Source organism: Falco peregrinus, chromosome 7 (genome assembly GCF_023634155.1).
Source record: "Falco peregrinus isolate bFalPer1 chromosome 7, bFalPer1.pri, whole genome shotgun sequence".
NCBI lineage: Eukaryota > Metazoa > Chordata > Aves > Falconiformes > Falconidae > Falco > Falco peregrinus.
The window spans coordinates 2,886,311-3,028,170 of NC_073727.1; the positions used below are offsets into that span (position 1 = coordinate 2,886,311).

General features: G+C 45.6%; 4 protein-coding genes across 16 annotated transcripts; 3 read left to right on the forward strand and 1 right to left on the reverse strand.

The window, feature by feature from the left end:
- The first annotated feature begins 1,832 nt into the window (after nt 1-1,832).
- SLC1A4 (solute carrier family 1 member 4) lies at nt 1,833-39,041 on the forward strand. Of its 6 annotated transcripts, none has more exons than XM_055810862.1 (9): nt 1,833-2,434; nt 12,115-12,157; nt 13,607-13,669; nt 20,025-20,191; nt 23,635-23,868; nt 24,978-25,172; nt 26,616-26,750; nt 29,154-29,421; nt 31,028-39,041. In XM_055810862.1, exons 1-8 carry the CDS (start codon nt 1,920-1,922, stop codon nt 29,386-29,388), a joined length of 1,587 nt encoding a protein of 528 aa, XP_055666837.1. In that variant the 5' UTR covers nt 1,833-1,919; the 3' UTR covers nt 29,389-29,421; nt 31,028-39,041. The 6 variants fall into 6 exon arrangements, 3 of the variants coding, with proteins under 3 accessions (XP_055666837.1, XP_055666838.1, XP_013150731.2); XM_055810863.1 differs by having other exon boundaries at nt 38,128-39,041; XR_008748152.1 differs by having other exon boundaries at nt 1,834-2,434; nt 29,154-32,823; nt 38,128-39,041.
- An 8,216-nt stretch (nt 39,042-47,257) lies between these two features.
- On the forward strand, nt 47,258-58,144 carry CEP68 (centrosomal protein 68). Of its 7 annotated transcripts, none has more exons than XM_055810865.1 (7): nt 47,258-47,286; nt 51,578-51,988; nt 52,423-53,847; nt 55,159-55,281; nt 55,499-55,595; nt 56,442-56,596; nt 57,672-58,144. In XM_055810865.1, exons 2-7 carry the CDS (start codon nt 51,623-51,625, stop codon nt 57,720-57,722), a joined length of 2,217 nt encoding a protein of 738 aa, XP_055666840.1. In that variant the 5' UTR covers nt 47,258-47,286; nt 51,578-51,622; the 3' UTR covers nt 57,723-58,144. The 7 variants fall into 7 exon arrangements, with proteins under 7 accessions (XP_055666840.1, XP_055666841.1, XP_027635626.2 ...); XM_055810866.1 differs by having other exon boundaries at nt 47,259-47,290; XM_055810867.1 differs by lacking the exon at nt 47,258-47,286 and having other exon boundaries at nt 47,460-51,988; nt 52,423-52,958; nt 53,247-53,847.
- Nucleotides 58,145-59,288: 1,144 nt separating this feature from the next.
- RAB1A (RAB1A, member RAS oncogene family) lies at nt 59,289-73,896 on the reverse strand. The gene is made up of 6 exons (XM_055810868.1): nt 73,642-73,896; nt 66,595-66,667; nt 64,295-64,390; nt 62,745-62,840; nt 61,618-61,749; nt 59,289-61,346 (listed from the first exon to the last, which is right to left on the reverse strand). The coding sequence occupies exons 1-6, from the start codon at nt 73,662-73,664 to the stop codon at nt 61,149-61,151; spliced, it is 618 nt and encodes a 205-aa protein (XP_055666843.1). The 5' UTR covers nt 73,665-73,896; the 3' UTR covers nt 59,289-61,148.
- Nucleotides 73,897-103,039: 29,143 nt separating this feature from the next.
- On the forward strand, nt 103,040-128,804 carry ACTR2 (actin related protein 2). Of its 2 annotated transcripts, none has more exons than XM_055810441.1 (9): nt 103,040-103,197; nt 109,517-109,627; nt 115,177-115,392; nt 119,479-119,551; nt 121,996-122,132; nt 122,908-123,057; nt 123,761-123,906; nt 124,353-124,485; nt 125,701-128,804. In XM_055810441.1, the coding sequence occupies exons 1-9, from the start codon at nt 103,150-103,152 to the stop codon at nt 125,869-125,871; spliced, it is 1,185 nt and encodes a 394-aa protein (XP_055666416.1). In that variant the 5' UTR covers nt 103,040-103,149; the 3' UTR covers nt 125,872-128,804. The 2 variants fall into 2 exon arrangements, with proteins under 2 accessions (XP_055666416.1, XP_055666417.1); XM_055810442.1 differs by having other exon boundaries at nt 103,117-103,235.
- Nucleotides 128,805-141,860: the final 13,056 nt, after the last annotated feature.

The window sequence follows — 141,860 nt, forward strand, 5'->3', positions numbered from 1 at the left end:
TGCTTTTCTGTTTAGTTTAGTCTCTGTTTCCTCTCCCTACTTACCTTAACATGGTGGAACGTTCATTCCCAGACTTCCACAAACCAAGCGTTCCTCAGTGGGAATGTTACCAGGAAAAGAAAATATAAAATTAGTAAGAATATGCGAGTCAAATGTTGGTGCAAGAGCAAGCTGTGAGTCAAGCCTCTGCATGGAGCTCTGAGGTGGGTGGCGGTGGATGCAGCTGCTTGTCCGTGGTGGTGTGACCCGTTTAGATGGAGACAACACCCAGGAGCTCCAGCCATGGTGTAGGGATCCTCAGGTCTACCCACGAGGCCGGAGAGCAGAAAAGACCCTTATCGAACAGGATTATTGCCCCATCATGCCCTATCAGTCTCTTTAATTAGCCTGGTCTACTCGAAAAGCAGATGCCGGCTGGTTGTTGTCAGAGCACGGTTTCTGCCGGGCTGCGCGTTGCTGACATCAAGGGAACGGATGGGGATGAAGCCCCTTCCAAAGCCGCAGCGCCGGCTGGAGCTTGTGCGAGCAGCTCCGGGAGCAGGCACAGCAGCACCGCACGCCCCGGCCCCCGCGGAGCTGGGAGCACCAGGGGTCCTTTGCCAGCCCCTCGCGCCATCAGGGCATGGCCTGCTCCTCGGACACGCTGCTTGTGTGACCAGGCACGGGGTTCAGCCCGTTCCTCAAGGAAGCATGCTCGGAGCCCGCGGGCTCGTGCCACCCTGCCACCGATGAGCCCGTGGGCACGCTGGGTGGCTTTGGCCGGGGGGATGGGGGGATGGCCGCAAGCTGTCCCGGTGCAGAGGATGGCTGCTGCCTCTCTGAGGGGTTCCTGGAGGGAGGGAGGGGACACTGAGGGGGTGTGCGTGAAGGGTGGGACCATGAGGACGTGTATGAACCATAGGAACACTGAGGGGGTCATGTGTGAGCCACAAGGATGCTGAGTGGGACGCTGTGGGGACACGTATGAACCATGAGGAGACCGAGGGGACGTGTGATCTGTGGGGAAACCGAGGGGGACATCGAGGGACACACATGAGCCACGGAGACACTGAGGGGACACTGAGAAGGCTACTTAGGGGACTTGTGTGAGCCACAGGGACACCAAGGGGGACAGTGAGGGGACATGTGTGAGCCACGGGGACGCTGAGGAGGACAGTGGGGGGACATGTGTGAGCTCTAGGACACCGAGGGGGACAGTGGGGGGACATGTGTGAGCCACGGGGACGCCGAGGGGGACAGTGGGGGGACATGTGTGAGCTCTAGGACACCGAGGGGGACAGTGGGGGGACATGTGTGAGCCACAGGGACACCGAGGGGGACAGTGGGGGGGACATGTGTGAGCCACGGGGACGCTGAGGAGGACAGTGGGGGGACATGTGTGAGCTCTAGGACACCAAGGGGGACAGTGGGGGGACATGTGTGAGCCACAGGGACACCGAGGGGGACAGTGGGGGGACATGTGTGAGCTCTAGGACACCGAGGGGGACAGTGGGGGGACATGTGTGAGCCACAGGGACACCGAGGGGGACAGTGGGGGGACATGTGTGAGCTCTAGGACACCGAGGGGGACAGTGGGGGGACACACAGGGGACGCTGGGGGGCCGTGTGTGAGCCCTAGGGCACGGAGGAGACACCGAGGGGGACACAGAGGGGCGGCGCGCGCCCACCGGCGGGCACACCGAGGCCCGCGGCTGGGGCGGGGAGGGCACGTGCGGACCCCCGGGGCCCCCATGGCGCCAGCTGCTCGCGGGGCCGGCGGCGGGCGGTGGGGCGGGGCGGGGCGGCCCCCCGGCGGGCGGGGCGGGGCCGGCCCGGCGCGGCGCGGCGCGTCAGTCGCGCGGCGGGCGGCAGCGCGAGGCTGAGGCGCGGCGCGGGCAGCGGGAGCGGGGAGGGCGCCGCCGGCTGCCGCGGCCGGCAGCATGGAGGAGGCGGCTGAGGGGAAGGCGGGAAACGGCCCCAACGGCTACGCGGAGGGGCCGGCGGCGGCGGAGCGCGGCGGCGGCCGGCTGGGGGGCTGCCGGGCTTTCCTGCGGCGCAACGCGCTGGTGGTGCTCACGGTGTCGGGGGTGGTGGCCGGCGTGGCGCTGGGCGCCGCCGTGCGCGGCGCGGCGCTGGGCCCGGCGCAGGTGGCCTATCTGGCCTTCCCCGGCGAGCTGCTGCTGCGGATGCTGCGCATGGTGATCCTGCCGCTGGTGGTGTGCAGCCTGGTGTCGGGGGCCGCCAGCCTGGACACCCGCTCGCTGGGCCGCCTGGGCGGCATCGCGCTCGCCTATTTCCTGGGCACCACGCTGCTGGCCTCCGGCCTCGCCGTCGCCCTCGGCTTCATCGTCCGCCCCGGCGCCGGCGCCTCTGCCCTCAACGCCCCCGAGCTGGGGCTGCCGGGCGCCGTGCCCACCACCAAGGAGACGGTGGACTCCTTCCTGGACCTCGTCAGGTGAGGCCGCCACCCGCCACGCGCCACCCCCACCCCTCGCCGGAGGATGATGACAGACCCGGCGGTGTTGCACGCTGCAGCGGCAGCCGGGGAACCCCCACCCCCTCCTCGTCCCTTTCCTCCTTCTTCTTACCCAGCTCCTTCTCATTCTCCTCTCCTGCTCCCTCTCGTCCCCCTCTCTTGCTCCTTTTTATCCAGCTCCCTCTTCCTCCTCTCCCCCAGCTCCCTCTCATGCTGGCTTCTCCAGAGCCACCACTTGCTGCCCAGGTAGTTGCAACCCAGTGGGGTGTAGGGCTGCATGATGCTCTACTTCTCCCCCCCTTTATTTTTAATTTTGGCTGGGTGGCTGTGAGGATGAGGCGAGGCTGGCTGGGATCTCTCGGTGCCTGGGCCCGTTTTTGGTCCCGTCTGAAGGAGAGTGGCCCCTGGGTGCTCGCTGCAGGGCAGCCATGGCCCTGCCGGGCACCTTCCCCTGCCCCGCTGCCTGTTGGTGCCCATCTCCCACAGGCATGGCAGGGCAGCTCTACCCATCACTCACACGTACCTTTTTCTTTTGTTCCCCCCACGCTTTACTCAGTCTCCTGGTACAGATGCCAACCTGCCTCATGCAGTGCCCTTGCGTAGGTATGGATATGGAAATGCAACCCTGTATTTCCATCGGGGACATACCCTAAACAGCCTGGTGTCAGGACACCCTGCATGTTCGTGAGTTTCCCATCTCTGCACCTTGCAAAGACAAGACATGTTACTCAAAACCTCCTGGAAGCAAGGCTTCTGCTTCTAACCAGACCATAGTCTTTTTGTTTTATTCCTCCTTGCAAAGTTGCAGACTTTACCTTTTTTTTTTTCCCTTCAAACGTCATGTCTTGTTGAGATCTGTCCAGCTCTTTAAATAAGAGAGGAACACTTACACAAATGAGGCAGACATACAGCTAGCTTTTTGAGTATTGGACTTGCAATCTCTCGTGCTTTGATGAGTCTTGGTGCAGAACCCCAGATGTGAACAGCTGATCTGTTTTGTTACCCCAGGTCTGGCTCTGCCAGTTTTTTCGCACCTGAGTAATGTTGGGCAGATGTGGAAAAGTGTATTGTAGGTACCTGAGAAAAGTGGTGGAATAAAGGAAAACTGAGCAGTGGCAGCTGGGTCTTTCCTGGCAAGTGTAGCTGAGGGAGTGATGGGAAGTGATAGCACATCAATAGGGAGCGTGGAGGTTTGCTGAGACGTTGGAAGATGAACAGCTTTGGAGGTGGTAGGTGTTGTTATCAAGGTGCAAACAGAAGAGTAAGGGAGGTGACCTGTGTACCATCAAAGTGTCGGGAGAGTTGTACTTAGTTGATACCTTGGTAATTGCAAAGCTGAGTGTGGGATTTTTATTTAGATTGTTTGCTTTGCACTTGTGAGTTCAATTTTTCAGCTGAGAGACTTTTTCACTGTCTGGGTAAACAGATATGGCAACAATGATAAAAAGTTTCTAAAGTAAACCCAAACAACCAATTCCCCCCCAGCTGTATTTGCAAATCCATGTTAATATCCTTTTCTTCCCCAGAGAGAAGTATGTTCCTTTTTGGACAGAAAGTAAGTTCTGGTTTGTCCCATTGGCAGCTACACACTGTGTGTTCTCAGCCTCACCTCTCTTAACTGCTGACGATTAAGGACCTCTCTTAAGGACTGGCAATTCCTAACAGAACACATTAAAAAGTAATAACAGGACAGTGGGAGTAGTTGGCTGGCTGTGCAGGTTGGAGTTGAATGGAAGTGTAGGCAAGTGAAGGAAAATTACCAAAAAGAAAAAAAAAAAAAGGAATCAGCACAACTGGGAGAGCTGGGAAGATGCCTGTAGCGTGGCTGCCCTGGCTGCATCCTGGTGTGGCTGCTGTAGCCGGTGTTTCATTCCTGTGCTGCCACGCAGCGTGGAGTAGGATGTAGCTGAGAAACAGCTTGAGCTTCAGGCTGTGGACAGCGTCTGTGAAGCTGGGAGCAGAAAAACGCTTCTTGCTCTGGTCTGTAAATGCAGTTGGAGGGTTTATCTTCAAAGGGGTTGTAACTGGTGGAATCGAGTCCTTAACTCTAAAGTAACACTCGTAATGATGAGACTTGGGTAAAGCATACAGGTTGCAGAGAGGTTTCCTTCTGGGAAATGAGGAGCCAGGGGCTTTCCCACAGTGCATGTACAGTGGGCTCTGAATTCAGCTTTTTCTTGGAGCCCCAGGGAAGGGCTCTTGCAGCCACATTGTTGGGCAGTCCAGTTGTTACAGCAGTGACAGTGAAATCCAGTCCAGAAAGGATGCGTTTGGACATGGCTGTTACTAAAAATTCATAGCACAAATCCCTGACAGTGGTATGGAGTGGGTTATGTGATTTTTCTGGAAATATCATCTCTCTCCCTCTGCCTTTTAATTTTTGATACTCTTTTTTTTTTTTTTTTTTAACCCATTCTTGAAAATGTGGGTGTTCTGGTCTGAGCATTGATCGTGGTCACTGTTGTGGTGGAAGGTACCAGAGTAACCCCACCTTCAGTTAACAAGGTCTTGAGTCTGTAGAGCCTGGAGGCTCTGTTGCCTTTGGCGTGGGTGGGTCCCACGGCATCCTCCTCTTCGCTTTTCCTTTTCTCACTTTAGGTCATGAAACTGTGCCACAAGACTGGCTGTTTCCTTCAAGGCTTCACTACTCTGTTTCAGATAAAAGGTGAAAATGAGGTGCAAATGGGCAAGCTGAGTCCCCCTACAGAAATGACAGCAGATGTGAAATGGCCCAAGGAAGAAACAGGCAAAAAGGAAATCACAGCTGCGAGTCGGTATATGTCCCGGCTTCTGCAGGGATGACACAGGGTGCCTTTCCTGGGATGCAGATCCCTTCTGCTTTTGGGAAGTGTGTTAGTTAATGACCAGAGATGTTGTTTTCCATTGTCTCAGCAATGTCTGCAGGCCAACTTAATTTCTTGGTCATGCTTTTATGCTTCCAAGTCTAAAGCTTGTACCTATGCATGCAGACACAACCTCTAGAAAAGAGATTTGTCTTGGACCTTAGTACCAAATGAATGATGACTCACCGGTGAACCGTAAGGCTGTCTCTGTTTTGTTTTGTCCATTGACCGTAACCTCCTGGGTCTAATCTGTCTGCCTGGAGGTGCCAGAGCACCCTCCTGGTTTCCTTTCTGGCAAGTGCAGGAGGCAAGCCTGGAGCTGCCTGGCCAGGGCTTAGGCAGCCATCCTCTGCCCCAGGATGTGGGGTGGGGACAGCAGAGCTGTCCTGGAGGTGCCTTTGTGCCCCACAGCAGCGGTACTGATGGCTCATCTCATCTCAGGTCTGTCATGTGGGCAGCTCTTTGGAGCTCCCTAAAAGAGGAGCATGGCCAAAGGTAGGAAGAGGCTGCAGCTCAGCGATCATGGGAGGGATCCAGCAAGAGTTCGGAGGTTCTTCCACAAGGCTGATGGCTTAAAAAAAAAAAAAAAAAGAAGTGGGATGTGCTCTGAAGCCAAGTGGGGGACCTTGGCTTTCCTTAACTCTGTCCTGTGTCAAGGAAGAAAGACAGGCTTCTCCACAGCAGCCAGTTCAGGCTCTTTATGTTAAGCCAGGCTCTGGTTCACTCTTACTCCACACAGCCTTAGCTGAAGGTGGACCTTGTGAACATCTCCAGAGCATCTGGCATGGACAGCAGCTCTGTTGTACCAAGCAGGTAAGCTCTGAGTGCCAGCAGAAGATGAGGAGGGTGAAGGGAAATTTTAGAGTTTCTGGTTTCATCCCTTACTCATTTGTTTGGTGGAGAAGGCAGAGCAACAGGGAATAAAAAACACTTGTCAGCTTGGCTGTGAAGTGGGTAGGAGGTGGAGAAGGAGGCCAGCTGTGATATGGTGGGCTCTGGGGCTCAGAACCCACCTGAGTGAGTGATATTGCAGAGAGCCAGCATGGCTCTGATTGTGCTGGGCATCTAACCAGGGAGAAACGGGTGAGGAGAGAGGTGGTGACTCCAGCCACCAGCTACCAGCCCACCTGTGGCTTGTTGGAAAGTGGCTGAAATGGCAGGATCAAGTGTTTTGCAAGAATCTATTGATTTGTTAACACTTTTGATGGGCAGTTGACAAGCCTGCATGTTTTGATAAGGTCAGAGTTTTGTTTTAGCTCTGATTTGTATTTGCCAATTCAACAAAATAAACAGTTTCACAGGAACCTATTGATCCTGTCAAAATTTCCAACAGTGGGTGATCCTGGCATTTCATTTCAGTGAGGTCAATGTTTTGCCATAGTTTTATACAAAAGACTTAAGTAGAAAATCTCACTCATCAAAAAGGAACATTTCAACAAAGTATTTTATATTATTATTTTTAGTGGAAAAAAGGTCTAGAACAGGCTTTCTTTGCCCAATTTTGGGATGAGAACATGTTTTGAAACTGTGGAATTGGCTTTGGGAAGGGGATTCTGGTTTATATCCAGCCCTAACAGTCCGGGGAGGGAAGAAGACAGTAGCATCAACTGCTTTTTGTAGGAAGGGTACACAGAGGTCCAGGTGTCTGCCCCGAGCAGTAATGTCAGGGTTTCTCGGGCTGCCAGGCAAGTCTGCAAAAGCAATTTAAATTTAATTGCTCCTCAGTGTCCTTTCTGTCCCACTGCCAAAGGGAGTACCTGCGGCGCCCTCAGCCAGCCCTTGCGCTGGCTCCGAGCGCCTCTGGAGCTGGAGGGAAGGCAGGCACGAGCCTGAGCGCAGGGAGAAACTCTCAAATCCCAATGTGGAAAGAGAGCAAAACTTGACTGTTAGGAGAGGAGGAGGAGGTGCCACCTTTGTAGTGATAAATAGAATAAGAAGTGGCTGGAGAGCCGCTGCAGTACACCAACAGTGGGTCCCGGAGGTAGGCTAACCACTGGCTAGCTGGGTAGCTAGGATGGCTAGCTCTTAATTCTGGGGTGCCATCAGGATAAGGGAAGTAGTCAATGTTCACCTTCGCTTGTGTCATTTTTTTGATCCTGGATCCTCTCTGGAAGTATAGGGATTGCTGACTGATTTTTGTAGGAAGAACTCAATGTTTTCACTGATGTGCCTGCACTATCTGGTGGGGTCTTTTTAGAAAGCCTCGGAACATTTCTGCTCCTTTCTTTTATTCTTTATATTCATTGCCTTTTACTATTGACTCCCCCCAGTTATGTTTTATTTTCTGAGCAACAAAGATGCAGACTGGACCATTAAGGCAAAAAAAGTATCAAATGTCTGATCTAAGTGAACACACTTTCAAATTTCTCTGTTAAAGCGAATGCAGTACTCGGCAATACGTGTATGTCCAGGGCATGTATTGTGCATCCGCATACATATCAAAAAGCAGATGAGAAAATTTGTGTGATATTGAATGAAAATCTTGGGACAGAAAGAAAAGTAAAGGCATGGGAGCAATCCAAACCGGGCTCTTGCAGGTTGCCACAGATGGCAATTTGCTGTCAGTGGACTCCTACCAGTGAAAACACTTCACTGAAAAAAAGCCAGGAGATAACGCAACACAGTGGGTTGATTTTTTTTTTTTTTCCCCTAGGCTTCCTCAGAAAAATATGTTTTCCAACAGCAAGGTTTTTGGCCTTAGAAGTGGAACCTTTTTGTAAGAAGCAAGGAAAGAGGAATGCGTAGTATTTTAGGGTTTCATTTTGCTGCACTTTTGCTGCCAGAGCAGTTGTTTGCAGAGCTCTAGCAAAAGAATCATTTAGAAACAGTTATTAATAATAATCCCTTACACATGCAATGAAGGATTTCCTGTCCCATCCTTACCCTGCTGGTGGAAAGATACAGGGTAAAGGAGAGGAATTTGACTGTAATATCAAAATTGAGAAGGGTGGGAGCTACAGCCCCTTTTTCCTACCTTTACAGCTCCAGGTTTCCTTAGTCATCTGGGATTCCCAGCAGTGGATGCTGCAGCTAAACTAAGATTTCTTAGTTTAAGAAAGGCAAAAATACAGTGAGACCTTCCTGTTGCATTTGGTTAGGCAAGTAATAGTCCCTTTTTGACTGGTAGGAGCAGCTTTTCACTGGAGAAAAGGAAAAAGCTGGGTTTATCCAGCTGTGCATGGGGAGATGGTTTGATGAGCACAGTATTCGAGCAGAAGGCATTCAGACCCTGAAACTCCCGCCCCTGGTGCTGCTGCTTTCTGGTTCCTATTTTAAGAGGGTCTGAGACGGGTGCTTTCTCACACTGTGTGTTGCGCAGGTACACAGGGGTTTTGTGGTTCAGCCCAGCTGCCACTTCAGCCCCAGGACACACGTCTGATGGATTTCTGATTTTATTTTCTTTGTTGAGGGGGAGCAGGGGACAGCTGTCTGCACAGCTTGCAACAGGCAGAGAGAGACTTTCCTGCCTGGTGCTTGGCGAGGGGTGTAAAGGCTCTCTGTGCCACCTGCTTTGCCTTTATGCCGCAAAGGTGGTTGGGTCTGTGCGTGGGAAATCCATCCTGCTCTGTGGAGCAAGGGCCCAGCAGCTGTGGAGCACCTGGGGCACATGCAGCATGTCTGTCCCCCTGCCAGAATGTCACGCATCGCTGGTTCGTCTCATTCTTGCCACATATAGCAAGTTTTGTCTTTCTGTGTCATAGGACCAAGGCTGCCTGATCCCAGACAGCTGTGCGGGGCTCCTTATTGCACAGTCACAGGGTTTTCTCAGCAGTGTGTTCTTGCAGTAGCCCGCATCTTCAAAAAGGCAGCGGTGTTCTCTGGCGCAGGGCATGGCAGCAGCAGGGACGGGGCCATTAGAAACAGCAGCAACAGTCCACAATCCAGTGATACAACCATGTTGATTTCCTTAAATTCCACATTCACATCTGGTACAGGCTTTTAAAGCAAAAAAACCCTTCTCAACATTTGGTCTGCATGGAAAAACCAGCTGGCAGACACCCATGTTTAATTTGCATGCCCAATTACCCAGCTCATCAGCTTTCCTGTTTGCCGGTTCACTCGGACCGGAGGGATGTTTGCACTTCCCCGTGCGACTCCTCTGCTTGGGCTTGGGGACACGGTGAATACCAGCTCCAGGGACAGAGCTGGATTTGGGTTTCTGTGGTGGGTGAACTTTGCCGCGCCGCGCGGTGAGCAGAGCCTACAGGCACGAGCACATGATGAGCCCAGGCACATCACCAGCCAGCTTTTGGCTCTCCCTGGAGCATGCAGCATCCTGACCAGTTGTTTTTTTTCAGTTGCTGCTGTGGTGTTCTTGCACAAATCCATCTTAAGGTAAAAACCTGCGGTCTGGCCCGCCCATAATTGAAGTTTAATTTAATTCATATGCTGACTGATCTTAGGTGAGAAAGCAGTGTAGTATGTGCAGAACTCATGCCTTCAAGAGAAGCCGTTTATTTGTTGATTGCTTTTTATGACCCAACACGTTTTCAACTTCAGGATTTGAAACAGAGGAACAAAACATTATTTTACGTGTTGCTGGGACTTTGCAGCCAGGTGTACTTGGTTGGACTGAACAAAACGCACAGCTCCTTCTAAGCTGCTGAATTAAGGTCCAAATTTTTTTACTTGGTGGATTGTCAAAAATGCTCTTCCCTGTCCTTCGCAAGTCCTGTGACTGGTGCTCCAGGGAGAAAGAAGAGTGCCCGCTATATGCTTGTATTTGAATAGCTTTAGTGCTGTTCACACTCGAAGCAAGAACCTGCCCCTTGCCTTGCTGTAGTGGGGCTGCTGGGGTCACTCAAGTATGTGCTTTAAGTATATGCTTTGCGTTAAGTTAGTGTTTAATTACTGAGGCCCGTGGCTGACATACTGTGTAAATTATGGAGGTTTGGTTTCTCAGCCACATTTAAACATGGGAGAACCATAATGTTTAGGCTTTAGAATTACTTCCTTTGGCTTTGTTTTGTCAGGATGGAAAAGCTGATTATAACCAAAAAAAAAGTTACTTGGTTTCTGCTTGGTTTTCAGTCTTTTTTCATCTCTTTGCTTCTTCAAAATTCAGCCAATTTTTTTTTTTTGAAAATGTAATCATCCTGCTATGAAAAGTTGAAAAGAAATACCCTTATTTTCCCAACAGCATGTTTTCTTTTTTTTTTTTTTTTTTTTTTTTTGTTAAAGCTGTGCCCTGAGCTGGCCCATTTGTATGTGTGATGTTTTACTCCTGATAAAAGCAAGATAGCTTTTACTTTTACGTGAGGCTTTTATCCACCACTGTTCCAGCTATGCGAGAATTGATTCATGTTTGCTGTTCCATTGATCTTATTTGACCAATTCTTAAGCATCTTTGCAGAGTTAGAGCTTGCCCTCCTACATTCAAGCAGACAGCTGTATTGACTAATTTTAAGGAGAAAAAGTAGCTGTTTCTTTTGTGGTCAGTGGACCATAGCCTCCAGAAGCCAAATTATTCTTAGAGCAATTTGGCACTTGCAGCTGCCTCCTAGTACACTTGTAACGCATCAGAGAGGCTGCAGTAGTTCACAGCAGCCACTTGCTTGATGAAGGTCCGTCTACTTTATGTTGCTATCAAGGCTGTGGGAGAGCCGTCACCGCCTGGCAGAGTAGCAGAGCTTTGCAATGGAAAAAAACCAGTCGTGTTTGCTGGTTGTAACTATGGCAAAAGCTGCGGGGAGGTTAGCAGGGCACAGCCTGGAGGTAGCTGCAGCCCCCTCAGATCAGTGCGAAGAGCAAAGGACGAGAGCAGCTACTAAATGCTTTTTGCCACAGTTAACTGGCTCTGGGTAAGGTCTTCTGTTTCCTTACCGTAAGAGTTCTCGTGCCTCCTTGATGCATTGGCTGGTGGTATTTTTTTGTTCATAACCCTGACCTTCGTGCTGTTGCTAGCTAGGCTCCTGCCGTGGCCCCAGAGGTCAGCTATTATTCCTATTTTGCTTTCTGACACAGCAAAAAAAGCTGCCATTTGGCTAGGGGGACACGTGCTCTTTGCCCACTGTAAGGGAGAAAGGAAGTGTAGCATTAATCAACTATAAAATGCAACAAGGAGCAGCTTCTTCTCCCATGGGCCAGTTAATGGTTCTTCCTGTCCATGTCGCTTTGTAGGTGCACATATACACTGGATGTGCAGTAGAAGTGTACATCGCTGTGCATGCTATCCTCTGTACAAACCCTTTGTGTTTGCCAAATTCAGATGTTGCCACTTTCTGTATGAGTTGCCCCTACTTTCATCTGTGCTGTTTAAGCACCTAAGCCCTTGCATCTGGCCTGTGACATTGTTCTGCTTTACCTCAGTGTTCACGGAGCTGCCCTTGTTGTGTTGAAGGGTTAAGCCATTCTCTTAAGTGGATTTTGCTGATTGGATTGTCCTTCATGTTGATGCAGCGAGCAAAGTGTAATCACATGAGTAATGTTAAAAATCTGCCTGACCCTGGAGACCATAAGCTGTTGCTGCAGCTGGTGTGGCTAAGCCAGTTTCTGTAGCCACTGCCTGATGGGTGTGTGTAACTGGCATCATGTCTGGTTGCCTCTGGTGTCCCTGTCCCTACCCAACTGGTTTGGTGTGGCAGACAAGCAGGGACCTTTTTTTATGTGAGCAAAAGAAGGTGGCATTCATGCCTCTGGAGGGATAGCAAGACATCTGCTCCGTGCTGCCAGAGTATCTTCTGTAGTGTGTACCTCACTGATGCCAATGTCCTTGCCTTTGCAAATAGAATTCTGTTTCTGAGAGTAAAACACCTTGGTGTGTTTGTTTCAGAAGATCTACAAGAAATACTTCATTTTCTTCTTTGTATTTTACAGAAACCTGTTTCCTTCAAATCTTGTTGCTGCAGCTTTCCGAACGGTAAGATATGTGTGCACTTTGGACATGAGCTGACAGCACACCAAGTGACTGCTTTCTTTTTTTGAGAAAAGGACTAGAAAGATGATGTAGAAAATACCAGAAGTTAATTTATTTACAGTAAGTAGGAGTTTTAAAAGCACTCTGGTGTAATCAGACATACAACTTCCATGGCAAATGGTTTGATTTTGAAAAATACTCCTCAAACAAAAGCATAGTTGTAGCCTATGTTTTGTGCCTTCACCAAAAACGTTCCTTGAACTTTTATACTTTGGGTGCCGTGTTGGACAGCAGTGGCAGCTCTGCTTTGTGCCAGGCTGCTTGTCACGTTGTGGGAGCTAGCTGGGAAACCTTAGGGTACATAATTTGGAGCTTGGCTTAGAACAGACAAGGCTAAAGATTTTCAGGCTCCCATGTGTGTAAGCATTACCTGATGCTTTCATTATCTTCTATGGTATCCCTCACTGGATTAAGTGCTCTGCTTGGCTTCTCTTCCAACAGAGGACTGAGTGTGGTGGGATGAAAACTGGCACCAGAATATAGTGTGGCTTAAACTGATGGACAGGAACTGTGGGGCACCAAGAAGATTTTGATTTAGTTCTTATTGCTAATTTTAGGTGCTGGGATAAACGCTGTTGAGAATATTGCTGTGGGGCAGAGTCATTCTTTATGATACAGGAGCAGAATAATAGTTTTTGCCTTCATGCTATTCTGTGGGTTTGCTTTTGTATCAAAACCAAGGTCAAACTCTTAAATTAAGTTCCATTTTGAATGTATATATGATACAGTACAAGTCGATGTACCATAAATAAAAATAAGAGCAGTACAAGAATACCATTAAGAAAAAGATACTCTGTGATACCTCAGGTGTCAGGGTTCTGTGTGTTCAAGGATGAGATAAAGAAGACATCCTTTCCTCTGTGCTGCTGTTATCACGGGTAATTGGCAAGTACATAAGCTTTTCTTTCCCTTATTTTATACCTGAAGAAAACAAGCCGAAAGAGGTGCCTTGCTTTTGCAAGGTGTCTAGCTCATTCAGCAAAGTAAATTGTTGCCCTAGATTTTTGGTATTTTACTGACAATTTAAATGCCTGCCTCGCCATTTCTAACAGTGAAATAGCACAAGTGCCACTTGCCTTTTGCAGGAGCCAGTGTGACAGCATGGTGTGTGAGGAACAGCAGGGTGCAGGAAAGGGGAATTCCTTGGCTGCTTCCCAAACCTGGGAACTCGGGGGGGACACAGCAGTTCTCCATTGCCACATGGGGAAGGGGCTGCATATGCTGTCACTCCCTTTTCTTGCACAGGACAGGCTAGTTGGCCTCCAGAAAAGATCTTCCTACCCGTAATCTCCTCCTTGTGAAATGCTAGATGGTACAGTCATATTGATGATCTGATCAGCAAACATTGTGGGGTTTTGTTGTGTGTTTGTTTTTTTTTTTTCTTACCTGCAGTATGCGACAGAATATAAGATGCTGCTCAGAAATACTACCTCTGGAAATGTCACAGAGGAAAAGGTAAGGTTACTTCTTATATTTTTATGCAAACCCTTGTCAACTGTAGTATTTGACTACACAGTCTTTAATCCTTTCCAGCAGTCATTAGAAAGAAAAAAGTACTGTACTTTGCCTGGGACTGAGGCATACATGAGCCAGATGAGTTAATCACAGCCACACAAGAATGCTGTGATGGATAAGAGAGTTGAATTCAACTGATCTGAGCCTTGAGATCTTATTTTTAGGCTATGCTTTCTTAGACCTGGTCTCGCCTGATCTAAATTTTCATTAGTTGCTCTGCCTAATGTTTCCAGATAGCTTTCTGTAGACTTGGAATTAATTAGCAATCAGACTGGCTGAAAGCAGTCCCTTAAACCTTACTCTTCATTAACAGTTTGGAGAGAATGAGCCTTTTTCCACTACCCAAGGCTCTTTCTAAAAAAAACAAACAAAAAAACCCGGTTAGTTGAGAATTTTTTCTTGTTGCCATGCTGTTGAAATTTTGCTTGAAGCAGGAACAAGTGGTCTGAAGGAGTGAAAATTAGAGACGGTGTATTACAAATAGGCTGCTGTTGCAGTGGTGTCAAAAAGGAAACTTGCAGGGGTTGCTAAGATAGAATGTTATCTTCCATATGTAGCTCATAGGACTTTCAGAGAAGCTCTATATCCCATTGAGTGGCATCTCTCCAGCAGCACAGGGCTATCAAACATCTTTATTATTGGCCAGGGCCAACGTTTTGCAGGTCCAGCAATAATTACTGTGGCCTTACAGGCAGCATGCTATGAAACAATCTGGTGTCCCAGCCTGCAGCATGTCACCTTACTCCAAATGAAGTATCCCGTGCTTTCATGGCATTTTGGGGAGAGGGGTCTGAGACTGGAAATGACTTTTGGGGTTATTTTCTGTTTCTCAGGCTCATTCTGACTATCTGAGAGTAGTATCAGGTGGTGTGTTACTGTATTTTTTAATATGATTTGCATGCCCCTGGGGCAAGATTTGTAATGTTTGTACTTGTCGTAGAAGGGCTCAGCCAGGGCTTGCCCAGCAGTCTAAAACCATCGAGGAAAAAATAGCTTATGCTCATCCAGAGGGGCTCTGAAGCATATCCCTGGGTGCAGGAAGCACTGGCCCCATTAACTTCTCGTCGTGTATGGTGCGTGAGCAGGTGGTGCAGAACAGTGTGTCTCCAAACCCTGCGTTCGGTTGACAGGCAGAGCTTTCCCCAGCCCTGGAGGCAGGGTGGCAGGTGACTTGGATGGCACGAGAACTGAGCAGGGGAAAAAGCCCTTGCCTAGAAGCCTGCTATGACACTGGGGGCAGTTTCGCTGGGGAAGAAGGCAGCTCCGTCTGCGCAGGCTCTGCCAGTGCCTGTAAGATTGCATTGCCCAGATCTGCACTCACGCTGTCTGACACGGATGCACAGCAATGACAGCAGAAGGGCCATGTCACCCCAAAAGAGCACTTTCTCTTCTCATGCCATTGTATCCTTAGGCAATACGTGCCAGCGCAGCCTCGTGCTGCTAAAACCCAGGTACAATATGAAAAGCTGTGCATTCAGACATGTGTGTTTGCTTACAGGGTGTAGAGTTACTCTTCATTTAAGCAGGGGTATTTAAGCAAAAGTTGAGTAAAACTCTCATTATTCATCTTCAGTGTCAAGTTTGATAGGGGCTTCTTGGCAGGCCAGCACGGACTAGGGCCAACCATATCCATTGGACATAGGCCTGGCTGTCAAGTATTTTTTTTTTTTTTTTTTTTTTCTTAATGCTTGTTCAAAACCACCACTCTTCCTCAAGAGGTAAGAATGCATCTTTTGGCAATTTAAAATGTGGGATTCTTTTTTAGTTTTCTTCTTTCCTTTTCCCACTTATCAGGCTCCTATTTGATGCAATATCAGAAAAAATATTCTAAATTTGTCACTGGTGCCTGTTTTTGCCAGCAGTTATGATGTAAAAGTTATTTCCGCTATTACTTTTCCAAAACTTTTCTTCAGTTGTTGGAGCAAAACCAGAGCTGAGCTTCTTTAATTCCAGAAGACGCCCTACTGTGTCTAGGGAAGAGTGGACTGAAGAGAAAGAAAACGTCATCTCAGTTTTGTTAACTTGGTTTCGGTACTGGTCTGACCACAGTATTTATGGACAGATGAGGGTTAAGTTTGGAAAGGAGGAGTATGATTTTTGGATAACACATAGCATAAATATCATAGCAATAGGTTTGGGTTCCAGGGAAACGAGATGATATTCCTATCTAAAGTTTTCTTTCATCAGCAGAATATTTGATTGAAGAGGAGAAATGTTTTCCTTCTTTCCATATGAACAGTGTAGAGCAAAATTTTCCATTGATTATATTTCCCCCCCGCCCCCCGCTGGTTAATAGGCCCTGTCATCTCTCGCTGATGATACGAATAGTGGAGCACGTAGATGTCTGCGTAGCCATGTCGGTTTTGTTGTTTCACGTGCTCCCCTTGTGTTTACCTAGCTTTTATGCTGCATCCTCTCTCCCCCTTTGGCAGCAAGGCTTCCTGGGGCATGGTGTATCTCAGTTCCCCATCTGTAGCACAGGGGGACTCTGTTCCTCTTGTGACAGCAGTAAAAATACACAAACTGGTGATTGCTCTTCTTCCTCACATCACACGGCTGCATTTTTTCAGCCACCTACTACTGGCACAGCTCAACATCAGCAGTTGTTTCCTTTATAAGCATTTTGTTTCAAGAGCAAAAAACAATAGGATCTTCAGAGAGATTCAAGGCCCAGAAAAGCTCCATGAATCTTCCTACCAGAACACATAATTTCCAGCAAACAATAACGTGGCCCATAGTTTATCCAGGAACAAAGCTCTCATTAAAGCTGTTTTTGTTTGGTGTCTACAATGCTGCTTGGTTTGGCAGCTCCTTTGGGGTGATGCACTCTTCTGTTAAGAGTACAAAAAGGCTGTTCAGCATCTGCCAGTTTTAGAGGCTGGGATTGAGAGGATCTTTTGCTGAGGATTTACTGCTGGACTCTTTCCATTTTGTGCTGCAAGGAGGTGAAGTTCCCTGAACGCTGCAGATTGTCCTCCTTGATTTGCAGGGAGCAACTTCCTGCAGTAAGTTACTACTCTGTGCAAATGATGCACCTTCTGCCTGCATCTGAGGTGATGGGAGACAACGGTAAATGTTGTGTTGTAAAGAAATTGGCTGAAGAGGGAGAAAGAGGGGAGAGCAAGACCTGAAAGAGGGGAACAGGATGACAGTGAATAGAGGGAAACAGCTAAGAAGTTTTTGGTGGCTGTGCACAGAGTCCTCCCTCCGGTCACCAAGAATTTAGGGGTGCCCAGATCACAAGACCTAGGCTTGAAGGGCTAGTAAGTGTGAGCACCTGGAGAACAGCAGCGGCAGTGATCACAATGCCAGGAGCAAGAGAAGGCTAAACTCCATGTGTGGTCATTCTGGAGAGGTACAGGGTAGTTGGAGGAGAATTGGCCAGTTTATGTTATGTGAAGGTTAAGATAAAAGGTGAGAAGCCACCTGGGTCCTGGCTGTAGTTAACTGGAGACACTACTCTCTCCTGCTCTCTTCTAGCTTCCCAAGAAGAAAATTTGGCAAGCCTTTGGCACCCATGGCTCTGAAGAAGGTAGAGCTGATGCTTGTGGGGTTTGAATGACCTAGAAGAGCCCTGGGCTTCTCTAGTCAGGGAAGTGACCTTCCAAATTAAGCACCAGGAGTTCTGGCCCTGGTTGTCCTGCATGCCTCTCAAGCTCTGTCCTGCTCTGTGACCCACCACCTGCACGGCTGGTGGGAAGCTGAGCAATCCTCTTGCAGATTCAGTACGTTTCTGTCTCATTCCTGAGCCTAGATCTCTGAGAAGCCCAGACGGTAGCAGGTTTCTGGGCTTCAGGCTCACAGCGCTGCATTTAATGAGTTGAGAAGCAAATTTCTGGAAGAGGGAGTTTAAAGGGTGGAGATGTTTTGCAAAACATCGGTATTAAGTAGTATAATGAGATTCTGTCCCAGTAACATCCAGGTCAGGATGCTGGGTACTTTTCAGCAGCTTGAAACACTGAATTCCTGTTTCATAGCAAAGTTTCATAATAATTTTTTCTGAATGAGAACCAGAACAAAAGAGCATTCAATGTTTTCAAGATATTTTTTATGGAAAAATTTTTAGCCCATTACGGTAAAATTCTGTTCCAAGCTGAACTTTTCATATTAGCCTTGTATCAAAAATGAACCCAATAGAAGATGTTATATTATAAAACTACGACTTGGAAAAAAACCAACAAAAAACAACAAGGTGAAAAGTTGTGTCAAACTGAAAAAGTGTTGCATTCACTCCATGTGAATGAAACAAGTGTTTCTTTTCTGTTCTAAAAACGTTCACATTTTGCCTAAATTGATATTTCCCAGAGAAAGCTTTGGTTTTGATGAAATGACATGCAGCATTATTTTACTTCGCATTGACTCTGTTCCTGCTATAATAAAATCATTTTAAAAGTCATAAAATTTGAGACTTATACATCAGTTTGTACACTGTTACTGGTAAATTGTCACTGAAATAAAATTCCAGTAAACAAGTTGCTGAAATTCAGCAAATTGTCACTGAAATTTGAAGATTCTTTTCAGCCTTATGGTAAATTTTATCTCCTACCCTAGAGCTATGTTTTGCCAACAGAAGTGAAAACTGGAAAAATGTGTGCATGCCATGTGCACAGTTTATGCAGTTAATGGGAGGGTGTCATTTTTTTGTCTTTTCTAACCACAGAAGAGTTTAGGGCTTTCAGGCACACAAAACAGAGTATGGACAAAACTGTCCAGACAGAAAAGTGTTACTGTGTGTGGAGAAAACAGCACATTTCTTCAGGCGTCTCTGGAGATACGCTGTGCCCCATTCTTAATATCCTGTCCGTGTTTTCAGCTCTTTCAATTGGAAATCAAATAAATACTGATAACTTAGCCCTGAACAAGTAACCACCCTAAAAAATTGAAGGTCCCACATCTAATTACTTTGTAGCTAACAAATGAAAAAACACAGAACCTTCATTGCTTGTAAATGCTTTTGTTAACAGCAGTTTAGCCTTCATGCTTTTGCGTGTAATTTGTTTTATCCCCTTCCCTGCAGTACTTTGTTTCCACCTGCCATTAAGAGACAGTCCAGTTCAATAGTATACTTCCAGCAAAAATATCCTCTCAAGCAGGCTGGTTTTCTCAGGTTTAGCAGATCCAGCATCCCAAGTTCTTCAGTCAATGTTCATTTCAAGCTTTGAGTTCAGAATATATTTTTCTTTCCTAGTATTGAGCTAGTGTCTACTTAAACTAGCCAGAAGGCCAAAACTTGTACACAAACCTAATCTGTTTTAGAAGTTCTTCCAAATAAAACAACAATTTGACATGTTGAGCTTGTACTGCCAAGTTGGGAGGAAAAAGAACCAGTTTGTCAAAACAATTATATTTTTTACATAGCCACAAGAACGTTCATTCAGTTCGTATGATACCACCTTGCCAAACAAGCTCCAGCTCTCTTTGAGAAACAGACTGAAGGACCAGCAGAGCAGACTAGTTTTTGTCAATAGGTGGGTCCTGGGTTTATCCTTTTACCATGCAGCCACATGATTTCTGACAAGCAGAACAGGTATTTCTTCTGTTCTCTCTGTATCTCCCATGGCTGATGTGGACAGATGAACGAGTATATTTCCACAGTTTGCTACCTTGTTCTGTCCCTCTCCCCCCTTTCTGCTTCATAACATTGATTGTTTTCTTGTGGTTTTCACCTTGGTATCAATATTGTGCTAAGGTGATGGAGCTGGCATTTTGGAAGAGCAGATTCCCATCAGAGGTGTCAGGAAATAAGAGCATGTTTGGGGCCAGACGGCCGCCAGCCTCTTGCAAGTATAATTTGTTTAGGCAGTAGAATATCATAGCGGCAACAGTGGATGATGCTCGGTGGAATAAGCAGAGCTACCAAGTCAGTATCATCAGTATCTGCCATTCATACCTGCGCTCTCTCCCACACCCATCTTCCCTCTTGGGAAAACAGGGAGGAAAGTTTGTCTTTTAACTGCAGACATGTGGTTGGTGCCCATGTTGTTTCACTTCTGCAGTGGTGCTTGTCCTGAGTAAACTGGGGAGGTGTCCTGCTCAGGTCACTGAGGGCACCTGTATCGTATTGAAGGGCACGAAGGGAGGTAGTGGGAGGCCCGTTCCTTCCCCAGTGGATCCCCGCCAGCTCATCACTAGGGAGGTGTCCAAGTTCCCTTGGACAAAATAGGTTCTTCCTTCCCAAAACAAGTTCTGCTTGTTGATTTCAGATCAGTCATGCAGCCAACAAAATGAGGTGACCCTGTTGTTGGGTTTTGTGTGGGTCTTGCATCTAACAAGCTGCCTTTTTTTGCCTCTGCAGGTCCCTGTGGGTACTGAAATTGAAGGGATGAATATCCTGGGACTGGTGCTGTTTGCTCTGGTTTTAGGAGTGGCTCTGAAGAAGCTTGGCCAGGAAGGGGAAGATTTGATTCGCTTCTTTAATTCATTCAATGAGGCAACTATGGTCTTGGTTTCCTGGATTATGTGGTAAGTGTGTGGCTGCAGATACGTCTGTAGTACAATATTATGCTTAGTTCAGGAATCTCACCATTTATCCGCCTCTCCAGCTTTTTCCTGTCAGATCCCTCATCGCAGCAAAAGTGAATGTCATGGCGTCACATGATGGGGTCTTTTCTTCTTCCTTGTGCCCTGTAATTAGACAGTCATGCATAGCTTAAGGTATCAGTCTGGAACACTTCAGAGGGCTGCTTAAAAAATCCTCTCCGGGACTTCTTTTTGATGAATTAGGGGAAAGAAGACTTTTCATTTCAAAGCAGCATAAGGCTGTGTCTAGCTGCCATCCTGTGCCTAAAGGCACTGGCCTTGACTGAATAAAGGAGATGTGAGCAAGTGAGGAGTACTCCGTGTGAAGGCCGGGGATGTTTGTGCTTGGGGAGTGCTTGCAAATGCGGTGTGTAACTAAAATCAGACTCGCAGCTTCATGCCTTCATTTTTCTGTTGGTCAAAAGGTTTCCTGTACTGACCTGGAAAATACCTGAGAAGATCAGAAGACAGCCCACTCACTGGTGTTGGTTTGAGAGAAACCCTGTTGAGTGCATGAACGCAGAGCCCCACCTGTCCACGTGTACCAAAGGGCGATGGAGAACCTGCATCCCTTTGTGTAAGAGGGAGGAGCAGTCTCCAGGGCTATGCTCTCCATCCTACAGAAACAGTAGTGCTGCCTGTTGAGTGTTTTGTCATTATTACCGTTGTCAGAGCCTGAGTTATACAGTGGATCTTTAAATCTTTGTTCCTCTTCTGAGAACTCTTTCATTTTCTAGGGTGAAGCAAGAACTAATGTTACTAGCAGAGTCATCAGTCAGCTGCTTGCTTCTTGTTCATGTTTGCTTCTCTAGAGATTCTTTTCTTTTTCATTTCACATCCCTGACAGTTGGTATTTCCTAAGGTTGATTATTTTATCTCCTGCCTATTAATGACCAAATCCATTATTTTACTACCCTTCACATGTTTATGGGGTGAATGTGACTCTGACTGATTTCACAAAGCTTTTGACACCAAAAAAGTCTGTGTATTAGGAACTGGAGCACACTGAACTTCCTCACTAGGCAAGAAACCAGCACTGGAGGAGGCAGGCATGTCTAGAGAGCAGTTCTACCCCACCTAAGCTGGGGTAGGACCAGCCTCCTGACTGGGTTTTCTGTCAGGTAGGATGAACCTGGGCCTCAGAGCAGTGTCATGGCTGTTCTTGTGGAGCTGGATGGGTCGAGACTGCTGCTGTGAAATCAACAGTACTAATATGTCACATGCAAAAATAAAAATACTCATGAGGACAGCTAGTCCCACAAATTAACAGTGGGACATTTATCACTCTCTTTCCAAAGCTGTTGGAAAAGCTATAAGCTTACCTTAGTGGAGGTATTTTTCCTCCCTTCTTTTTCTGCATTTTTCATTCCTACTGTTTTCCTCCCTTTGAGAAGTAGAAAGGTTTTAACAAAACACCTGATTTTACACAGGCAGATCTCTCTGTTAGTTGCCGTTATAGGGGATTGAAAAATTCAGTCTCAAAGCAGCTTAAGTCTTTTACTCTTGAGTGTAATTCCTTGGACACTGAATACTGATAAGAGGCAGTTCTTGTATTCAGCTGATTACGGTGCTAACACTTCAAGCCAATCAGTTGGTGTGTAATCCACAAAGTAAAGGATTATCAGGACCACAACTGACTCTTAACACTGCAGTGCACCATAGCCCTTACTTGTTTTCTTTCCTTCCTTAAGGCTCTTTTGTCGTCCTGGTATTTATTCAAAATCTGTCAAGCTGCATGTGCTTCCCAAAGGATACTTTGGAATGGGTGAAATCGTACTACCAAGAGAAAAGACACCTTGAGCTCATAGCTGGTCCCATTCAACGGCTGCTCCCATGTTTAGCAGCACTTTGGTCTCAACTTTCAGTTCCTTCCTTTCCAGCCTCCCTCTTCGAGGGGAGGGATCCATGCTCAGCTCAGAGTCCAGTGCCCATGTTTGCAGCGCTTGCACAGGACCAGGGATCATGGAGATCTGGCTCATCGGGGTGCTCAGAAACGTCGTTCAAAGGCAATATGTTGCAGAATTGGCAGAGGCTGAGTGGAGAAGGTTCATCATCCCCCCCCCTAGAGATTTGGCCAGGGGAGGACAGAGAGAGGGTGCTGGCATTGATCTGGGACATGGAGGTGCTCTGCACAGAGCAGAGGACCTGCAGAGCCGCTGAGGGAGAGGCAGGCTAGGAAGGAGCGATCTGGGTGACCTTAAGGCTTGCCTACCTTTCCAAACCCTAACCAGCCCTGGAGGTTGTCCTCACGTCCCAGATCAGCTTTGCTGAACATGGGCTTTGGGTTGGAGGGGAGAGCGGGCGAAAAATGTGCTCTGTTCCTGAGGTGTACCGGCAGATCTTTTGTAACGCCGTGTGTGCTTGGGGCAGGGTTTGGAGGGCTGGGTGATCTTTTAGTGTTTCTTAATCTTAGAAGCAGAAATGGATGGAGCATTGGCAGCATGAGCAGAGGCACTCGGGCACAGACATCCCAAGCAGAGCTTTGGAGGAATGGACCCTGGGCCTGAAGTGATTCCTGCAGTTCATTTAGTAGCTGTTGTGCTGTAGGTGCAAGGGCAATTCTGCCTCTTCAGGGCTGTTCCCAGCTGCGCCGCTGGGACCGGAGGTGTGGCTGTGGCCCTTCCCCTGGAGCAGCTCCAGGTGTTCCTGACAAAGGAAACCTCAAATGCTCGCAGCCTAAGACGTGGCATGTTTCTAGATAGGAGGCATACGAATGTACGCGGCTGCTGGCTTGAGGGAAGCTCTGGAAATCTGATCATTTAACTTAGTCTCTTGCAGGCAAATAGCAGTTAATTGCTGTCTCTGGCATGTGCCTTTAGCTGAGCTCTCTGGTATGGGCATAGCTGCTGCTTTGCTACGCTGAATATGTTGGCTCCCAGTATGCCTGCCATTTTAATGACCTAGCTCCGTACTTGTGCTGGTAGGCACCGCATGTGTGGGCTCCGACTCCTCCGCCCCTTTCTGTGCTCTAGTGACACGATACTGCTCCTTTTTCTTTCCTGCCATCTGCTGTCCTTCCCACAGTGACTTCAGCTTTAGGTCTTTGCTTGCCTCCCTGATGGACTAAAACTCCACACCAGTGTCTTGTCCTGATATCTTCTGCCAGCGTTTCTGCTTCCCACTTGGCTTCCCTTCGGCACTCTGCTGGCTGTGTCCCTGAGGGTCTGGGGGAACAGAGCTGTTGCAGTTTGACTGCTTGCCTTCCAACAAGCAAGACTGTTCAAAGAGGCCTTCCGAGTTTGCTTAACCTGAGTGTGTGGTGAATAAGGTGGTACTCTGCAGCAGCAGCATACTCGTTAGGAGAATTTTATCTCCAGGATGGGAAATGGCATGGTTTTTATGGATTTTTGTTCGTACTTAATGACAGACGATATTTATTTATGCAGGTATGTACCTGTTGGCATTATGTTCCTTGTTGGGAGCAAGATTGTGGAAATGGAAGATATTGTGCTTCTGGTGACCAGTCTGGGAAAATACATCTTCGCCTCTATTCTGGGCCACTTCATCCATGGAGGAATCATTCTGCCGCTTATTTATTTTGCATCCACACGTCAAAATCCGTATCGCTTCCTCTTAGGGCTTATCACACCACTAACCACTGCGTTTGCCACTTGCTCCAGGTGGGTTTCTGTGCTTCTTTTGGAATTATAGCCTGGTTATATTTGTCACTGTAAACTGGTTATAGCCCAACACCAAACTGTGTTGAGTTTTAGGTGTGAATGTTGTTCCTGAGATTGCAAAAAGAGACTTCTGAGCGTAGAGTCTCACTGCTGTCAGCAGCCTGCCACACAGCACATACTCATAATGAGCTGTAAAAAACAATTCCTCAAAATAATGGGACTGTAGCATGATGCTGAGCTGGAAATTTTGTGGGGAAAAGGTGAAAGTGTTTGCCTTAAAAAGATTCTGCCAGCTGTCCTTTCAATTTTAAGTAAAGTGAGGGTCAGTAGCGAGGGATTTTGTCCTGACAAGTTTAGTTCTCCAAGTTCAGAAGGATCTGGAACAAGCTTTAGACTAATTTTGCAGGAGCAAATCAGATTTATTGGGTAGTGTAAAGGGACTTTAACATTTCTGATTTCAAAGATCTGGCCTGATCAGCTTTTATTCGTCATAACCAAGCTACCAAACATGTCATTTACACTTTTCTCAAAGGGCAAACACCTGATGAAATATCACAACTATATAAAATCATTTCAGGTCATCTTCAAAAGCAGATGGATGTCTGTCACAGGAGCTGAAGTACATGAAGTAGGAGAGGGTTTATGAATAAAACAGTGTCATTTATAACACAAGAAATAAATCCAACAGTGATTGTTTTTAAAATTTTATTATTTGTCTGTTCATTTGAGAAGGTGCTAGTACAACATTAACAGGGATTGCTGTTGTATCTGTTTTGTTTATATTGCTATCTATTGGTGTATTTTTGTGGTTTGAGACTTGGCCATTCCACACCCTCGTTCGGCTGCATACTGTGTTAAGTCATGAGTTCTTGCCTCTGGGAGATTAGAATCCTGATCAGCTATTTCTGGATGGAAGCAGATTATTAAATACCACTGCTCAAGATGAACAAGGGGGGTCCCTCATTACTGTCATGACAAGAGAGGGACTATAAAATGTCTTGACGGTCCCGTCTGCAGCATGTCAGAGATACGAAAGCCATGAGAGAGTGACTTTCCATTCAGTGCACCCTGATGCTTTGTGTTTGATTTTTTCTGTTCTCGGTTTCTAGCTCAGCCACTCTCCCATCGATGATCAAGTGTATTGAGGAGAACAATGGAGTCGACAAGAGGATCAGCAGGTTTATCCTTCCCATCGGGGCGACTGTAAACATGGATGGAGCTGCTATTTTTCAGTGCATGGCAGCTGTGTTTATTGCTCAGCTGAACAACGTCGACCTCAACCCTGGGCAAATCTTCACAATTCTGTAAGTTGCTTGCTATTGCAACCACATCTTTTTGGCCCCTAGACACATTCAAGTCTGTGGTCTTTCTGTTAATAGCTAGCAGTTTGCATTCCACATCTCTGACCTAAAGCTTGCAAACTGCTATGAAACATAATTATAGGGTAATTAAAGGATGGAGTCTTTCAAGCTTTATAAGATTTGCCAGAATCTCTATTTAATAAAAGGTGGAACGTGGGAGGGGTAATTGAATTCTGAAACAGACTTTGAGCTGTTTAAAGCTGTTTCTGACATGGAAATTCTCCTTCCTTAAGCATCTCGCTCCCCCACCTTCAACTCACCATTAAGCTGGGTAATTGAGGCATGCTGCTCTACCCAGAAAGCTGCCCTTCATTCCCCCTCTGGATGTCTTGGAAGATCCTCCTGCAACCTCCTCAGTTCCTTATGTATAAATTTTACACTAAAAACTCTGCTCCTGCTTATCTCTGCCCTTACTACCGTCACATCGCCAGCTTCCTAGGTCAGACCTGCTATCATTCCCCTCCTGACCGCTTTGTTCCATCATCCCCTCCACCACCTCGGTCCTGCCTCCTTCTCTAGGACTCTTTCTCTCCTCCATGCCTGGAATCTCCTTCCATGTCCCATATCCCACAAAGTGTCATCCTCTTCACGTCCCTCAGAATTCCTTAAGTGAATCCTACAATCCTACAAGAAGTTCTGGCCCCTGACTGTGCCGAAAAGCCGTAGCTGTATCCACCAGATGCCTCCTAGTGCTGGTTCCTGGCATTTTTTACCCTCCCTGGCCAGGTTTTATTTTCCTTCTTATTGCATTTCCCAGTATATTGTTTGTTTTCTTTGCAGATGACCCAATTAGCCTTTCAGGTACCCTTTAGTGAATCAGCTGTTAGCACAGGCCCGAGAATGGTGCAGTTATGGCCCAACGAAAACTCAGTCGTAGACATCTGCACACGAAAAGGCGCGTGGTCCATGTCTGTAGCACGTGCACCGCAGGTTTCCAGCTCCTGATTTAGGGTCTGTGTTTGAATGCAAACAAGATACAGAGAAGCAGCAGTACCCTGCATGGCAAGCTTTACCTGTGTACATTTGGGGCCAGGAGATGTGATGCACTCAACGTACTTGAACTGATAAATGCCTTGGAAATGGATATATTAGTAAGGCTGCAATATAGTTGTGTTGGTTGGGTTTTTTTTTTGAAAAGACAATCATGGTATTAAACACACAGCCCTTGCCTTGGTAGCTGCTGTGGATGCCTGCTGAGCAGCTGTGCTCTGTACCTGTTACTTTGCATCAGCAGGCAGGAAAGGGTTTGCCTGGGAAGCGAATGGTCTGTGTGTCACATGCTGTAGAGTTTGTTTACAGTTCCCATGGCAGGGAAATGTGTGACCCAAGTGTAGAAGAGGAGTGCTGCAGAGCTCCTGCTAACCAGGTACACAAATTGATTTGCAGTGTGACAGCTACTGCATCCAGCGTAGGCGCAGCCGGGGTCCCAGCCGGAGGAGTCCTCACCATCGCCATCATTTTGGAGGCCATTGGACTTCCAACCAACGATCTCTCCTTGATATTAGCAGTGGACTGGATTGTGTAAGTATTTTAGGACACACTTACCTGCTGTTGTATGACTCGTAGCATGCTCGGCTGGAAACATGAGGCAGGATAGTCCAAGTAGCACAGTATAAAATAAAACCCTACGAGATACGACTGTCTATAGGACAGGTAACTCTTGAGAGATAATGGAAAACACGGTCCCTTCTCAATTAAAGCAGTTAGTGTGCTAAAATCCCTCTTGAGCTTTTTTACTCAGCCTTTATTGAAACTTATTTCTTCCTGGTTTCAATTCCTTTTAGAAGGATTGTTAAAAGTTTGTTCAGGAGGTGTTGATATTGCTGGTGATTAGTTGGATGCTAGGAGGGAAGGAAGAAAAAGGAAATAGACAAGTGATGGAAAGCTTTCTTGGTCACATATGGGAAGCAGGCTCCATCAGAAGCTGTTGTCAGCCATGGTTTGAACTATTTTTACAGTTCAAGACTGGTCTGGGCACCCACACAAGCATCACAGAGAGGTGCCAATCCATTGGCAGGGCAGGGACCCAGAGGGTTTGTGGCACTCATCACAGCTGCGGGCAGTGTCATAGCTGGAACACGCTGCTGGGAGTCACAAGTTCAGTACAATGTTACCACCTTTCCTTTCCATCTTCTAGGAAAGAGGTGAGAAGTCAGGCAGCTCCTTCTCTCCTTTCCAAGAGTTGTTCCCCTCCTTGAAATGTGAGAGCTTATCTCCTTGCCCAGCTCTGTTTGGAAGAGCTTATCTCACCCCTCAGTGTAGTTATGTCCTTATCAAGGTGTAAATTTACCTTCTGTACCACTTGAAGTAGATTAAGGAAAGCCTAGAAAATTTGTTTTGCTTTAAGTATTGGGGAGCCAGCCACATGTGAGTGATAGGTGTAAATGCCACATGCAGGTGATTGCGTAGAGCTTAGGTAAGCCCTGTGGAAAAGCGGTGTCTCTGCTTTTCCTTGAACAAACCTGGCCGACTGCTGTTCTTCAAATACTAGAAAATCAAACTGGAAGGACTTCTCTGAGCACTCAAGAATTACAGCATGCTTAGCATTTAAATGCTAGTGAAGTAAGCATGACCTGAGAATTGAAAAGCATAATCTGCTTTCAAGCCATCTTGTTGAAGTTGGGTAGTGGGCTGAAATGGCTGGTCAGTCCAGCGATCTGAGTCCCATTGGGGTTTTTTTTCCAGGTGGTAGACTTCTGGGCGGTTCCTGGTTTAGAGTCTACGTAATCCCTCTGCATAGCTTTTTGGAAACACCAGCCTCTATGTACAGATGATGTACTTCCATAGCAGATGTAATTGGGATGCCTAAGGACACTCTTGAATTCCAGAGGCTGGGGAAGGCAGCAGCTGTATTGCCTCCTTCCCTTCCCACACCACGCGTGTCTATGGAGCATAATCATATTCCTACGGCTTCATTAGGGCCATTGAGCTCTTTCTTGCTGTCACCTCTTGGGGATCAGCCACCTCCAAAGGACGGGAGAGACAGGCGAAGCGGTGGTCAGCCCTTTGTATCCCATCTTCCTAAGGGATTACAGCAGTAGCTGTGTGTTCCACAACTGCCCTTGCAAGTGCTTGGAGGCAAGAGGGGAAAGCTTGCCCTTCCTTTCGCTCCGGGCTGCCCTCAGCCTGTGTTGTGCCGGCTGCCTTCGTTCCACAATATGTAGTGTCCCGGGGTGGTCCACGCTGCTGTTCTAGTCAGGGAGCTCAGCCTTGTGGTAACAGAAGGGGAAAGGGGGGAGTGAAAAGTCCTGTGTCTCGTTTAAATACCAGCCATTTAATTACCAGAGAGGACCACAGTTAGAAGCTGAGCACATGTTGAAGTTAGGCTGCAGAATGACTAACGGAAGGCAGTGAATTGTTCATCTTTGTGACCCGTAAATCTCCGTTAGACCCTGGGACACGTAGGACCAAAGATTAAGACAGGTGCTACTAGCAGAAAGCGAGAGAACGCAGCCATTCTGCCTGCCTTCAGGAGAACACCTTGAGTAGATGTTTGGGTTAAGGTACAAGTTTTTGTAGTTAAAAAGGAGAGCTGGGTACTCTGCATCACCTTCTGGATAACCCCAAATTAAGTTCCTGCTCTGAACTTGCATTTGAAAAATGCTGGCCTGGGGAAGGGGAAGGGAAAGGAGGTGGGCTGGGAAAAGCAGCATGTCTGAGAAAGAATAGTACCATTGCTCCAGCCCGCTGAGAAACCAGAACCAGTAATGCTTGGGCCAACCTTAAACCAGCTCTGGTGCATGCTTTTAGTTCTGAAACGGTGAAGATACTTCTGTGGAAAATACCTATGGTAACGACATCTCCCTTGTCTAGCTCCACCGATGTTAGTGGATCAGCAGGGGTGAGTCAGCTCCCCTTATTGTGTTTTTAACTCTCTTAAGCTAAAAGCCTGCCCCTTTGTTTTTTGTTTGTGATCTTAACCAGGGACCGAACCACCACAGTTGTGAATGTGGAAGGGGATGCCCTAGGAGCAGGCATCCTTAATTACCTGAATGAGAAAGAAAAGAAAGACAAAGAGCAGGAGCTAAAGGAAGTCAACGTAGAAGCAGTTGCTAACAGCAAGTCTGAAGGGGAAACGTCGCCTTTGGTAACCCACAAAAATCAAGTCTCCAACACAACCAGTACAGCAGACCCGGAATCCAAGGAATCAGTGTTGTGAACTAGAGGCCGTTCGTCTTCACGTGTGCTAGAGGTGGACTGGGACTTGTTAACGCATCTAGACGTTTGCAGTGCTAACAAGGGCTGGATAGCTCTTGAAACTTTCAGTTCCAGTCTGTTAATGAAATATGCTGGCCTGGGGAGGGGGAGGGAGGTGGGGTGGGCAGCGAAGGGCTGTTGAGAAAGAACACTCACTTCATAACACTATTTTGATAATTCGTGTGTATACATGTGTATGTGTTGCACGTGCACACACATATACATGTATGTGAAAACAATGCCATTGAGACTTCTGGTTTAACAAGGCTTCTGTTAGTAAAGGCTCACGTGGGTTGGAGATGGGGAAGTAGACATACCCAGTATGTGCTTATTGTAAGGAAAATTTAGTAAGCTTATTGTGCTGCTGTTTGAATGGAGATGCAGTCTAGAAACTCCAGGTTGAGTGAAAGCATTACTTAAATTTATTTTCTGGCCTGGAAACGCTTATGACCATTACAGACATGAGACGAAGCAACGTTTTTCTCCCACTCCCCTTCTTCTCCTGTTCTCCAATACCTTAAAACTTGCAAATATATCCTGAAAACTAGCTTTTTCTTTTTAAAAAAATTTTTTTTTGTTTCGTATCTGAATTACTAGTTTATAGAGGTCTAACCCTTGTTCCGTTCCCCCACTGCATTGCAGCTCATAGCAGCTTCCCTGCCTTTTGATGAGTAACTCCCAAACTTTGGGACCAAACATAGCTCTTCATGTAGATTAAGGACTGGTTTCTCCTTTCCTCTAACTGAGCTGTTAAGGAAAAAATCCAGAGAAAACACAAATTTTGTTAAAGCAATCCCTATGGGGCTGAAAAAATACAGGGTCTGTTCCAGCTTAAATACGTGTGAAAGAGGCTTGCCTGTGACAACATCGAGAAATCAAGAAGTCGGTTCCTTTCATGAAAACACGCATGCTCCTTTGCTAAGCATGCCGTGTCCTGCTCATGTTTATTTAATGGGTCAGTCCAAACAGATTTAAGTCATATGCCTTTTCCAGCCTCTTCCAGCAAAATTGAACAGGGGAAAATCTGAACCCACATCACGTGGGAACTGACAAGAGGCAAGTCTGAGTGTTGGCTCGGAAGGGGAAGAGGTGAGGTGGTAACCCTGTGTAGTGCAGTGACCTCCGTGCGCTGGGCCAGCCGCACACCTGTTCCCGTAGGAGTCTGGTCCCGCTGTAAATGCTCTTCCAGCCGCAGCTTACGTTTAGTGATGGTGGGTGGTGCTGGGCCACCGTGGTGCTTAGTGGCAGGTGGTAACCTGTGCTTGAGGCTGAGCCAAATGCTCCTGGATTCCGACTCCACCTTTTTTCCTTTACAACATACTTCCTGAATTTGCACCCTAAACCTAAACAAAGTCTGGCAAACTCATTGCAAAGATCCTGTTGATTTATCTTGGCTTTTTGGACAGCAAATAGTTATAAAATTAGGCTGTGCATATGCCGAGGTTTGCCTGGATTTGTGACACTTTCCCTTGGCTGCCTTAGCAAGATGATTGCGTATGTTCAGTCTCCACACTGTTAATTCAGAAAATACATATTTACACTTGGGCTTTGATACAAAGTAATGCTAAGTCTCCCTTTTTCTTTCTCCTCTCTTGCTTCAGAGGAAGCTATCTTGGAAAGACACCCAGTTGCTGATGTTTATGGTCACGGCACTAGGAAGAGGCAGCTCCAGTTGCATAGCAGCAGCAGCAGCCTTCATTTGCAAAGCATCCTTGCTGGTAAAGGGACACAATGAATTTTGCAAAAAGGCTCAGAATGAGATGTGGCTACCTCTGAGGGAAAACACAGTGAGTGCGTCATTGCTGGCTGTTAAACCACGTGCAGCAGGGCTATGCAAACATTCGAAGTAGGAAAAGATTAGTCAGTCCACTGAGAAACTGCAGGTGGAGTTTCTTTTTAACCAGTTTATTTATAACCTTGTCCACAAAATTTGGTCATTCCTTGATTCATCTGCAAAATGGAAGGAGACAAACACAATTCGCTAGGGACATCCTTCGCCCACTATTTATTATTTCATTTTTAGCAGATCAAGACCCACTGAAACTTTGTATTTCCTCCTATTACAATCATCCCAACTCCTTTCAACTCAGGAAACCAAAAGCGCACTTTGTAGCTGACGGTGAAAGTCAACAAATAAGAGGTGTTTTGAACAATGTTGGAGGTTTGAAAAAATAAGTTCTCAACAAAACCTTTTTTTCTTTTTTAAACAAGTCTAAGTATTTCTTTGAAAAATCTGAATGCACCAGAACCCAAATACTTTGATTTTAAAGTAGTATATGGAATGTCTCAAAGAAGCTGAAAATCATGACTGTTCCCTGTGGGCTGGGTTCTGTAGTTGCACTTTATCCCCCATCAAATATTTGGCTCCTCTGATGCTCTCCCTCACCATGACACGTGCAGCTGGGATCAGGACACGGGAACAAGCAGCACTCAAATGACAATTCTCGTGAAGCCTCACAGCACCATTTAGGACTAGAACATTTCTCAACTTTTATTTTTTTTCAGCTCAAGGCTGGTGTTGCCCACAGGTAAAAGTACTAGCCTAGGCGAGTCCTTCCTCGCAGGCAGCACCTTGCCACTGCTGTCTTGATCTTTCTTCCCTGTGGTGCTGCAGCTTGATTGTGCCTCATCCTTGCAGCCACACGCCATAGGCTGTGGCACGTTCTTCCTGACAGTAGATCCCAGGAGATGGTAAATCAAAGCCAATACCTCAGAGCTGTCTTAGTATTTTCCAATAGCAGTGCAGAAGCAACACTTTAGCAAAAGTCTTTGCTGAATAATGTCTCTCTCACTCCCCACTAGTTGATTGCCACGTTTTGCATCAATGTGGATGTCTAGTCCCATGTAAAGCTTGTTAGAGCAGTCAGATTTAAGGAGATCAGATCATTTTCATAGCAGGAATGTAACCAAGGAAATCTAATGCTCCTTCTCCTGGAAACAGGTGCCATAGGATTTATATGAACCATGAGTATTCCAGTCTTAACCTGCTAGATATCTGTAATCTTACAGAAGCCCTACTTTATTATAGAGTTACAAAGGTGCCAGTTCTTTTGTTGTTTGTTTACAGCAAGAGGGATCCATGGAAGCAGGAATGCTGAGTAACTGCTTGGCAGAACATCTTGGTCTTTTCTGGATCATCCATGCCAGAAATCACATTTCTGATTTTTCTGTGATGTTCTGATTCCTCATGATAGCCATGCTGTATCTTCTAGGGCTCTCAACCTGGCTTCAAATATTTTTTTTTCCTTAAGGTACAAATGTGAAAGATCCAATATTACACTCTCAGACTGTAAAAAAATTGATGCATTCCAAGGACTGCCCTTGTAATGCAAATCCTGATCGAAAGCCCGATGAGATAGAAGACTTACCATTTGCTTCAAGTGGTTAAGGTCTTCAGGTAAGGCCATTGGGAGAAAAATGAAAGGGCTATCGAAGGATGTGCATTTTAGATGCTGTCCTTGACCTGCAGTGCAGTGTGTTACACTGGGAGCTCCCTGTTTCAGGTCCGGTGCGGCCTCACTTCAAGAGGCTCTGAGCTGAGCAGGTACTCGGCAGCGGTGGAGGTGCAGCCAGCAGTACCTGCTCTGCTCTCACCCAGGCACTCCGCGAATCTGGTGCCGATGTGGTACTTTACTCCAATGTCTCTTGACTGGACTTATGTTTGTGTTGTCCCAACATGACTGTAAACTGGAGACCTTTAGTCAGTTGCTTTTTCTTTCAAAAGGAAATAAATTCCATCTAGAAAATGCTATTTTTCTTTTTGGTTTTAGTCTTTTTTTGGAAGGTACAAATTCTCTCCGTAGCAAAGAAGGCTACAAAACCAGCTCATGTCCTACCCTCTAGTACAGCGATTGTGTTTTGGGAGAAAGATGCGGGAGTGTGGAAGAGAGGACTCTGCAAGCCTTTGGCATGTCAATCCCATTTTTTCTCTGATGCCATTCATTCTTCCACTTTTAACTTTTTCAGTGAAGTTTCTCTGACTGTTTTGAACCATCTTTTATTACTTCTCCAGGATTTATTACAATCTCCAGGATTGGCTTTCCACTCCATGCTTTATCCAACATTGCCTGATTTCATCCCATTTCCTGGAATGCCCTGGGCTGGTTTTATGTATCAGTGGCTCAGGTATAAATGGGAGAATGGACAAAGTTTTGAGGGCTCCAGCTGGTCCTTGAGAAAGTAGTTTGCATTCTGCCTTGCTCCTTGTCCTTAACTCACCAGAGGTTTGTGAGACTTACTAATATAAAGAGTTACTCTGAGAGTGTGGGGCAGTATCTGTCTCTTGTCCTGAGAAAGGTGCTTGTTCTGTGCCGTGAGATGTGGCTATCGATGCCCGAAAAGCCGCAGTGAGTGATGGAGGGTGCTAGCACTTGGTTGCTATTAGGAAATTTTCAGTTAAGACCCGTTATTCCTAGGAACTGAGCTTTAGCTGAGTCTCAGATGTGGTGTTGGTAATTGCCCTACAAGATTCAGTAATTGCCAAGGACTTTAAACCCTTCTGGGGTTATCTTTTGCAATCAGGGTGGCTTTAGTGTTGAGACCAGACTAGAGTCAAACCCAGGGCTCCCCTTCCAGGGATGTGACGGGCAGGACTTTGTCCTTTGGACATAACAGAAATGTGGAACCAGCCAAAATACCAAATCAGCTGGTGAAACCGTCTCTGCTTGGTCTTTTCTGGGCAGCCCTGTTACTGCCTGAAGAGGCAGTGCCCTGAGCTGGAGGTGGTGAGAGGTTTTGGGGACGGTATGGGGGGCAGGAAGGTTAGGTTATATATGTGCTTGCTCTGTTCCTATGGTCTTCCCTGGGCGTTTGCTGTGGCCAGCGCCGGAGATGCACGTGACCCAGCGTCACCATTTTTAGACTCATTCTGCTGTGGTTCCTCCGTATTTTACAGCAAGAATAATGAAAACTGAGATGTTTAGGCAGTTCCTCTTTCAGTCAAGTCAAAGGCCCTGGTGTCTTTGTGCCTGACCACCCTGTCATATGTTGTGGGTTATGTCCTTGAGAGCTTGCAAAAGGTACAAACCCACCATCTCTTTCTGCAAATCTGCAACAATCCTGGCTGAATCTTCACTCTGCTCCTCTGCTAGTGCAGCATGTTTCTGTAGCTGCTGGAAAGCACCCTCCTGTTGAAAATCACAGTTGTTAATCCTGACCCTCCCATGGGCAGTGGGCTATGGGCCTCGTGTAGGAAGAGGACCAAAAGACAAACTCTCACCAAAGGAAAAATCGTAGAATCACGGAATGCTTAAGGAACCTTAAAGATCACTCAGTTCCAGCCCCCTGCCACGGGCAGGGACCCCTCCCCCCAGCCCAGGCTGCTCCCAGCCCCGTTCAGCCTGGCCTTGGCCACTGCCGGGGATGGGGCACCCTCAGCTGCTCTGGGCAGCCTGTGCCAGCGCCTCGCCACCTCACGGTAAAGAGTTTCTTCCTAATAATGTCACATCTTCACTGATTTTAACTGGGCCATGGCAGTTCATAATCACTTGCAGACCTGCCCGTAATAACTGATCATGATGAACAGTACGGAATTAGGCAGGTCACATAAATTCTCTGCCTGTGCTTCCTTTTCTGTAAATTAAGTTTACAGATACTTACTTGTCCCTCACAGGCAAGAGTGTGGAGGGTAGTGACTCGCAGCATTTGGAAAGAGCTCTTTAAGACACAGAGCACTAAATCTTCAATAATAATGAACTTTTCAAAAATCTGAAAGGAATCAAATAGTTATGTGTCACAAAGTCAGGGTTCCATTGTGCTGGAGTATGAATGACTGTGTGATGGAAAGGAGATCCAGTATATGCGTTTGCTGGGCTAACTCAGGGGAAGCAGGGGAGGGAGCGTCAGTGTGAGTTGCATTTTAAAAAGCAGATGTGATTTAGTCAAGGGGGGCCCAGTGCCCTGTTATATTTGCCTTCTTCCATGTCATGAAAGCTTAGGTTCAGGTAAATTAACAGACCTCACCATGGATTCAACATCTAAATTAGGAGTCTTGACAGCTTGGTTTTTGTCTAGGTTCGATGCAAGAAAGAGCTTTTCAACTAAAAGAACAAGTTGTCTTGTTGGCAGGATGGGTGAAAAAGGTGGAGAAAAAGAAGGAAGAGCTGGAGGGTTGCAGGGAGAATATCACAGAAGGCAGGGTAAGCGAGCGGATAAAGAAGCTGGGACCTGAAGAAAGCATCTTTTCCTTGGCGGTTTGATACAGATAGCAACAAAAAGACCGCAGGCATTTGCCTGGCATGTAGCAGAAATGATGCAAATCCCTGCCCGCTGACTGGCCGGGATTTGCAGGGGGAGGCGGGTGCCAAGTGCTGATGCTTCTGAAGCGCATTGTCACTGAGCAACAGCAAAGCGTGCAGTGTGGAGCTCTGATAAGCTGCTTCTGGCTGCTAGCCATGACCACAGAGAAATAACGGTACGGCTCTGGATCAGGGATTGACCCACATTCCTCCTTGCAGGATAGCTGCTCCTCAGATGAATGTGTGGTAGCCATTCTTCTCCGAGGACAAAGGCAGCCTTGTTATCTATGCAAGCGTGTTGATGAAAGCCTTGTTCACTGGCTGCTTCAGGGAAGAGGAAAATGAGTATGAAAACGAAACTTTTTCAAGATGTTGGGCAACACGTTGAGATAGTTGCCACTGAATGTTTTAAGTCTAGTGAGGAGTGATCAAGAGCTTTATTTGGCTCCTGTAGCACTCTGTCTTCACATCTGAGCGCTGGCTCGGGAAGTTCATGTTAACATGATATTCATTCTCCACATGGGGTCTTTACAGATGTTTGTGACCAGCAGGCACCATTTCACAGCTGTAGAAGAGAATACACGTAGAAAAAGGTGAAAGAATGCTTTCTCGAATCATGCAAAGGGTCACCAAGCAGGCTAGAAGCAGATCTTCAATCCTGAAGCCAAGTTCACTGTCAGCTAACAACTATCACCTCCCTCAAAAAATTAATGTCCGGGGGTTTCTAAGTGTATTTGAGTATTGATACCATGGTAATAATAGTGTGTTAGTGCAGGATGATCACTTCTCTTTTTTGGAGGGATGGAAGGGGAGAAGTGTAGACATAGGAGAGTTATCTTCCCTCTAGAATGGATTTTCTAATAGAAAAGGAAAAAGCACATCTCTTTAATTGAAGAGGTCACGGTACAGTTACTTATCAAACTCTGTCTCAGCGTCGGCAGATATATCATCCTCAACAGCCATGAAATCCCGCTTGGATTTAACCACTGATCTCGGTGCCAGCAGGAGGTGAGGACTGAGGACATTTCAGCAGGCCAGCTGCTCTTGTGTGATGTCCTGCTCAAGAACCATCTATACTCGTCCTTCCCGAGGCCAGGGATGCTCTCTGGCAGGCAGGCAGGCCTGCCGACGGGAACCAGCGCGCGGAAATGAATTCTGAGCCAACCCTGTTGTAATGCAAAGTTAATGTGGTTTTAAGCCACAGAAACCAAGAAATTTGGTATTAGATGTTCCTCGGGATAGCTGTCGCTTGCTCCTTCTGATAACACCACTGGGAAAGTAGTACCCTTCTTTTGCAAGTGTGTATTTAGCAACTGATGCTAAACTGCTTATGGCATGTTGGTGCAACTTGAGTTAATTGCAGTTACATGTTGCAGAAAGAAATTACCAAGGGAAATCTTTTCTGAAGGAAACTGTTTGCACATGCCTGAATCCCTCTGGATTACATTCCCACAGGAAGAATTGTGCTTAACCATAAAAAAATACTCCAAATATTAACTGGTTTGGATTGTAGCTTTTTTAAGAACCAGAAGGAATGCCGCAATGTAGACAGGCCAGGGCTTTTGCTGGCGTGCATTAATGTAATTTCCTGAGCTTTCAGTGGCCTGTGGGCTTCTGATGGAGATACCTCCTTAGCAGCATAGGGGTTTGGTCTGGTCCTCTTAAGATTATCATGTTCAGTACAGCAGCAGTAAAGAAGCATTTTTAAAACTTGTTGGCTATAACTAGAGGCATTTTGCGTGCTCACAGTATTCGTATGACATGGCGCCTCCCACGTGAAAAATGTTTTCTAGATGGTCAGTGTTTATGCAGAAGCAAAACTTCCTCAGTTTTTGATCAGTTTTCCTTCTCTGTATCCCCCTTGCAGAGTCTGCTGTGGTCCTTGCAGTCTGCCCAAACCCCAGCAGGACCAGGGTCTTGTATTACATGGATTAAACTTAAAGATATTCTGGTCCTATGCGAGGACATAGACTATCTCACATCCTGTTAGGAGGGGATGTTGTAGGAGATGGGGCTGGGCTGAAGAAAACCCTGCTTCATTAAAGCAATACCTTAATGACATCTTTTACACTTTATAAGTCAAATGATTGTGACCAAGCTAGCCCAGCCCTGACTGCCTCCCTGCTCCGTCCCGCAGCAGAGGCTCTGTTGATACTACTTCCCTGAAGTAACCAGTGTGGAGGTAATGTGTTTGCTATCCCTGAAAATGCCGATCTTTTAAGAATATAGTCTTACTTAGACTTTCTCTGTTGCTACCCTGGCTACACTTCTGTAAGGTCATCCACCAAGCACATGCTCTACGGGATGGAGGCCACGCATAGCACTACAAACAGCTGAGCGCACCTCTGCTGATGGGAGATGAGCCTCTCTGTCTGAATTGCTTCTTGGTTAGAGCAAGCTGAGACTGACTCACTCATGCTTTGTGAAGGTGAAGAGTTTGATAAGATTTTGATTAATCCCTCTAGATTTGGGGACAGCGGGACCACACCTAAGACACGAGGAGTCTCCTACAGCGGAGGTGTACAATCTGCCTTATTATCCTTAAAGGTGCCTTGTCCTGGTTCCCTTCAGGACAAATTCCAAGTTGCTGTTTGGCTTTCGATTATAACTATGCACCAAAGGTGAGAGACTCCGTTATCCCTGGAGACAGGAGGGAGAACATGAAGTCCTGGTGTGGGACAGGGAAAGTGAGTTTCTTTTCTTTATCCTGTAAGCTCTCTGTCAGCAATCCTGCTTCGATGTATGTATGAGTGTGTGTGCTTTTATTTCTACATGGACAAAAATTGCCCTGATGAGGAGGGAGGATTCTTGTATTTTTATATGCTAAGCCATTTGATTAATTACTTTAATAAAATGACAGACAGATGAACTCTGGAACTCACTGCCATCTGCTCCAGTACAATCCAGTATCACTGATACAAAGGTATTTGTCTTTAGGTAAAACGTAGTGCTTGGAGTAACCACTCTGTTGAGTAAGTACTTGTGCCATGTGGGTGTGTTGATCCTTGTGAACATCTGTAACTGTTCCTCTTTTACAGCTATGGGTTTGATCCATGTGACTCTGTATCAGCCTTTTTATTATCTACCAAGAACAGACGTACGTGCACATATGCAAAAAAAGACCATATTGCTGTGTCTGGGGGTGTGACCCTGGGGTAGGTATCACAGATGTTTACCGTGTCGTGTACCCTTCAGTGTAAAAACTCTCCCTGCCTGCCCGGGGGAGAAAACAGCCCCGTGGCTCAGGCTGAGATGGTTTGTTGTAGGAGGGTGACACAACAGGATGTTCTCTCTCTTTTCCCCTTCCCTCATGGAAATGTATGTTTGTTCTCTTTTTGTGTAGCTTCTCAATCTGAAATAAAAATAACCCCAAATAGAATTCATGTTTCCATCTTTGTTTGGAGAAGACCTAGCCTTTTAGCTGGATCCGTGTTGCAATAGCAGCTGGGTGTCTTGGGCTCTGGGCTCTTGGGCTCTGTCACCCAAGCAAACTCTCTTCGATTCCTTTGGAAATGCCCCTGAACGAGAATTGTCTAACTTGGGATTTGGGTCTGCTTTCCCAGCCCGTGCCCTTTGCCGGCACGCCTGTGTCACTGATGGTCAGCATTACCACTCCATTTCAGCCCTTCCCCTGGAGCCCCAGGCAAGCCTGTGCAGGGCAGTGTTCCTCCAAGCCCTCTGCACGGGTGCTCAGTGCTCCAAGGGCTTCCAGAGAGCCCGGGTTAGTCGCTGCTTCCTATTGACGTGCGTCGCAGTGGAGTAGGAGGGCTGACAGACAGACCTGCTGCCTCTTCTGCCAAGCAAATGGACTTTGCTCCCTGGAGGAGGACTGAGGAGTGGGAGAAATCATCCAGCAAATCCTTTGCAGTAGGCGACTGGACTGGTAAATTCAGGGTGATTTTGCAGTCAGACTGAGCAGCGTGCTGGTTCCAGAATTGAGGGCCTGGGTTTGCTCTCAAAGTGGTTTTGGTGCAGCTTTTCCATTAAAAGCTCAAACGTCTCCATAGGGTAGATTTTATCCAGAGATGCACAATGCAGAACATCACAAATCCTGAAAAAAATCTGTTGGGTAAGTGTAGTTTCATAAGTTTCAAGCATTGCATTCTGGTCCCACAGCTAATAAACAAGGGTGCAAAATTTGCAAGAATTGCAAGTACCAAGAGTAGAATTTGAAGGACCTGCCCATGTATGGCTTACAATTGTGCCTGGTATTGTGTCTTGGTATGTAAATTTTACAAAGCCATCAATGTGGTGGTTTCCAAAAACCCTATCTGACTCCACGGTTGTGCCTTTGTCTCCTAGCTGGAGCCCTGAGGAGGCACCTGGAGGAACACCAGACCAGCGAGCTACCAGGGATGTCCTCCTGAACCCCAGCCTCCAGCCATCCCAATCAGCTTGGCCTGCAGGCATGGCTGCTGCCTAGAACAAGCAGCTTTCCTGAAATCTGAGGTAAGTGGTGCTTGGCGGGGCCCTAAGCCCTCGCCCTTTGAAATCCATGAAGAGAAACCCCCATTACGAGACCTGTGGGAAACCGTGGAATGGTTGCTTGTCTTTACCGAGAACTGAGTCAAGCCTTTGAGTCCCACCTGACTCAAGCCAGACATTATCAGAGCTTGCTGGGCACGAGTACAGATAAATAGATAAAGTTTCTTACGATATTTAAAGAAAGACATAAAAGTTGGAAGAAGTTCTAATTAAAGTTCAATGACTTTATTCTCTTTTTCTACCAGCACCTACCAATCTGGCTACCAAACGCTTTCCAACTTCTTAATAATTTCACCTTCTTTTGAGAGGAAGAGAGTTTTGGGAAAGTGCTCCTCACTTCTCCCTTCTAAAAAGCTCTAGGCAGGCGACACAGATTTGCCTAGCTCAGATGAAGAAAAAGCATTTTAAAATAAATTTATAACAAAAGCTGCTGCTACTGTTGTAACTAGTATTTGCAGAGGAAATCCAGTTATGGCCAAGAAGCAGATTAGTCCTTTTTTTTAATTCCCAGTTTGTCTGATTAAGATAGATATAATTATAGGGAAGTGCTTTGTGAGTTAAACAGAAGACAACACCATTTTGTTCTGCTGTGAGATGGATGGTTTGAGTCAAACAGGTTGTGTGGTACCAGCTGCGCTAACAGGTCATCTTTAAAATACATAGGCTGGTGCTAGCTTGTTGAAGAATCCCTGCGATCGCCCCATTATGAGCATCCCAGCGAATGTACACGTGTGTTGTACCTCTAAGGAGTCTGCTGAGCGGTGATGTGCATGAAAATAGCTTGGCAAGCTTACAGCTCATTCGCTGGTTCTTGCAGGTTCTTGCATCTTGGATGTTAGAGTCGAGCCATCACGCTACGGAGGGTACCTGTGGTTTTAAACTGGGCAGGCAGGGTCGATCTTAGTTCCACATTTTGAAAATTATCCTCATGATAATAAGGGCTGGGTTTGCCAAGATACATGCCAGGGGCCAGACAAATTGCAAACTGGCTGTGAAACCTAGGACCAGAGACGCAACACAAAGCCACTCCACAGGCTTGGGGAATGACGGTTCGCCGTCTCCACAGGATAGTGGTGATCAGCAGCACGATGTAAATTACTGTCATTACTGCGTCACCAAAACACGTACACAATCAGGCAGATCGGGATTCTCTTCACCGTGTTGTGCTAGAGTGTAATTAAATTGCAATGCCTACAGCTACTAGAGTTTGAGGGGGGCCTACAAACATTTGCAACTCAAATCTCGCAAACTGAGTAGGTTCCAACCCACATCCACATCGTTAAGATTAAGCTTCCCTGGTACTGCATCAATACTTGACTCGAGTAATTTGACTTGCTGAGCATCCCGAAGGCACCAGGCTTTGTCCTTTTAGCAGTACCATTCTTGCTGAGGTAGGAAACCAGTGTGGCCAAACCTAGCGTGAGGCCTTACAGAGGGGGAATATGGTTTTTATTTACATTTTAAGCTGGCTTTACACCTGCACTCATTCTCTTACAGATTTCATTCACTCACACTCACAAGCGAGGCGTGGTTGTTCAAGCGGTCTGGCCCCCATCACCTGCATGCAACGTACACAAGGGATGACGGCTGTCAAAGCGTCACTAAACCTCCCAGTCTGGGGACACTTCTTTAACAATCCTTAGGAATTGATGGTTGTTTTGTGGTCATCCTTCGCTGCAGTCTCTCTTCCTGCTAGGCTGCCAGGAGAAGGAGTGGGAGATGTGATGTGCTGCCACCCTCCTGCTATCAGGGAGGAGGGTCTTTCACAAATGAGGTGGGCGTGCTATGGTCTTACTGGTGTGCACACCTTCTGGGCTTGACAAAACCAACATAGTCTCACATTTTTTGCTGGCAATGGTGTCACTTGTTACGAATACAGCCGTCTTTAACTCCTCTGCTCTGCTGTTTCTTCTGATGCTTATGTAAATGGATTTTCATTCATACCAATCCCAACATTTCTTTTCCAAGTCTCTGCACTGACGACTCGTTCCTGCAGATCCCAGCTCTGGTTTTGAAGAGCCTCTCAGTTCCTCTCAGGACAACATACAAATGACAAAGGGCCAAGACATCCCTGCAACTGGAATGAAACAGTCCCTCCTATTCCCCACTCAAAGCAGTAGCAAAATCTCACATTTCAGAAGTAAAATGAATTCCAAATATTCTTTGTCCATTATAATTCACATTGATCAAAAGCTGCCACCACCTCTTGACCATCTGGCTCCTATTTATTTCACAGCAAGTGTCACCTTCTCCCAGCAAGAGGAAAGGCGAAGTGTCTGGACAGCACCAGCTCCCTCCCATCCCCCCCCCCCCCCCCCGCACCAGGGCTCCTGGCCCTGACCTGCGGCTGTGGCTGCTTTAGGGGGGTGGGTAGAGGTAAGGAGATGTTTTTTGGGGGGGTGTATGGAAACCCGGGACTGCTGCCCTGCGGCTGGGTGCCGCTCTGGCGGTGTGCTGGGTACATCGTGTGGCAGAACGGAGAAGTGCTGCTCGCTGCCCTTCCCTGCCGCTCCGGCTGCGCACCGGCGGTGAGCGGGGCTGCCCGGCCGCTGGCACCGGGGGCACTGCTCGTGCTGCAGCGCTGACACCAGAACAGACGCCGCTCTAGTCTTCCCTCTGTTCTTCATCAATCCTGCCTTACAGGTTTCATGTGTCAGCTGCCTTGGGTGTGCGTACGTTAAAGCAGCTTCCCCACCCGGGGCATCCCATAGCAGGATCTCAGGCTCCAAGTCCGATAAGGGAATTTATTTGAGTGGAACCGCAGTAGAAACAAACAGCTCAAGCTGGCTGCCTCCGCAGAGGGACCCCGAACAAAGAAATTCCTGGGCAATTACACCTTTACAATCTAAATTCCTCACCCCTCCTGTGACAGCTCTGACCGGTAGTAATATCAGGGTCTGGGGTCTTCCTGTTGCTCACCGGGTCCCCTCGCTGCCTTGGGGCGAGCCGCTTTTCTACCTCTGAGGTCACAGCTTCTGCTGATGAGCGTAGCAGCCCTCCTTGTTTTCTTAGCTTCCAGCTCGAAGCGGCTCTCGAGGCCCTCTTTCGCGGAATTAGGTAAAAGTTCTACATATCTGGGTGAAAGTTCACAGCTTGTGGCCTAAGCCTTCAGCAAATTTAGCTACTAATGCTAAGCAGTTAATTCCAGACAGTTTCAGTGCAGTATTCCTCAACACTCTTTTAAAGTGCTTCTCCAAAATCAGAAAGAAAAAGAAGTAGCTCCCTCTTTTAGGAAATATTTAGTAATGGTGTAGTAGTAGCTGTGATGACCTAAAGAGGGGAAGTTTGCAGGTTTTCAATGAGTCTTCTCATGACTTTTTATAAAGAAGCTAAAGCAACATGGCTGAGTTTGCACCTGCTGATTTAGACGTGTCTAGAGCAACTGTTCAGCTGAACGAGTGGACTCCTCAGGGGCTGACGGTACATCTGGGACCATTAGTGGATTAATGGCACAAATGTTGGAATAGCTAAAATCTGCAGGTCCTACCTGGAGGAGAAGGTCTGGGAGCATGGGAAAGCACAGGGCTGAAGTTCATAGCAACACAGGAAAATCTGAGTCAGGGGTCTGGGAAACAGAGGCTGCAAAGAATTAATCTAGATGAGAGTAATTACACTGCACTAATACTGGCGGGAAACAGTCAATTAAGGAGCAGGAGCAGGACGTTATGGGCAGTCAGAAGCATGAGTCAATGCCCTGTGCTGTGCGCAGATACTATACCAGGGTGTGTAAGCAGGAATGCAGCCTGGACTACCATACTGGTTTTGCCTAATCACAGCCCAGCCCATGCTGGAGTTTTGGACCAGGTTTAGGTGCTGAGCTTCAAAGAAAGGTGGCCCAAAGAGCGAGAAGCAAGAGAAGAACAAGGGGAACGGTCCAAGACGTGGAAATCCTGACCTCCAGAGGAAAGAAAAGGGTTGTTAGCCTCAAGAAGAGAAGGACCTCTCCCTGCAAGCACCTTTCAGAGAGGAGTTAGGCAGAGCGAGTGCGCAGCGAACAGTCCTGAGCAGTTTGTACGAAGATAGCTCTTGCTCAGAACCACAGTGAGAGAGCGTGCCAGCCCACCCATCCTTAAGGAGCAAGGAATGCAGCACTGTCGGGTTACAACATAGGTATTGTTATAAATCAGTGTCTGAGCAGCTTTAGCATGGGAGAGGAATAATGCCAATCGCTTTGAGGTAGCCAACAGAAGCAAGGAAGGCTTGTGGCAGCTCCTTCCCACCTCGACGGTAGCACTGGAAGATGGGCAGGTGTGCTAACGGCTTACATGTAATACTACCTCTCTGGCTGTCTGAGGCACTGCATCAAAAATGGAATAATTTCCCAAATGCAGGCAAATCCTCCCCATAGATAATGCTGTAGTGCTGGCCAAAAGATGGCAAAATGATTACACGCGGTTTTCCCTGTCACTGCAGTACTCTGTGAATATTGCTAGCAATGCTCTGGGAACAAATAGGTCAGGTCCAAGCCCTGCATTTGCCGACATCTTATCCATCCCAAACGTTTGTGCTGTGAGACTGAAATTTGACGCTGAAGATGGTGCAAACGCTCTTGCAAGAGCATATGGTACACATCCAGGCCTCGGGTTTCATCGCAGAGCGTTAACTGGCTTGTAGTGTGAGAGCATTCAAGGTAGAAAAAAATTACAAATAGATGTGCTGAAAACTCTGAATTACAGCACATCATCAGTTACGGGCTTATTAAAATCCTGGATTACATACAGCTGCTGCTCCCAACAGATACAGCTCTGCACAGAAACATGGATATTCCCACCAAGAAGGCAGAAGTTTTTGAAGAAAATGGAGTCTTCCTATCCCGTCTTCTCATATACTAGAAATGTACCGCTTTCAAATCTGACTATCATAAGCAAGCTCTACTTCACCTCATAGATAAGGAGATTACTGCTGAATTATCGCATCCACAGATGCGGTGAAATCATTTGTCTTTGCTGGAGAACTTTCTTGCTGAAAAACACCAGTATCAAAGAATCCCGAGGTCTCAAATCAGCAAGAAAATATCCATGTTAGTCTTTGCCAGCCTTGAGTGAATTTGGCTGGGTTTGACCCTGTATTATAGATCAAATAAGCTAGTTTCTCTTCAGCAAAGTTCCTAACAGAGGGCCAGATCTTAGCGGAAGAAAATTGGTATAGTTTCCCTGAATTTTTAAAATAATCACTCCTTTAGACCACCAGTTTATTCCCCCCCTTTGTATATAGAACATATACAAATATACAAATATATTCTTTGTATATAGAATATAGACAATATAGACAAAAAATATAGACACCCTCTCAGCATGAGCCTAAGGAGAGGGGAAAGATTCTGTGGTGCTCTGGCTGTTCTTGCAGACATCCTGGCACTTGTTTGATCGGAGGCGGAACAGGACGCGAACCTTTCCTGCCGGGGCTGAGGCCGCAGCCCAGCGCTATTCAGCTCCGAGAACAATGCCTGGCAGCTGGCAAGAAATTTAAATCAGCTAAAAACAGCCGAGCCTGGATATGAATCATGACCCGTCAGTGTTTGCTTCAGCCTTTTGACTGGCCTGAAATCAGCTCGGCCTCTACTGGCAGGCAACCGGCTGCCCGGAGAATGAGCAATAAACAACATTTTAAAGGACTTTTATTTCACAAGAGCTTTGCCTGTGTGAATTCCAACAAAAAGCCGGCTCTCAAAAGCGTGCATCCAAGGCAGGGGATGTGCAGCCCTCCAGAAGACCTGCTGTAACATTCGTCAAGGATACCCTGAATATAGAAATATTACGCAGGAACAGAGCTGATGCGGGTTTTGTCTTGGCTGAGTTCTGACAGTGCTGTACCGCGTTATGCTGGGGCATTACAGCTCTGCTTTTTTGCAGCAGGCCTGAAAAAAATATTCCCACTGTTTCTCTTGGAGAAAAAAAAGCAAATCATCCAGCATGGATGCGTGCAGGATGACCTGGTTCCATCGAGGTCAGCAGAACAAACCCAGATGATGGCAGCTGGGAATCTGGACCATGACACACAGGGTGGCAGAGCTGGAGCACGCTGCAGGGCTACGTGGCCAGCGGACCGAAGCACTAGCCAGGGGCTTGGGATACCCGTGTTGTTCCCCTCAGCTGCCGCCAGACTACTGAGCAAATCCGAGGTGTCTCTTTGGTCCTTCACGGCCTAAAGCTGACAGTGATGTCCTTCATCGAGTGCTTTATCAAGTGACTGACCTCTAGGAAATCATGGGAGAAATAAAGTCCAGGAGCAGATAAAAACCAGAATCAGCCTATGGACAGAAGCAAGGAGAAAGGCGTGGATGTTTCACGGGACAAGGGCACACATCGATACGGCTACCCCGTCCACCGAAGAAGCGCCTGGCCAGGTACAAAGCCCAGAGCCACCTGCCTGAGGGCACGGCAGGAGAATCTGCCCCGAAAGCAGCTGGAGGGCAAGGCCAGAGGGCACGGCTGGAGGGCATGGCAGGCACGGCCGGAGGGGCCGGAGGGCACGGCCGGAGGGCACAGCCAGAGCAGCGGGCATGGCCGGAGGGCACGGCCGGAGGGCACGGCGGGCAGCCGGCAGCCAGCCCCTGGGCACGCTGCTGGCCTGGCCCCGACCCAGACCCCGCACTGGGCATCCAGCCCGTGCCCCCGGCCCTCCTGCGGCTGGAGGGGCCTTAAAATCCCTTCTCCGTTACAGGCACCGTCCTTTTCCCGGTGGTTTCCCACCCCAGGAACCGCACGGTAAGGTGCGGCCTGGCCCGGCACGGCGGTGTGTGGGGTAACGCACCCTCGGGCCGCCCCAGGCCCCACCAGAGCGCTGGGGGGGGCCCTGCTCCGGCAACGGCAGCGCCCGCCGCGCCCGGGGGGCTGTCCCAGGACCCACCGGCAGGCGGCTACTTTGCGGGCCGGGAGCGGGAGCGGGGCCGGGAGCGGGGCCGGGAGTGGGGCCGGGCCGAGCGGCGCTGAGGCCAAGCCGGGGCCGGGGGCGGGCCGGGGGCGGGGCCAGAGCAGCCTCTCCCCGCCCAGCCCCGGAGCCGTCCACGCCGCGCGGCGAGGCCCAGCGGCACGCTCCTATTGGCTGCCGAGGCGCAAGGGCGCTCTTATTGACGTCGCAAGCCCCGTTGCCATTGGCTGAGACGCGGGGCGGGGGCGGGGCGGCGCGGCCGCCGCTCGGTAGGTGAGGGCCCGGCCTGGGCGCGGTGGGGCCGGGGGCTGCGGGGGGCTGCGGGGGGCTGGGGGCTGCTGGGGGGTGGGCGGGCGGGCGGGCGTGGGCCGGCTGGGCTGGGCTGGGCTGGGCTGGGCTGGGCTGGGCCGGGCCGGGGGCCATCGGGGGCTGCGGGGGGCGGCCGGGCCGGGAGGGGGCAGCGGGACAGCGAGCGACTTTCTTTCCCTTTGGAGCCCGTCCCGTTACCCGCGGCGCGCTGTAGCCGTGCCCCCCGCAGCTCAGGGCAGCCGCAGGGTGCGGTGCCCCCCCGGCTTGTTTCCCTTTTTAAAAAAACTAATTGTATGTTATTTTTAATATTTATTTTATTTTATATGGGTTAACCAGCCGGGTTTTTCAGCTGCGGAAAGGCTTTTTGGGCAGAAAGCGTGCCAGGAACGAAGCAAAACACTCCCAGAACTCCGACCCCGCAGGCCTGAGAGGCGCGGGCGGGGAAGGGGGGGGTCCCCAAAACAACAACCGCCCCCCTCAGCAAAACCGAGCCGGGACGGTGGGGGCGGGAGCAGCCCCGCCACCCCTGCGGGCCGCGGGGTGCCCAGGCAGTGGGTGTCACTGGTGGGGACAGGCCGCAGGGTGCCCAGGCGGTGGGTGTCACTGGTGGGGACAGGCTGCTGGGCCGGCAGCTGGCTTGGGACAGGCTGACAAAGCTCAGGGATCGCTTTTCCCGAGAGTTTCCGCGGGACCGGCCCCTCTCCGGATGGATGAAACTGTCCCCCTTCACCTGTTACCTTCAGCCCCAGTGGCGGGTAGGGTTTCTGTGCCGCCGTCACTGGTGAGGCGATGGCAGGCCCGGGTGCAGCCGGGACTTGGGGCGGTTTTCCCGTGGTTTTAAGGCCGGTGGGAGTTCTCCATGTGCCTGAAGCTGGGGTGGTGCATCCCTCCCTCCCCAGCGCCCTGCCAGTCCGGTCCGAGGATCAGGCCTTGCTCCTGCCCACCGTGAGGGCTGGTCCTGCTGCGTCACCGCTGCTGGCAACCTGACCTCTGCTTTTTTCTGGTTTTCTTGGAAAATGGTGAGAAACCTTGTTGTCTGGCTGCTGGCGCTGGGAGCTGGTGCTTAGTGGCGTTAGCATTGTCGCTTTGTCCTGAAATAGCACTTTTTACCTGGTGGTTCTGCCTACGGGGGGGGGGGTGTGTGTGTGACTTCCCCATCCACTGTGCAGCCAGGTGCAGTTAGTGTCCAGCCCCCCCTGAAATTAATTGCAGTTAGCTGCCTGAATTAAGAGACCTTTAAAAATGCAGTGAAGTCTCCAGAGTCCCTTTGCATATTCTTACAGATTCTGAAAGAAGCAGATTTACTCCCACTTGTGTGTATTGGCAGGTTTCCTGGTTTCTCTTTAGCTTCCAATTAGCTTCTGGAGACTTAATGAACATGTGAATCAGTACATTTTTTGAAGCCTGATATCATCATAGAAATGTATATGACTGCATGCTGCGTCCCTAAGATCAACAGATAAGTCTTGAAAGTTCAGAACAGTTCAACTGCTGCGCTCCTGCACACAGTTACAAAAATAACAGATGGGTTGTGACCTGTAATTATTTTGTAAAATGTTGCTTAACACACTTTTTTAGATTTAAGGCCAAGCTTACATGTGGCTTTTATAGTTGTTTTTACTGGGCTGACCGACACGTGACTCAAGCCACTAAATCTGATGGGGGTACTGATATTCAGCATCACTTTGAATGCAATACGGCATCCCCTTGAGAGTAAGGAGGTGCCGAGGTCGACAGTTAATTACTGCACGTTCCGTTTAAAACTCTATAGAGTCTGCCTTGTTAAGCTTTTCTTTCTTTTACATATTTTTTAAAATCACTCCCCAACAAGAACCGATTGTTGGGATGGGACATTTATGCCCTAAGCTATGCGTGCCTGGTGCCCTCCCCTCTGTTAAGATCTGTATTGATGGGATGGTTTTTGCATGTCCAGCGCTGCCGGTAGATGCAGGGGGCGGGGAGCAGAGCTACTGGGACACCCGTTCATGTGACGATAATTAGTGATGTCCCTCTGCTGGTTGCTCATCGTGGAGCAAAGTACCCAAAATGGTGAATGTGAAGCAGACTTTTGGAGTCTGAAATGGATCCTGGAATTTAATACGTGGTACCTTGCGATACGTCACCCCGCTGGCTTTTTGCTTTTAAGGTTTTTGTTGGAAGAGGAGGAATCCGACCTGCGAGTCGAGGCCCTGGCTTTCAGAGCCGGTAAATAGATACATCTTGGGATTTTCTGGGCATTTAAAGCACCTGTAAGTTGGATTTGGCTATTTGATTTGCTAATACTTGCTTGTCCAACTGTCCACGCAGAACTAATTCAGAAGGGCCAGATGGGAGTCGGTGAAGGCCGGCAGGTGACGGGGGGCTGCCTGCTGGGGGTCGGGAGACCTTAAAAATCGATGTGACAGGTTTGTGAAGAAAGGGCCCAGGAAATGCAAGGACTGTGAGTGCTTTGGGATACTCTGTTAGCATCAGAAATCTGCCTTCTGTTAAACAAAATTTACATGCTTACATACATTTAAACGATATGTTGTATAATACGTAAGGAATTCAGCAGGGAAAGGTTTATCAATTACCTTTATTGCAATTACCATGCCTTTTTGTTTGGATATAGAAACTTTTTTTGGAGGAAAAAGCAATGCCATCTGGTTTAGGATAACATGATGTGTGGGGGGTTGTATTTGGGAGCGACTCAAGCGGTCGGGTGGGTGAGTCCAGGTGTGGGCAGAGGGACGGGGCTGGCCGGAGGGCTGGGGGGCTCAGGCTTCACTCGCCCCCTCGGCAGCTGCCGCCGCGCTGAATATAGCTGCTCAGCAGTGGCCGGGGCTGCCAGCCCCCGGGGAGGGGGAGGCAGCTGCGGTTCCTGCCATGGCTTGTGCTGGCCCTTGGGGCTCCCCTGGAAACCCGGCAGCGCCCACCGCGCTTTGTTCGCCTGCACGGGCTCTGCCGTGGGAAAATGCCACTCTCCGGAGGGGTGGGTCATAAAACCAGATCACCACAAAAGAGCTGACGGAGGGTGTGAGTATCAACTTGTTTCCCACTTCCAAGTATTGTTTGGGAATACTTTCTTTCCTCCTTTTTTCTTTTTTTTTTTTTAAATTTCTTTTTGCATTTGCTGTTGCTGCTCCCTTGGCTGGCCTCCCCAGCGCTAGCCCGGCACTAGCTGGGTGAGTACTGGCAGAGCCGCTCTGCCGATGTTCTCCGCTCTGTTTCAGGCTGGAGTTGCTGGAAGAGGCTTTGGTATCGCTGGGGCTCCGAGGATGCCCACCTGTGGCTGAGGGTTGGCAGCACCATTTGTGATGCTCTGTGGGGAGCCCACGAGATGTCATTTATGTTGAGAGTATTTCTGAGCCCTGCCGGCTTGGCGAACGCAGGCAGAGGTGCTTGACTCTGCCTGGTGTTCACAAAATAAGGTCCTCGGTCTGCTGTATTGGCTCTCCTTGATTTGGCTCATCGATTGTCCTGTGCAGCTCCTCACTCGAGCCCAGCGTGGGCAGCAGGACCAGGGTGGTGGAGCATCTCCATGTGTGGAGCACCTGGGGCTCAGGCTTCGAGAACAGTATCTCATATTAGAAGGTTTTGCAGCAAGATGCAGTGAGCTTGGCTGTACAGCACGCTTGAAAATGTGTCATTGGTTGTGAAATTAATTAATGGAAATACTTGCTCAAAGAGTTAATTTCATTAATTAAGGTGGAAACTGCAGAGCTAAGCGCCGAGTTTGGGGTTTACAACCTCCTACCTCCCCCTCTGATTTTTTTTTTTTTATATGTGATTCTCACTTCTGGGTGGCTTCCATTGCAGGGTTTTGAGTTTGTCTCTTAAAAACTCTCAAGTCTCCACCCCAGCGGCCCTCAGGGCTCAGCCACGCTAATAGGTGCTTTATGTCCCAGTTAATGATGGCTCATTTGGGCCCAGTAGCCTCATGGCGCACAAACTGAGACTGGGCATTAATTCAGGAGACGGTTGCACCATGCCGGCAAGGTGTAAAGCACAGGTTTGGTCTCAGTCTGGTCGGAGCTTTAATTAGATTTTCCCTGTGTGTCATGTCCTCAGAACCAGCAAATGCTGCTGGGACGAGGAAGTTTGCTCTTTCCTCTTGTCCCACTTGACGCACCGAGATGCAGCTTTATGGTTTGTGGGATCTGGCCCAGAACATGCTTAATCTCCTTGTTATTAGACATACCCAGTTTCTTTACTTGGTGTGGAGGCGAGGGGGGCTGGCGAGTTGCCACTACTGTGCCCTGTGTATTTCAGAGAGCCCGAGGCTTGTCATCATCTTGTGGAAGAAGTTCTGCCCCGATGGCCGTGGATATGGGAAAATCGCTTTCTGAAGCCTCCCTGAGCGGGAAGGCCGAGGGTGATGGCAGGTGGGACTGCGCGGAGGGGGAGACGGACAGCCTGTGCTGGCTTTTAGGGACAGAAGAAGCCAAGCCCTGCTCGCAAGGGACAGAGAAGGTGGCAATGAGCAGACGCAGTCACTTGGGCGCTGGTGTTACCCAGGGAGGCTCAAGCTACTGCCAAGAAGTGTCTTCAGCATCCGCATCCCGATTTCCCAGAGCGAGAGCAAGCCTCTCGGAGGCAGGGACGTTGGTGTGCGGAGGTGCTGATGGCGGGGATGTGCCTCATCGTGGTAGTCACCAGTGCCTCTCCTCAGAAGAGCAGCAGGTGAGAGGGCTGTACGTGCAGGTGTTGCAGCATCGCCAGGGGGGCAGGTGAGGTGGGGACGTGTGTGCCTGGGCTGTCCTGGCAGAGGCCGGAGCGCCCACCCCCGGGCTAGGCCGTGCCGTGGGGCAGGGCTGTGGCGCTGGAGCCCAACGGCCGGTCTCCGTTCCCGTATTGCCACCGCGGAGCTGGGAAGTCACTCGGGACGGGGCTGCTGAAATAAGTGCCTCTTGCCACCAAGTGACTCGAGCAGCTTCCCAGGCCCTCAGGATGCCTTTCCCTGAACCCAAGCCCCGTGCTGGGCTCCGGGCAGCGCGTGCCGCCCCGCAGGCAGAGCAGGGTTCCCCTTCCAGCCTCTCCTCACGCTGGGGCTGGATGCTGTGCTTCCTTTCATGCGTCACGCTCTCCCTTTCCTTTTTCCCGCTGTCCTTGAGCAGGTGAAGGCTCCGAGCCGTTGGGAGCCAGCGCCTGGCCCTCCCCGCCGGCGCAGCTCTGCCGAGGAGAGCATCCTCGCCGGCAGCTGCCACGACGCCCTTGCCAGCCGGCAGAGCCGAAGGCCGGGAGCTCAATCCCCATTTTCCTCCACCCCGGAGCTCCTGCGGCCCCAGACCCCCCCCAGCCCTGAGAGCGCCCTGCGCAGCCGCTCCGCGTCGAGCTTCTCCACTCTGTCTTCAGAAGGAAACAGCCCCTCCGAAGGGCCACCCCGCCGCTGGCTGGCCGGCACGGACCTGCCTTCTCCCGCGGCCGCCCGGGACCTGTGCTGGCGGGGGGTTGCGGCAGCGGGCAGAGCACCGCGGGTGCCCAGGCCCTTCAGCCTTCTGCGCATCAGGGAGGTGTCACCCTACCAAGCCGATTACTGGGCATGTGCCATACCGGATTCCTTACCCCCGTCTCCGGACCGCCGCTCGCCCCACTGGAACCCCAATAAAGAGTACGAGGACTTGCTGGATTATGCTTATCCACTGAAGCCAAGGTACAAGCTGGGAAAGATGCCAGAGCCTTTTTCCCATGACTCAGGAATAGGTTTGGACAGCTTTTCTGTTTCCCCTGAGGGCACGTCGAGATCCGCCAGCATCTACAGCCGAGGTGGGCGGGCTGGGGGAAGTGGAGAAGATGGATGTTGGGGGCTCCTGGCCTCTGCAGAGAGGTGCTCTGCCCTGGGGCCTGGAAAAAGAGGCCGCTCGGGAGCTGGATTGTGCTACGAACCTCTACCTGCTGCAGAAGCATCCTTCGCAAAGAGTGCTTCCTCTCACCCTGCCAGGGGTTTTGCTGAGGATGTCATGGCAGAGTCAGCTGGACCAGGCTCATCTGCCCGCCCTGCTGCAGACGGGAGAAGCTGGCGTGCCGCAGGGAGTCCCTTCCCGAACTACAGAGGGCAGGCGAAAAGCACTAGCAGGTTTTTACCTACAACAGGAGTGCTCCCCCTGAGGAAGGAGTGGGAGGGCGATGAAGAATTTCTCTCCCTGCCTCCGAGACTGCGGGAGCTGGAAAGGCTGGCTCAGTTTTTGTCCAGTCTTTCCTTAAGTATAAGGACGCCGGGGCACGACCGCCGTAACCTTCCGCGTCACAGCGATGGCAGGCAGCCCCTTTCGCCCAAGTTGGCTCCTTTCAGAGAGGCGGGTGGCAAGGACGAAAGAGGGAATATTGAGGGTTATGCTGGGCTGTGGCACCCCTGCAGCTCTCAGAAGCCCAGCTGGGAAAACACTGAATCGTGTGGCTGGATCCATAGAGGTCCTCTGCCGGGGCTTCACCTGTCAACCGGCCTCAGGGATGCGCTGGATGGGCCGTACCTAGATGAACCGCGGGTCAAGGGGCCTCCCAAGAAGAGCCAGCAGAGCGAGTCCCTTGCCCAGTGCGTGAAGGTAGGCTGAGACCAGAAAGAATGTTTATTACGGGAAGACCTCACCTAAAATGTGCCTGTATTTATGGCACGCTTAGTTAAGGCTTCCCCTCCTGCATGGTGTTTGGTGCCTGGCAGCTGGTAGCAGTTTACACAGGGGGGCTCACCTGTGCAGATAATTTTTTCTGATGGAGCAAGAGCCCATCTTGCTTTTCCTGGGCTCAGCGTTGCAGGGCTGGGGCTCGGTGGAAACGTGGCATTTGGCTTCCCCCAGCGCACCCATCCTGCTGCCCCGGGGAAGAGGCAGGAGCTGCAGCTGGGGCCGGACAAGTGTGAAACCCAGGGTTTGCTGCCTGCCCCGTAGCTCCGACTGGGTGACGTGGTGGGGCTGGACTTGCCCTTCAGCCCGGGCTCGCTTGTCTTCCCCAGGCTGGGTCCTGCTTCGGGGGTAGTAAGGCTGGGTAGAATGGGTGGGGCTTCTCTGAAGAATGTCCTGATTATTTTGTGGATTTTTATTTTCTGGCCAAGTGATGCCTCATGGCCATCCTGCCACTGGTGCTGTGCTCCCTGCCTTCGCCTCTGCCTTCTTCCCCGCCCCAGCCCTGGGCTGAATTTGGAAGTAATGCTGCGCTGTTTGCAAGGGAGCGATTCTTACCGTGCACAGAGCTGCAAACACCAGCGCAGCTCGTCCCCCCCTCTTGCGTGGGAATAATGCTGCTGATTTAAAAGGGTCTTATCTACTGTCAGCATCGGAGTGTATCTCTCGCCCCAAATCGCGGTGCCCGGGAGAAGCAGCTCAGCTTTAGAGCAAAGCCCTGACTGAGGAGCAGGCGCAGGGCTGGAGCCTGGGCTTGGTGAGAGCGGAGGCCCCTGGGTTTCGTGCAGCATCTTACAAAAATAATCCGTTACCAAGACGCTTTAAAAATAAATGAAAGCGCTTAATTGAACGAGACAAACCCTTGGGGAAAAGCAGCTGCTAATTAACTGCCCGGCTCCAGGAGGAGAGGGGTGTCTCTTCGGCTGGCAGGTGGTGGAGGCAAAGCCCTTCCTTCAGCCTGGCTGCTGCTGGCGCCCAACACCTCCCCGCAGCAGCCATTTCATGGTGACCCTCAGTGGGTCTGGGGGGTGTTTAGGGGCTTAAGTTGTTTTTTGCCTTTTTTTCTTTTTCTGTTAACTCTTGGTTTCCCAAGCTTAGGGATGTTTGTGTGGGGGTGGGTGTGCAGGAGAGGGGCCGGGAGCAGGTGCTTTCCAGAACCCGTCACCTATTCCTGGCCCTGCCTTGTCTTCGTTGCAGAAATCGATCAGTAACCCCTTTTGTTATACTTTTAAGTAGATGTTTTGCTGTCAGCTGGAAGAGCTCATTCATTGGCTGTACAATGTGGCGGACATCACCGACAGCTGGGTACCACCCTCGCCGGATGCGGAGAGCGTGAAGGCATCGCTGCATCGCTACTTGGTAGGTCCCACCGCCGGCTTTTCTCCCCGCTGGGGCAGCGAGCAGTGCACAGCAGGGCACCCCGGCACAATCCTGGCGGGTGCACCGGGTGTGCAAAGCTGAATTCGGGAGCACCGGGAACCTGCCTGGGGGAAACTGCTCCCCAGGCAACCTGCCGCAGGTGCGTCTCTTCCAAAAACCCTCCTAAGCAGCGCTCCTCTTCTCCTTTCCTTCCCAGGAGTTCAGGAAAGATGTGGCCGACCACCAGAGCCTGACAGAGAGCGTGCTGGAGAGGGGAGAAGCTCTCCTCAGCTGCATGGCATCGAATTCGCCAGGTGAGAAGGAACGCTTGAGCGGGGCTGGTTGCAGACACAGCCGGTGGCGCATCTGCCCCCCGAAATCCCTGGCCCCACGTGTGGGAGGGTGGGGAGGCGGTGGGCAGAGTCTGCCATCCAGCAGCTGTCTGGGAGTGTAAAGGGGTTCACACCCGCGTTGCTGCCCGGGGACCTGGAGGTTTGAAGCGATAACTCCGGAGCGGCTTCAGCTGCACCACGCTTGTGCCGTGCCGCCCATCCTGGTGATGGACGTGTTCTGCCTTCTATGGGTCCCTCAGGTTTTTACCTTAACCGCAGCGTGGCCAGCTGCCACTGGGCTGTGGGACGCTGTCGGCCTGCAGCTGGAAGGAGCTGCTCTCGTCCAGGGCAGCAGCGGGGTGATTTTTGCCCCTTGTTTGCGCTCGGTGCATCCCAGGCAGGTGTCAGGAGCCAGTCTGGGGGGACAGCCCCGCCTGGCTGGTGGCACGGCACACGGAGCAGCCGCTCGGGTGACTTGGTGCATCCCGCACAGGGGATTGCTGAAGGGCAGGCTGTGCCTGCGGTCACCAGAGCAGCTTTAGTGGGCGAGTGCTGCCTCGCAGGTCGGCTTTCTTACGCAGTCCCAGCGGTTTCCTTTAGGAGCCCCTATTTCTGTACCCTCACTCTTAACCTGGAGCCTCCTAGGTGGCTTCTCACCCCCTCCAAACCCTGCGGCGCCACTTGGCGATGGGGCGAAGATCAGCTTACTGATTTCTAACACTTGATTTCCTTCAAAGGTCTGCCCAGGGGAGTGGGACTCTTACTGCTCTTACGGACATTGAATTGTCTCATTACTACCACCTCCGCTCATGCGTTTTTGTTTTCCAGCTCTGAAAGACACGCTGGGATTGATTGCGAAACAGTCAGAAGAGCTAGAAACCCACGCGGAGCGCTTGTACGAGTCCGTCCTAGCTGCCGTGGGTCCCGTGCAGGGCGAGGACGGGCTGGGGGACAAGGGGGTGCAGCAGACGGCTGCTCCGTGCGTAAGTGGTGGGGGCAAACCAGCCTTTCCACGACAGGGGGAAAGGGAGGGAAGCATAGGAAGATAAACAAATTAAGCAAATGCTATACATCAGGCTTTACCATTATTTTAATCTGGTGTTTGGAAAGCCTCCATGGAAAAGAAAGCAAGGGCAACCTCAAAATGGATGCCCCATCACCCTTAAATGTGTCAGGGGCAGCGCAGTGTGTCGGTGAACCAGCTGATGAAACCCAAGAGCGTGAGGAGAGCGATGGCAGCTCCTGGGAGGGGGCCGGCAGGCAGGTCCCCGTCAGTCACGGCGGGGGGGGGGGGGGGGGGGGGGATGGCAGCAAGGCAGCACAGGCAGCTGCTGCACCCAAATCACTCGGGACAGCAGAAGGAGCACGAGGAAGGGGTAGGTTTTTGGCTTTTTATTTTCTCAGAAACGTTCTGTTTGCCACGTAATGGTGGGAAAGGGAAGCAAGTGAATTCAGGGTTAAGAGGGAGGCTAGGGAACGTGTTTGCTCATTTCTCGACCATTTTCCTTCAAATAAAACTGCAGAGACAGAAGTTTCGGGAGGGCACGGCAGGAGTGGGAGGTGAAGGGCTGGAGGGGGCAGCAGCGGTGCGTGGTGGTGGAGGGCAGCGTGCCGTGATGGGAATCACTGTAAAATCACTGTAAAATCATGGTCACGGGTGTTGGGGAAGGCGCTGGGTCCGGAGAGGCAGGAAGGCTCTTTACGGCTCCCGAGCAGGAAGCGCAGGGATTTAGGAACTGCAGGATACCCGCGGCCCCATCCCAGTCCCCTCCTGCCCCCATCAGCTCAGCCTGTTGATTTCCCCGCCGCCCCCTCCACCGCACGCCTTCGCATTGGGGGTTGCGAAGGGGAAATGCTCTTCTCAGCGCTTTAAGAGGAGAACAATAGTATCTTAAAAGTAGGTTGTTGGGGGTTTTTTAATTGCTAAATATACATAGCTACGTGCTATAGCTTATCGAGCACATGTGGAGGTGGTTTAAGTGTGGCGGGGGGGTTTCTTCCTTTGCTGGCCGGCAGCCAAAGCGCAGCAGCAACCTCACTTAATCCGTTTGATTTCAGGTGCCGCCTCGATCAGACCTGGGCTGTGCCAGCCAGCCTCGGGACGGCTGAGAATTGCAGCCAGCACAGAAGCACCTCTCCCTCCTCTTGCAGAGATGCCAAAAACCCGTACGACCACTGTGTGTTCAGCGTCAGCCAGCCTGGGCTGAGTGCACCGTGGTTTGTTGTTCTTTTGAACCGTGGCTTGAGAAAGGCGAGCAGTACCGCCGTTCTTTGGCTGCTGGGATGCCCAAGCTACTAGTGCTGGCTCCATCGGGATGTTCCCAGAGCAAGGACAGTACAGCTGGCCTTTTTTTTTTTGGGGGGGGGGGGGTTTGTTTTTCAGAGTAGCTTTTCTTTTTTTTTTTATTTTTTTTTATTGAAGTGGCCTGTTCCATGTGTTAGCAGAACGTCTGGAACACACTGTTTTTTTTAACTGAGTAATCCATAGTGTGCCGTGCAACTCACTTCTAAGTAAAGCCGTGTGATTTTAATAGCCGTGTTCTCATGTTTTGTTTATGCTCTTCAAAAATAGGTGCTAGAAGCCAAGAAATAGAAACTCCTCCTGGTTCTTGGGAGCAAACTGAACTCTTTTGTTTATAATTACCATTCCCTGCTGAAGCACAGCCTGTTTAACTTTTGGTTTTCTTATGCATAAACACAAGAGAGCCGGTGTGCTGCATGAATCTCAATAAAATAACAAAGAGGTGAGTACTCGGGGAGGATGCAGGTCCTGTACAAGCTGTGTTACCTGTTACTCTGTTACCTGCGGTAGCTGCTAGTGCTGGTTTCCCTGGGGGAAGAGCCGCGCCTCACCCACCCCTCCTGCAGCCACCGCAGCTCATCGCTGCTCACAAAAAAACATTTACAGAGGCTTTCCAGGCCCCTTCTGCAACCGAAAAGGGCATCTCTGAAGCAACTTAATGAGGTAAGTGGCCAAAAAGTTCCAGCCAACCACAGAATATTGGTACTTGGCTTTAATTAACCTTTAAGCTAAACAGTGATTACCACGTTCTTGTGCAGAGTACATCAGTTCCTCCTGTTCCAGTGAACACGACAAAGCATCTGTATTGCACAAGGTGAAAGCATAGTTAAGCTGTTACCAACAGAAAAGAATTCGCTGGGTTTGTGGGGGGGTTTGATACTCTCCCCTCTTCTCAGCTTCAAGGGCACATTTTTTTATTGCCAAGTTGCAGGTGGCAATTCATAGATCAGCCCAAGTTCAACAAAAAGGCTCAAGCAGATGGTTACAGCGAGACGGGTCTCACTGGCTCCACCGCTGCCAGGTCCCCACCCAGGGGCATTCAGGGCGATGCCTGAGCAAAGGCTACAGCAGGGCAGGATGGGCGCTACGGTGAGGGGAGGAACTGCCACCCCTCTGCTACTGCTTGTAAGCCTGACCCGTGGTGGCAGAGGTATTTAACTTTTCAGCTCACAGGTAAGAGGCTACAGCCCCCTCGCCCAGGATTTTCAGGCCTGCCTTGGCCTCTGCCACACGCCTCCAGCGTGGCAGCCACAGGCTCGAGTGTGTAACAGCACCAGCACGGTAACACAGGAATGACTTTGGGGGGGGGGGGAAACAAAAAAAAAACAAAAAACAAAAGAAAAACCACCACCAAACAACTGGTGTAGCCCAAGTTGGTTTTGCAATGCTTTTATTACTGTATATATTAACATTGTTTTGGATAGTATGTAGCAGGCATCTTGACATTTAAGTTCATTTGTGCACTTCTCTGAAGGGAAGATGTTTTACCCTAATACACCTCCTGGTTCACTTCCTGATCTTAGCGGCACTCACTACTCCTACTGCTCCCGCTCTCAAGGAGGAGCAAGTCACATTATATAATGAATTATACCAACAAGCACATCTCTAATAGAAAGCACATCACTTTATTGTGAAGGTCTCAAGTGGAAGAGTTCAACTTAACCATGACAATACTTTATGTATTACAATTGCCTGTTGATTTATGCAACTATGTTGAAGAAAGCTGTTAGCCAAAGTCACCCCCCCCCCAAAAAAAATCAGAGGATATTTGCACCAGTTTTAGTTTATACCTCACAACATACCTAGGCTATATTTTTACTATCACAGGGCGTATTTGCTACTAGGGGAATGTTACATGGTCTTTCAAACATGAGACTATTTACAGAATAGGCTGAACATTTGAGTTTAGATAAAGCTGAACAATTTTACATGTATAGGAAGTGTTATAGGCTAGCTTTCCTGTGGCTTTTAGCTAGACATCAGGCACTAATGATTTGATTAGCTCTGTACAAAGAATCACACTGTCCAAAACCTCTTGGCTGCTGGTTAGTTCCAAATTGTTCAAGATAGCGCCTACTTTGAGCAACAGGCTGTTGCGGGGCCTTGGTGTCCCCGTGTCATCCTTCTGATGCCTCTGTGTAACAAAATAGAAGCTAAGCTGTTGCACTAAGTCAGAAGTACTGGTTAAAAGAGGATGGAATTAACAGTATATAGAAAAGACATAATATACTGGTAGAAAGTTGTACCACCTCAAGGCTACACCGAATTCACTCCTGCTAGGGAAATACTGCTCTCTCCCCCACTACGCAAAGCTGACAGAAATTCCCTCCGTAGAGTCCTTGAGCAATAAATTAAGTTCCGAGGCTAAGTGAGGGAACTGTTGTACATTCAGAGTGCATTATGCCTCCACCAGCAGTGGCTGGGCCTTCCTGGTACAGCCTACGTGCCTCAAGCACCACGACACCGCGGTCTCTTAAGCCATAGTCACTAGTTTTAGTTGCAGGGAAGGTCTCTGGTTACTAGGGCTGAGCGCTGTGGCTGCACGCAGGGATGTCTGTGCACAATGCGAACCTGATTTCCCCCTTAGCCATACAAAGTAAGACAATATTTATCACCATACAGTTTGATATTACTTCCAATAAGTACAATATTTATTAAACATTTCTTCAGTTTTGTTACATATTGTGCAACAAATTACAATATTCTGCAGCCACAAATTATATGCAGAGTATGAAGAAACTATTAATCAGATAGTGTGATCTTTCCATTTATAATTCTACAAGAAGGAACTAGCAAATCAGATCTTACATATATCTTACTAAATTTTATGCATGGAAAGTGACAGACACTGTTGTGCTGTTTGATACAAAATGGCTAAACTTCATCTTCAGAAGACTAAACCTGACATCTAAACATGCCAATAGAAACATCAAAACAAAAATACATCCTAACCAACCACAGGAAACAGTCTGGTATCAGGAAAAGCAACAAGGATAGCACGTTTATAAACCAGCACACAAAGGTTTAAAACAGTTCTGAAAATGAAGTTAGCTGTCTTGAGTCAAGGGAATAAAAAAAGTCAGTATTGACCATTTACAATCTCTGACCTTTGTGGAGACGGTAAGAATCTGTTGTAGTGCAGCTACATACAGTACAATTCAGGCAATATTTTTTTTTCACTTGGGTTCAGATTGCAAATTCATTGTTGTGAGACAAAAGGGGGGAGGCAAGTTTTAGCAGCAACCTCCACTAGACTGCTTGACTGGAGTGCTCTGAATTTTAACATTGGACTTCTCTGCACCACCAGCTGTCGCTCCCGGACCCATTCGTTTTTTAATCTCGGCAGCCATGGTCATGAAAGACTGTTCTACATTTGTGGCATTCTTTGCACTGGTTTCCAAAAACGGAATTCCAAGAGAATCTGCAAATTCCTGCAAACCGAGAAACAGTGAACAGTGAGCTCATACACCGGTTCATGCCTCACCTCGTTTCCTGGTGTGCTGCTGCATCAGCCATGAGTTCCTAGACCACCCCCCTACTCCCAGACCGCAGCCTGACGGCGACTCGCGCTGCAGGGTGTCATGGAACTGCTCACACCTGCCTTGGCATCCGTGTACCAGGACACTTCCCTGCATTAGAACTTAATCAAGTGCATTACAATCCAGACCAGGCACTCAAGCAAACACATCGATATCAACATACCTTTGCTGTTGTATAGTCTACTACTTTCTTTGTGGTCAGATCACATTTGTTCCCCACCAACAACTTGTTGACGTTTTCACTGGCATAACGGTCTATCTCCTGCAGCCATTGTTTTACATTATTGAAAGACTCCTAGGAGATAAGAGAACTGTAAGCAAGACCCTTAACCAAGGGGAAAGCTCCGCTCTATTCAGTAACAACCAGGGAAGAATATGAAGCAGCGTACTGATCAGTGCCACTCACAGCCACAACAGAACTCACTCAACAGGACCCTCGGTTGCCTACGACAGGCGAGTCAACACGGCCCGTGGAGCTCCTTCGCCCCTGCTCCAAGCCCCACACAATCAGCCCTGTGCCGCACTCCCCCCCATGATTTCTCCCTGCTCCACATCTTGAATAGTTAAGAACTTCCACCACCTGGGACTCTCTCTCCTCCTCCTGCAGCAGAGATAAGGCACAGCACACAGCTGAAACTAGAAGAATCCCAGGCACTTGCAAAACACCAGGTATCAAGTGCAAACCACATCATTGCAGAGATGCTGGAACGATCTTTGACTGCAGAAATGCAGAACTGATACTCAAGTTCACAACTGAACCCGATTGTTGTTCTCCTATTAATTCAGGAAACTCTACACTTCCTAAGAGTCCCTCAAACATGACAACTGTACCAGTAATCTTCAGAGATTCTTTCACAGAAAACACTGGCTCAGTTGTATCCTGCACACATGCTGGCAATTTTCTGTTTCAAAAGCCAGTTTTATCGTAGACCAAAGTTCAAGTACATTCACAAATCTTTCAACAACTTCCACCAGTAACTCAAACTCCTGCTACCAAAGGCAGGGTGAGAAGTATTCACATAGAACAAGCAACTACATGCCCAGCAAGCTTTAGGTTAAGCCTAAGATACAACTGCTTTAGAGCCAGCAATCCCACTGCTCCTTTTATTTCTGTTTAGGCTCCAACCAGAGACTAAACACATACATTTGGCTTGATAAACCTTAACGCAGCCTAACACAGTCACTGTCAACTTAAGAAGTGCCAAGTGGTTAAATTCCTGGTTTTATTTACTTTATCAGCCTAACATATGCCACCTGGAGAAACTCTCCAGGCACAGGTTCAACACTTACCTGATCTGTAACATCATACACAACTATGATGCCATGAGCACCTCTATAGTAACTGGAAGTGATGGTTCGAAACCTCTCCTGTCCTGCCGTGTCCCACTACAAGAAAAGCAACAGGATCAGTTACTGCAACATAGCTGCACCAGTGTTACACGTTAGCTTCCAGAAATACAGCTCAGCTGATCAGCCATCCAACCACAAGCACATCCAAGTTCAGCTACAGAACTGTCTCTTCAAGGTATTTTAATCGAGAAGAATGACACTTCAGTAGGTGCTTTTCAGGAAGCGCTCATCCGTTTGGTTTCAGACAAGTGTAGTCAAGAGATCTCACAGAGGAAAACATTAAGCAGTTTTGACCCACAAAGAAGCCATGGTTCAGTGGTCAGAAGAACAAACACCAGCCAGGGATTGAAAACCTGCTAGGAATAAGGTCAGAGAAACACGGGTCTATAACTTGACCGCTCCTTTCAACCTCCTTGCTACAGGAGCAGCAGCAGAGGTATTTAAAGGCAACATTCCTCTTCAGAGGGTGAAGTGCAACAACTCAAACCAAACCTGGTTCCCTCCTCCTGCTGGGAGAGCTAAGGAGGGACATGACATGCTTGACCTCTCCTCCCATCAGGGCAGGAACAGGAGTTGCCCAAACATTCCTCTCCCTGGAGCCACATCAAGAACAGGGCCAGCCGCGTATTAAAAAAAGTCACTCACAGACAGATTTCAGTAGCAACTGCATTCCTAGCGTGCTGCTCTGGACTCAGGACAGCTACATTAGAGTCTGCAGGCTCAGACTTCTGGCTGTAAACTGGACTCCTGCTCCACAGCACAGCCTGGAATCCCTGAGTCACTGCCTCCCAGTCCTGAGAGCCTTGGCTCGAGCTGGAAGCAGTGGCTGACAAGGATTGTGTGACCTTGCATAGATATTAGATTTCATTACACCAGTCACCCTTTTAGAGTGCTTCAAGATTAGAGGGAAGAACTGCCAAGCCTGCTCCCCTGCTTGCTCCGAGTGAAAGACCAGGAAACACTGCCCAGTGCTAAGGCAGGCCGGCCACTTACAAGTGTTTGTGTCAGTTTTTCCATTCAGGTCAACAAAAGCAGCAGCACTAGACAGCGCAGTCTGCCACAAACAGCTGCTGCAGAAACTGGGCATCTCTGACAACTGTGGGATATTCTTGCACTTACACAAATCCTTGCTAAATACTGCAGAACTACACCAGTTTTGATACGACAGCAGTCCAGCACAGGATTCTACCCTTCTTCAGCTCCCAGCCCATAACCATCTCTTAACTACTTCAGCTTTCTTCTCTTCCCAGGAAAAGAAGGTTCTAACAGGTCATTTCCTCATTCAGGCAGATAGCCTTGACGAGCACCTGTCTTTAAGGGCCAGGTCACAGGAAGTCTTGTAATCTTGTGAAAACTGCCTAGCCTCTTGTAACAGGGAAGATATCGCTTGTATTTTAATGATTAAAGTACAGAGATAATACCAATAGTTATGAATGTAATCCCATGCTTCAACAGATTAAAGTACCCAGGAGTTGAGAAATACTACTTACTATCTGAAGCTTGATTGTTTTCCCATCTAGTTCTATAGTTCTGATTTTGAAGTCCACACCAATCGTGCTGATGTAACTTTCTGTGTACGTGTCATCCTAGGAGAAAGAATGAACGTAAGTCAGGCCAGCTGCACCTCTCCTGCAGTCACCTACTGTGTCACACAACAGGCAGGCTGCCCCAGGCAGACAGAGGTGGGTGGCTCCCTAGCAAAACCACCTGATGATGCCCGGCAAAGTCCACTAGGTAGCTACATACTTTCACAGAATGCTTACTTCCCCCCAAAACCCACAAAGTTTTTTAAAAAACAGCTCAAACAACAAGATTTGTGTTCCCAAAACCTAGTCAAAAAGCCTCTTTTCTGGAAATCCCACAGCATTAAGTCCTTTTGAACTACAGTTTAAAAAAGTCTTTCCTCAGGTTGGCAGATTGAAGAGCTACTTAGCATAACCACAATGATCTTAAAATGCCTCAATTTTTATTTTCCTTCAGTGATTTTTCATGTGTTACACAGCTGCTACCTACAAGTCAGCAGCTCTGCCTCAGTCACACTCCACACCTGAACTTCAGACCCGCTGCTGGCACTGCTGCTTGCCAGGGCAGTTGAGAGCTACCGCTCGGGCACTTGTGTGAAGTCCCCTGCTCCGCAGCCTGTGCGCGCAGCGGGAGGGGAACGCAGCACTGGTCCAGCAGCTTGCACGGCCCTGGCCACAGCCTCCAGCGAGCCTGAAGGCACACAGGAAGCGCTGGATCAGGCCTTGCTACCTTCAGTGACTGCTGGCTTGCCAGCATGGAGGAAGTTTCTATTCCCAAAGTACCAGTAGGATAGAACTTCATGTAAAATGCACCACAAAAGGCTTTATGAAACCAACAGCTACCACAAAAGCAAGGGATTTCTTTTGGGTTGTGAATGGAAGACACCTTAGATAATACATCTGCCTGAGGGGAACACGTGCAAGCAAGAATAAAGCATTGAGCCTTTCAGAATGACGTGACATTTATTTCCTTCACATTTCAATACTCGAAAGGGTATGTTTGAAAAGCCTGCTGGTGTTTAACCTACAAAAGGAAGAACACAGGTAAGCGAATGCTGTGGTAATACCTTATGTCAGGGTAACATAGCTCAGTTAGAAAGTCAAATTTCTAAAGGAAAAAGCTACTTAGCTGAAGAAACACCAGATAACTGAGCACAAACTTAAGGTAGCTGTCAAAAAAGAAAAAGCTGGATTATTCGCAGGAAGCCAAAATTAGTTCCAAGGTATCCGCAAGAGAAGCGGGCTAGACTGATGCAGGAGTGCTGCTCCAGCCCTGGTGTCACTTCCAAACCACTGCCTCCAGTCCTGGGAGCAGAGCAAGTTACGTTTTTCTAGTGTTCATGGTGGCTTTAGTGTCTCCCTGTCCTAACACTGCACCAACAGCAGCTGTAATAGCTTTAACTTGGGTGATGCTATTTGTACGTACCAGACCATCATTCCACATTAATAACATGGAAGAGGCTCCTTCCAGAGGTGCCTAGAGCAACTGTTTAGGCTGTAAAACTGCTGCCATCATTCTGCAGCAGCATCAAACTCTAGTTTCTAAACTAATGCCCCATATTCTCCCATCCTTCCTCTCCTCCCATGTCAACATAAGGCTGCACTTTGGCAGATGTAGACAAGGAGTTCACTGGACTCCAGCTTTTTCTACTTAGAACTGTCAAATCCATTTTAACTTTTCCTGTTGACAGGAAAACTACAGCTTCTTGCACCAGACTTCAGCCACAGTGGCCCACCAGCAATTCTAACATTCATTATATACTCATTCACTAAAGAAAGCATAAGGCCTTATTATTCCTAGAGTATCATTTAAATTACTTCTCCCTCTGGCTAAGCAACTGGTAGGCTTTTTGAATGAAGATATCAAACCTCATCTGGCTGAAAATATTCAGATCAAGTAGTAACTGACACATTTGTTTTCTTCATGCCTGAAGGCACACACCCCAGAATTCAAGTACATTCCTCCATCTTCAGTGTTCCATCACTACTGCAATGATGGAAGTTAAATTAAGATATCTTGTTCTCAAGTAACAGGAAAATGGGAAACTTAACTGGACATGTTCTTTATATTATTTCTGTATTACTCAAATACATTAGCTAGAAACACATGCAGAAGACAGGAGGGTTTTGCAATACTTCAATCATTCCTTGGTATATCAGACCCAGCAGACATCAGTCCTTCCAAGCAGTTCTTGTAGCACAGATGTTCTAGCTAAGTACCAGGTAGCTTTTTTTTTTATGTAAAGTTTTCAAGCATGATCACTTACTGCAAACCTAAGTAGAAGGCAAGATTTCCCAACACCGGAGTCTCCAATCAGAAGTAGCTTGAATAAATAGTCACTGCAGAAGGAAAAAAAAAAAAGTCACTTAATGAAAAACACTTCTTGAGAGTCGTGCTCCTTATAGCTAGTATATTACCCTGTTTGACAAGGGTAAATTAATTTACTAGGGAAATTACCTACAACTCCAAGCTTCTCTATCCAGTCTAGACACTCTCACAGTTTACTCAGTAAAAGCAGTAAGGCAGATGCTCTGAACGCAGCATTTTGGGGTAGAACAGTGCTTTCCTAGGAAGTTACCCTGGGGATATTAGCGTGACTATCAGCAAGAGTAACACAGACCTATTTCAGCCCTTTGTGGTCTAGCCAAGATTAAAATCATGCTTCACAATTAAGTCACTCAACCAAACAATGAGGTTTGCGCTTAAGTAACACACAGAGGGCAGTAACAGCCAGCTGTCCACCAGAGCCATTATCTTTGCATCTTCTTTGAAGGCAAAGGCTTGATTCCGCTGCCCGGCTTCACAAGTACCACGTAGCTGGCCAAAAGCAACCAATTCCTTCCTCACTTTAAGTTACCTAAACGTAAGCTCCAGCAGAACCCAACAGCACAATAACACAATTTAAGTATACAACTTGTGAACGCTAAGTTCAGTGGCCTGCTAAAGCAAAATGAACATCCACCCCACGACAGACTAATAGCTGACAGCGACCACACACTCCACTTGCCTTTCAGGAATTACAGCTAAAGCCACTGCCAGAGGAGGATTCATTCATCCTCTACAGGACATCAGGTGCAATATTAGTAATTCTCAAGTCATATCAGAAGAGATGACAATTTTTTTTTGCTTCATGTTGAGTCCTCCCAACACTGAGGGACCAAACTCAGCATCATCAACAACCAACTGACATACTTTAAAGAGTAGCAAAGACTTCACTGTTGACTAAATATCAAGTTTTGTGTTAGTCATAAGACTAATGGGCCAGTTTAATACTAGAGACCACATAGCAAAGAACAAGCAACACAAAGCAAAATAACTTGTGTAAGTGGTGGTTAAGTACTAGATTAACTCATTCTAGGTTCGCAACTCCTCAGCCCCACAGTGCTCAGGATTGCGTCCAGTTCCTATTAACCACAAATTCTAGTCCCACTTAACCAAACTAAGAAAGTACCATGTATGCAAATGCCTGAAATCAGCCTTCCCCACCTATTATTCCCCAACATCGCCACAGACTCTGGCTGGCAGGAATCCAGCCAGGAAACCGCATCCATCCCTAGCGCTAACAGCCAAGCAGATGGTCAACTGCTCCGCTTGTCACTGCTCCCTGCCCAAACGCCTGCCATCTTGCCTAGTCCCAGGCTGCAAGAACATGCTCAACTGAAACCTTCACCAGCTCCTGCAGCACTTCTCTCAAGGCTACAGAGAAGTCAGAAGTGGTAAATGTAGCAACTAATAAGCTGATCCTTAAAATGCAACCTTCCCCCACAGCATAAAGCTAAAAGCACTCAAGGTATTAAAAAAGAAAATCAAGGTCAAAGGATGTCTAGCAGTTTACAGTCACAGAATTGCTATTCCACCTGTCAAGTCACACACTAACAACACAAGGCAAGATGGTTACCAACCCAAACTGTTAGGTGAGATATGTTACATCACAACCCACATAACAGCTTCAAGATAGCTGAAGCATTTTTGCTGACCAGAAGCATTACCACTGCCCACAGTAACACTGGTGATCACAGACAAGACAGCCTGTTCCTGACACTTGGGCCTCCCCATCAGGTGACACCAAAATCGCTCCTCACAGCCCGGAGCACTGCCTCCCTGTGTGCTTCAGAAGAACAGTTTTACATTTCCTGCGGCTCCACTTGCCAAAACGCCACCACAGCCACACCGATGAGCTAGTGCTTGAGCATGCACAGTTGTGGTTTATCACAAACCACCGCCGCCACCTCACACCCCCACCCACCCCCCGCCCTGTTTTAAGCGTAAGGATCACTGAAAAAGGACTGTATCGACCAGTTTTACTGTTACCCTCAGCTAGGCAGCTCTGCTGCCTCTCCAACACCAACATCACCCAGGAACTGCTGCAAGGGGCTACCCAACAGCAGCTGTAGCAAGAGGCATTTAACCTTCTTACCCCCACCAATAATTTAATTTCCCAAGACTAGTAGTGATACTGTATGTAACCTGGAGAGCAGGGTAAGGTACAACAGCTTTGAGACCTGGTCCACTGTTAAACCTACACCTTCTTCCCCAGGATCATGCATCAACTGAAGTCACAATTGCCTCAGCCTTCAAACAGCTCCTTCCTGCTACAGCAGGGAATTTTGGTTTTTCAGTTCTCTGCAAAACCAGAATTTTCAGTGACCCTGAACTTAAATTATCACTTACAGTAAACACTAATACACTTGAAAGTACTAGAGCTTGCAGCATGCCATAATCCCTTAAGAATGGTAACACAGGAATATTGCCACTATATTGTCTTCACTAAAATTAGTAGGAAAATAATTCCTTCCTGGTGTAGGTAAGGCTTCAGCTATGAGTCTTAACGATTCACTTCAGAGCCTCCCCTTGCTTCCAAGGGGAATTCAGGTCCCCCCAGTCCCCAAACTTCAAGTACCTTGTTTTCCTCTGCTACTCTTAGTGCCAAGAACAGCTCCCAACCAGATCTACTCTGCCATTAAACCCTTTCCTGTTCAGAAGCAAACAAGAACAGTAATAGTTTACACACAGCACTACTGTTAATGCAACAAGAACCCAGAAGCCTTAAACACTGGGTCTGACAGCCTTGTTATTAAGAGCCACCCTCACTTTGGGCTTCAGTATTTCTAGAAGAAAGTGACAGCCCCAAGCTCATATGATTACTTCAGCATCCTGGCTCCCCCCCACCCCCCAAAGTCCAGGCCACTGCCAGCCAGGGAACAGCCTCTACTGAGTTAGCAGTCTCTTGACCCCAGAAATGGGTATTGTGTCACAAAAGCCTAGTTCTGGCACATAAGCTTAGATCTGCACCAATCTAGAGATAGTTTAAATAGGACTTTGCTATTTAGGTTTAAAAAAATTTAAATAATTTTACATTCCAATAACATAGTGCCTTCCTTTCTAGGTCCAGCTGCTTTAGGACCTCTTAAGATACAGCAGGTGACTATATAGGGGCCCTGAGAACCAAATGAGCAGTCTGTAACACATGGTGGGATGCCAGAGACAGCTCTCAGGATACAACAGTTTAAAACAAAAATGAAAACAACCTACAAAATTTCAGAAATCTATTTCTAGACTAAAACTACACTGCTAGAATATTTATGTTAATGGGCTCAGCTGTAGCAGCGTGTCCAACAAGCCATGCAGGTTAATTTTGCCTGTGAGGAGTCACAAAACCATTTCTGAAACCACTGAATTTTGCTCTTCCAACCTGGAGACTTAACTCATCAAATCTTCCAGTTCAGGGAGCCTTCATAAAGCAGGGTGAGCTATGCAGCATAGCCTTCTCCATGTTACTTAGAGTGTGAATTCAGATTTATCATTATATAAATAAATGGTGAGAAATAGTGTAAAGTCATACATAGCACCCATAAGAGCACACTAGAAGAATACGTGCAGGAGGGTAGGCAGGTACTGTCAGTAAGAGTGAAGCCTTCTAATCCTCCCCATCAGGAAGAGGATATGGCCACTTTCTCTTGCCAAAGAGATAATGGATAAATACCTCAAGTTTAGTTGCCTCTTGCCAAAACAAAAAAAAAAAGAACACACACCACACCTCCGAAACAGCCCTGTCAAATTTTTGAGCAGTGAGGCAGCATCCTCCTGTTCCATGCATTTTCCATGAAGTAGTCAGCAAGTTCAGCAGAAGACCAGGAAGTCAAGTTTAGGACAGACCTGGCCAAAGCTGTGTAGAACAAGGGACCTGTGGGCCTCTAAGTTACTGTTGTTTGTACAGGTGGGTAACGTGAGGATTTTTAAGTGTCAGGAAATTTTTGTGCCAAACCAAACAAGACTAGGTAGTCATCCTCCCCCAACAAGGAACTGTGGGGATGTGCCTTAATCACTGATGTCAGCCACGAGTTTACTGTAAACAAGTACTCACAGCTGCCTCAAGCCCGGTCTCTGTTCTACCACCCAAGATATTTTGAAGAGGAGCAAGGAGCACTACTAGTCACTCTGATTACACACTGGCTGTGTGGGTAAACAGAATCCAGAAGACATAATGCCACTTTGCATTGCAGACTGCTGTTTAAGGAAGTTAAGAACACAAAACAATTTCAGATTATTCCAGCAGCTCAGAAGCTGTCAATTGTCACCTACTGAACACCATCACAGAAGACTGAACACCCCACACACCCTGGTATTCCCTAATACTTCTGACGAATACAAAAAAACCAGATTTACCCCAAAAGCCACTTAATTTCCTCATCTCTCCTTGAAGGAGGCATCTATAACAAGATCCAGCCACTACAGAACATTGATCAAGATTTAATTCCTCATACCACTCAGCTGTTAGTTCACCCACCAGCATGTTTATGCTATTCAGCCTACTACTACACACAAGTTGCAGAAGGGGCAGGAAATGCCGAACCTGACACGATCGAGTCACAACAGTCAATATTGACATTTCACTCATTTAAACACCATAAGGCAGGGTGGAACACATCCCAGTGCTAGATAGGCAGGTGTTCTAAGAATTTAGCTTCCAAATGCTAGCACTAATCTCATCCATCCCTCTTCAGCCCCTGCACTCAAATGAAAAAGCACACTTAACTAGTTCACTATGCTGTCCCACAGCCCTCAAGCTTCACGGAAACTCTCAGAAGCGCACACACTCCCCTTCAAACCCTTGCACCAGCAGCTTCTAATCCTGTAACTCTAACACACAAACTGAAGGAGGCAGGACTTTTTATTAATCAATTTTTAACTAGCTATCCCACTGACCTCTGATAGAGTTCTGGCATGCCCAGGATGATTCAGGGCTACAGGCAGCCTGACTTGCAGCTGTGATAAGGAAGCCAGACTGTGTCACATAATAGGCAAGGCACTTCTAAAAGGATAAACAGACATCTGTACCTGTATCTGTTACAGGTAACTAGAAGGAATAATCCCTTAAGTCTTATTCCTGGTTCAACATTTATCCAAGTACACACACTACTGTGACAGATATTTTCTGTCCGTCTCGCCACACCCTTCCCACCACCTAGCCTCATCCTGCAGACAACACTGGCAGGAAGTAGCCATTTAATACGACAAATTAATCTTAAACTGCAGCTTTTCCTCTGGTTGGTTTTTGTTTTGTTTGTTTTTCCCCCCAAAACTCAGCTGTCCTCACCACCAGGAATGAACACTCTTCACAGAGAATGAGTCTCCCTCAAAACATTCTCCCCATCTTCATAGCAGGCTTCAGTATCTCATCGCAGGCAGCTATGCTCTTCATGAGCTTAGAAAGCTGAGAGGCTTCAGGAAAGGAAAAAAAGCCACCCTTCGATCTGTTTCTGCACAGTGCTAGTTGCCTAACGCTTTTCTGGCAGTTTGACACTACAAAACCCACCAGTCTGCAAGGTAAACTCAAGTTGAATGCTGAGAGTCCTTACGACCACAGAAGCACCAACAATTTGTTGGTGCTTCACCCACAGGCTACCTCCAGCTACTGATTTGCCATTTCCCAAAACCACACGAGCAAGCTTGTTATGTCATCTTGCCAAGATGTAACTTGAGTTCCTGGCTGTACCTCTTCGCTTTCACCAACTCCCTTGCACTAGCTGATGACTACTTTGCCTTCTACTCCCATTTGCTCTTCAGGTGATTTTAATGGGCCCAGAGCACTTGCAACCATGCTGCCATAAGCAGGCAGCACAAAAGCCATGACCATGCAAATCAGTAGCCTCAGCTGTGTGGAAAGGCAGGCTTTGAGGACAGAGGTAGCTGAAGTATCATCCATGAACAGAGACAATGGGTATCTACAGCAGCAGTGTCATACCACACGTGCATTTCAACACCATAACTGCTTCCATTAGAGGGCACAGTGGCCTCATCGGCCCCCACTGGAGTGCCAGCAAAGCCAGCGTCCATGGCAGAATCCTAAGAACACTCTTCAACACTAAACTGTTGAGAGTGCAGCAGCTGGTATTTACAGCGCTTTTTAAACTAATCCCAAGTCTCTCCTCTTATTCGCTCAAAAAGGCCACGAGGTTTGTTGTCCCGACATCCTGGTGGGCCAGCCACTGCTCCTACAGTTGCCAGGATACAGACAACTACTGACCAGAGGGCTCAGCCACCCTTACTGCCCAGCAGCCCAATTAGAGAAAAAGGCCACAGTCACATCACGAGGGACAACGACCCTCAGAAAAAAAAACCCTACAAAAACTATGCCATCACCAGGTTTTCTAGGCAAGTACTATTTCAGCTCAAGACAGCCCCAAGAGCATTTCATTATCAAGTCACAGCGTTGCAAAATCTACATAGGCAAGAAGTGTTTTGCAAGAGCCATGTGACACACACATGACTTGCAGCTAAAGTGAAGGGTGGACCTCCGACTACTAAGCTGCCAGCAGCAACCGGCCGGGAAGATCGGCTTTCACAAAGAGCTGGCTTTCCCCGGCACTTGTTGGAGCCCCGCTGCATTTGCGAGGCCCCGGAAAAAACCCCATCGAGCGCGCCCGTGTTTGCGGGGTGCCCGCAGCCGCCGCGGGGAGGGAGCCGGAGCCACGCGGGTCACCGGGCCCGTCGCGCCGGTTCACAGCGGGGACATCATTAAGTTTTCATACCCGCCCTTCCCACCCGCCCCCCCCCCCCCCCACCCCTGTACCCGTCTCCCCCCCGCCCCCCGCGGACGGCGGCAGCAGGCCGAACGCCTGCCCTCGGCCCCACGGCCCCCCCGGTGCCCGGCGGCGGGCCGCCGGAAGCCCTCAGCCCTGCAGGCCCGGCCCTTCCCTCCCGCCCCCCACCGCCCGCGGCAGGCCCGGCGGCCTACTCCCCCCCCGCCTGCCCATCGCGGGGCAGCGGAGCCCGCGGCCGCAGCGAGGCCGCCGCCGCGGGCCGCACTCACTATTCGGGATTCATGCTGGACATGTCCGTGGGGCCCGCGGCCCGAGGGACGGCGAGCGCGCTCTGAGGGGGGGCGGTCGCGGCCTGGCACCTCCCGCCGCCGAGGCGGGCGCTCCGCGGATGCAGGCGTCCAACGGCTCCCGCCTCCTTCGCCCGGCGCTCGGCTCGGCCTACCCCTCCGCCGGCGCCCTGCCCGCTCCGCGGCCTCCGCGCTCGCTCCTCAGCCCAAAATGGCTGCCAGAGCCCAACCAGGAAACGGGGCGGCCTCTCGCCGAGCAGCGCTTACATGGCCGGGGGGCGGCGGCGGGGCACGCCGGGAAACCGAGTCCGCCACGGGGCCGACGGGCTGCGCCGCCGCACTGAGGGACTCGCTCTCCCGACGGCCCCTGCGGCGGCTGCGCGCATGCGCACCGCGCGGCCTTTCTTCCCCCGGCTCCGGCGGCTCGGCGCGGCGGGCGGCGCCGCGGATTGGCTGGGGAGGAGCCGGCTGGGGGTGACGTCGGCGGGCAGACGTGGCAGCCCGGGCCGGGAGGGGCGGGGCTGGGCCGGAGGGGCGGGGGCGGCCGGAGGGGCGGGGGCGGGGCCGGGGCGGGGCGAGCCGCGCCCACCCGCGCCCGGGCCGCCCCTGCCCCGCTGCCCCGCTGCCCCGCCCGGGGCCGGGCGAGGGGGAGACACCCCCGGCCTCGGGGTCCGCGTCCCGAGCGGGCGTTGGGCGCTGCACAGCGGCCCGGGGCCGGGGGGCGGAGGTGACACCCCGCGGGCGGGGGCCAGGCCTGCGGCGTGGGCAGCGGGCAGGTGGCGGTGGGCAGCCCCCCCGGCTGCTGGCTCTTACCCGCTGCCGGGCGAGGGGTGACGGGAGGGGCTGCAATAACACCGGGACCCGCCGCGGGGCCCGGCAGCGCGGCAGCACCCGAACCAGAGCGGGGCGGCGCTGGGAGTCGCGACCTTCCTTCTCCACCTGCATGAACAGGCAACAGCCCTTTTGCGTGCTGTCCCCCACCTTTTACCGCTGCAAGCAGCCATTAGTCGCGGTTCGTAACGTTCTCTGGGCACAGGAGATATGACCGCGCTCATTTTACTGCGGGGAAGCCACGGAGAGGTTGTAACACGCCGGGGACCTCGGTGCAAGCAACTTGTTAAAGCTAATTTCGGTTTTCTGGGCAACCGCTAAAATTCTTAGGGAGTACCAAGTTGTATTGCTGGCAGTTTTAGTCGCTTTATGCTTTTGGATTTATTCCTAGCAAAGTCCTAGTCTTTTCAGCACCCTTGGAAAGCGCGCATTGCTGCAACGCTATCCATCATTCCAGGCTCATCATTCCAGGCTCGAACGCTGCTAAACCTTACAAGTCTTAACAGCTACTCGTAATCAGCTCGGGAATTTAAATCCCCACTAAACACATATTATCCGTTGTTATTTCATTACAAAGGGCATGGTATAATACATCGACCAAAGTTTATCTTCCAACTGGCTCAAAGGACAGGAGAAACAATCTGCAAATTGATGGCAGCCATCGAGACGCTAATCTGGTCGCGTGCTGACTTCCACCCAGCTGCAAGTGGCCAGCCACGTAAACACACCGAGGCACTACCCAAATAACCGACCCAACAGGAGTCTTCCCGTCAGACAGACACAGAATGGAGCTGAATCCCTGAGGAACTGAAATTGCAGTTTTGTTCTTCCCCTCCCCCCGCCAAGAAGATCATGAAAAGTCACTTGTGCTCCACGCATCTCCATGGTTTTAATATAGTTATCTTCGACTCCTTCAAAAACGTCAAATAACTGTGCTGCCTGTAAGTGAAAATACTGAGCACTGTTTTAAAAAGGTTTTAGGTTTCCTTTGCCTTCTTACATTGCTCATTAGGTAACATAATCTACAGATGAACGTACCCATAAATTACTGTATGCACTGCTGCCGCGGTGGCCATCACTAAAGATTCTACTTCCCTTTCCCTGTTACTTTCCCTGTTACTTCCCTGTTGTGAAAGAACACCCATTTTGTTTGATGTTTGCTATCAGAAATCCAGTGAATCCTTTGAAACTCTCTCCTCTCTCGTACGACATGACTCTTGAGATGCGCTGTGGAAGGTGACCAGATGTGCAGGAATATCCCGGATGGCAAACTTCATTTAGCAGGCAGCACGTTACTCTCTGCTGAACGCAAAAAATCATTTTTGCGGGGACATCTTTAACATTTGTACTCTTACTTTTCCTTTCCCCAGTGAAACAAAAAACTCCAACCCCCCCAATTCCTTATTCTGTTGGGAGCAGTAATGCTTACAGGCCACAGCTCTGCCACGCATGGCTCTGTGTAAATGCATCCAGCAGAGCCAGAGCAGATGCAGCAACAAGCCGACACCAGCACTAGCTAACTACAAAAGCCACAGATTTATTTCTGAAGTAGGGCACAGGTTAATAAGAGTGTGAGGTGCTGTTTCACCTCAAAGAAATAATAGCTTCCGTGCCTGAGAAGAGCGTACTTAGTCTGTGTGACTGAACCAGCAGCATGGCAGGCGTAGCAACCCATGGCTCCAGGCAGGGTGTAAGGGCAGCGCGAGAAATGGGTCTACTTCAGCTCTGCGGGGAGGCGCGGGGAGGGCTTTCCCCTGCCCGCGTTGCACGCTGAAGTCATCTGCTGCTGTGATGTCACCTGCAGCTGAGTGTCTGCACGTGTACACACATAACTGGATGAACAGGCTCGGGACTGCTTGCCTGGTTTCTAGCTGGGATCAGAGTGATGATTTATAAGCTGTGTATCGCATTCTGTCCTGTTCCTCCTCCTGCCTGAAGTGGGTGTTAATAGTTTTGAACACCACCGAACCGCTGGATGGTCAGAGAGGCCTTGCTTGTCTCTCGCTAACAGGAGTGTCATGCAAGGAGCAGTATCGGGTGCCAGTTAGGGAAACATTATTCATATACCTTCAGGGCTGAATTCTGCCTGTGCCAACAGAGGCACACGATAGATTTTATCCTGTTGGTGGAATCCACTGCAGAATTTCCTTTGGCTTGGGCTACACCGCTCTATCAGAGCAGCCTAGAAAAAGCTGTGAGCACAGATTACCTTGAACGGTAATCACCTTCCCCAGTCCTGTCCACCCCAGGGCAGCATCCTGACCAGCTAACGTGTTTTTGAGGTTGAACTCTGCTGGTTTCTGGTTCCACTCAGGTGACCTGCCATCCCCTGGCTCCTATCTCTCTCCTCCCTAGGCCACAGAAGGTGTGTTTGCCAGAGGGAGGCTCTGGGAAACAAGGGAACAGGAGGACAGGAGGTGGGAGGGAGAGAGAAAGCAGGCTGCAGTGGCTGCAGGCAGGTGTAAGAGGGGAGAGAAAGGAGGAAAACCAGCACAAACGATGGAGGAGGAATGTTACAGTTGCATGACCTCAGGTTTTGCACTGCAGTATGGAGCCCACATGCCTGCTCTGCCATGGGGCTGTCAGTGGGACTGAGGATATCGCCCGTGTAGATTACAGCCTGCAGAAAGCAGCAAGCTGCACAGGACGCGTTCTACCTTCCTCTTCTGCCCTTATTTCAAATGAAAGGGTCAATACTTTTTAGCTATATAACCACGCCACACAGTCACAGAGCACAGGAAGGTCTCAGGTCTGCTCTCTACCACCGTACCACAGTTTTTACCCTGAAAAATGTCTGTCTTTCCCCTGTGTAACAGTTCTTGAACCAAAAGTAGGGAGAATCAGGCTTCTGACTCAGTACTGCCTCCCCGTAAAGCTGTCATGCTAGCACAGCAGTGTTCAGATATCATTTGGCCCCTGCTGGTGTCCTTTTCCCTAGACTATGCAAAAAATCAGAAAAAAAGAATTTTTGTATTTATTTCCCCTCCTGCCTTCCTCTACTCTTCATTTTCCCTCCCCCTTCTCAGTGTCTGATCCATTTAGTGGGAAGCTCACAGGCTAATATATACACAACAGCCATGCGGAGAAGGTCAGGTACCAGCAATGCACAGCAGCGAGCGGAGACATTGCAACTGAGTGTTTTGATACCAGGAGTGCTGGGGAACAAACACTGATTTTAGCTTATGAGTAGCAGCACGTATCTCTCGCATTGCTCACAGTCCTCCCATGTCTTTAATCTCTCTGCAGGACTTGCCAGCTACCAATGTTTTCCTGACAATATAACCAGTCCATTTCCGATGTGCTGGCAGCACACCTAAAATGGTGTTAGCAAATTCTTCTCCTTACTAATTCGTGATTTAGGAAGTAAAGGGCAAGGGAGAAGTAAATTGCCGATGGACCTGTGGTACCACTGGGTGGGACAGAACAAATGAACTCATACTCAGGTTTAGTCTGATGTCAGAAGAGCAGACATGGAGAGGAAAATGGTATTCTGGAACCCGTTATAAAAGCTGGTCTGCTATCATGCATGGCTTCTTACAGGAGGGAGGTAGCCAGATGGTACAATGGAACTTACTGGTCTGCAAATCACCAGGAAACAGCTGATGTCCAGCTCTACATCTCGGTTTTGCCTCACAAATGGCCTGTGCTTTCGCATCTTACAGTGAGGGGAATGGAGTCAGAGGTTTCACATTGATTCCAATCACAGGCAGCAGCCAAGCAGACACAGGCAGGGGAAATGTTGAGTGCACTTGGTGGATGTGAAGGGATAGCAGGATGCTCGGAGAGCTCTGGTGAGGTAAACCTCTTTTGGGAAACTCCCAGAAGGAGATCCGGCACCTTGTTCCGGCTCCTTTCTTCAGAATCCAGGCCCAGCTTGCTTCAGTACTGTTGTGAGCATATGGGAGCTTTTTGTAGCAACTGTCACCAAATTTGAAGTAGAAAATTATTTTGAGCAGGACACGAAACACTAAGCTGGCTACCTATAAACTTTGATATTTTGCTTTACTTTTTACTTTACACTGTTGCCACGGTTCAGATCTTGATTTCCTAACCTTTTGCAAAACCGACAGTACCACGTGTTGTATTGCATGAGTAGCCATGGAGGAAGCAGAGGGGTTTGCTAGTTGGGGCTTTTGTTACATAAGCCTAGTGGAAGCAGTGTAACGTTGCAAGCTTAGGACAGTAACTGGATGCAACTGATAAAAAATAAGGTTGCAAGAGGCACCAAGAGATGATCTAGTCGGTTCCTCTGCTTCAGCTGCATCTATTTCAATCCCAATAGTGATATTCTTGAGAACGTCCAGAAATAACAATTCCACTGTTCCCACAGGCCATTTATGAAAGCACCCACAAGAAAGGTAAAAAAAGCTCAGTGGTAAAACGATTCCAAGGATAAATTAAGCAGCTTAGGCTTTTACTTAAGGTTGCTGGTGAATTCAGTACACTTTACTTCGTCTGTTATATCCTGGGCATCTTTTTAATCATAATCTTCAGTGCCACAAGAGATAAAGAAGATAGAGCTCAGGCTAATATGCTGAGCTTCTGTGTCTCTGTGCCAGCTGAGGATCTGGCCTGTTTGTTGTTTTCATAATGGTGGCTCAGACTCTGGACCACAACTGTGCAACGGGAGGTTGGACTCTGAGACTGCTGCCTTCTGAGCACCTGATGTCCTGCTTGCAGCACTCATTTCCTCCTAGTAAGCAAACCCTTTTTTGCTGCCACATAGACATTGGGGCAGAGTACTGCTAGCAAGCACACTTGGAAAGGGCCTAGAAACATCAGGGAGCAAGAATACATGGGTTTGCTTAAGTGGGGATCATAGTACTCTCCACAGGTACTGCCAAGGGCTATCTCCTACCTCTGACTCATACATTTTGCAACCCAGCGGAGATAGCAGGGTAGCACACCATGGAATTTGGTCGCTCTGCTCTTTGCCTAGGTATCTATTTGCTTAAGAGTTCGATTCATCATACCAGTTATCATGTAAATGCTCTGGCATGTATTCATCCAGCTAGGCTGGCATCTCCCTGCTTGGCACAGGATGTTATTTAACACCAACATCGATTTAATACTGAAGGTAGTTTTATTGAGTTTTGTGGGTGGTTTTGATGCCAGAGTTCTGGAAGGGAGTTTCACCCTGTTAAGCTGAAAAGTCTGTATTTTCTTATATATGTGTATGGCATCCAGAAGGGGTATGGCATCCTTTTGGATGTGTTTCTAATGAAAAACAGCACATCAAATCAGTGGCTTTACTTTCTTTCATCTTTCCTCCTACTGTGTCGCTCCTTTTCTTCAGCACCAGCTTTTGTGCCATTATTCTCTCTTCTGGCTTCTTTATTTTTCAAAAACTTTCATTTCAGTTTTTCCTTGTTCATGATTTTCCTCTGTTTGCTCATCCTTTTTACACACCTGCCTTGCACAGCATTTTCCATGCTTTGTGTGTTGCACACTTACAGGGGCCTGCAACATCCAATTCAACAACAGAATGCCCCCTTTGTTTCATGGCCTGGCATTGACGATGCCATTCTACCCTTCCCAGAATCTACATACTGAATTTCTTTCTCACTGTTCTTTGTGCTTTTTCATTTTTCTTGCCCCTTGGCATTTTGTTCTCTCCCTACTCACCCCTTGTAAGCTCCATCTAACTTGGCTTGGGGCATTCATTAAGCAGGCCTGTGAAACCACTTGCACGTGCATGTACAATTTAGCTGTGTGTCGGGACAGAGAGTCTCAGACCTCTACAGCGACATTTGGGTCTACAATTCCGTATTAGACTGTCTTCTGGAATTATCTGTTTTCTCTGTGGCTACAAATGCAGAGAGAAAGGAGAAGCCATCTCCCACATTACCCAGGAAGAAATACGTATCTTCACAAGGAAAGGACAAGCAACTTTTGCCAAGCCCCATGGGCACTTTCCTCTCCCTGCACAGGATTAATCTGGAGTCCTGCCAAGGCAATGGTTAGATGCACAGTTTGAGAAATACTGTTACAGCTCAAAGATGCAGCACTAACTAGACACCCCCCCCACACCACACCCCCCTAAACACAGCACACACGGATCTTTTCAGTGCTCGGGCCTCCATAGCCTTCTAAGCACAACTGCCTTTCTGACAGCTCTAAAAAGTCTTTCTTACAGTTCTGTGTTTTTCTTGTCCATACTTCCTTTTCAGTCTCCTGCTATATTTCATGCCTAAAAATGGCAACAGGCAAAAGACCAGCCAACAAGGCCACTTAGTCTACCCGAAGCTCTGAATGAAATCTGTATTTGATACTGTATCTTTCTGTAACCAGGTGCATTGAGAGTTTTGCTTTGTTAAGTATTATGGGATTTGGGGAGATCTGAAAATACACTTACATAATTGGTTTATCTTAGCAATGTTGATAACTGGATACCTTCCTTGGCTGGCAGACTAAACTTTGAGTAGTCATACACGAAATTAACAATCAACAGAAAACCAGATGGGATTTATCTTTTATTATTATTATTATTCAGCACGAATTCTGAAATGTAACAAAAGCTCAAGGAAAAAAAGCTCAGGATTGGGATCTGTTATGAGAGTCAAATGCCTTCATCTGCATTGTAACACAAGACGGACAGAACTAACTGAGGCTAGTTAACTGAGGGACAGAACTAACTAAGGCTAGCTAACTGAGGGACAGAACTAACTGAGGACCTGCCATTGATAGCCTTTATATAAAATCCTTCACATGTCAGTTCAGGATTGGGTATCATTCCTATTATTTCAGACCAAAGCACATCATTTTTATTGTATGAGCATACACCACTACAGTCCTGTGAGGAGAATGATACAGATCAGTTTAATAGTTTTTGAAGAAGCAAAGAACTGTCTTTGAATGGTGAAATACTGTGATTTTTGGTAGCAGATTTTGAAAAAATGAAATTAATAAAGGCTTCATTCTGCTTAAACCATTAATCAATTAATTCAAGTCGTAAAACTGCATAGTAGTAAAACCAATATGAAAAGCAAGCATTCAATGGGTTCTTTAGTCCACAAATGGTAAGGAACCTACCTTCTGTACACCTATAGACTTCAACAAATAGGCAATACATCTGATTTTACACAACTTACCACTTGCAAATTTTGAAGACCCACCTCTGAGTGAAAATGAGTACAGACATGAACCCTTTATCCGGATTGTACAAAGGTAAAATTAGGAAATTACACTCAGGATTCAGCTAAGTGTGGAAAACTTTCCATGCATTTCAGAGTTTTAATGATTGGGTGAATTTGTTTTCCTTCTCTCACTTTCTTGCTCTCTCCTCCCTCCCTCCCTCTCTCTTTTTGCATTTAATATTTTTTTTTTTTTTAAGATTGCACTGTGTCTGCACTGACCTGGTACACCTATCCATACCAATTAGGCACACAACCGAAATAAAGTAAGAAACACTTAAATTCCATAGAGGTGTTTAATTTTCAAGACAAGAGGCAGCAACATTTAATTACTAGCAGGCTAATCCTGCAATCATTACTCACCGGAACCACTCAAAACAATGGAGGGGTGCTAAATTGATTCTAAATGACATTGTGTTATGACTGACAAACTTAAAAAACAAATAAACATGAAAGCAAAGATACAGGACACATTGATGAAACATGGTAGAAAAGCGTGATTCAAGACTATAATATCCACAGTGGAAATTAATTTTTCATTTACTTTTTTGTTCATAAGGCACACCATGTTAAATTCCAAATGCTGCATTTAGATGCTTTTTTTCATTTAATTTAGATCTAGACTGATTTCCAGGTACACCAAAATGTGTCTCCCAGATCTCAAAGGCTGCTTACCACTGTAGGTGAAGGATGACCAATCTGGACTGTTGGTCACCTCTGGATTTTCCTGTAAGATGTACTCTTCCATGGCAGGGGGGTTGTTGCACTAATTCCTCAATGCAATCCTTTTCCTGAGACCAAGCACAGTATGGAAATGGCACTGACGAAGCAGCTCTGGTTTCTCTCTAAAAGCAAACAAAAGGAAAGAGAACAGATATATAATTTCAGGAGCTATAAATTCACCACTAAGAAATTAAAGAAGCTATTTACACTCCACTGGCTATTGTGGTGAAGAACAATTACAAAGAATATTATTTGAGATTTGTTACTAAAATAATTTGCTTTTTACCTTAAGAAAAAAAAGCTATTTAAAGATCAAGTAATTCATAGTTAAATGCAATCAGTCCCTACACACTACATGCATTGCCTGTGTTCATTAGCTAATGAGATTCTTTTTGCAGCATGCAAAAAAAGGTCATGTTTTGAATACATGAGACTGACTATTCAAATTCAGCTGTTATCTAACACAATATTGTTCCATGTAATATTCATTCCATAGCTGGGTTTTTACATGAAAATACAAGATCTGCTAAAATACATGGTTCAAAAGGCATAGCAATATCGTATCTAAATCAAGAGCATCAAAAAGTGGGGTGGGGCAGAAAGCCACAAAGGCTTATTATGTAAGATGGCACTTGAAGAAAAAACATAATCAGAACAACTACATTTGCTTTCCTATTTGGTAACCACAAGAGATCCCTCTGGAAGAGATAAAGCACACATGGGAACAAGGGTGATGGCTTCCACTGTGATAATTTTTCATTGCTTTTTATTCTAATACTATAGTTCAGAAAGAGCCATGGACTACTGTGCTTTCCATCAACATGTAATTAACGATATCAGAGACCCTCACCTCACTCACTAATTCAAAAGATTCCACCTGATCTTTTCTAGAGATGTGCCCATGCACTAATTCAATGCTTGGCAAGCTGAATGACCACCCCACTCTGAGCAGCTATTTTGGGAGGCACACAGTTCTGCAAAACTATGAGGTCATCCTCTCCCCAGATCCTACTCTGAGTAGTCATTCAAAACTGCAAAAAAATCATCCACCCTATTCTAGCAGTTAGATTTTATGCTCCACATGGTAAACCTGAAAGATTACTGAGGAGGACGCAGCCAATCTAAACTTAAGAGAACAAGGGGAAACTGCAGTGGCAACGTAATGTTGAGGTGTACATTGCAGCCATGGGAGCAGAGAAAGCTAATGACCTCTGTAACCCCCTTCTATTCAAGGATATGACAAAACCTGGTACAGATCTTTCTTATGAAAGCTGAAGTGATGCATCCTCATTTTCTCTGGGTGGGCAGTCACTGTACATGATAAAAAGAGCTACACAAAATGGACCGTGGACTTGGCATTTAGTCCAGCTACAGCTTTTTCAGCCCCGATAAACCCATTAAAATGAGCCAGAAATGACTCATTCTTCTCAATAACATTGCTCCAAAGCAACTGACTGCAGAGAACCAAGATACTGGCCTACGATAGCAAGACAGAAGACAGTGTTCCAAGAAAGTTCCAACTATACCTTTATGTTCATTGTAATTATGCCAAGTTCAAACACATTTCTTCTCCTGCTTGCTGGACTATATCCTGAAGGACAGCCTGGCATGCATCCAACGAGGGACAGGCCCTTAAAGAAATATAATGGGACATGTGTAGTTTGTCTAATAAGAAATGCCTATTAAATGTTTAAGGTAAGGCTGACCTTAATATCCATCGCTTGCTTAATAACTGAGATTGATAAAAGGGAATGACAGGATAAAAATGCTGCACTTTGCCCTTCATTGTATCTAGACATGCATGAAAGTCACCCAGTACTTTAAACTCCTTCCCACAGTTGAGCCAAAAGCCAAGTGTTCAAGGCAGAGCTGAACTGCAGGGAACGATCCTCTGTTTTTATAACAAGATTCCTGTTGGCTTTTCTTCCATTTCAGTTAGGCTCCAGACATACACAGCCCATTTGGCAACAGTGTTCTTAAAAATCTATTTGCATTTTTAAATTAGTTTATTGTAAAGCTTAATTATTGTAGTTAACTTTATTTATATTTATATATATATATAAAAGCTATTGATACAAAACCAGAGACTGAACCAATACCACGACCAGTAAGTTTCATGTTCACTGAGAGAGTAATAGTGGTTGACAGAGTCTGTTTGTGGCTACTGACATAGTTACAACCAGCTCAGATAAAGACGTTTCCTTTCATTATAGCAGCACTTGTGCGGACTGTAACTGTAATGGTTACAGAAATGTTAGTTTAGCAGCAATTTGCCATCTAAAGCGAGAAAAAGTTGTTGTGTATAAACACTAGGAACTATTAATGCCTTGGTTTCACTTTTGTTTCATAGTTAGAACACTGCAGCAGTGAAGCTCCAATCTGAAAAGGCTCCATCTCGCTTCTGTGTAGAAGTCTCCGTAGATAAGCTTGCAAAATAGGTCCCCCAGAAATATATTCTGATTAAGAAGGGAAGAAAAATGGTACATAGATGGGCTAGTCATTTAATCAGATCATATGCCATCCGAGAAATCTACTCATTTTAAGCAGCAATATAAATATCTGATATTTTAAAGGTGTGGCTGTTCAACTCCAAAAAAAAGTCTTTACATTATATCGTGGGAAAACATGTGCCCAAACAAAAAGAAGACATTTGAAGCTGGATTTTTGAACATGCGTAAATTAGATGTATGAAGGGGAGTCAGGACAGGTAGGGAACCTCCCAATTTTGTAGGGTGTTCAGGATGTTTAGTGGGACTGCAGTCTGCTGCCCTGGTAAGCTAAGTCCTGAAAAAAATTGGTCTGAAAGGTTCGTGTTTCTTCCACAGGCTAGAAAACCATAAGTGAGTTTTACTCTTATCAAAAGGTATTGAAGCAACTGCTTTAGGGTATGCAGAAAGACTAACTTACAGTCCCCTGGCAGGCTGCCATCATGTACCACTCCTCCAACACCACAGGAGATCGCATGCTGAATAAACCTGAACTCGTCTAGGTCAAGTTTGAGGTAAATGGCCTCCTGTGTGTAAAAAGCCACTCCTGTGTCAGTCTATATCAATAGCTGGGGGAGAAAGGGAACTTCCAGTGGTTTTGGTTTGATCTACTGCATGCAAAAAAACCCACCCTTTGTTTTCTAAAGAATGCTGTTCTACAACAAGATAGCAACGGATTGTAAATGACTGGATGTAAAGAGTAAATTTTGATACATATTATGCTGGCAATTTATGCTGCTTGCATGAAACAATAAAAAATGCATCCTTTTACTGATTTTTATAGAGAATATGATCACATTCTGGCAAAGTACATCAGCTGAGAAAGTATCTCACAGTGTGCGATGTCTAGTATCTCTGCCAGTATTAGCTTTATGGACCAAGTAATAATATTATGTTAATAACTGCTGATTGCTATTTGTGTACCAGACTGTTCCAATACCATGGTGATGAGCATGCTGTTGGTGTCTGGAACAGATGGACAGAACACAAGAGATATTTGCCTTGATTTTAAGACAAATAGGATTACCTGTTTCATTAATAACACTACATGAAAGCACAGACAAAACCACATGATTCTATCTCCACCTCCAGCAACTGACAGGAAGAAAAAGACAGTGCACATTTATAAAGACACACATTGGATGCAACGAACATTTGCCCTAAATTTCAGGGAGAGCAAATCTTTGAATCACTGGTAAAGCCAATACCGCTGCTTTGTGCTGTTAAGAGTGGAAACAAAATTCACCACTGTGCTGTCAGCAACACAGCTCCTTTGCAGTTCTCTGCAAAACTGTTAATTCAGGCTGGAGATGAGGCAGTTGCCTGGGTCCTGCCCAACACCACTGATTCCCTACCTGCTGATGTAAACACCCCTAACAAAGAAGTCACAACAGCTTTCCGTCATTTCTGGAGAAGAGAACTGAAAGAACAATGAACACTACTTCACCTCATCTTTTTGATATGACAAACAAATAGGGAGAAAGGAAATTTCAATTCTGCTATGTTGTTTCTTAAGCCCTACTCCCAGATAGCCACTTTATTCTGCACTTTCTTATTCTTTAACAGAAATAAGGAAAAAAAGACCTAGAGACAAAAGAAGAGGGAAATATTCACGCTGTAGATTGTGCAGTTCTGTTTAGAATTAAGCCCGTGAAACTGGGAAAAAATTATCTCGGTGCCATCTCATATACAATACATGATGCCTCATACTATTGACAAACTGGTTTTGAATGACTCAAAAAGCAGTTATGTGGGGAAGAGAGCTCTGACAGAGAGCACTGGGACCGTAACAATAACAACTCCTTTCCTATCTCAGTGAAAAGCCTAAAGAGGAAACTGGAATCTACTGCTTTCATGGAAGAGCTGCCAATTTCCCACTGGTATCAGAAGCCAGTCATGTTTGGAAAGGAAATGACCTATCGCTGCGTGGCAAAGCTAGCAGGTGCAGATGGCATGTGAACAACTTTCCCAATCACTGATCTGCCAAGGTCACAAAACAGAAAGTACAAATGGTTTTAAGGACAATCATTCTGCTCGTGCCAGGTCATCCACAGATTCTGAAAGCACTTCATTCAATTTGGCATCCAAAAAGGTTTGAAATAAGGCCACCAATGTAGCTGAGGTGTCAGACTGCTGCAGTGATACATTCCGCTCTCCCAACACACATGTACAAAATTCTATAAATTACATGTGTCAGCGAGCACTAGCATGCACTGAAGTACCACAATCATTCAACGTGGCAATGCCTTCTCTTTAAATTCAGTCATCTGTTAATGCAGCCAGAACTTTTGCTCAAAAGTGTCTGCTTCTCCTGCAGCACTGTCTGGCCTGCAGACAATTCACAGTGTCAGACTGCAGCAGAGACGTGTGACAGGAGCTGCTAAGCGCTGCTGCCAACGCTACAGAAGCCAGGACGGACCATCTCACTGTGTGGCCGTGTAAAGTGCATCTCAGGATGAAAGGTGCAACCATCATGCAAAGTGCTGAAAGTCTTAGGAAATAAGATTTAGCATGCAGCCTCTGCGGAACATGTCAAGCAAGGTCAGCACTGGGGAAGGCTGTTAACCATGTGTGTTGATGGTAAGCATCAAATCCTCAGAACTAAACCGAGAAAACTTTCTGCCGTGCTTTCACTTTCCATTCCCTTTTTACTGGCAAATAACATCCATCTACACGTGTCCAGGGAATCATGCCATACCACTACAAATCTAGAGAGATTTTGAGTAGGTCCTCGCTCACATCTGAAATATACAGCTTGAGAAAATAACAGGAAATAGCAGAGCAAAGACAGTTTCCAAGAACCACAGACCCAACTCAGCACTTTGTTCTTAGTGGGTAAATTAAAAGGCCTTCTTTGCTGCTCTGTGGAGCAGGGTGAAATATAGCACAATAACTTATATTTCTGTAGAACTTTGCATTTGCAAATACTGACTGCATTTTCATTTGTTTCCTGTAACAAAAACAGGTTGGATAAGCTAGAGTGGAATTAATTTGAAAGCTAAGCAATGACAGTTGCACATACAAGACAGCATCCCTTCCTCCTTCTGAGGGATGAGGCCCTCTATCCTGAAATAGCTATCAAAGATAGAGGGAACAAATGATTTTCTGAATTGCCTTTCTCTTTATTGACTATTGACCATTTGCTGAGAGAAGCTGGCTGGAATTTAGGGTGTGATTCATTTTACTTTGTTAATTACTTCCGAGCTCTCTTCAATAAGAAAAGCAAAGCTGTGTACAATACCATCATGGGACTCCCTTCTTTACTGTCTCAGTAATTCAGTTTATTCATTTTCATTGGGAAAAAACCCAGGCTTTCCATGTTTTGGCACTAAATTGTTAGCCTGGGTTCTAGAAGTAAAACTACATGCTTTTTGTTAACTTTAATATCCCCATATCTAGCAGAGGTCTGCTAAATGACTACCACAAATTAGTCTGGAATGATCAGGTCATGTTTCAGGGCATGAGAAGACCGGAGAGTAAAAATTCTTATATGCAAGGCTTTGCCAGCTTCAAGGAGAAAAAAAAAAACCCCAAACCAAACAAAATGGTGGGTGGGGGGTGGAGAAAGAAATTAAATGGAAGACTGTCCTATTCATGAGCTGCAGCTTTCAGATTTTCTTAGATATTCACCCATGAAATCAGTGAAATATTCTTGAGCAACTGTTACTTTTTAAGCTGACAATATTCAAAATACTACCCAAAGAACACTGAAAGTGGTCTTGGAAAATGTGATCTGAGATGCTGTGACTTACACTGAGCTTGTTATGAGGAAGACCGTGGCTGCTATGGGTATGGTCTGTGCTCTTGGGCACCAGGGTCACACTACACATAGCCTTTGTTGTTAAATCATGTTTTCTTGAGACTTCCAACACACAGCATCAAAGGAAGCCTATTCAGGCTAGGGTAAAGATGTAGCGATACTTCTCATAAGTACTGTCCCAGCTTGCAGCTTCCAGAACCATTTGTCCCTCCTGAAGCCAAGAGCACATACCCATGTCTGCTGCCAAGGTCACACAAAAAGATCTCTTCCACGCACAGATTTATCAGAACCATTTTGTTTGCATATTGCGCCAAGTACAAAGAGCACCCCGAACTACTGATTCAGGTTCATGTAGTACATAAAGTCTTGCAATAAACAGTAAGAGGGCACTTAACAGAGCAGCTGAGGAAATTGGGGTTGCTTAGGCTGGAGAAAAGAAGGCTCAAGGAAGACCTTATATCTACAACTGTTGAAAGGTTGTAGTGAGGCGGGTGTTGGTCTGTTTTCCAAAGTAACAAGTGATAGGATGAGAGGAAATGGCCTCAAATTGTGCCAGGGGAGGTTTTAGTTGGATATTATGAAAAAATTCTACACTGGAAGGTTTATCTAGCATTGGAAGATGCTGCCCAGGGCAGTGGTCGAATCGCCATCCTTGGAGGTATTTAAAAGATCTGTAGATGTGAAACTTAGGGACATGGTTTAGTGGCGGACTTGGCAGTGTGAGGTTTACAGTTGGACCTGATGATCTTAAAGGTCTTTTCCAACATAAATGATTCTATGATTCTATGGTTCTACAATATCTCCTGGCCTGAAATTGGAAGACAACTCTGGGTTACTGTATGTACCCACCAAACTCATAGATGATACCAAAGGCTTAGTTCTAACCTACTAGCAAATATTATGTTCAATGCAAGAAAATGGTCTAAGGAGCTTGAAAACCCACCGCTATTGCCCTTCTTGGCCCCGGAGTTGATTCAGATGTTGGCTAAGCTCTTGCAAGCACAGATCTGAACAGCCAAGATACCTGTTCTAGTCTACAACAACCCCAGCACTGCTCAAGCAGGAGTCATTTGAACACAACAGTCACAGCACCTATATTAGGGTGTTGTGAAAGAGTCATATAGCAGGTTTGACACGGAATCCTAATCTAACTACCTCAGTACTGTTCAATATTATAAACTGCAACTGTTGACAGCAGCGCTCATGCCCTGTAAGGTGACGGCTTACTAAAATTGAAAAAGTAAGGCTTGGAAGGCAGGAACTGAACACAAAAGTCTACTGTCTCATGGTGTAATATATGAAATTATATAAAAGTGGGGAATAGAAATTAACTTCCTCAGGTTTAAAAAGAACTTATCCCGGGATAAAAGCTGTGTTATTCAACAACACATCCTAGGGTCCAGCCTACATCTAGTTCTTACAGAAGCATTACTACCTTCTAGAAGTGTAAGTTACAGTTTATTTAACTAAAATATTATTCTGTTGCAAGCCCTGTGGCTGGTACGTTCTTACTGAGAATTTCACTGAGGCAAAGGAGTCTTATAATCCCACATATCTACACCAATTCTTCCATCCTAATTTATCAACAGGTATTTCGTATTTAGTGTGAAAACTTTTGCACTTGGATAAGGACCTAGATAAATCATTTTGTTTTGTGCAATTAAGACTTATAATTTCTTTTTACATGCAGTGAAATAATCTACATGAAACCTACTTTTTTTTCTTACTAAGTCTGATACAAGTTATACCTTACTCTGTATAGAATAAATTTTTAGCTGGTGTTAGCAAACATTTTAGCTGGTGTTATTCAAACCTATGCCTGGAGCTAAATGATGTTTTCAGAGACAGAAGAAAAACATACAGCTGTTTATTCTCAACAGTTCTGATAGTTTCCCCTTCTATTCTCCGTTTAAGAGTGTCTTTTTTCCCTAGGACAAAAGCATAGCCTGCCACTACCACATATTTCAGCTAAAGGTTCTCAGATAGTCAAAGAAGGGTTATTTTTCAAGTCAACCAAAGTATTAGCAAAACAATGGAGTTCTGACCTACTGGGATGATGATTTGATAAAAATGTTGATAAGGACTGCAGAAAATTGTTCTTGTTCACAAAATGTGCCTATTGAAATTGATCCAGGTACATGTTCAGGTAGGTTGTTTTATGCAGCTGTTACTGGATTTGTTTTCTTATTCATATCCACTGCATTTCCCACCTAGAAAAAAAAAAGATTACTTTGGAATGACTAACAGATTAAGCAAAATTAATCGTACCAGTAACACCTGCCTAACAAATAATTAAATGAATGTAATCTACATATAGTTAGACCAACACCTGAAATTCTAACTATACATATTTTCACCTCATAAATAAGCACATTCCAAATAAAAGACAACAAACCCACCACAAGGGTACAATGTTGTAAAACTGTACCCCAGCTCTCTACGAAACAGCTTCAAGGACTGCAACATGAAAGCAGGTTTTAGTGCTGCTTCCATTTACCCTTTCTAGGCCCCGACTTGAGATGACCTTGCCAGTGCTGGAAATCACCAAATCTGGAGGAAGTGCCTTCTCCAACTGTTCCGATTTCCTAAGGAAAAAAGGCCTTTGTCATCATATTTTGTGTCTGAGTGCCTATTCTGCTGTCTTCACTTCCTCTTTGAGTAACTTCTGAATCCAGTGTGTGCTTTTTCAACTAAATTTTTAAGTTAATTACAGGATTCAAGATACAAAGTTGTCACAAGTTTAGTGGAAGCAGGCAGCCAGCAAGGAAGAAGAGGAGATCCAAATGGTGCCACGGAACAGGATGTGGCAAAAGCCCTATTCTTATCAGACACCAGATGATCCATCTAGGACAGACACAAAGACCATCCAGGCCAGGGGAAAAACTTGCATGAAACACAAATCCATTGGAAACCAGGCTCCACTGATTCCATTGCTCATGGACCTATTTGCTCATTTCTTAGACTTTCCTACCGCAGACGGAGCTAGGGTTCCCTAGCATCTGTTCATGCCATTCACAGTCCAAGTTACACTTCAACTACTTCTTCTTCTTAAAAACTCCAATATATATTTATTTCATGAGGACTTTTTTCCATACTCAATAGATCTCATTAGTGTCCTAAATCACTAAACAGTTCTTCAAATACCCTGTTTCCAACTAGCCACATTTTTCTCAGTGTAAGAAACCATTTTCAACATGTGGCCTTATTTAAAATGTGATTCTGCTCACTGGCATTAGTTTGTAAAAGTATATGAATCAGTCTTTTTTCTTTCTGTGTTAAGCTCAGGTACTCAGGCCCCCAAATGGTATCAATTTATTTTTTGAGCAGGCAGAAGTCTTGTGTGTGATGCTGTATGCTTATGCATTACCAACAGGGCTTCGAGTTATGTACAGATGATTTCTTCTACATTTAGCATTGCCAGCGGATAGGATGAACAACTGTGTAAGTTTCTCTCCACTCTTCAGATGTGCTAACAGAAGATTTTATGGGAGTGCTGCTAACTCAGGTGAGGCAAAGCCAGCTGCTGTACCTCAGACCAGGACTTTAAACTGCTAAAGATAATGTACCTAATTGTGCTCAATATGAATTAGGGAGAACTCATAAAACCTGGTCTGTGACAGGTCAGTATGTAGCAGCTAGAAGGACCCACGCGGCTGCAGATGGAAAATCTCTTTCCTCTGCACATCTGAATGTGGAACAAAACATCTGTCCGTGTTTCTTCTAAACTAGCCAAGGCTGCAGCTACTGTTGTCTTAAGAAAACCAGGAAACAGAAATAGAATCTTTCAGACTCCAAAACCACCTGCTTAAAAAAAGGAAACCATATTTCTCCAGCAACACAGACATTATAAGGCCCAAGTTTATTGCACTTTTTCATAGAGCAAGATACCTTTTGGCACATTCTCCAGTTTGATAAACATGACTATGAAAGAGTGAAAATTAAACTAGTGCACAAAACAACCGTTAAGACTCTGCCTTCAGCCTAAGAGTACTGATCAGTACTGATCTGCTGTATGACGCAAGTTTTGCACATTCTTTCACAGTTTCAGTGGGCTAATTTAAAAAACACATACACACAAAAAGACAGGTGCTTATCTTGACCTCAAATAAATCTAAAATTTCATCATTTTCATATTTGAAACTTAGCATATATCTTCTTAATGAACAAATACCTTGCTCTATTGCAGACACTCAAAAAATCACATAGTTTTGCACCTCTTCAGCATCAAGTACAGTACATTCCACCTTCAGAAGGATACAGAAATGATTAAAGGCAGTTAACTGAAAGAGTACCATGACAACCATACCCAGGTACCCCATCTACACATAAGAGGCACAGCCTCATATTCACTGCAAAGGAGAGGCATACACTCACATTGTGATAGCGACCATCTCACTGGAGAACTTCATAAACCCAAAGTACAAATGCTGCCTTTGCTAGTGTCCGCTGAAGGGAGAGCTATCCCCATGTGAATAAATTCTCAGCAATGCAACGAGTGAAGACTAGCGTCTCAGACACCTGTGCCTCAAAGGATAGCCTGAATGAATTTTCAGTTGTCTTATAAGAAATGAGTTCACACTGCAAGCTTTCCCATAGAAGGTAGTAGTAGGATCTCTTTCCTCCTTCTAGCCATCCATTTTCATAAAATTGCTGGGAAGCTGGAAGCCCAGAGTTCTCTGTCTTTCTTCCATATGGAGTGAAAATGGCCAACAGGGTTCCATGTTATTTGTGCTGAATGTTGGAATAGACAGAGTATGATCACATAAGCATGATTTCTTTAGGGAGTCAGGCTCAAAGAGTCATCCCCCACCACCTTTTTGCACCAAAAAGACAGGTATTAACTCACTGTTCTATCTCCGACAGACGAAGGAGCTGAAGAAACAAAGCAAGTAAGTGATGATGTTAACTGAGGAATAAATTACTCTTTGGTAGTCAGATGGAAGAAAAGCCTCTGAGGAAATTTAATCACCCCACCCTGCTAGTTATTAAAGGACTGTGTGGAAGACATGGCTGGGCGACAGCTTATGCAAACTTAGGAAAGTGTTTGTTTAATAAAAAGATTAAACAAAACGTTTCATGACAATGTCTGCTGTGCCTAACAGAGCTGGACTGTTACAGAAAAACTGATCTTGCATTCAGAGCCATCCAGGTAGACTATTGTGTCTATGCGGAGCAGACAGATCTGTGCAGACACAAGCTAACTGAAGGATTCAAGCCACAGGGAAAAAAGACTGTATTTTCTGTCTACAGGCTGTGACAAAAAAACAAGCTTAGAAAATTAGTTCTGTTATGGATCAAGGCTTAATTGCATCTACACTTTCTAGGTAGGGCAGAGTTGCAACTTATTGTATTTGAGAGTTTTTTTTGTTTTGCAAACTTTTAAAGGAAGACTTTTCATGTGAATCTGAATTAAAAAACTGAGATTTGGTCCAAAATACGTATTTCTAAAATGCAGGGCTGTAAGGAAAACCAATCAATAGATATACAAAATTTGCAACAAAATTTACAAGCAAAATTCTGATTATGAATACCAGTGGAAATAAGCAATGCTGCAGAACTCTCTTGGTAACATTTCGATTGTCCCAGTGAATGGTACTGTTCACATTCTTCACAAAGATTGGAAGTGGGATGTCACATGTAGCTACTGTGATTCATTTAATCTTTTTTTGTCTTTTTCCAACTTAGCATTTTCACAGGGGAAAAACAATGATGTCATCAAGTTCTCCTCTCTGCTGAGACTGGGTAATTGCAAGTTTTTGTGCTGATCTGTTGATCAGAAAATTTTAATCACTGATATTATTAATAAAAGTAGGTTCTCTTGCCATTACTTTGCGGCAGTTCGGGAGGGAGATAGCAGTACCTCATGACCTGCTTGTAGACCACTGTCAGAGGATGAAGGATCACCCAGCCTTCCAGGATACTTGCAAGGAGGACCAGAATTAGACAGACCTCTTATTTGAATAACACAATACCGTATTTTATTGGGAGTTATTCTTGTTTGCAAATGATTTTCCTAGTTAGAAAAAGCAAACCCAGATGAGAATGGAGCCGATTAAAGTCTGCCTCTCCACTGTGCTTCAGTCTTTCCCTCTACAACTACTGATCCAAATATTTAAAAATCTAGGAAAATTTATACAAACCCACATTAAAATTAACAAATAACTTAGCTACATTTTTAATTATCGGGTACAAAGGACAAAGCTAGCTGTTGCCACCTTCGATATCTAAGCTGCTTGTCATTGCGATGTTTAAGGTAATGGGCTCAGATCCCGAGTTGCTTGTGCCCGGCTCTGACCCTAGTTCGGACCTGAGCTTAACGACGCGGAGGCAGCAGTGAGTTGCTGCTCAAGACTGCCACCTCCTGCCTTGAAGCCCTACTCACTCGCTGACTGACGAGTAACCTGACCAGGATGCTTTTCCTGGTACTCCCTCTGCTTGTAAAGCTAATTCTGTGTAGAAAGGATGTTTCTTCAAAAATAATCAGACACAAATATTTACGTAAGTGACAGGAAGTGGAGTAACTGTGCAATACGTTGTATCCATCTTACAAACAGTTGTGTTTCCGTGGATATCCAAGCTATTAGACCTAATGAAAATCCAAAAGAAGAGATTATTTCCTTTTCAAACAGCACTGTGCTGTGTCTCACTACGCTGTGTTTCAACACACAGGCCTATCCATTTTATTATGCACATTAGTCAGTTTCCAGATAAAAATACACTACTGACATCTGAAATGTGCTACTGCATTTATAAACTGTTGATTGAGGGAAGAAAGTTTAAAGGGAGAAACGTTGCATTTTTTTCCAAACAATTAATAACTTTAAGTACAAGTGGCATCAAAACTGCCAAAATTGGAGAAATTAGAGGACAGTCTTACGCTTTGCACACTTCAGATGTCTGACAGTTCTTTGCTTCTAATGAATTAGGTGACAACCCCGCAGTCTCTTACTCACATATGAGACCTTCTCTTCATGAGTCTGGCTACTGGAATCCAAGCAAATGCACATTCCTGTGTTATTACCTAGTTTGACACCTCAGTATTCTCTTTGTAAGGACACATAAAAATTCTCATACAAAAGTTTTGACTACACCCAATCTTCAGCTGCAATTTACAAAAAAACCCAGCCAACTTTATTGCCTTTCCTTTTTCTTATGTTTTGCCTTATTTCATTTGAAATACAGGGAAAACAATCTCTGAAAAATTGCTAATTGAAAGTTTCAGATATTTTTCAGCATAACAAGAAAAGAGAGGTTTTCCTTATTTTAAGCTGGTGGTGCATCCACTTATTTGAGCTATTTCCCCATTTTCATTCTCAATCTTAGTAAGTTTGCAGCCTTCATTTAACCAGGGTAGCTTCCAGAGGCCTGCACTTAGGAATTTCAAGGGCAGTACTCACTAGCTCTTATATCAACACTGAATGCATTATTTCTCTTGTGCCATGGCAGTAGGAAAGGGAAAAAAAAAGAAAAAAGAAAAAGAAAGCATATAATTTTTGAAGAGGTCTTTGGTTGCTTTCATATAATGAAGTTCTTACCACTAAATGGAGTATGGTAAAAAAGTAATCATGCTGAGCATCTGCACTGCACATAAATCAATCAACTTTGCAAATATCCAGCACGTCTGAGAAATCCATTTGGTCTTTGTTAAAAACAAAAGGCTTTTTTATTTAAAAAAAAGTCTTTTGGAAAAAAGTGAGAGGTGCAATTCAAACCACGTAGCAATATCATATACTGGCAATTCTTCTGCCTTCGGAAAAGCTGCTTAATGAAAGATACTGCACTTTATTCTGAAATGTCTCTCCTTTAGTCAAACCTCCCTGGTCTTCAAAGTATTATCTAGACCTCTCCAAGCGCTGTGGGACCAGCACTGTCAGGCAAGGCAGCTTGAAAAACCCTGCAGCGCAGCAGCATAGTAGGCTTTCCTGCACCCCATAGACCGGGACACCAAGGTACGGATGCTCTACCTTTGTGCATGCTGCATGCTTGCAGGATTGAATCAATCAGGACTGAATCTCTCCAATATCCTCGCACTATCCAATACCTCCAATATCCTAGTTACTAAGCACACATGTCCTACTTCCATGGTACACTCTGTTCTGAAATTTCTGGTTGTGCCTCATCTTACTTCAGTCGCTGCAACTTAAAAGATCATAGACTCCCAGAATGGTTTGGGTTGGAAGGGACCTTCAAATATCTTCTAGTCCATCCCCTGCCATGGGCAGGACAACTTTCTCTAGATGGAGTTGCTTAAAGCCCCGTCCAACCTGGCCTTGAACACTGCCAGGAATGGGGCATCCACAACTCTGGGCATCCTGTGCCAGTGCCTCACTGCCCTCATCATAAAAAATTCTCCCTTATGTCCAATCTAAACCTGCCCTCTTTCAGTTTAAAACCATTGCCCCTTGTCCTGTCACTACAGGCCCTGGTAAAAAGTGTTTCTCCACTGTTCTTGCAAACCCCCTTTATATATTGAAAGGCTGCAATAAAGTCTCCCTGGAGCCTTTGTTTCTCTGTGCTGCACAGCCCCAACTCTCTCAGCCTGTCTTCATAGGAGAAATGGAAAAAACTCACCACTTTCTAGTTTCTAGCACATACAGAATGTCGTTTTTTTCCCCTTGAATTAAACTAACAGATCCTGATAACACACTTCAATGCTACCTTTCAATTACTCTCCCCGTAACTCATCCTCACGTGGAGCTAGACTCCATGCAGTCCTGCATACATCCTAAAATATACACTGGATCTTAAATCACTTATGTTTGTGAAATATTGGAAGATGGCATCTCTATGAAAACTAGACACGAGCTGTTAAGTACACAATAAATGTTACAGATCAATCTATCACAATGGGGTGCTGACACATGTACATGTATCCTTACCGTCACATGTACATGTACACAAATAGAAGCTGGCTCAATTACCAGTGACTTTGTTTTGTTCAGGTCATGCTGTATCACAAAGTCATTACTGCAAATAAACACAGACTAGTTAAATAATATACATAAATTACTGTTACACCTCAGGTGTCATGTTCTCTGGAACTTTTTTGTTTTCTAAGTATTCCTACTCAGAATAATATAATAAGGGCCTTTCTTAAAATCCAATAGCATGTAACAGTATTTTCTTTCTAAACAACAGCATTCCATTGTGTTTTGACAGTGACCAAGCCATTTACCCATGTAAAAGTACTCTGTAAAAACTGAATTTGAAAATGCAGAAAACAGATAAAGAATGGTATAAAGACCCAACCATTAATCAATGTGTTAAAAGTAGCATTCACTCATATGGGGCTTAACTTCCCAGCAATGAAGAATGAATTGATTTGAAACCACATTCTTTGAAATGTTGAGGTGTAAACAAACTTCAGTTATCAGAGTTCTACCATCAGCAAATTATGTCAAAATGCTATTTTGAATATGCTGCGGATGAGTTTTGAGAACTGCATTTATTTTTTAACAAGTCAGTATTCAAACTCGCAGTACTAAAAAAAATCAGCGCTGTGGTTAATGCACAGGACTGGGTATCAGATGATTCAGATTCTTGGCTCTGTCTCAGACTTCCCCTATGAGATAATCACAATTATCTTTTCAGAGGTGGCATCTAATTTTGGATAACCCAGCATTGCCTGCCAGAATATTATCTGGAACCCAGTTTTCGGAAGATGGTTTCATTGACTTCAGCTGGTATAAAAAGAACTCAAAACCTCTGGAAATCTGATTCCTGACTTCCTGAATTTCCATTAGTTGCCATTTACATCTCTGCAAAGCGTCCACAAAACATTACCAGTGACATAAGCGGAGACTTCAGATTTATTAATACTATTATTTCATCTGCTGCACATGCCTAAACAAATACAAAACATTTAGGGCAACGAAGAGCAGGGTCCAGAGCACCCACATGTTTGCCGTAAGCGAGGTGTCCAATGTCCAACACGCCTGATCTGTACATCTCAGTGCTTCAGCTCAAGTCATCAGGAATTAAAAGTGTTTCAAATCAGAAGCCATAGCTGAAAAGGCAGATTTTCTTTACCATAAAACTACTTGTGGCCCCTATCTTTCAGTGAAATCAACAGTATATGCCCTGCAGGGATCCGGACCTTTGTGACAAAGCATCATCCCATATACAGTGATCACAATTCATTATGATTTGCCAGGCCTGAATTCTATAAGATAATTTTGTCTGAAGCTGTGTTTTGAAAATTTGGAATGGCAGCTGTGATACATGCTAGAGATGCTACGTGGAACCGAATCTGAGTTGAATTTAAAAAACAAAGTGACCTTTACAATGTGTTCTTATGTTTATCTGGAAACAAGTCAACAAAATAAAAGTTCATACTCTGGAACCCTGTGACACTAAAAAGGAAAAACATTTTGTACACCTTGTGACGAAATGTTACTGAGAAATCACCAACAGTACAAACCTGTCCTCATCGCAGCTTAATTAGCCAAATATCTCACGCAAGAATCCTAGTGTAACCTACACTGTATCATACCATCTGTGTGAAGATGTTTTGCAATTATGCCAGTACTTCCAACTCGGATGCCTCAGAATGGGTGGTGCTGATAGGGAGGAGAACCCAGACCCTTTTGCCCTTTACAGAAATCCAGGCCAGCTGAGCACTGTCGTCCGATGCAGTTTGACACTAGAGTCGTATTCTCTTAGCAGGAAAATTATCCTGTGTAGGCTACCATGACCACACTGCTTCTGGCACCTGAGTGAGGTTGGTTTTTATAACCAGGAAAGTTAGATACTCAAGATTTGGTAAAGGGCGAAGTCCCTTAATGATAATGAGGTAGTCATTCAATGTTAGAGGTGTGTCTGTTAAGGGCTTATCTGCCTTTTAACCACAATCTATTTAGAAGTAGACAGACTTCCTGATTATTTTTAACTTACTATATACACTGTTCCATAAATCCAGCAAATGATACCCAGTGTTTAGTCAATTCTAAGGGATGCTTTCTGTGAATATTTCCTACCTTCTATTTTTTTGTAAAGTAATTAAATGCTTCTGAGACAAAGGTAAAATGCCTCAGTAAGAAACCAAACAGATCAATGAAGAGAAAAGGTTAATACTAATACTTAGGTAGAATGTCTTTTCCCTGTTCTGCCAAAACAACATTGGAACTGGCCTCATCAACATAGGAACTGGCCTGTTTCCCCCAGCCAGCACATGTGCAAATCCTGTAGACCTACAGAGCGAGAGGGCTCTGCAGAACTGAAAGTGGGACTGAGAAACACACCGTTCACTGTGCTGCGTGTGAGACGTCATTTGTTCCTCCTAGACCCTCCTTTCTCTTCTATACCAAGTGGCACTGCAGGTCCCAATAACTCATTTTCCCTTTCTGTTCTGAGTATTTCCTGCCTCTGTTCATATGGTTTCTCTATGTCTGCACATTAGGAGAAACACAAAGCACTTGATCGGCAAGTTCATAAAAACCTATTAAACTCAGTATAAGATAGTTGTAGTACTTGATCTGATAAGCTTCAGCACTTGGCTTAGTCATCAGACTTTTGCTCCCTCGCAAAAGCCACAGCAAGACACCACACCTTCTCCTAATAGGGAACTGTGGGTAGTTCTCTCTATGGCTTTATAAGCAGCAGCGAGGGGACACTAGCTTTTTGGAAAAGAAATCTTCTATTTACACAGTATTATGCAAAAGTTACTTTTCAGCTTACTGCAAAAAACCTATGTTATAAAGTATATATACTCAATTACTCTGAAAAGTAGAAGAAACACCCTGTTTTCTTCTGTTTGCTTATTTTTTGACAGCTTTCTAAGCAAGCTGAGAGTAAGTAGAATATACATGAAATGAAATATGTGCAATATATACACAAAGAAGATTTCACCCATTCACTGATTTTTATGCTTTTCCACTTCAAGATTTCCTTGCATCATATGACTGACCTACAAAAGAAATACCTATTCCTGTGTATTTTGAGTGTAGTGTGGCTATCGCTTATATTTCTAAGTTACAGTGTACTATTAACACAGTTCAAGTAATTCACAAATACTGACATGCCGCGGGATCTCTGGGGTGTTATGCTGTTCCTCAACACCACTCCTGTGGACAAGGGATCTCCTTCTCCACTGACAGACCAGTGAATGAACTGGCATGGAGAAGACTTTCTCTGTTACCCTGTTTGCAGCAAACGACACTGACAAGTACACATCACAACAAAACTTCCCTCCCTGTTACTAACAAGGTTGCTACCATGCTCTACAACTTTCTTCCTACAGACACTGCTACTTTTTTTCTTTAGAACAAGAAGTAATATCTCAGTTCAACTAAACTAGTAAAGTAAGTCTTAAAATAGATTTCTGGTCAAACCACATTATATTTCCTCTCCCGCATTGTACGTGACCTTTAATAAAATACCAGCATCTTTTAAGGCTATCCAAGAACTGACAGCAATAGTTGGTAAAGACCAGTGGTGGAATTAGTGACTATACGGTGCAGTACATAAGTTCCTCCTTAATAGGCCTACTTCCGGTACAGAACTTGCATCCCTTTGATATGTAATCCTATATGCTGTGCTGGAAGCAGCACATTAACCATTTATTTCACAGTGACTGGCAGACTTCAATATCACGATTTCTTGAGCGTCTTTAATTACACTGTAATTTCTGACTGCAGTTCTGAAACTAACTATTGTGCAGCATTTTCTTTAGCTATTAAGTCTAAATCCCTGGTAGGAAAAGGCTGCTGTGATAAAAGTTAGAGCGGATGTATACCAATGTTATAAAAATAAAATCTTAATATATATAAGGATCTAGCAAATATCTGCTCTTAGAAAATCTAGTGAACGCAGTTTGCTCTTTAGTTTGCTCTTTTCTTCAGGTCTGCCAAATTAAACCATAGTTTGCCTCAGAGCAGAGTAAATTTTCCCATCTCTATACATGAGGAGGCGTGGCTGAAGCATTCTGTCTGACAGATCAACAGATGATTTGAACTCAGAATTAAGCATTTCTCATTCAGAGATTGAAGGTGCTTTGTTCGTGAGCATTAGTACGATACGGCATGGTACCATACCCAGCTTATTGAAACTAAGACACAGGCAGGCGAAGTGATGTGTCCAGAACTACCCAGCAAGGCTAACAGCAGAGCTGTAAGCAGGGTGTAGTTCCCCTGTCTGAGCCCTCTATGCTGGGTTCAACAAGCTGAGTGATTTCAGATATACAGATTAACTAATTTTTATGGACAAAGAGCAGGCTTTTAAGGCAATTGCTTTATGCATCTGGCTTCAACCAGAAATGTAAAACCCTTTTGTTGTATAAATATCAAAACATCATACCCTGAAAAATAGATTTGAATATAAGTATGTTAAACATATTAATTATCTGTGTTAGAAAGCCATTCATACCCAGGTAAAGCTACTACTGCTCCAGCATCTGGGATGTCCTTCTATTATACCTCCATAGCACTGGCTTAGTCTATGTTTGTTTGCACAGCCTCTTCATCCTACTAGGTAATGCCCTGTCTTCTCCTCATTCTCAATATCTGGATGTGATTAAAGTAAAAAAAAAAAAAAAAAAAAAGTGAAATATCATGGCCTATTTTCTGGTGTTTTTAAAATTTCTGATTCTTCCCCCTAGTCTGTGAAATTCAAGGCAGGAAAGAAATTACAATCATAACCATATGTGTACATGTACATGTAACTCATATAAATGAGTTTATATAGATACATAATTACATTATAAAATAATATAATATAAACGCATAAATCCTTGTGCTTGTGTCCTTTCTGCTATACCTAACTGTTACAGGCTGTTGTTCATAGCGGATTGGCACAGCTTATGGCACAGGAGTAAAAAAGGGAGTGTTTATTCCAGACTTCTGGAGTCTTGTGGAAGTCAGTGGGAATTTTGCGCAACACAAGAAAAATACAACTGTCAGCATTTTAGACAGAAGCAAGCTGGGAGACCACGCTTTTTCTTTCCTTTAGGCGGGAGTCCACCAGAGAAATGCAAACTGCTTGCCAGGCAGAGCTGGGCAAAACCTCTTGGGGAGACTAAAGGCTCTTCTGGGACGTCGAGCTCTGAAATAGCATATTAACGATGAATATTCCTTCAATAGCTGCCTCGTTTCGCCCTGGGCTTGGAGAGCCGGTAGATAACCCCCTGCGGCGGGGGCTCTCCTCAGGAGCGGGGGTGTCACGACAGCACAGCAGCCGAGGCGAGCCCGATGGCACCCCCTCCGCCGCAGCGTCGTCCCCGTTTCGGCATCGATGAAACGCGAAAAGAAAGAAAATAAAAGGAACGCGGTTATTTCGGTGGGTCTGGGGGCCGCTTTCTGTCAGGGAGCGGGGCGGCCCGTGCGGAGCGGGAAGGCCGCGGGGCCGCCGCCATGGCAACGGGGGCAGGGCGGGGCGGGAAGAGGCGGGTGGCGGGGGTGGGGGGGGGCGGCTCGCTGATTGGGCGGCCGGCGGCCGCTGACGGCTTCCGGCGTGCGCGCGCGGCGGGCTGGGCGCGCGGGCGCGGGGGGGGCCCGGCGGCGGCTGAGGCGGCGGCGGTGGTTGTGTCTGTGTCGGTGCCGGTGTGGGGCGGCGGCGCGCAGGGATGGACACGCTGGGCAGGAAGGTGGTAGTGTGCGACAACGGCACCGGGGTGAGTCGCGCCGGGACCCGCCCTGCCGCCGGGAGAAGGTGGGGGAAGCAGGGCGAGGCCCCCCCCCCCCCCCCCAACCCCGGGCCCGGCCCCGCTTCCTGCCGGCACACCCGCGGGCCGCGCCCGGCCTGCCGCCGCCACCGAGCCCGGCCGCTCCCCCGCCGCTCCCCGCGCCAGGGCGCTGCTTGGGGCCGGCCGGGGCCCCGCCGCCAGCTCCGGCCCGCGGGCAGCCGCCGCAGGTCGGCGCGGGCCTGCGGAATGAATGGGCGGGGGGCGCTCGGCGCGGTAGGGCGCCGGTGCCGGCGGGGGCCCGTGGCTCGGTGATCCCGAAACCGGCTGAGCGGCATCTGCCGGCGGGGCTTTTCGGTGCCGGGCGCGGTGCGCGGATATTGTGCTGTGCCCCCCTGCTCCTCCCCCCCCCCCCCCCCCCCCCAACCTCCGCCACCCTGGTATTTTGCTGTTTTACCGTGGATCTCTTTATTGCTCTAATGACTAGAGCAAGTCTCCCTGCAGCAACGAGCTTTCACCAAAAAATATCGGGTTTTTTAAAATACCGAACTTTTGAAAAAATTCTGAATAAGCACATTACACATTGAGCAGGATGTGTCCTCTGTCTGCAGGATTATTAAGTTTTAGGGAAATGTTTGGTTGGTTTTTTTTTTTAGCTACTGTCTAAAACGGAGTATCATCCTTTCATTAATACCTTCCTGACCTGCAACATGCTCATAAATTGGCATTTTTCTAAATCGAAAAAGCCCCAAAGGTTTTCTCCCCATCCTTTCACCTTTCCCACCCGCCACCAGCCTGCAGGCACCCGCTGGAAACCCACCTTCTGTCAGTGGTACACAGGCTTTGAGGTGCCTGGCAGGAAGTGAATGAGATACCCACCTATGGCATCTTATCTTTTTGCTTTAAAATGGTATTTCCTCTCTGTAATTTTGTTTAGCAATCTAGGGTTTCCCCCAGTAAAGAAGTATGTGGAGAGTTACCACAGCTTACAGCATGTAAAGATCTCTTGAATGGGAAAAAAAAAAGGTGGTTTTTTTTATATAAACACATGGAATAAAGAAAAAATATTTTTTTAAAGCCCAAGAGGGAATAGCTGAGACAAAGGATGATGATGTTAAGAGATTCAGCATCCCGAATTAGAGGATTTTCCAGCTAGCATCTGAAATGATTAGCATGATTCAGGAAGAAGAGCATCATATTTGGTAGTTCTGGGGTTTGACAGTTCTTCTCACTTTTCCTCCTGTAGCAAAATTTTTCTTTAATTGGGCTGAGGTCAGGAGATTTTGGGTGCTTTTTATGCTATTGTTTAGAAAAGGAAAGAAAAAAAGAAGGCATTTACAGTTTTTCTTCTTACAAAGGGATGTGGAAGCTTTTTTGTTGGGTTTTTTTTCTTCATTGTTTAATATTCTTATTGTTAGGCCCATAATAAAAAAAATATCTAGAGCTTCATCCTTTAACATGATCCTTTACCTAGCTATAAATCATGGAGTTGTAAAACGTTTAGTGTACTGGTAGTGACAGCAGTGTTGTGCTTTGTCCAGCCCCAGTAAGGTGAGGGGAAGAAGGAATTATTTTCACTCAGTTGCCCCAGCTGGGTCCGCAACAGAGATTCTGTACAGTGTAATGGATCTGTGTGTGCTTTGAAATCAAGAGATGTCTTGGAATGATACGGTTTTTTTTCCTCTGTGAGTTGTACCAGCAGGATATAAATAACTAAGAGTGGAAGTTGCCTTCATAGTGCTGTTGCGGTGCTGAGAGGAGGGGCCTGTGTTACTTTAGCTTGTGTTGCTTTGGGTTGTCTCTGAGTGGAACAATGTGTGTATGGAAGTAGCCTGGCCACTGAGTTCATTGGGGGGGGGCAGCAAGGTATCAAGAAATAATTGTGAAATCAGTAAACTCAAAATATTTAGGTTGAATTGGGATAATTAAACTAGAATTGGGATAATTAGTCCGGAAGAAAATTGTATTCAGTAAATCTTTCGAGCCTCAGCTGCATGTTGAGATTATCAAGTAGTCCTATATTGTCAAACCAGTGTTTTAATAATATTTTCTGTTCGACAAAGCAGGGATACTTTGTCAGTGACTCCTGATACACCATGATATGTCATACTTAAAACCATGACTGAAATTAAATCTCTTGCCAAGTGCCAGAAATGCTACATAAAAATGGAGACTATTAGAAAAGTCGGGTGCAATTTTAATTTTGGGCTTGTCTTTGAAATTCACAGTTCTTGTTATGCTGCAATAGGACTTGTATCTGGCTGCGACCAGTCTTTGAGGAAGAGGTGACTAGAAGGAAGTTCTTGCAACATGTAGTGTAGAAGAGAGGTGGGCAATGGCACCTCAAAGGTCTAAAGCATTAGAGATGAATGTTTTTATTGGTATAGTACAAATGGTAAGTCGGTTAGTGGCCCGTGAAATTGCTGTAATTATATTTAGGTGTTTTGTTCGAGAGTTGCATCGATGGAAAGAATCAAGCACAGAGACCTGATAAAAATATTAGTCTTCATTTTAAAACTTGTCACATGGCCTGTTCGTAAGCTTCCTCATTCTTTTTGTTTGAAAGAATACTTATATATACAAGTTCTTACTGTTTGATGACTCAGTAGGAAGTGAAAGAGCCGGTATAAACCACAGTGAAATGGAGAAGAAACTATATATGGTAAAACTTTGTACATACATGGTCTTGCACACAGCAGGCTAAGTAGCTATTCTTAAAACATTCTGAATGTATAGCAAATGTGTGCAAAAATGAACGGTGATGAATTCTGGGCTTTGTTACAGAGATGTGTAAATTCATTGGGGGGTGGTGGTGCTGTTTGGGATGTGATGTATACTGAGCATTGTACTGAAATTATGTGGTGATTGTTGTAAGGGGTGTGCACAGTGAGGGATGGAAAAGAAACAAGCGAGCTATACTGAAGTTTTACTAGAGAGTTTCAAATTGAGAATGGCAGGAACAGTGTCTAGTGTCTGGCACTAGAAAAGAGAAGCTGATCCTGTTCCAAACTACGGCAGTTCATAATGTTCCATTGAAGATTTTGGAGCATCTGCTGTAAGGGATGGGAGGGAGAAGTGCCTTATGTTTCTTGTACCTCTTCAAAAATCTAAAACTGTGCAGGATCTGTTATGTGCATCTGTGTTTCTTAGGTGCACTTACCTGTTGGTAGTTTTATCGAGTCTGGTTCTTCAGCCATAATATGCAGTGTTACATCATCACAAACCTACCGAACCAGCTGAATGTTCAGCATCGTGTCAGGGAGAACGCTGCAGTGGGGATGCTTGCGTTGATGGGGAGGCTGGTGTACAAGGCTGAATTGCTCTCATCCTCACTAAATTTTGCTGTAGCCTGGAGGGGAAAATCACAAATTTGAAGGCGGGGAGACAGAGTAAAATTCTGCCCCTTCTATCTACTGATGAATTTACCAAGCTTTGTGAAAATGTAATTTTATTTTATTTTTTAAGGCACTCTGTTCTGGCCCGAAAGAGGTGGGGAACAGACTGTGAATGTCCAAGCTTAATCTTGCACATTGTAGTTCACATAGATTAAATCTGGTTTTGATTGTGTTTTAGGCTGGTTGGAGAAATGACAATCTGTTTTTAAAATCTAGGATTTGTTAATTGCCAACATTGTTAACTTCCCAGGAAGGTGTGTCAAGGTCTTAACGCGGAAAGGGCCTGGAAGTTACTATTACAATTCAAATAGTAAGAACTTAGAATAATATTTTTGTAGATCAGCATTTTCTAGGTCAGCATACTTGTATGTGATTTTGAGAGGTATTTTTAAGGTTGGCCAAGAGGCACTTACTGATTTTGTGCAGTAGTCATTTTGGTCACTTATCTCAGTGGTTGCTGTATAAATCTTGGGGTTTATTTGCCCAGTCGGCAGGATTTAAAAGTGTGGGTATTGGAACTTCTTGAGGGGTGGGGGTGTTCCAGTAGCTCGAGTTGTAAAGGTTCGTGTGGATGTTACCGGTCATGTTACTTCTGTTGACCGACACAGTTGGTGGTGACTGGTAGGAGAGTAGCTTCATGCTGGGAGAAAAGCTGTACGCAAATGTATGGGTGTAAAGGTGCATGGGCTGCTGGGGGTGCTTATAGTTGTGCTTGGAACAGTTTATGAAACCCTGAGCTGGAGGGCAATGGGATTATATGGGCTGTTCTGTAAACCTCCTTCTAGCTTAACCAGGTCCTGCACAATGAAATTTATAACAAGCATACCTAAATATTGTAGAAGCAACAGAAACTGTGATTGCCCTGAATGCAGGAATTTGCTATGTCTGAAAAGGAGCTTTTAGTTTGGACACCGTTATTTGGACCCAAGCTATGAGACATTTTGAAGAACTGAGCTGAATCAGTCCTTCAAAATGCCTCATGCACTTCCTCTGGTATAAAACTTACAGTAAAGTCTTCGGGTGTATTCAGGTAGTGTGATGCAGAAATACTTGTGGCTACTCTTTGCTTTCTCGTAGCAGCACTGCATTCTTGAATACAGATAAGACCTATATAACTCCTAGGTACTTCTGGCCTTAATATAAGCAAAAGAGTTGATAAGTACTTGCTTTTTCAGAGGACTCGGACTGAAGTAGAATGAGCAAAATCAGTTGTGTACACAGTGTTATTCTTCAAGTATTCCAAACAGCTCTACAGGGAGCACTGAATGGGTGAAAGAAATTAGGGTCACAAAAAGCAAAAAAACCCAAAAATCCCTTCCCCCCTGTATTAGCCCAACTTTAATTAAAATATCTCTTGGCTCTTTCCATAACTGCCTTTAAAAATTTCTTTCCAAAACAGGTGACCTTTTTACTGCAGTACAGCAGATAATTTAGAGCAACAGAAAGTGACTGTTCACGTTAGTGTAATGGCAGAATTCCCCTCAGCTGCAATTAGCTGTACTCTTTTTTTTTGCTGTGATAATTGTTTCAGTGGCAGTCTTCAAACCTGACTTCAGAAACTCGGTGAATGTTTTGGAAATTCTAGCAGGTGGCTTTTAATACAACCTGAAATGGGGAATTAAGCTTTGGGACAGGGTCCCAAGGAGGCTGTGAATTATCTGTCCTTGGAGGCTTCCAACGCCCAACTGGTCAAAGCCCTAAGCGACCTGGTCTGAATCCAGTGACTGCTTTGAGCCCGAGGTTGGACGAGGCAGATCCTGAGGTTCCCTCCAACCTGAGTGATCCTGCAGTGCTGTGTTACTGCTGTTACACCTAGATGGTTGAGTCATTTTGCAGATGAAAATGTGTAATGTTTAGTTTGGGGACTGCAGGATTTTGTTTTGGCACGCTGATACTGCACAGTATGCAAAGTATTAATCAAAAAAATTCATACAGACACCTGCTCTGTATGAACTGTAGGCAGAACATCAGACTGGTATGTGACCATCACAGTAGGACAGCTGAAGAGTAGAACTTGCTGATCCCCATGAGCTAAAATTGTAACTTCTTGCTGAAGTTACTTTAAAGTTCTTGTTTTACAACCAAGCTTCCTCTGGTGACTGTGTATGTATGTGTGTATATATATATATATATATATATGTTAGGGTTTTTTTCCCCTCGGTTAATCCTCACTGTTTTCTTAGTGAATATCCTGTTTTGGGACCCAGTGATAGAAAGCTTCCTTTCGTTCATATTTGGGTGACAAACACTTCTTCAAAAGAGTATCCTGTTTGGTGTGAACTATTATCAGCTAAGTTTTTGGTTGTGCTGTTGGCTTTGGAAGTGCTTACTGCAAAAATCCTGTCTTTATATTTAAAAGGAACTCTGTAAAATTATCAAACTGAGAAATCCATCTGAATTGCACAGACTTATCTGCTAGTTCACTGTTAAACCTTTTTTATAAAAGCATAAGATTTGAATTCACAAGGTTTTGGTTTTTTTTTTTCTGATTTTTGTTATGCCACTGTGTGCTTTAATTGAAGAGGTAATTCCATTTGGTGTCATCGGGTACTCATCATAAGGTGATCCATTGCAAAATGATGGAATTTGGGTTGCTAGAGAATTTTAGAGTTGTAGGAAATCCAAATTCAGACATTGCACTGTCTTATACCTCTCAACATACTTAGTAGTTTTAATACTGCTTCTCAAAAATGTGACAGTCTGACTCAGAAAACATTCTGGAAGATACTTTAATTCAGTTTTACAGATCTACGCATCAATTGAAATGTGTAAAATTGATTAGTAAGTATAAATCCAGTTGGTTTCCAGTGGGACACATGCTCTTAAATTTGGACTTAATTTTCTACACCAGACCAGGTTTCTGTCAGTAAACAAAAGTAATGCATATTCTAATAAAATTATTTATTCCTTTTCAGTTTGTGAAATGTGGCTATGCAGGCTCAAATTTTCCAGAGCACATTTTTCCAGCTTTGGTTGGAAGACCCATTATAAGATCAACTGCAAAAGTGGGAAACATTGAAATCAAGGTAATTTTTTTTTCATTATTATTACTTTGTGACAGTTAAAAATATTTAGGGCAGGTTTTGACTTGTGTAGTATTTGGAATTGGTTTTTCGTTAATTCCCCTTTACGCTATTTTGGTATATCCTGATTAATTTCTGTATCGGGTTTTAGCCTGTTGCAAACTACAAATGCATTAAGAGAGTGATGTAGAGCACTGGAGGCCTTCAGATAGTACAGCTGAGGAGGCAGCAGGTAGGGCTTGGGTGGTTCTGGGCAAAAAGGGGCTTCAGGTGCCAGTATGTAAATGATGTCCAGATTAGAAGGCGGAAATCAGAAGTGGTTGATGTCATTGAGCTGTGTTGTGGGATTCTGAGACAATGCTGAAGAATTGCTGGAGCTTCCAGGTCTTCCTATACTGTTTGCTTTCTACTCACAGTTGATCATCTGTGATCTTGTATGAGATGTTTAACCTTGCTTGTGTTTGCATTTCATTGTTTCTATTGTTTTTGTTTTCTTTTCTTTTTGCTGCTGGTTGGTGTAGGTACTCCACATCAGTTAGAGATGGAGAAAGGAGTATTCAGGCTAGTTTGTCTTGGGATGTTATTCCAAGCTTGGAATTGGGGACACACACCACTGCTTGAGAATCTTTTTCTGAAGTCCAGGGACCTGTCATTTCCCACTTTGTTTTGTAATTAGAATAACGCTTCAAATATTAGTAGTTGCTTCTGTAATACAGGCTTCAGTAAATGTCTTGGCCTTGCTGTGGTCACATCCTTCCTTCTTGCTTCTAGCTACGCATTCTCACCTTGTGCTGGTTGTACTGCTTGTGCAGACATGTGGTAAGCAGCTTCAGTGAGCTGATCCAGCTGAAAAAGAGTGATTTCTTTGTCAGGTGAGGTTTTGACTGCTTTACTGCACAGTGGTGCAAGCTCTGTTTTGAGAGCAAGGCAGAAGTAGAAACCTGAGGGAGAAACAGGAGGCGACGCAGAACTGTAGAAGACCTCTCTTAGGCCAGGGAAGGTCAAGTAGAGACACGCATGTATAAGCTTTCAGTTTTCCTTTCCTTGTTGCTTCTGAGCAGCAGATTAGCCAAAAAAAAATAAAAAAAATCTGCCTAGTCTTGTTCCTTATCTTCAGAACTGTATGGGCGGCAAGAAGTTCAGCTACCTGATTTCTGCTCCCTCCCTGGAAAAAGTTAGTGTCAGCAGAAGGCCGTGCTGGGAAGTCAAGAGGACGAAAGTCATCAGACCTTTCAAAAATGTGCCTTTTTTTTTTTTCTTCTCTTTAATTTAATATTGCAATACTGCTTGCCTTGTGTTAGCTAGGACAAATTGCTTGAAAGGGAACCTTTCCCTGTTACAGTAGATAGGAGTTTTTGTAAAGAGAAGGAAAACATACTCTTTTCTCTTGAAAGACTTGGGGAGAGGTGTTTCTTCAGATATCTACTTGAACTTAATGTGCCAGTTTCTTCGAGGAGGTTCTGGTAAAGTTTTATGAAAGTTACACAGTGATTTACAAGTATGAAGTCCAAGAAAAATTCTCTTGCATTAAATCTCATTGTTGAAGCAGTGTTTTCTTTCCAGCTGATCTGATACAGCCTGTCCTGCCAGTTTGGGTATCCTCTGATTATCTGATAACTTAGTTTAATATCATTACAGGTGGCAGTCTTGAATTGGAAAGATTTAGCATTGGAGGTGGAAGTGGGTAATTGACATGAGATCAGTGTGAAAGAACCAGTAAACTATAATTTTGCATGCATTGCCCATCTTCTGCTTGAGCATGGATCGCATGGGTGTATCTTAGAGAGTATGAACTGTGTCTAGATTCTTCCTAGAAGTTTACAGCGTCTGCATATAATAGCAAGTGCATCAGGAGAGGAAATCCCTGTGTCAGATACTCTGGGTATGCCAGTAGGATAATACAGTAGGAAGACTTGTTGAGTGAGTGATGTTTTTCTTCATGAGATTCTTGCAGATTTCCTAAAAAATTTAATGTATTTTAGCAGATTATTTTTATGCCAAAGTTAATTCCAGCCATTTACTGCAGGTTCTTACGGGGTAAGTTTAAAACAGAGTAAAGGAAGCTGGCAAGATCAGTTTAATTTTTCAAAACCATTCAGAAAAGCTGTCATTCCTATGAAATTCAGAACTCTGTGTGAAGTCTGGAAGCTGATCAAAACAGCGGTTGTCTTGTATCTGTTGAGTTACTGATTTCAAGTTGTTTTGCCGTGCTTTCCTTCTGGATTCTTATTTCAGCCAGCAGCTGATATATAGCTTTTTCCTCCTACTAGAGTCACCAGTTCAGAACATAAACACAGAAGTTTGGTTATTACTGGGATTATTTTGCTTAAAATTGCAACCTTAAAACTCTAAAACCAGAAGCACAGATGCTGCTCTTTGCTTTTACTGAGATACTAATCTTTGCAGCAGGTTCGGGGGATTGTTAACCCTCTGAGGAAAGCAGGGCTGATGAGTAGCTCTGACTAGGTAAAACAGGGTTTTGGGGCAGATCAGACCCAGTGACGGGCTCAGCCATAGTCTGTGTCCTACAGCTCTGCTCAGTTGCTGCCAAAGGCGGCCTGGAGAAGTCGTTTCCGTCCTCTGGGTTTGAAGTGAGGAAGAGGGCGGTGCTGGGACCAGCCTCTTTGGTACCGCCTGTCCAGAGGCAGCTGCCAGAAACTATGCGCTTTTGCTTTGACACGATTTGCAGAATAGGTAGATTTGCCCTAATGGTGCTGATAGTTACCCTGTGGCTTCTGACAGTTTAGGTGACTCAAAGTGAGTTTAATAGAAGGAGGAAAAATCTCAGTAGTAATGGAAATGGCTTTAGTATAATTTTGGCCAATGTTTGTGCACGTGCACTTTATGTAGCTCATAGTGCTTCCTGGCTGCTTTGATTATCTTAGCTTCCTACCTCTGTAGCTTGCTATAGGAGAGAGTTTTGAGACACTGCTCTTACTACTGCACTTTATGGTTGCTTGTTTCCATTCTGAGAGTAGATGCTGGGATTTAAGTAAATATCTCTTATTTGATTCTTTCTGGGTATTAGTTCCATGATACGTGAGCAGATTAGCCTGCTTATAGGTGAATGCTTTTATGTTACCGTTTTCAGTTCTTGGGTATTTGAAGCGGAATTTTTAAAACAACATTTAAATTTAGCATTTGTCAGAGCTAGCTATAGTCAAATGCTTTGTGCAGAGTCTTGTCTAGTTCAGATGAACACCTTGCCCAGGGTAAAACTCCAGTGTTACAGAATACTTATGCACAGAATCCTATTTATGAGAAGTTGGCATATATACTGGTTTTGTTTGCAACGTAAGATGCATAAGTGTGATATGCCACTGACATGTAGCAGTAGCTTCCTTTAAAGAGGTATTTTAATCTGAGATCCTGAGAATGTTAGTTTGGCCCTAACTAAACTAACTCAGACCATTTCCTGCTGTACATGCATCTCTTTTCAGCCTATTTCTACTGTGTACTTAAAATAATTTGAGAATTTCATTTAGGCCTTTTCTGACTTTCTTGCTTCTACCTTCTTTCTTCACCTTTCTTGACCTGTTGAAGTAGAATAACAAAAAGATGGTAAGTGAGGTGCCCCTGTGCTATTTGTTTACCATTTTTGCTTGATGGGACCTAGTAGCTGTTATGTTATTTTTTGATGCTATTCATTGTTTTGTCTTGTCCTACATTTTACATTTGAATACATACTTATTTTGGACGTTGTTCATTGCTTTGGTTTACTAGCAACTAATTTATGAGAATATTTTATGTATTGCTTCTAAATGTTACATAACCTGTAGTTTTGCAAGATACAAGAGTAACACTTAAAGATCATCTTTAACAGTAGAAATTGCTCTATTTAACATTAAAAACCATGAGCCTGAAAAACTTTCAGATTTCGGTTAGGCAAATACTACTGAGTACCAAAGTGGTGGAAACACTGGATGTCATGGTACTGGTTCCGCTCTGCAAATTCAGTTGTGCTGTCCTCCTTTCTCTTCACTGACCAAGTACGCATGTCTGTTAGTGTGCTCTTGAGAACAATTGTTCAGCCCTTTAACTTTGTTTTAAGAGGATGTGAAAGTTTTGTTCAACTTCCATTGCACATTTGAATAGCGGCTTTTTCTGGGCTGTGTCCTGTTCGGCAGCATAGAGCCTCAAAAAACAATGCACAAAAAAGGCTTCTGATTCTTCTAACCAGTGGAGTTTCTGTCATCTGAAATTCTCAGGAGTAATGTGGCTGTGTGGTGGAGTTTTCATAGTATGGTTTCACTTGAGTATATTTAAAATGTTAGTCTTGACTTTTGTCTTCTGTGCAGTTGAGAACTAAGTGTGATCTACTGTGCAAGGGGAAAACAAACAAAACACTTTGTCAGTGAGAAGGGGTGGAAGAGAAATGGTTTACTTTAAACTGTTTTCAATTAACGTCCTTTTTATATAGTCGACAGTACCTGTTTAGGTTATTTCTAACAAAGGCATTATAAACCGGGTGCCAGATTTTTTGTTGTGCATTTTTTTTCCCTAGTATTGAATAGTAGGTTGAGTAACTCTCACTTGAGAAGTTTTCTGTGCCACAGCAACTGCAAGCTGCGGTGGCATGTTTTTCTATGAAGCAGTTGGATTTTTTTCAATTAAATTGGTATTAGCATGGAAACAGTGCTGTTGGTGTCTAGAAATAAGTTCTTAGGGCAAAATACAGGCAAGTCAGTTAAGGCTTCTTTAGAAGTATGGGATGTAACAGGGAGCAAAAATAAGATGTTACTGTGCATACTTCCTCTGGGAAATACGTGGGAAAGGAGAAGATGTGATGCTACTAATTTGAATGTGCAATGTTTGCATAACTAACTTTAATAAACAGATTGCTTAATCAGTGTGAAATGACTGGACAAACTGTGCATTAGTTGGTTGTATTTGTGTAAGAATGTATTACTGGGACTTTTGGCTTGGGACTTTTGGCATGGTACAGACAAGGGTATATTTTTATATTTAGATGTGTCTCTTCACACCCTACTGACATAGGCAATATGTAAACCATTGTTTCTTTTAATGTCTAGTGTGGAACTCCTAATCTCTTACTTGCTTTTGCTACTGTTCGGTATGCTTATTCACCACTCATTATTCCTTTTTTGGTATTGTGCACAGAAATTTGCAACATGCATGGACAATTACTCTGCAAATCCCACCTACTACTACCCTTATGTGCTGTTTTGCATCTCAGCCCTTAGAAATTTAGTATTTGATAAAGTAGTTTGGAGGTGTCAGTGGAGAAGCATCTGTACTTATAAAGATCTTTATAGTGTCTAGCTGTACCAGGGTTTATTGGTTTAAGGTAAATTGGAAAATGGAAAAAAAAATATTTTGGAAAAGGTTTGGGATGGGTAAAAGCTAAATTTAAATACTACTTGAAATATATTCTACTTCTTTCCTAAGTACATAAAAATTATTCTAAAATGTGGGCATTGTTTAAGAACACAGTTTGACACAGGCTGGTGCAGTTCACTGTCATTCTTGAGGATTCTAGTGGTTAGAAAACTCTGCAAGCACTGACATGTTTCTATATTAAAATTTTACAGGATCTCATGGTTGGTGATGAAGCAAGTGAATTACGCTCGATGCTGGAAGTAAATTATCCAATGGAGAATGGCATAGTTCGGAACTGGGATGATATGAAGCACCTCTGGGATTACACGTTTGGACCAGAAAAACTTAATATCGACACAAAAAATTGTAAAATACTGCTCACAGAACCTCCCATGAATCCAACTAAAAACAGGGAGAAGATAGTGGAGGTATGTCTGTCTAGTAGAAACTGTTATATACTGTCATTGGAGCATTGCTAAGAGATTTTAACTTTTTGGAACGCCTGGTAATTGTCTGAGGCAAAGTGGTTCTGTTTTATAACCAAAACTCATCCTCAGCCATAGTCGTGAAGGCTACTGTGCTTAAAATCAAACAAGCTGATCTCGTTCAAAAGCTATAAGCAGGCTTCTTGTCTCAAGCCATGTCACCATTAAAACACAGAATTAGAAAGATAGGTTTCTCTTCATGTAATCAAGATACATTGATTACTAGCTATTGCATGAATGTTAATTACTTTAAATGACTTGGACTTTTGTAAGCCACTAATGCTTCAGAGGAGATTGAGGCTTGAGCCAGATGATGCTTACCAGGTGGAGCAGTGTTGTTGGAGGTAGTTGAGACAAAGGTGTGATGACAACCAAATCACTAATCCGTGACTAATGCTGGGGATTATCAATGAAAGCCTTCTAAGAAGGAAAGCCTGGTTCGTGGGTCCTCAGTCTCGGAGTGCTGCCCTGGGTGGCCTAAGCCCCATCTGAACCTTGTGTTAATGTCGGTTGTCCAATATATATTGCTTAGCTGTAGTACCATGTGATGAAGACTTGATTTTGAAGAGCAGTAATGTTTGACAAGAACAAAAAGTTTAGTCTTCCGTTCTGTTTTTTTCCCCTCAAGCATCACAGGTATTTTCAGTTAATGTAAGGCATTCAGTGTAACAAAAATTTAAAAACTGTGTTGTTAGAGTAGCTGAAAGGGCAGGAAAAATGAATTCTTCAGTATGAAACCTTATCCATTTATCAGAACTTTGAATATGAAAGCTTGGGTATGTATATTTTTCCCCAAAAATCTGTTGTTTATTCTAATAAGAACTTACCTGCTGACTTTTCCTTCAAAATCCTTTGTTGTCACAGCTCCAGTAGTGCTTTCTGCAATGTGGCAGTGACTGTATTTGTGCTGATCTTTTCTTTCAGTGACTTGGGATCAAGTCAAGTATAGCAAAGTGGGAAAAACTTAAGTGGAAAAAACCCAAACTGTACAATCTAAATTCAGCATTTCTTCGAAATTGTGGACATTTGGGACCTTTTACCGAAGTATTACATAATGCAACATCGGTAATACTGCCTATTGTATGTCAGTTAGCTGTGATGGGATGGACATAGCAGATTATTCTGGGTGGCCTCCATGTAGCAGGAACGGTTGAATTTCCTGTTCAGGCTTCTTTGCTTTTCAGCTGTCTACAATAGTGTTCTTGTTCCTGTTTTCCTGCTAAATACAAAAGGCTAGATTTTAGTTATTCTGGTACTGAGTAATTTTATACCCTAAATTGAAGAGCCTTGTATGGCTTCTGAACTCTGCTAAAATATTTGTATTGCTACATTTGCTTTTTTAAACCACTCCAGGGATTGTAGATGCTTAATCATGATCCAGAGGATTAGGGGAAACTGGAATCCATTTTTGTAAATTTAAATTTGAGTGAAACGGAGGCTTGTTGTTTCTGTTAATATTTTTAATGGATCACAGTATTATGAGGACTAGCAATATTTAGGTTTTTTACTCCAACATGTTTATACTCCTTCCATTTTTGACATATAGTCTTCCTTTTCAGGGAGGCTAGCCCAGTATGAAGCAGAGGACTGAATTAAGGTTTTTCCTAAAGTCAGCAGTAAATATAATAACGTCTCTGCATGTTGTGATACAATGCAGTAGCATTTTAAAAGAAAAGCTTAGCCATCTGGACCATATCAAGATGATAGATAATTATATTTGCTGTACTTCATTCTACTTCCAGTAACTTTCTTTCCTCACCCCATCGCTCTGTCAAACTCGGCTACGCAGTAACAGCAGCAAGCGCTCACATGGCGGCTGTGTTGTAAAATACATATTTTAAAAGTGCCGTTTCTTTCTTAGCATGTACAAGACACCAGTTGCTCCTCGGCTTAGCTGGGTGTTTGCTCTTTGTTTGTCTCCGGTTACCTGATGTGTTCTCATTCTGTAATACCCTCAGGAGCAGCCAGGCTGAAGTGGCGTATCAGGTAGCTGTAAACATAGATACTCCAGCACAGTCACTTCTCCTAATCCCAACCTAGTATTCCTTATCTTTTTTTCTCTATTTTTAGTTCTTCGTTTCTGTGTCCAGTTAGAACATTGCTTTATAGGTAACCCAAAAGTGGCTGTCATGAGAAGAAGAATCTTATCAGGAGAGCATCCTGCTCAGTGTTTACATCTTAAGATTTGTTAACATGTATGTCCCGTGCCGGGGCAATTCTGGTGTCAAATAGAAGAGACCTAAATGTCTGTCCTTCAAGAAAACCCCTCAAAGGCCTGCATATAGGTTATAGAAGGGTTTTGCAGTGGCTTCTAGGGTTTAGTGCAATGTGTGAAGGCACTAACTAATGCCATTTGAATATTTGTTTTGTTGTATGAAGATGATAATTCAGATTATTCTGAAATTAGGTTTTTGTCTTGTAAGCTCTCTGGTGGTTTGGAAGAAGACTCATCCACTGGAATAGTGCTGGTTTTAGACAGTGGTTACTCAAACGGGATCTGAGTTGCTGCCCTTTCAACTGTTCCTCTTCTGGCAGACAGTTCTGCTTCTTGTTTCTGAAGGTATTGCATATGTGCTCCGGAGTGGCCATTGCAGGGAAGTTACTAGCCAGCCTGTGATTTCTTGTTCATTCTTACCCTGCGCACCTGACTACTGTATTAAATTTCCTTTTATATTATCTACAGTCCACATTGAGGGGTTATAAAATCCCAAAGCGTGATGTTCTCAGGGCAGGGAGCTCTGCAGCTCACCCTCTCTGTGTTCCTTTCTGCTTGGCTTCTGCGGTACTGTGTGCTCACAGCAAGTATCCCGAGAAAGGCGGCATCAATCTTCCCAGGGGTTTTGCCGTGTGCTCAGTACAGCTTGAAGAAATGAACTTGACTTTGCAAGGATCAGGTTTTTGATATGGGCCAGCTGTTTAAGATCACACTATTCTAACAGAAGGTTCTTTAAATAGTTCAGAATTCTAAAATTGTCAGGCATCAGCTTTCTTTCTTGAAAAATATTTAGATATCTTTTACTTGAGCTGTGGGAGTACTTAGGATTTAATCAGCTTCTAATCCTAGAAGTTGCAAAGTGCTCAGGGGGCTGCAGAATAGCAAAAGCAAAACTTCTGTTATGTGCTGGAGAAATCAGAGTTCATCTGTTTTTCCTGGTAAAGCATTTTGAGGGGAAAACTGCTGTACAGTATGATTTGTTTACTTGGCCTTCTTTGTGTTTATAAAGAAGACAAGATCCTATAAACTCTGCATCCTTTCCTCACTGAAGCTAGCGTGGTGGTTAGGGGAAGCTGGCCTACAAGGCAGGCAGGCACTTTGCGTGTTGCAGTAAGAGTTCTGCAAACCTGTGGTTTTCTGTATGTAGCAACAGAGTTCATCCTACCTGAACTATTTCACTCGTAGTGGATTTTGCACTAATTCTGGAAGTTTTTCATCAGTTGTGCTTTAAAGAAGGAAAGAAGGTGGCCCAGATGCAAAGGGCAATCTTGATGCTGGGCTTTATTCTAGACCCCTATGTGTAGGCATCTGTTTGGTCTTTACTTGACGTAGTCTGTGGTTGTACAAAGTCTGTAGGGCTTGATATGAGGAATAAAAAACCAAAACCCCAGAACTTCATTAGATAGAGCATACACCTTTAACAAACATTTCATTCCCAAGTCGCACTTCAGTAATGAAGTACTTGGCTGGTCTACAAGGACTGCCTCCCACTCATTAGAGCACTTTGGAAAACAGCTTAGTAAAGCTGCAGAAATTGGTGTGTGGGTTTCACTTTCATTGCTAAACGGATCTGGAATATTTCACGTGGCTTGTCTTGTGTGAACAGGTAAGATGTGGAGCTGAATGTGCTACTTTCTGCCAGAAAGTAGGTAGGTTTCTAATATTTGTGTAGAATCTGCATGATGAAGTTACTTGGAAAGTGATTTTGATTAGCAAAAGTACGGAATTATAGAAGTACAGTTTTCAAACTTCTGTGAATTTTTTCTTAATTATTTGGCCTTTTCTGGACATTAATTTTTGCCTTCATCTTACAGGTTATGTTTGAGACATACCAGTTTTCTGGGGTGTATGTAGCCATTCAGGCTGTTCTTACTTTGTATGCTCAAGGTAGGCAAAGATAACTTAAAATCTGTTTAGTTTGTAAATGTGTTGCTGAGCCAAAGTACTAATATGGTATTAATGAGTCTTGGGCTTAATTCGACGCTGCTGTAAGTAAGCTCGGCTCTGACTTAGGGGCCTGCTTTTTGTTTTGAGGAGCTATTGGTGGGTACCCATGTTGGTGGTGTTTTCATGAACCAACTGTGGTGACGTGCTTGTAAAGGCAAAAACCTGGTTTGTCAAAACTATTGTTGTTCCAGGGTGTAGTCATTTAGCCTTTGGCATCAAGTCTTAATGACATGCTTTTGATTTTCTGATAAAGGAAAAATTTATTACCATAAGTGAATTTCAAGATGACTAGGTGACTTTGGCATTATTTTCAGGTTTAAAAAAAAAAATTAAAAATTTGATTCTTTTGCTGTAGATAAACTAGAATAAATCATCCTCAGCCTGAGGAGAAAATCAGATTCACTGAACTCGATAGAAATTCTACCACAGACTGCAATCCATCTAGGACTTTAAGAAGCTACTCAAGCACATCAGTTCTGATAACGTGACTCTTTACATCTGTTTACTACTGGCTTGGTGTATTTAGCTGTGTCACATAGCAGGACATAAATACCTTTGCCCATTAACATGTCACCATAGTTTCTGTGTCCAAAAGCAAAAGTGACGGGCTACTGGAAGGGTGGTTCTGTTACGCAAGTCATTAAAACTAGTTGAACCAAAACGGCTTTTGCAGACCTGGATATTACTTTTTTTTGCTGTGATCTGTGCTGTCATTCTTTTTGTTTGTCTGTTTGTTTTCTTCCCCGCCCCCCCCCCCTTGGTTTTTCTTTGGTTTGATTCCTTATAGATATGACTAACACATAAGTCTTAAATTCTGTTGTTAATTGTGCGCGCATTTTACCGAATAGTGGTCAAATACTGTGTGAATAAAAAAAGTGAAATAACTTAGAGCAGTCCAGTGTTTCTACATACTGTCATCTAAAATAAAGTTGAAGACCTTCCAAAGATACAAAAAACAAGTGGCACGTAAATAGAACGTTTGCCTTTGAAAATAAAAACAGCCCTTTAAAACATCCTACTTATTTATATTACATTAAACATTAAAGTAGTGGCTAAAATTACATAGAGATGTGCCTCGCTGCAGTGCACCACATTTTGTTGCTGCTGTTAAAACTCTCTTAAGACTAATTGTTGCTTTTACCTGGAATTCTGTGTGCTCATATACCTTTTAAAGGCAAAGGGGTTTAAATATCAAAACCTAGTCCTAATTAGGAAATTCTTTAGCAATTCCTCACAGCAGTCTTTGGAGTTCGGTGTAGTCCCTTGTGACTGACTATTTCCTTCCTTACTGCGTGTGTTCAGTTGTGAGACTTGTTGTGTTTGCATAGTAGTTATTCCAATTCGCTAAGAAATCTAAAGATCTGATCACACAGCTGAACCAAGGTGTGTTCTTTGATTTGTTAGGGGCAAATAACCAATTTGTTTGCCTTCTGTTTACAAAGCTTGAGCAAACTACGGTAGCCAAACCAGTGCACCTTGCCCATTACATGTTAAATGGCCCTTCATTATATTAACGTCTCCCCTTAAAATATATTATCTTGCTTTAGGTAGCTTGTGAGAAACTATAAAACTGTTTTCTAATCAACTTTCACCATGAATTCTGCTGCTTATTTTGTTAGCGAAGTATAGAAATTTCTCTTTATACATGCCTATGATATCTCAGTTTGGTACACCTTGGAATGTAATGGTTCTGTGGTAAACTTTTTTCACTGGAGTTAACCTCTCTAGCCTATGAAAGTGAATCTGATTCAGCCTAACACTGTTTCTGTGGGAAAGAAAGTTAGATGTGTTCTGTATAGTCCAAATATTCTCTACCTTCTGAAAGCATTGTCTTGTTTTTTGAATACCAGTCAAAATGAACAAGTCCTAATAATTGTAACCAGGTAAACTTGTGGCCTGATTACCTCTAATACTACTTTATATTTTTAGATCTCTCTATATTTTATATATATATTCTTATATATATATAAGAAATTAACGTAAGGTTGCACATACACAGCTGAATCTGAGGAGGAATTTGTGCCCCAGCAAGCATTTAATGATCTTTGATATTCTCTTTAATTAGAGTGCAATTTGAGATGTCAAAACACCAGATAAATTTATGAACAGTGGAGTTATATGCATCTAGGAAAAAGTAGCGGTCATACTTCTAAAAAATGTATATGAAAACATTTGTTACTATGAAAACCTTAAGTTTAAAATCCAGCTGAGTGGAAGCAACTGAATTTTAAATTGTGACTATTTTTCCCAAAAGGATGACTGGAGGAAACAGGTTGTGTTAAGATTACAATGAAAAATCCTATCTTAAACTTGCTACTATTCTGCTCTCTGTGTGGAGGTGCTAATAACAGTTGTACCTTCTCCCCTCCCTCCCCGTCCTTTAGGCTTGTTGACTGGTGTTGTTGTGGACTCTGGAGATGGTGTAACTCATATTTGCCCAGTTTATGAAGGCTTCTCTCTCCCTCATCTCACCAGGCGGTTAGATATCGCTGGGAGGGACATCACTAGGTACCTCATTAAGGTAAGCTGGAAAGAATATTTAAGGTTGTGTCTGGTATCTGGGGTACATCGGTTCAAGTTAAAATCCCTGGATAGCAAGAAACCTGTAGTTTTCCCTTTATTATTCATAGGTCAATTACATAACTCCTGTATGCTCTGTATTGCTTCAGTCTGTCCTTATGTTTCCTCATCTAAATCACATTGATGATATTAATGTTATTCAGAGACTTCACATTTTCTTAGTGGCGTTCCTGTAGGCGTATTTAGGAAGGACAAGCTTAAAACTTGGCTTTCTTGGTACATGAAATAAAACCAAAATTTTGTTCTGTCGGTTCTACTTGTGTATTTTCTCAAGGACCTTTTCTTACAGTGTGGAAAATAGTGTAGCGATTCTTCCCTGATTAGTAAATAAGACAGTATGTTTTATAGACTAATTGAGTGGGGTTTTTTTTAATATAAGCAGCGTTCTGGATTGACAGCTCTTAAGGCTGAGCAGGAATAGTGGAGTGTTCTGAAGTGAAGCCCTAAATATAAGAATTATTTTGGTTATCTTTCACTTTGTAATGGTTATACTGAAGGTTGTAATGACAAAGAAGATTTCCCACTTGCAGTAATGCTGCTGCTGTTCTACTTTCTGGTAGTAATGGATACACTGTGACAGATTTGACTTAATACTAAATTTGCAGTTAAAAAAGGGAGATGAACTATTAAAGATAGTGTTTGATTGTACCCGTGTACTGATAGAGAGATCTGGACTGTTCTTCTCATTTACCGCTCACCTGATGTGTCCCCTCTAGCTCCTCTTGCTGCGAGGGTATGCTTTCAACCACTCTGCTGATTTCGAGACTGTTCGCATGATCAAGGAAAAGCTATGTTATGTGGGCTACAACATTGAACAGGAACAGAAACTGGCGTTAGAGACCACAGTACTAGTTGAATCCTACACGGTGAGTGTTTTGAGACCGCTTTGCTTGTCCTAAACTCCATAGGTTTACATTCAGGTAGCGTTTAGCTTTGGTTCCTTCTGAATTCTTCTTGGCAGTAGCTCATTTCCCAGACACAGGAGTCTGTGGAATCAGATTACTGGGTTCTGGGAAAACTTTTAAAAGCTTTTTCTTTCTTTTCAGATTTTCCATGAAACTTTATTCATTTTTGTCACTGTAGATCCTTGAAATGTGAATGTTATAGAACTGCAACTTGTAGAGAAAGTGGACTTACTCTTGCATGTCAGATTTTCAGCTTCATCTATTTAGCAGTGACACACGAGAGACTGATATCTGGTGACAAGAACGGTAAACGGGCTCTTAGTGGAAACTTCCTGTGATCACACATGGAAGAAAAGAACTTGCAGGAAAGCATTACTCTTGCTCTAAGATTATCTTTTAAATCGATATTAGGAGCTATATGGCAAGGAGATGTTTGGTATGTCAGTATCGATGTATCTGGTCCCTGACGTCTCCAATTGAATTGCATAATGATTGGAGAATTTTCTTCTTTCAGTAGTACCGAATGACTTCTTGCACTGGTGACAATTATCAACAATTTCCTGTTTTAAAACATAAGGGAACAATGTAGGTCATTTCCTCTTGGTTTGTTTAGTATCCCAGTGGCTAAAAGTAGTCTTCTAAATGGGTGTTTTTTCTTCACTAGCTCCCAGATGGCAGGATTATCAAAGTCGGTGGAGAACGGTTTGAGGCACCGGAGGCTCTCTTCCAGCCTCACTTAATCAATGTCGAGGGGGTTGGTGTGGCTGAATTGCTGTTCAACACCATCCAGGCTGCTGACATAGACACCAGGTAAGAGCAGAACACGTAAAATCCCTCTGCCAGGGTGCAGGGGTGACGTGAGAACCGCATTCGAACAGAGGGACACCTTCCGCTTTCGGGGCGAGTGCGTGTGCTGCTGGGGGAGGGCACGTACTGGCAGCGGGGCTCGGTCTGAGATCCTGGAGCTTAACGGGTTGTCTGGAAACTTGATTATTTTGGTATGAATGAGCCAGGGTAGAATCTTGAAAGCACAATATTTTTCTTACTGCTGCTTTCTGGGATGCCTGGCAAAGCATCAGCAAGTCTGCCAAGCTTGCGCGGAGTCTGTCCTTGTGTAGTGACCGTTGTTCGGGTTGTATCTACTCCCCTGGACGTGCAGGTACCTGCTCGTGCTACAGCATTTTCTATATGACACTAGAAAGAATTTTTTGTGTGTGTGGTTTTTTTTTGGTTTTGTTTTTTTTTTTTTTTGTCAGATCTGAATTCTACAAGCACATTGTGCTGTCTGGAGGGTCCACCATGTACCCCGGGCTGCCTTCGCGACTGGAGCGGGAACTTAAACAGCTCTACCTGGAGCGAGTGCTGAAAGGAGATGTGGAGAAGCTTTCGGTAGGTGGCGAGTGCTGCTGGGTGCGGGGCAGAGGTTTGTCCTCGGTCCCCACTAGAGGGACCCAAGCAGTCAGAAATGGCAGGAGCTGCGGGTGGCCCGCCGCGCAGCTGGCAAAATCGCGGCCTCTGTTCTTCACACGCCCCACTCTGTTTCGGGTAGGTGGCTTGTGTGGATACGCTTGCAATGAAGCCACCTTGTAGCCCCTGCTAACAGCAAGTAATTCCTGAAGGCCTGAGTGAGTTTGCATGTAAAACAGGCTGATAAATGCTAGGGCAAAACTTGTAGTGGAGGTTGAGCAAAGCTAATGAGTTTTGGTGCCTTAAAGTCATCATTGAGCAAAAATAATGTATTTTTTTCTCAGTCTGTGAAAGTTTTGGTTAGTGCTATAAGTGAAATACTCAAGAGGCTAGATTTCTCACACACCTTCAAGTGGAATAAATTTCCCTTGTTCGTTGGTTGCTGTCATAGACAACAGCCGCACGTTAGGTGGTGACACTGCATCGTGATGCTCTCTGCTTTTCGAGGAGGTGGTATTTACAGAGAGAATTCCTTGAGTGGTGTTTCTAATGCTGAACTGAATTGAACTCCTCTGGTTCTTAATGCAGTGTTCTCTAAGCATCTTGTGCAGCTGTGTGAAGTGACTCAATTGTACAGAATGTTTGAAGTCTAAGAGTGTTTCACACATAGCTTTGACTGTACTCGTTTTTGCTCTTGAAGTCAGAGCTTTAGCATTGAAGGACTGAAGGGAATATTAATTAGTAAAGCTGGTCTAGATTGTGTAAATTTAAAATCTGTTCCATCTGCCCTTCTAAAACTTGATGTAATTCTAAAATAATTTGTTATTTGATGGTCTAGTAACTTCTGATAATTTTAGCTATCGAAGCTTAGGGACTCTTCACCATGTTCGTGAAATGCAAAAATATGGTCTTTAATTTTGTATTCTGACTCCTGGGCTTTTTGTGGATACACTGAAAGTATAATTTTGGGGGAAGTGTCAATAGCTGTCTCCAACTCCCAGTGCAAAGTAGTTATTTTACTTTGGTTGCGCAAGCTGGAAGCTCACGCAGAGCACCCTATGCTAGCACGTCAGGTTTCATTGGTTGCATTTGTCTCACTAAACAGTTTCCATTTTGCTGTTCTGGTGGAAAGCACAATTGTATTTTGAAAGGCTTTGTTTCAGGTATCCTAGTAACAGTTTCTTACCTCTTTCTTAGAAATTTAAAATCCGAATTGAAGATCCACCTCGTCGAAAGCACATGGTGTTTTTGGGTGGCGCAGTTCTAGCGGACATCATGAAAGACAAAGACAACTTCTGGATGACCCGACAAGAATACCAAGAAAAGGGAGTGCGTGTGCTAGAGAAGCTTGGTGTGACTGTTCGATAAATCCCAAAGCTTGTTCCCATCACATGTCTAAAGCTTTTTTTCTTTCATTGCCAATCTCTGAACTCACTCAGCTACATGCTATGGAAAGGCCTGTCTGTGGCCTTTTGACCCAAAGGTCAGGTTTTGTTCTGGTTTCTTGGGGTAGCTTTTGTTAAATGTTTCTTAATGTGGCTAAATTTGACTATTAAATTTGACCACGTCCCTGCAAACAAAACAGAGCAAGAGCAGCCTGTCTACTTCATTGTTCCTTCCCAGTAGGCAATTGGGTAATTCTGGTAGGCTTTTTCTTCTGGGTTTATTGCTGTAGTACCGCTAGCTTTTGTCTCTAGTTCACCAGGGGTTGTGTGCCTTTTTTAGCGTAAGAAAACCTTTAAACAGGAGTTTTTGCTATTGGATCATTGTGGTGGTTATCTTTGCATCTTTTTGCCTCTCTCTACATTAAGATTATTTTTTCTTTCCTGCAATTAGGAATTTTGATTAAACATTGTTAGAAACTAGTTGAACTAGCTGGAATGGCTTTAACACACGTTTCAATGTAATGTGGTTCCACGCGCACTGCTGCCTAAACTGGCTTCTGAGGTGGTTTATCCTTAAAGGTGGTGGTGAGGCTTTCATACTGTATTTCTCAAAGTGGGCATGTACACAGTTGCCACAAACAGAGAAACACCTGATGCTCTGGCAAACGTAAATGTGTGGCCTTAGGTGTCTGTTTTTTCTGGAGGGAGGGGACAGGTTTGAGCTGTGTTGCTTTTCTGTTAAAGGACAGCTGGGGGTCAGTCTGACCAAAAATGCCTCTTTTTATAGTTAAATTTTGGTACCATGTTGTCTCCGCATAGGGAGCAAGAATGTTAAATTAGCTGTTCTGTAATTGTTGAGAAACTTAGTAGTTGTGCTGAGACAGGAGCCTCTAAACTTCTGAAGATATTTAATACTTTCAGAAATGCTTATGAAAACTGTAACTATAGATATTAAACCCCCCAAAACTAAGTTTTAAAAGTCTGGTGTTTTAAGTGCTTATATGTCCATCAGAAGCACTTCCATTAAACTTTACAAATATAATAAACTAGTGCCAAGTAGTTACTGCAAATGAATATTTTGATGACCAGTGTTTATTGCAGCAAGCGGATATTTATAAACAACCACTGGCAGTAGGTTATAAAGAATGACCTATATTTGTTCGAGTTAAAAATAACATTGGAATATGAGATGTTGTCGGTTGGTAAATATCTACAATTCATTTTGTCCAGTCTTGATTTTTGATACTTAACGTGGGATGGGGAAGGAAGTGAAAACCAGTGATGAAAATGAAAATGCTGTTTCCAGAAAGTGCATTAAAGCTGAGTTGTTCTGAAAAATAGAAGTTGTCCTAGTAATTATCAGCTATCTTCTGTGAGTATAGTTGCCTCTGTTTTCTTCCTACTAGCAGACTGGTAACTGACTTTGCAATAAAATCTGCCTTACATAAAGCATAGCAAAACCTGCTTGCGTACAAATGCCAGTTAGACTTAGTTCTGCTTTGCTTTTCATGGAAATACTGTATCACTTCTTACTGGTTTTCCAAGCCTACCATAACATTTAAGCATAAGGAAGTTATGTGCTTTTGACTTCCCAGCCTTGGAATGTACAAGACACTCTTTCATATACTTGCCATTTGTCTACATCTTTACGTTAATAATTGACCCCAGGGACATGGAAATATTAAACTTCCTTGGATTCTTAAAATTTGCTTTCTTTCTAAATCGAGCAGCTTCCTTTTGGCTGAGCGAGCCAAGCAGGCAGAAACAGTGTCTGCATTTCTTTAATAACAAGACAGTCGCTATAGTATTGCTAGTAATGACCATTTAATTATAGGTGGGTGGGGTTTTTCGCAGCTATATTTACTCTTAACTTGAACAATATGAATTTACAGGCATGCCGGTCATGCCTCAGTGCATGCACTTAAGCAGTTACTAGATTTTTGGGGACGTGAATGTAAGGGGTACTCGTAGTCTTCTGAGCATTTAATACTACTTCTGAGTAGTCTACTGAATTCCTGTAGTCTTCTGAGCATTTAATACACAGACTTAAAAATGCTGTGGGCTTGCTTTAGAGCTGTGGTTTCTCATGTCACTGTCTCTGGGCTTTTCGGACAGCATCAAGAATCATGGAAATAAACCAAAGAATGACTTAAAAACCTTTTTTGAATGACAATCTGTCATGTGATTTTTCAAATCTAAACCTTGACCATGCAACCCCTTTTCTTAACCATCTTCTCCCCTGTTCATTGGCTTCGGTGAGGTACGTGCACGTTTGAGTAAAGGTTCTGGAATTTGGCCCTTTCGCTAGAGAACTTTGCAGCACCGTGAGTAATAAATGTCAGTTGATTGTGCGGAATCTTGGGTTTCCATGGAAACTGTGTATATATATTAAAAAAAAGGCGACTAGCATTTTAAATTACAGCTATCATGGATTCAGAAGAATGCATATGTAATCCAAATACTGAATGGGGTGTTCCAGTTGTGCTTGGTGTGGTGCTTCGTGTGTGTTTGCGCACACTTGAGAGTGTGTGTGTGTGTGTTCTCTCGGCTGACAGCTTCGGTATTGCTATGAAAGCAATCTGGTTTTAAAGTTTTGGGTTTTTTTGAAGACCAAATAACTGAGTTGTATTTGCAATATGCTTCAGCTCTTACAAAATTAGAATAGAAGATGCCGCGTCAGTTGTAAGTTTTTTGGGAACATCCTATTTTTAATGTCAAGCTGCTTCAACCCCCCCCCCTCCCCCCCCCCCCCCTCAGTGTTCTAGGATGTTAACCAATGTAACACAAATGGCTTTTTATACAGTTCTGAATAATGTTAACACACGACACTGGTTGAGACCATGGATGGAAATAAACATCTATTTAAATTGACAGGTCTTTTCAATACAAAAATAAAATCAGATTTTTTTCAAAGTAGATTATGTTTGCTTTGTTTCCTTTGGGAAATCACAGTTCTGTCAGTTTTTCTCTTAACTTCTATCACAAAACTATCATGAGCTGCTTATGCTGAGGAAATCTGACATGACAAAGTAATACGTTCCCTATTGATTGCTGTTGTAGAGAAAAGCACCCCAACTCCCTTTGCTAGCCAAGACTCCACTCCCCCTGTCCTAGTTTCTTTAAAAAGGAAATAAAACGCTTGTTCTTGGACAGGAATCTCTTCTAGTTCAAGCTCTATGCTAGGTGCTGCAGAAGGGGAAGAGCCCTCAACTTGAGCATCCCTGGCCAGGCTGAGGAGCCACGTAGTCATGCTCTGCTTAGGAAGAATCTCCTTGGCAGTGTGGCCTCGTGTGCTGCTTCACCTGCAGCCCTCATGTGAACCGTGCGAGGGGCTAACGTGCAGCGTTTAGAAAGATGCGCTGGTTTGGAGCGGCTCTCGCACCTGAAGTTTTGCACTTCTCAGCTGGCTGTGCGGGTTGGGGCTGGCCTGCTAACCATGGTGCGTGTGAGGTGGGCTCAGCCAGCCTCTTCACACCAGCTCACTGTACACGCTGCTCTGTATGTAGGTATGTTCCCTGTCCCCGCTAGGATAATGGCTTTTCGTTTCCTTAAAGTGAACTGGTAGGTTCCGTTTGGCTCTGGGTGTATTGGTCTGTGGCTGGGTCAGACACATGCCGTCTTAGGTACAGGTAGACAGGATTTTAATGGGGACTGGGGAGGCCCCCCAGACCCAAACCTTTGTTCCACCACTGTGCATTCTTGGAGGGTTGGGCAGGAAATAAAACCAGGCTTTACCTCTGCTCAGTACTAATTTGTGTTCCCCGCTCCTCCCCTTGGCTTGCTTTGCCTGCCGTGGCTTTTGTGTGGAAAGGACTAAATACAGCTCTGTCGACATTTGCTAGTCAACTTTTTCAATAGTGAATTCCTCCCTGCAGGCATGTCATCTATTTTCCAAAAACAAGCTTCATTAGCTGTTTCAATACTGTGAAAAATCAAGTTTTGTTTGTTGTTGTTGTTTGTTGGTCTGGGGTTTTGTTGTGTGGTGTGGGTTTTTTTTTTGTTTTTTTTTTTTTTTTTTTTAAATCCAGATATATCTCTTCAGGGGAACAGCATTAGAAGAAATTGTTTTGGACCTTTTTAGAAAGTATTAAAATCTAAACTTAAAATTTTGCTTCATTTGAGCATTGCCATGTGGTACTTGTTCCTCTCTAATGGGTTGGTTTGTCCTGGTACTGGAAGTCACGGTCACTTTGCCATTACAAGCCTCGAGAAAGAAATCCTCTTCTATTCAGACTGGACTGCTAAATTTGCCTCTTGCCCTCACTGCATTACAAGGTTAAGATCACCTTAAAGGAACACCCTGCAGGTAGACACTTCCCTTTCTGTTACCTGTTGTTGCAGCCTGTTAGTCCCGACTAACAACTGCATGACCAGATTGCAGCACACATCTGCTGCTGGCCCCGACAGCTGGGGGAGAGCTGCTTGCCTGCCCTGTGCTTTGTGTCGAGTTCTGTGCTGGTGCTGCTGAAACAAGGTGGAGAAGTTCAGGGAGGAGAGGAAGCGTGGTGCTTCTTCTCGATTTTATTTTTTCCCTTTGAAAACAATTCCTTTCCACTGAAGATTAGGGAAACGGTTTCTGTTCTGGGTGATGAGTAAAGCGTATTAAGAGTCTTAGCAGAGACTTGGGATGATGCTAAGGGGCATCTTCCAACCGCAGAACTTGTGTTCCTTCCCATGATGTGCTTTTTTTTTTTTTTTTTTTTTTTTAAATCTCTCTTCCCCAAAGCCTAGGAATGGTAATTAAATTGTAGCTGCAGGAATAATGACAGATATGGGCCCCTTGCCTACACCTTTTCATCACCGCACCCATCTCCCATCTGTTTTTTGTTTGCCCTAAAGCTTAAGTGGTTTCAAGATCCTCCTCTTGCACGCATGTTCTCACCATGTGCCCATTTTAAATCTCTCCAGGTATTTGAACGAATTAATTAATTGCCAGTTGCTGACCTCAACACAAGTACATCCTGTAAGTCCTGACTTGCATCAGGCGCTTTTCTTAGCACAGCAGCCCTTCTGGGGGCTACTCCAAATCTAAACCGTTGTGTTGGCCGTAACTGCTGTTCTAAACCGCTCGGTGTAGCCCTGATGTCGGCTTTCACTGCCAAAGCAGGAAAGGCAAGGGTGGCATTAAGGACATGAAAGGCGGTATTTCGGGAAGCACCCAATCACATAATCTACTTGGAATATTTTAGGGTTTTGCCGTTGTCGCGGGTATCGATGCCACTTGAAATTACCGTGGAGCAAGTCCAGTAAAAGCAGGTGGGATTTACGTTAGGACCTGTAGTAGTGGTGGATTTTTTCCCTCTAAGGAAGTCTTCTTGTGAAGGAGGGGCTCGTGCCTCTCATGGAATTACTGGGTAATAACCTGGAACACGAGCCTTTGAAACGTGGTCAGCGCTGGAATCCATGTCATACCACGTGAGAACAAAAACACTGTAATGATAATTGCTCATTATCTAATTGTACAAGAACTTAGAGCCCTGGAGGGCGAGCAACTAATTAAATGGTTATCTGCTCTTAAAATGGTAACAAAGAAATGAGGAATATTCAGTCTTTTGGCTCTTGTTCCAGTACTGTCAGCAAAGTTACATGTTCCTCGAAAAGTGAACAAAGCAGCCCGGGATGGACAGAGCTCTCCCCGTCCTGCTGCTCGGAATTCTGCAGCGGGTTGTTGAGGCAAGGAAGTTACTTTTAGGAGAGTAGCCTGTTTGCTCAAATGCAACTCTGCTTTTGAGCTGCAACTCCAAATGAAGGAGGATTCTCTGACCTGGGCTGTCTAGGAAGGCATCTGAGAGTGGCCTTCAGCGTGGGTCACCTTTTACCTTATCTGAGAGTGGCCTTCAGCGTGGGTCACCTTTTACCTTATCTGAGAGTGGCCTTCAGCGTGGGTCACCTTTTACCTTCAAGGATTTGCCAGTGTGGAATTTTAAAGAGAATCCAGCTGGAGCACTTGGTCCCTTGGTGTGAACGCGATGTGCTGGGCACAGCCCTTGGTTTTACCCCGTGGTGGGGCATGCTGCCACCACCTAGGAAGAGAGCCACCTGTCAAAAAAGCAGCATTTCTCTGGATGATTAAAGACCTGAGACCTGCAGCTTTTGCACCAGCAGTAGCAGACCTCTGTAAAACTCTTACCCGAGTGCTGAGTCCACCAACAATTAGCACCCTAGGTTCTAATTTAACTTCTTAGAAAGTACCAGACAGCTTCTACCTCATCCCAAGGCGTGTGCCTTCTTTCAGAGCCCTCGTTCCTGCCTCTCAGCATTTGTCTGCTATTGCCACATCTGCGAAAATGCCAAGCACCTGACTGCTCACGCCAGGGCCCCAAAACACGAGGATGTACCAGCCTTTTCAGAGCAGAGCAAACACCCCCGACCTGCTGTTCTTCACTGCTGGGGGATGAAGGCAGGCGGTAAGCGTGGCTCAGCGGGCAGCGCAGGGCAGTGTGCTTCTCCTGTCACAGCACTGCTCCAGCAAGCAACCGGTGCAGAGCTGCTGTGGGATTTGGAAGGGGAAGCGTTCTGCTGCCTGTCCTGCCAATGAAACCCAACCCTGTAGGCATTCTCAAAACGCAACCGCGCAGTTGTGGTGCTCCCTGGTACTCGCAGCTTCCACCTGGGACGCAGCTGACAGTGGTTTAGAGCTGTTTGCTTTGGAGCAGGCTGCAAAGCCCAGGTATCCATCCCACCAGAAAAGCCCCCTCAAACACAACCACCAAACATGGAAAGCAGAATACATGCCCTTTCCAGACCCAGGGACTAACAATTTTAATCAGAAAGGCATAATTGTGATTGGGAATGAAATACCAGCGAAAGCACCAACACCCAGGCAGTTTCTGCGGAACAGCTGATGATACGCTCTTGTCCATGTTCTTGCAGTAAGAGAGATGCATACATTTTTGGATTGCCGTTGATTACAGAGCTGTTAGCTGGATGTCTTTTATATTCAAGCTGGCTTTTTCCCCCACTTTCCCCAAATACATGGTACAAGTTTCTGCTCTTAAAGGGGGGAGGTAGTTTGGGCCCTTATAAATCAGAACGCTTGCTATTTCTGGAGGTTTTCTTAAGGAGTGGAGTGGGCCAGAAGGAAGTGACTTTTTTTTTTTTTTTTAATTCCCATCCCCCTGACATTGTAACACAGTTGTTGCTTTCAAGAATATGCATGGTCTGTTTTCTTCAGACTATTGGATCGTCTGGTAAAATAATTAGCTGTTAGGCAGACAGAGGGAAAGGATCACATCTGCACAAGACAGGAAGACTGGGACAGTAGAAAGGCGGAAAAAAAAATCCCTGCTTGAATCACAGCTGCCCACCATGCATAGTAACAGAGCTTGCCAAGAGTATTCAAATTGATTTAGGAAGAAAAGCTGAGGAAACTGTTTAACCCCAGCCTGCTTGGATCCATGACAGTATCTCTATGGGCTGCTCCGCTCCCACTTTGGGCCCAAAGAAAAGTTTTCAAGCTGCGTGTTTCACCAACCATCCTTCCTCCAGCCCCCTCCCCTTTCGCAACAGGAGCACAAAACGCAGCTAATTGCCAGGCATGAGGCTGTGAGCAGCCTTCCATGCTGCGAAAACAACCAAAGGTGGGAACATTTACTTTGTATTGATGGTATTAAGTTGTAATTGGATCATGTGATTAAAACCAAGAGCAAGGCAAATTATTTGTGACTAATTTGGGGCAGTGGGAATTTTTTGCTGCCTGCCATACAGTCTGAGTTGGGCCCCTTCTCAACAGAAGTGGTCGGCATGTGCATTGTCTGCAAACAACCTTTTCAAGTGTACAAGACCAGAATTGCTTGCTGAAGAGTCCCCGGGCACACACATCCATTGCAGATTGTTTGCAAGCAGTTGTGAGGGTTTTGCATCAAAAAATACGAGTAGCAATTAGTTCAGACATGTGAGTCATACAACGAATCCCTTTCTCTACTGAAATAAATCTAAATCTGTAAGGAGATGCTCATTTAATGATGAAAAAATAGGATGTTGGGAGTATTTGTTCTCATAACCTGTTGTCTCTGGGACTGTGTTTTCCTGCCGGAGTCGCAGGCTCAGTCCCAGCAATCTCTTTGGGGTTAATCCACAAAAAGATAAATGTAGAAATGCACAGAACTGTAGCCAAATCAAATAGAAGTGCTACTGTGCAGGTGTTTCAATACTCAATTTCAGGTGCTGGTGCTCAGGTTGAAATCTGGAGCCCTCAGTGCCATCTAAACTGTGGGTGGGCTTTCCTTGCCAGCCGGAGCAGTGAACTCCAGCGCTCACCCGCTCCAGACCTCTGCTCAGCTGTAAGGGAGGCCTTTGGCACATCAGCTTTTTTTTCCAGTTAAAACACAAGTTCCCTGGGTACCTAAACGTCTGCTGTGAGGCGAATGCAGATCTGCTGAGACCCTGACAGCACTGAGCAGCTATGCGCTGTGTCCATGCCTAAACCACAACAGGCCTTACCAGCAAAGCGCTCTCCATCAAGCTCGCCTGCAGAGCCAGGCTGCAAGATGTGTGCGCAAGATGTTTTTGGATCAGGTCTCACACAAAAACAGCTGTGGGAGGAAATGGGCCCAGTAGTCAGACCACACTCACCATTAATATTCATTTATGCACAAATACTGACACAATCATAGATGACTTTAATGGAACGGGCCTAAATACCTCCAGGAAGAGACAGTTCTGTGCTCTGGACAAATGATTTAGAGGCCACTGAAAGGAAACCCAAAGCCTCTTCCTCTGTTTCACAAGAAGGGCCTGTCTTGTACAGAGTTCCTGCCTGTGCAGCCTGAGGAGGAGGAGACATCTCCTCAGAACACGGATTAAGCACCTGAACGGCTCTGAGGGGCCGCAGCGGCGTCCCCAGCCTCTCCTATTTGCCAGGTTCTAGCAGCTCCCTGCACGCAGCTGGCTGGCTCCTGGAGCTCCTCTGCACACTCTCCCGCACGCACCAGCATGAGCCGGGGTATGACAGCCCCTGGCACTGGCAGCTCCCCAGGCTGCAGGGCAGCCACATCCTTGCATAGATTCAGGTCTCCAGCTGCTCCGTAGCTCCTGCGGGAGAGAGATGCTCCTCCCTTCCTGCAGCACAGGAGCACTCGGCAGGTGGGGGACACGTGTACGTTGCCGAGGGCTGAGGTAGAGGAGTAAAGTAAGCCGGTAGGTAGGTATGTTGGAGAGGGCACGCTTAGAGCAGGGAGTCAGGTCATCAGCTCATGGCAAGACAGAAAACAAAGAAGCAAAATGCAACTCCAGAAAACCAAACAGAATGGGAGAGAGACGACAGAGAGGATGAGGGTAGATGGATGGAAGGCAGGCAGGGAATGAGATGGATGCCGCTGGTTTACTAACCATAGTTACACAGTCAAGACCACTGTAGACCACTGTCACAGACATTTGCTGGCCCTTGCTGGACCATGCAATCAAGCACAGCCAAGGATGCCTTTCGGAGGACGTGGTCTGTGTGTTGTCCCCCCCCAGTTTTTGTGAGGTGACAGCAGTCGGTGTGCAAATGTGTGGCACTTTTCCCAATGCTAAGATTAGAGCTGAGGCTCCCACCTGGCCAGCCTCCTTCTGAAGTCAATGAAATAAGCCCTGGATGGGATAAGAGAGGTGTTGAACAGTGCTTTAGGGATCCAAGGAAAATTTTCACTTCTTCAAGCACTGCATTTTTATTTAAAGTACTTGATGCACCAAGGATTACACCCTGCTGGAACCAGCTGTTTCACAGGGAGCACAGCAAAGATGGAAGTTTGGGTTTTCCTCAAGGACACAGCTCTGCTATGAGTGGCAAAGCCTAGAAAAGTGCACAAGAGGGAGGAGACATAGAAACCTTTCTCCCCAAGGTTCACTCAAGTTCCCCACTCATGCGGAGAAGTTATTAAAAGGGTAAGGAGTGTAAATCCACTAACACCAGGAATCCATTTTCTTTCAAACCAAATTCCTCTGTGGATTGCTGAGAAGGAGCAAACACACATGACCAAATCCAAAAATCATGTCGCTGCCTACTTAGGAGCTTCAGATAGTTGGTTAAGCATCACCTTACACTGATGGTCCATCTGACTTCCAATATCTGCACGCACAAGACGATGCCTGCCAACTTCAAGGGAGATATTCATGTGCGCAACAGGCAGGATGAAGCCTTAAACCCACTAGTAGTTACACTTTTACTGCCAGAAGCAACATTTTAATCTAAGTATTGGCTCCTGACAGAGGCTGTATTCTAAGGCGCTCCAACATCTTTGCTCCATCTGAATAATTGTGAATGCCTGTCTTTAATCTATTTTCAAGAATTGTTTGGTTTGGGTTTTTTTTGGTTTTGGTTTTTTTTTTTTTTAAGTACAAAAGAAAATGTTTCTGTGTATACAATCATGGCAACAGAGCTACACAGAGACATAAACTAATGGAAGGTCCATATGTCGAGAGAATATCATATGTAATGAGAACTGCTGCATTTTTGTAAAATGTAATGGGACAGATACGCAGCAGCTGTGGGTTACTCAAGAAGCAGCTAATTTAGCAAGCTGAATTCAAGGATATTTCCCAGATCTCCCAAACAATGAATAGCAGTGTTGTTTAAGATTACCATTATGCCTTACATCCTCCTTTGACTGGAAGCAGGGGGAGGAAGCCTCTATCTGTGCTTCTGGGGCAGAAGTACATGATTAGTGCCTAGCTATCATAGGAAGCCCCAGGGGAGCAAGGGGGTCTGGACTTGAAGGAAGGAAGGAAATTATGTAGGATAAACAAAAAAGAGCCTCAGGAAAGCGGTCGAGATGGGCAAAACTTGGTGAAAAACAGAAAAGAGAAAGAAAAAAGGAAATGCTGAAGGGATCTATTTGATTTCTAGATAATATAAAACTTCAGAGCTGACACCCTCTTCGAAAACAGCATTAGATTCATATTTCTATACATTTAGCTTTGTTCTAAGGCAAGGTATTACTCATTTCAAATATAGAAATAGCAGAACTTTAAAGGCTTGATTACCCTTAGGTTTTACTTTTCCAGGGATCTGACTCCCCCTCCCCCCTAACAAAAAGGAAGATACAGACAACCTGGATGCAGCAGATGCAATCGCAGCTCCATTTCACCATTCGCTACTGGATCCACGGAGGAGATGAGGCTGGTGTGATCCGTTCTCCCAAGGCAGCCAGTTTGCCAGCAGCCCAGGTACCCTGTGGCTACGCCGGAGAGCCACAGACTCATTGCAGCTGTGGCTGCCCTGGCCCACAGCACAGCCCACTAGCCCCAGCTGCCCTGCTGCCCTGAATACCCACAGCAGCTGGAGCCAAGTGCCTCAACTTGGAGAGGTACATACACCAGGGGACCCACACCACCATTATATGTTAAAACAAACTATGCCTCCTGCTTAAAAAAAAAAAAAAAAAAGGATAAAAGAAGGAAAAATTAAAAATGGGACTAGTTCAAACTCTGCCCCAACTGGTGCAGCTTGCAGATACCCTTCTGCAGCTGGGAGGCAGAGGGGGAGGGTAAGGGACTGGCTAATCAGGTACCCAAATTTGTTGCAGGTTTTACACATGTAAACAAAAGCAGGCAGGCCCTCAGCAAATAAAAAGATTACCTGAGAGAACAGACTTTGCAAAGGATTTTCAGATACAGTAACTTGGTAGTAGTAACTGAAAAGGAGATTGTTGCATTAAGACAGATTGCATTTATCTGGTTCCTGGATCATGATATTAGAATTTCCTCTTGCTCTATTGTTGAGATAAGAGAAGGCTCTATCTCCCTATAAAAGAAAAAGGTGCAATTTCCACTCAAACAGAACGAGCTTACACAAGAGAAGTACCAGGAAAATCCACCTCTCCTGGCCAAACTTTTCTCCCTGCTCCACTGGTGGAAACTGGGAGTAAATGCCTAAAGCTCCGAGACTTGCTGTGCACTCCGGGGGGTAAAGCAGAGCAGAGGCTCGTGCTTTGCTGATGGAGTCATTCCCACAAGCCCAGCTTTAGAAATTCATAATAGCAACGGGCTCAAGCCAAACCTTATGCTTAGTTACCCAGAGAAGGGATCTCTCCTTCTGTTGAAATCAATGTTAAAACTACTGAGTGGCTTATGTAACGCAGCATCAGGCCTCCAAAGTGTTTTATGGCAGAAGAGCACATCTGGAGTCAGCAAAAGGCTGTCTTGGGCCAAGGACTTAGCTCTCTGCCATATATGATCTACACGTGCAACTCCAGGTGTAATTCTGCTCCTAGAGTCACAGCTGAGGTGAGATAATACCGCTAAATTTTGCAACCACCTAAAAAATTACATTTTAAAGTAGGTGGGGTTTTTCTTCCTAAAACTTCACGAACTGACCCTTTGTATTTAGCGATAAACAAATACCACTCTGCTCTCATATCAGAATGCGTTTCCCAGAGCAATTCATTCCTTTGCACAAGGTCAAAAGCCCAGCCCCTCAGCAAGAGGAGCCCGAATTTATTCAGGAGTCCATAGGAAACAGCTGTTGCTTGCAACCCAGCCTCTCCTTTATCTCCTTTATTGTTTATTCATGTCTCAGCTAATACTAGCCACTGTGAGCAGGTCAGGACTCCACTCCGAAAAGCTCCTCAGAAGCTGATGGAACTCAGCCCAGTGCCAGTAGGATGGAGGAGCTGGGTTTTACATTATTCAATACCCAGGTGGTGACAGAGGTAAATTCCTGACTTCGCTAGCTAATAGTGCAGACAAAAGCCAGGCCTTTGCCCCAGATTTTTGTAGAGGGGGGCAAACATTCAGTGAGTTGCATAAAGGAAACCAAATGCAACAAGCCAAAACCAGAGCATGCCTTTGGATATTTCTCCCCTTCTCCTCCGAGTTTGTTGACAATTTCTTTGTATTGCAAAGCATGTTTACTCCCTCTGTCTTCTGTAACCATATAGTGAGCAGGATTAAGCTCAAAAGCCTGCGAATGTTTATCTATAAAGACGGTGCTGTGGTGTCACGGCATGCAGAAGTGGTCCAGAGCCCAAATAGACTGGGGTTATTTCTACAGAGAAGCAGGGAAAAGGCACAGAGCGGTGACCCCAACAGGTATTGGCTGGAGATTTGCTACCAGGCAGGGGGAAAGACAGCAGTAGTGAGCCCAGTGTGAAGGACAGGAAAGTGGAAGGCAGGGCTCCCATGGCCTCCTTCTAACTGCCTTCGTTCGTCTCTGTTTCCCAGCCAAAACGTGGGTGTAATTGTTCAGGCATAGCATGAAGCTTTAAAGACTCACGGTGGATACGGCAAAGCGGGAGGACAGCATGATGTCAGCAAGAAGTGAGTTGTTTTCCTCAGCATTGGAAGAATTAGCGAGCTAGAAACCCAGGGATGTCAGGACTTTAGTCCAAATTGGAAAGAGCATTTGAGCTCACCAGGTTGGCAGGGGACAGAGACAACCCTATGTCTCCCCTTGCAGAAAGGCTTGCTGATTTTCATGAGTTATGAACCATCAAGAGCTGTACATACTCACTCACACTCCTTAAAGCACAGCAAAGCCCAAAGCAGCGTCCCCACGGGGAGAGAAACAACATGAGTTCACCACGGAGAAGGGGAGAGGTGAACGCCTGCTCGTAGAGCAGACCTCTCTTCATTTAAGAGCAGATGACAGTGTCACTTATTTTCACAGACAGCTATTTAACAGTCAACATAAGGAAGCATCATGAATAGAGAACAGCAGACAAGGCATAAATTATACAGCTAACTAAAGAATATGGTTCCTACTCTACTTTAAAAGGCAGGCCAGATGTCTTCAGATACAGTCGACTGTTAGTCGGCGTGTCAAAACCCTTTCAAGACCAGCTAACTCAAGTCACAATGTGTGCTTGATTCGCCTGGCTGAATGGGGATCTTCCCGGGCTGTGAGCAGGATCTACACGCAGCTGAAAATACGGTGGGAATGAGTCAGTTCCTTGGAGCTTGTGTGGGAGGCAAAGACAGAACTGTGGGTGGCTTCAAAGTGTTAAACAGCCTTTTAAATTCAGGTCCAGTTTCTCAGAGGAATAAGGAAACAGAGATATTCACCCTGTCTGGATTCAGTTCCATGCCTTGGGTCAACCTTGAGAACACTGCTGACAGCAACCACGGCTTCCCAGGCGTGCGGCTCCGCTTGCACCCGAGCCAGTTCAGTTTTGTATGTAATTCTGTGGCATTTAACAGCAACCTGGTTAGTCCCTCACCCTTAGCAAGGCAGCAGCAGCTGGCCCTTCTCTCCTGACATCTGCAGGCTGCCTCCAAGGCAAGGCAAAGCCTCGCCAGCTCCGGGTTGGGTGTTTCTGTCCATCTCTGCTCCTAGCATTTCACCCCTTTTGCTCGAGCTGCCTGGGATAAAAACTCTGCCAACACAAGCATCTCGGGTACCCGCTCCCTGCGATGATGGAGAGCTGCTTCATCCTTTCCATCCCTGTATTGGCAGGGAGGAGTTTCCCTGGCCCACAGACTATCATTCCACCTCTGGCACCAAGAGCTTTGGGATGTGGTCCTACCCACAACCGGTCTGTGCATACTGGGGAAAGGGGATGCTGTGGACTAAATTACCTGGCACATTGGAAATTCAGGCCCCATCCAGTTACCTCCTGCCAACTGTTTGCCATTCAGCTCCATTCTCCTGTAGTGCAACTGGAGTCTGATCAGCTCTAAAGAGGATTTATTGCTTTTACTGGATCAAGCTCACCCTTCCATTTAAGTGGATTAATGTGGGTTAGCGCTAACTTAGCCCCACACAGAATTAGCCAAGTCAACATAAAGTTCCCTACTACTGGCAATGTTGTTTTTTCCCTGTCATGATGAATTTTTAATGGCCTTTATGTGCAAAAGCAGCTTTGCAAAATCTTAGGCTCCTGCTTTCCAACTTAGATGATTTGGCATGTGAAGAATGCAATGAATATTTAAACCTTAGTTTGGCGTAGCCAGCACAGAGCAGCTACAAAACTAGCCCTGGTCTTTCAGGGACTGGCCAGCAACCATGCAAAACCTCCAGCCCGGAGGAATAGCACGGTGAGCTGGTGAGGATACATCAATCTTCAGCACTCAACCAAAATCACCCTAACCCCATCATTCTTTAGATTCTTTTAATTAACCTCAGGATTCATATGGAGGAGCTGTATGTGGGTAGAGCTGTGGGTTATTTGATAGATGACTCGGATCACTCTGCTGGCCGCATTTTATTCATGTGAGAGTAACTGTTGAAGGCTGTTATTTACCACTGGGACCAGGGTCCCCATCCCAGGAGACAATGTGCAACCATGTGGTAACAATCTCTGCCTAGAAGATCTTACAAACAAACCAGATAAGACAAAAGGGTCAAAAAGGAAGGGACCCCTCTTTTGCCCTCGTCGTGCAGATGGGGGAACTAAAGGCTCACACACACATTCAAGCAGCCACCAATTAAGAGTTTACTGTAACCCCTTTGTACGCAATTTAGCCCACAGCAAAATCAAGGCAAATCAACTTAGCTTTATCGGCTGTAAAAGGGCACCCGGTTCAGGAGCCACCACAAGAAAACCTCCATCATCCGCTTGAACACACAGGGATAGATGCTGGAATTCAGCCAAGACAACGTGGCTTTCATCTTCTACATGAAAGGGGGCTCCCTTTGACATTTTGAGGCCCACTTTTTTAAGAGCTGTTATGCAAACTTCGGCTCACATGAGTTTGAACAATACCGAGACCCGTACGACCGAAACTTCCAAAGTAAACAACATTTCTGTATGCTGGATCCCACTCTGCAAAAACGTGTGCAGGAACAGTCCCATTGACTCCAGCTGAACAACTCCAACAGGTATCAGTTTGCAACCACAGGCACAAAGGAGTGCAGCTGCAAGACGCTTGTTTCTGGTATCAGCATCCCCCGAGTCATGGATTTGATTTAGATACTAGCATGGAAAGGTGCATGTTTCTTCAGAAGCTGCTGTTGTTCTCTATCTCAGTGTGGCTTTCTGGAAATCCCAGATCTAAATATTGGCAGTTCCCTGCCATTTAATCTGCGAAGCCATCAGACCTCCTGTAGCCAGT

Bases quoted from the DNA above. Each gene is read 5' to 3' on its own strand.
- SLC1A4 (XM_055810862.1), top strand. From the start codon at position 1,920: ATGGAGGAGGCGGCTGAGGGGAAGGCGGGAAACGGCCCCAACGGCTAC. The intron at 2,435-12,114 runs GTGAGGCCGCCA...TGTATTTTACAG, and splicing joins TCCTTCCTGGACCTCGTCAG to AAACCTGTTTCCTTCAAATC. The intron at 12,158-13,606 runs GTAAGATATGTG...TCTTACCTGCAG, and splicing joins TTGCTGCAGCTTTCCGAACG to TATGCGACAGAATATAAGAT.
- CEP68 (XM_027779822.2), top strand. From the start codon at position 51,386: ATGCTGCTGGGACGAGGAAGTTTGCTCTTTCCTCTTGTCCCACTTGAC. The intron at 55,282-55,498 runs GTAGGTCCCACC...TTTCCTTCCCAG, and splicing joins CATCGCTGCATCGCTACTTG to GAGTTCAGGAAAGATGTGGC. The intron at 55,596-56,441 runs GTGAGAAGGAAC...TTTGTTTTCCAG, and splicing joins CATGGCATCGAATTCGCCAG to CTCTGAAAGACACGCTGGGA.
- RAB1A (XM_055810868.1), bottom strand. From the start codon at position 73,664: ATGTCCAGCATGAATCCCGAATA. The intron at 66,668-73,641 runs GTGAGTGCGGCC...TTCCTTCTGCAG, and splicing joins TCCAGCATGAATCCCGAATA to TGACTATTTATTCAAGCTAC. The intron at 61,750-62,744 runs GTAAGTGTTGAA...CTTATCTCCTAG, and splicing joins TGTATGATGTTACAGATCAG to GAGTCTTTCAATAATGTAAA.
- ACTR2 (XM_055810441.1), top strand. From the start codon at position 103,150: ATGGACACGCTGGGCAGGAAGGTGGTAGTGTGCGACAACGGCACCGGG. The intron at 119,552-121,995 runs GTAGGCAAAGAT...CCCGTCCTTTAG, and splicing joins TCTTACTTTGTATGCTCAAG to GCTTGTTGACTGGTGTTGTT. The intron at 123,058-123,760 runs GTGAGTGTTTTG...TTTCTTCACTAG, and splicing joins TACTAGTTGAATCCTACACG to CTCCCAGATGGCAGGATTAT.